At 47.1% G+C, this 144,179-nt stretch overlaps 1 protein-coding gene across 2 annotated transcripts; it reads right to left on the reverse strand.

Annotated features, from left to right (window-relative positions):
• Window positions 1-35,808: 35,808 nt before the first annotated feature.
• On the reverse strand, window positions 35,809-99,121 carry LOC144821902 (uncharacterized). 2 transcript variants are annotated; one of them, XM_078679050.1, is made up of 9 exons: window positions 98,958-99,121; window positions 79,256-79,582; window positions 77,305-77,562; window positions 70,191-70,310; window positions 69,200-69,301; window positions 68,565-68,699; window positions 61,637-61,720; window positions 39,180-39,302; window positions 35,809-38,656 (listed from the first exon to the last, which is right to left on the reverse strand). In XM_078679050.1, exons 1-9 carry the CDS (start codon window positions 99,076-99,078, stop codon window positions 38,487-38,489), a joined length of 1,440 nt encoding a protein of 479 aa, XP_078535176.1. In that variant the 5' UTR covers window positions 99,079-99,121; the 3' UTR covers window positions 35,809-38,486. The 2 variants fall into 2 exon arrangements, with proteins under 2 accessions (XP_078535176.1, XP_078535175.1); XM_078679049.1 differs by having other exon boundaries at window positions 38,365-38,656; window positions 68,559-68,699; window positions 98,958-99,107.
• Between the last annotated feature and the right edge of the window lie 45,058 nt (window positions 99,122-144,179).

Genomic DNA, 144,179 nt, shown 5'->3' on the forward strand with positions numbered 1-144,179 from the left:
TAATAAGGACATGTTCATGAAGCATGGATTGACCGCTATAGCCTATAGTAAACTATGGCATAAATATACAAAAAAGGGTCAAGAAAGTCAATGGCCCCTGATAGGATCCTTCGATGATGATAAAATAAAAACGCTAGAAACTGCCCTGGGTAAAAACAAGACAACACCTACTATGCTTGACAGCTTCGGCATGTGGCGAAAAGAAACTGAACAACGTAAAAAGAAAACTGAGAGTAGGTTGGAAAAAGAGCTGCGAAAAGCAGCCCACCTAGCTGCTCAGAAACTAGAAAAAGAGATAAAGGAAAGAGAGAAAGCTAAACAGAAACTAGAAATGGAAACACCAAGCCAGTGTCCGGTTAGAACCCCCTCCATGCTCTACCCTGATTTACCCTCGAAACGACAAGCCAATGAGGACCTGCTGTTAGGTCCTCCTATCATCTACATGCCCCCTCCATATGCCCCTTCTCAACCCGTGGCGCAGCACGCGCCACCCCCAGGTACAAACGAAGGTACCGCCACAGCGTCGGCCCCAATGGCCTCTGTGCCAGCCGAACCCCTTGTATTAAAACCCGCATCAACAACAACGTTAGACGACCATGAGACTCGAGGGGCTGGCCCTGCAAGAACAAACAGACTAGACAAAGATGAGCGAGCGGGGATCGACAAAATAGCAAGGACACTGGTAGAAAGGAAGGATGATGAAGAGTACATCACAGATATGTTCAGCTCGTATACAGGGAGTCACAGACGACATTTTACCGTACGACTGTGTTATCATGTCTTGAATGCATACGAGGACCGATATCGAGACAAAGGTCCCGAGAGCCTAAGGACTCTGTACCGGAAGATCGATATCGGGGATGAGGGCGAGTGTGATGTGTCGGACCTCCTTACGCGTACGCTTGAGGTTTTCCGCCACCTCACTGAACGAAAGCCGGGAGCAAAATCCGCAACCTTTGTAGTGACCGAACCACCAACCGAGCAATCTAACACCATGATGCCAATACGTGAGGCTGCCCCTTACTGGGTTCCTCCTAGGGGTACAGGGACTCACGATGATGCAAACAACCAAGATGCGAAGGGAAGGGTAGTGTACAATTGGGTCTACCAGCCGTGGGACCGGCAAGAGATACTGACATTCCGGAAATCTCTACCCGACCTACGTAAAAACCCCACTGCCTTCTATACTGAATTGGGTACAGCCCTGGGTTCAACGATCATGACCCTGGCTGACATCGACTTGTTCTTCGGGTTATGTCTACCAGCTGATGTGTGGAAGCAAATCCGGAAAGTCGACCACCTTGAGCTGTTTGGACATACCTGGTCACAACTCGATGACCTGGACAAACAACGGGGACCAGGACAAAAGCCGTTGAAATCCATTCTAGACCTCCCAGATAAAATCGTAGAGAAATTAAAAACCCTAATCCCAGAAAAGAAAGTGGACTGGTCGATAGTAACAGCCTGTCGCCAAAAACCCCAGGAGGATGTATCGGAATACTTCTCCCGGTTTGAAACGGTGTTCTCCGATTACAGCGGCCAGGACATGACCACTGCAACCGGACACCATCTGTTTGTCCAGAATTATGTTAAGGGCCTATCATCGGAAATCTCCCAGAAACTACAGGCCAGCGAGAGTAGTTGGGCAGCCTCCAAACCTACAGCGATTCTCCAAATGGCCCAATATTATGAGCATCAGAAAAATGAAAACGATAGGGCGACAGAGAAAAAGAAGAAAGACTTAAAAGAGAGGGTGATGATTGCCAAACTGCAGGGGGTGACTATAGGACGAGACCAATACCGAGGAAACTACCAGACAAACGTCCCTAAGACTACATTTCCCCAGGACCGCACTCTGACTTCCTACAGTGGACGCACAGACCTTAGAGAAGACCAGTGCGCTTTCTGCAAAGGGACTGGCCATTGGAAATCCCAGTGCCCAGTTCTTCTGGAAATGATCAGAAGCAAAGACCCCAGGGATGTAACAAACGGACCGAGACCTAGGGGACAACAACAAGGGCCCCCAAATGACGCGACTAATGACAGATCAAGCAGACCAAATACGTTCGATCGACCCAGGCAGAACCAATATCAACAATCTGACTATGACGACACTCACACCTTCGCATAGGACAGCCAAGGGCGAGGGAGGGATCCAGTCGAGCTCTATGTTGACCAGCAGGGCCCTTATGTCACTGCTAAGGTCCTGGGTACCAAGTCTCCATTTCTGGTAGACACTGGCGCAACACGTAGTGCGTTATCTAAACGACTGATTCCAAGGGCACCCTTGTCTGGCTCACTCATAACATCGACAGGTTTCGATGGAACGCCCTCCACCAACCCTTTGTCTGCCCCGATTCTCTTTGACGTAGAAAACAACACCACCGACACCACGTTCTTGCTTTCCTCCAATAGCCCTGACGCCATTATGGGACTTGACTTACTGAAACACTTCCGAGCGACGATTAGGTGTTCTCAAGATGGAGTTCGAGTGTTTCTTTACGACAACCCCGTTCTGCTTAGACATTGTTCCCCCCGACACATGTTTTCCATCACCGACGTTGACGCGTCCCTGCTTGACACTCTACCTCCGTATCTGTGGGCCAAAGCGGATTCGGACGTAGGGCGTATGTTAATTGACCCAGTGCACATTACTGTCCGACCAGACGCAACACTCCCAAAACTCCCACAATATCGGATATCGCCAGAGGGCGAGAAGGCATTGGTAATGATTATCCAGTCACTGATAGACGCAGGAGTGGTAGAGGAAGTGGTTAGCAACGTTTGCAACAGCCCTATCAAGAAGCAGGGAGAGGGAGATGAGAAAGCATACCGTTTCATCATCGACCTCCGAGAGATCAACAAAGTGGTGGTACCCCAGTACCCTGTGGTCTCAGACATCACCACCATCCTGACCTTGATTCCATCCACTGCCACCACCTTTTCCGTCATCGACCTCAAGAACGCATTCTTCTCCATCCCCATCCACCCGGACAGCCGATATCTCTTCGGCTTTACCCTAAAAGCCCGCTCATATAGGTTTTGCCGAGCTCCTCAAGGCTACACGGAAAGCCCTAGCATCTACAGCCAGGCCCTCAAAAGACAACTAGACCAAGTCCAGTTACCCGACGGGGTGGTGTTGGTACAATATGTCGATGACATCCTCTTGGCTGCCGACACCACCCCTCTAGCGGTTACCGCCACCATTCAACTCTTGCACTTCCTTGCGGAAAATGGCCACAAGGTCTCCAAGAAGAAGTTGCAATTCTGCCTACCCCAGGTCACTTACCTAGGCCACCTTTTGTCCAAAGATGGAAGAAAACTCACCCCTGATCGAATCCAAACCATTCTAGATACCCCTGTCCCTAAAACCCAGAAGCAGGTTCGCTCCCTATTAGGCCTCACCTCCTTCTGCCGACAATGGTTACCAAACTTCAGCCTCGTTGTAAAACCACTGCTTTCTCTGCTAAACAAAGACGTCCCTTTCCCACTCCCTTGGACTCCTGAGTGTCAAACTTCCTTCACAGAACTGCGAGATGCTCTTTGCTCAGCCCCTGTCCTGGGTACCCCTGATTACAGAAAGCCCTTCTCCCTTTACACTCACGAAAGGGAGGGGTGCGCTTTATCTGTCCTGACCCAGGCCATCGGCCCTAAGCAACGACCGTGCGCTTACTTCTCTGCCACTCTTGACCCTGTCGCCAGAGCCTTGCCTGCCTGCCTTCGAGCTGTAGCTGCTGCTGCAGTCTCTATCCGACAGAGTGAGGGGATTGTACTCTCGAATTCCCTCACGGTACTGGTACCCCATGCAGTCGACACCCTCCTGAACCAAACCAAGACGCAACATCTGACGAGTGCACGACTGACTGGATACGAACTGACCTTGCTTGCCCCCCATATCACCCTGAAAAGATGCACCACACTGAACCCAGCAACTCTGTTACCCTTGCCAGAGAACGATCCCAATGTGCACCCCGTACATGACTGCGTGACTCTTACGGACGAACAGACCAGGAGTAGGGTCGATCTCAGAGACACAGCTTTCCCTGACCCCGACGGGGAGTTGTGGGTGGACGGTTCTTGCATCAAACTCCCCGATGGTACCACTTCCGCTGCCTATGCAGTCACCACGGCTCGAACTGTAGTAGAAACAGCCCGCATCACCCAGCGATCTGCCCAGGCAGCGGAACTGATCGCTTTGACGCGAGCCTGCATCCTGGCAACAGGAGCCACAGCGAACATTTACACCGACAGCCAGTATGCCTTCGGGGTGGTTCACCATTTTGGGCTCCTCTGGAGGGAGAGAGGATACTTGACCTCACACGGCACACCCATTTTGCACGGGGATTTAGTCTCCGCCTTAATCGAAGCTGTCCTCCTCCCCAACAAACTTGCCGTTATCAAATGCCAGGCACACAAGAAAGTAACAGACATTATTGGACAGGGAAATGCACTAGCCGACATCACCGCCCGAACGACAGCTGAAAATAGAACGACAACACATATGTACGTGACCAGGTCACAAGCAGAAAACTGGACTGACGCCAAGGACACAATTAGAGACATACAAACGACTAGCACACAACACGAATTGACTGAATGGACACGGGTGGGATTGAAAGACGATGAAGGCTGCTGGCGGACAAAAGACACGAACAGATGGTTGCTACCTGATTCGTACTTGATTCCCATATTAACCATGGCACACTCCCCTGCCCACATAGGATCAGCCCCCATGATCGAACTTGTCTCCAGGGTTTGGCACAATGACAAGATCCCAGATTCCGCCAAACGCCTGGTCCAACAATGCTTAATATGCCTGCAACACAACCCCGGGAAAGGAACTGTAGTACCCCGGGGGGGATTTGGGGTCCCAAACCACCCATTTGAAGTCCTGCAGATGGACTACATCCAGCTAGACAGATGCCAAGGCCTGAAATATGTACTAGTCGTGGTGTGCGCATTTAGCAAGTGGGTGGAAGCATATCCAACCCGTGACAACACCGCTATGGCCACTGCAAAGGTTCTGTTAAAGGAGTTTTTCCCCCGTTATGGCCTCTGCCGTGTTCTATGGAGTGATAATGGCCCCCACTTTGTAGCCAACGTTATCCAGCTCATCCTAAATGGGCTGGGTATTAAACAGAAATTCCACGCAGTCTTCCACCCTCAATCTGCTGGGCTTGTCGAACGACACAATGCCACACTAAAGCTTAAACTGGCCAAAATAGTGGCTACGACGGGCCTGAAATGGCCAGACGCCCTCCCATTGGCATTGCTATCGATGCGCTCTACCCCCACCCGACATCACTTAACCCCTTATGAAGTTGTCTTCGGTCGACCCATGAGCGTCTGGTCTGCCCCGAAACCAACTTCCATTCATGACGTTCCGGATGTCCTAATGTCTGATTATCTGTACAAATTGACTGAAACTTTGTCTGTCCTTCATCAGCAGGTGCAGCAGGCCATCCCCGATGCTTCCAGGGGTCCGGGTCACGCCATCCAGCCGGGGGACTTCGTGCTGATCCGAAATTTTCAGCGATCAAAGAGTTTGGAACCCCGGTGGACGGGCCCCTGGCAAGTGCTGATCACCACTCGGACCGCACTTCGAGTGGAGGGGAAGAAACACTGGCTGCACGCTCATCACTGCAAAAGGGTCTCTCCAGCCCTGGCCACGACAGACACCGTCAACACCCAAGAAGAGCTCCTGAACCAGGACCGACCATCGTTGAACTGCTACCCTGATACTGAGACACTTGAACTTTCAAAACATCCTGACCCCACTGTGCCATCTCGAGAAGGGTATTTCCTGCGTCGAAAGGAGGGAGCTTCGGCTAAGTAGGCCACGGACTAGGTTAAAGGATCTCAGAACGGTGACCCAAACTACCAAGGGTTACCCGGAGAGAAGCTAAAACTAAGTCTGTGGTCCTGCCCACTACCGAGCACCTTGAAGACGAAGATGATGGAAGCGCCAGATAAGAAGATGATGGAAGCGCCAAATAAGAAGCCGACGGAGACAGCAGGAAATACCCACTACAGAAACCCGAGAATAGACAGACTCCATAGCTCAAAGACAATTGCACTCTTCATCGTAATCCTCCTCTGTTTTCTCCTCATGACTACGCTCTGGATTATGGAAGAACACGCACCTGCTCACGAAACATTCCTAACCACTGCTCAGCCTACCACCATGAAGGAACATTATCTAATTTCGCTCTCTCCTCAACTAAGAGAGAGGCGAAAGGAGTTTTGGAACAACTCTTTCGTGCAGCTACTTCACCAGCACAATCTTGCCACCAATACCACCAACTGCTGGATCTGTGGGTTGCTACCCCATGCCACTGGACATTCAATACCATTCATCCCTTCACCCTTCTCTGTCCACGGCTCCTGCCTTGCCTGGCTGATCCTCCTGCAAGAGAGCTATACGGGCAATGCCACCCCCAGCAGAACTGCTGCACATTCTTCTCATGGGGCCGGGCGAAACAAGACAAAGACACACTTCTGCCCGCTGACTCCCAGCGACTCGATCCAAATGGACATCCCGGCCAAAGAGCGAATCAAATTGCAGGTGTTCGACAATCCAACCAGACCCACCTTCTCCTATCTGCGGAAACGAACGGCTGCCACTCTGACTGTGGCCCTGACGGTCATCAACGTCACAGGCCACATGTGTGTAGAAGGACTTGGGACACAGCTGGTGGGTCGCAGCGCTTGCCGCTTTACCAGCACTCTGGATTCCACGGATCCACCTTCCTTTGTGTCATCCCCAAACATGTACTTCATCTGCGGCACGAAGGCCTACACCTGGCTCCCCAAAGGCTGGGGGGGCACTTGCTACATCTCCTTCGTCCTTCCTCCGACTTATGTAGCCCCAGCGAATCACCACCGGCAAAAACGAGCCAAAGACATTGAACAAGCCGACTCAACAGGGGCGCAGTTCCTCGATGCTATGAAAGGACTCGTCCCCCTCTGGGGCCCGATGGCAAACAGCCGTGCCATCCGACATTTGACTCAGGCAGTCGAGACAACCATGAACATCACAGCGGGCATCTTTGCCAACAACACTGCCGAACTCCAAGCGGTCCGTTTGGTGGCTCTCCAGAACCGCCTCGTTCTAGATGTGGTTCTGGCGGACCGTGGAGGAGCATGCCGCATTATTGGGTCCAGCTGTTGTACATACATACCGGACAACTCACCCTCAGTGTACAAAGCCATCGAACATCTTCACAGACTCTCTTCGGAAGTTCACCAAGAGCAAGAAGAATGGTCGCTTGGTGGTTGGTTCTGGGACACCGTCAAAAGCTGGGGCTGGAGACTGCTCACCATTATCCTGATTCCCGTAGTTGTAATATGTGGCCTATGCTTAGGAATTCAATGTTTGCCACCTATGTGTTCTTTATGTGCGAGTTGTATTTTTCCCAAAACTGTGGACATTGGAAGCGAACATATGAGAGCATTGTATGATACCGAAGTTAGGAATTTGATGAAAATTGACATTGAGTAAGCAAGTTGGCTAGATATGTTGAAAAGGGAGGACTGTTGAAAGTAGGCTGAAACCGTCAACATTATCGGCGCCCTCTTGCTCTCCTTAACCTTTTTTGTGCGCGTAAAACAGCCGCCATCTTGAACACCATGGCTTCCCTGCTCCCGCCGAGAGCCAGCGCGCCTCTCTCCCACTCCTAACTTCGCCGGCATCCCCCGCATACTGACAACCCCCCTGCCTGCACCTGCCACGAATCATAAAACCCCTCTTCAGCGCTGCTCTGCCCCAGACCCTCGTCCTGTTCCCAGCGCGACACCTCCCCTCTTCCCATTTATGATCCCCGGCCCTTTGATGCAAACCCCATTTCCCCGTGTGCCCGTTTGTCTTCCCCGTTCCCAGGCCGACACCCAGCTCTGCCGATACCAATCCCTTGCCCCTCCCCGTACAATAGAAAGCTTCCCTCCTCAAAGGACCCCCGAGATGATCAAAGCCCCCCCCCATCCCACGAGATCCGATCGAAACCCACACACTCCGTGGATCGGCGGAATATCCAGCTGCGCGATGATCATCACCTGTTGTGAACGGGGCGGGGACTTCCACTGTAATCTTGCGTGGGAACGGGCTGGGAAGGGGGGGATTCTAAGGATGTCTTTCCGTACATCAAAGTATCGACGAAAATGTGTTACATGCAATAAACAGATAAACGTGTGTATAAGAGGCCAGGCCTCAGGGATGCAGTTAGAGCACCTCAGAACGATACCTTCTGTCCGTTTCGTTGTGTTCTCCTCCGGAGAGAATAAAAACCTTGTTTCCTGCCTTCCAGTCTCCAGCGCCTGCCTCTTCAATAGTTTAACTTCTTTGTGGGTTCAAGAGGCGACACCGCCGGGCAATACTTAAGGATCTTATATTCTGGTTGGTAGTGCCCCCCAATTTAGTTTCTACAGACATCCGTGCACTCCTCTACCAAGGCCACACAGTACCCTCATCCTGATGGACCTATCAGCAGCCTTCGACACAGTCTCTCACTGCACACTAGTCTCCAGGCTCCATGACGCTTACATCCGCGGAATAGCATTAGACTGGATACGATCTTTCCTCTCAGGCAGAACAGAGGGAATAGGGCTCCCGCCCTTCCTCTCAGAACCGATAGAGATCAGATGGAGCATAGCTCAAGGATCCACCCTCAGCCCCACACTCTTCAACGTCTACATGGCCCCGCTCGCCACCATCGTCAGAAACCACGGACTCAACATAGTCTCCTTCGCCGATGACACCCAGCTCATCCTCTCCTTCACTAAGGAACCCGACATCACCAGGCACAACATCCAAGAAAGGATAAAAACCATCACGACCTGGATGAGCAACATGTTCCTGAAGCTCAACGCGGAGGAAACGGAAGTCCTCATCCTCGGCTCCACCCCCTTCCCATGGGCCCTCTGCCCTCAGAAACCCACCCATCCCAACGGATCAACGCCGTATCCTCAGCATGCTTCAACTCCCTCTGAATACTTTGCAAGATGTGCAAGTGGATCCCCTTGACCCCAGAAAAACTGTCACCCACGCACTTTTTACCAGTAGACTGGACTGAGGAACCGCTCTCCTCCAAAAACTCCAGACCATCCAGAACGCCGCAGCCAGACTCATCCTTGACATCCCATGACATAACCACATCGCCAAACACCTCCACGACCTCCACTTGCCCCTCGTCGACAGAAGAATAACCGTGAAGCTGCTCACCTACAAATCCCACCAGAATCTCCTTCCATGCCCTCAAAAGAAACCTCCGCTCAGCCGACCTCGGCTTAGCCACTGTCCCTCGTTACCACAGGAACAAAGCAGGTGGAAGATCCTTCTCCTACCTCACAGCCAAGACCTAGAGCGAACTCCCCCTTCACCTCCGACTAAGACTGACACTGCACCAATTCAGAAAGGACCTGGCTCTTCGGATGTCTCCAACAGAGCTGTGCACACTCCCATCCCTACTTCAGCACCTTGAGACCTTCACGGGTGAGTAGTGCGCTCCGCAAAACCCTGACTGATTGATTGAATGAATGCTAGGTATGCGTTCTGGAATATATTAGAGGAGAGAGATACAACGGGAGGTGAAGGACTGTCTTCTTCCCGTTCCTGTGTCAGGCGTTAACTGGAATGAATAAGCATCGAATATAAACATGTGTGAAGCCCCTCGCTACAAAGATATCAACATTTTGCGAGAATATTTAATCCATGCAAGTGATTTCTCGACTTTGCTAAGGGGCTGGTGGGGTTTGTGGGTGTGTATTTTTAAAATTAATTTAAATGCAATGGTAAGAAGGAAATCTAATCTACTCTGGTATGGAATGTTCAGTGTGAGCTGGTTCAAGAAAGTCACAAACTTATAGACATACATTTTAAGTGTTATGTGGCCTACCTAAGGTGGAAAATAGTGCGCTACAAAACTCTCAATGTAATTAATTTAAATATATGCAGAGATTCACATTAACTATATTTTGCCCGCGTCAAACGTATAACTTCCCCATCAATTGGGTAAATGGAATCCATTTTGAATACATCTTAAATATGACCCATGTCTACAGTTGATTTGCTTCAGAATTCTGAGATTTCCTTTTTGTTTTAGCATTGCGGGTCCTAGGAGATGGGGTTGTTGAAATTAATTTAAGCACAGTGCTGCATTCTCACAGTCTTACAAAATCTGATCTTGGGCATATGATTTAGAGGGACCACTTCAAGGGAGGCAGTAGTAGAACATCGGTCAAGGAGTGTCCAGTTGAACAGTCCTGTGAGTCTCCGTCTTAAATTGCCTGAAGAAAGTCGCTGAATCAACCTGCACAGAAAAATGGATGTGAAAGCTGCCAAATGTCTCCTTAAGAGGGTCCCAAATAGAAGGAAAAGCTACAAAGGGGGAAAAACCCTTGTTGACAAACCTGGGAATCTTGATAGAAGAATAGAAGTGAGTAATGATGATCACCAAACTACTCTTGAAGGATCAGGAAGGAGGATAGAGCCAGGCCAGATATTGGGACCCATCGGAACACCCAGCTGTACGGAGTGACAAGCATTGGCAAAGCCAATAGTTCTCTCCTGTGCAAGATCCATTAGCTTTATCAATGTTTTTAGCCATGGTGTGCATGTGCAGCAGTGTTGAAAGTAAAAATAAAACAACGCTATGAAGCGTTAATGTCAAAGTTATTGGGGTTTTGTGAAGCTCACAGCTAACCGAAAGCACCCCAGACCTAGCTATTCGTATCAGAACATGGTCAGCCTAATGGCAAACAAGCCAAGGTTTCAAGGCCTTCCTAAAAGTAAAGAGACTAGAAGAGGAATGGATGGATAGAGGTAAGTTGTCCAGGTCTTTACAGCACCCAGGATGAAACTTAGGCCTCCTCAGTGAGCTATTTTAAATCTGGGGACTGCTAAGAGCTTTAAAGGGCGGAATTTTGGGAAGCCTTATAGGCTATAGAGAGCGCTTTGTATTTAATCCTCTTTGGGACTGGGAGACAGTGGAGGTCTGAGATCACCAGTTTAATGGGACTGAATTCGGGAGTTCCAGCAAGAAGTCTAGCGGCCGCACTCAGAGGAACCCGTAGACTATAAAGATGTTGCTGCTGCATATTCATGTACAGACTGTTGCAGTGGTCTCGTCTGGACAGAATAAGCGAAGACACTACAGTTTTTCTGGCATCTAACGGTATGAAACGCAAGAAGTTTTCTTAACATTCGTAAGAGAAAGAATATAGTGGAGGTAACCGAGTTGACCTGATCTCTAAAGGTAAGTCTGTGGTCATAACTTCCAGATATCTTACTTTTGTGGCTGGAATAGGGAGCAAACCCAATTCGGCAGACCACCAGGAAAAAGACCAGAGAGAGGGATTGTTACCAAATAAAACAACACCTGTCTTATTTGAGTTCAGTTTTAAACTGTTCTGGCCCATCTGGCAAGCATGCAATTATGGAAGTGGTTGTTAATATTGGAGTCCTGATTGAAGATGGAAACAATCATTTGCGTATCATCCACATAAGACGTCAACGTTAACCCGAAAGATCTGATTATGGGGGACATCTTAGTAACATGAATGTTAAATAAAGTTGGGCTAACGGAAGACCCATGGGGGACTCCACAAAAGAGAGAAAAGGACTTTAGAGGTCAAGGAATCCAGTTCAACATATTACTCCCTATCTGAAAGAAAGGACCGCAACAAGGTGATTGCTGGCCCCTGCACTCCTATGGCCTCGAGACGGTCTAGTAAGATACAGTGAGGAACCGTATCGAAGGGCGCAGAAAGATCCAATAGGATCAAGGCAGCTTGACGGCCAGCGTCCAGGGCTTCTCTAATTTCATCCACTGATTCTGTACTGGGGCCCCCTCTGAAGTCAAATTGTGTGTCGTCCAGGAGGTCCGAGATCTAAATAAAGGAGGATATCTGACGATTCACGGCCTTCTCAAATACTTTAGATGGAAACGGCAGCCTGGCGATTGGCCAAAAGATATTAGGTTCATTTGGGTCCAGATTGGCATTTTTTTTTTAGCAGGGGTAGTAGGAAGGCAGTTTTCCAGGTGGAAGGCAAAGTTCCTATTTTAAAGAGATTGAACAGGAGTGTGAGGTTTTCTGCAATGAGATCTGGGATCAGCTTAAGAATAGAAACTGTACAATGATTCAGGGGGATTCTAACTTAGTTGAATGAAGAAGGTCAAAACTTTGTCAAATGAAAGTGGTTTGAAACAGGGGAAAGAAGGCGAGACTGAACAGTCAGGAGAGGGTGGTTTCAGGTCTTTTTGATGCAATGCTTGTGTGCACTGAGCTGATGTACTACAAAGGTTGTGGGATTTCTGCTCTACTTTGTTCTGGAAGTGGTTGGCAGTATTGTCCTGGCTCCTAGATGTTTTAGGAGTATTAGGGGACAATACATTTCTAACTATTTTAAAGAGTTCTTTGGGTGAATTTTTAGCTTTATTTATTTGACTGGTATAAAAGGTGTTCTTTTACTGCAGTGATAGGGCTTTGCAGTGAGCTACACATGTTTTATATTTGCTTTTTTCGAGGGGTCATAATCTTTGCGCCATTGATGTTTTTGCTGCTTATAAGAAAGTTTTAAGGCACTGAGCATATCTGAGTACCAGGGGGCAGAGCGGCGAGCTCGGCAAGGAAGGTTGAGTGTTTCTGGAGCTAAAGACCAACCTCCTGTCTGCAGCCAACTAGTACAAGATGTTGTGGCAGCGTTTGCACCTCTTGATAGACAGGCTGCCAATTAACAAGACGTTCCTTAAACAACAGTCGATTGATCTTATGTCTGGCATGAAGCTTGATGGGTTTAATCCTGGAGATTCTGGTCAGATTATTTAGAGGGATTGCAAGACTGAAAAGAACTGCTGAATGATCTGTCCAAGTCAGAAGCAAGGACCCGTGAAAGCTAAAAAGTGGAGGGTTCGATAAAATACCATCAAGAAGATGGCGGGCCACGTGAGTGGGTCCTTCCACCAACAGGCTTAAGACCATACTGTCGAATATGTCAACCAGGTGTGCAGAGTCGAGATCTCTTTCATTTTCCAGATGAAAATTGAAGTCGCCTATGATAGTAAAATTAGTCGTACATGGTCCATCGTTGAGCAAAGAACAAATGTTGGAGATGAAGGATGCCTTGTGCCGAATCTGACAAGGGCTGTATACGCGTTGATGTGAAGGAGTATGGGCTTAGTACTAAAGTATAGCACGGGGTAAGCTACCCCCGGTGCATCTCGCTGGCTCCCCTGTGAGTGCGGTGTACTGTAATTTAAAGTAATTAAATAAAGAGGAGAAAGGGAGAACACATAAAAACACTAAACACATGTTGGACTCACCAAACCAACATGGCGCCCACGGTGCGGGAGCCAGGCACCTCCCGATGAACTAGAGCATCCAGCATTGAATGAGTCATAGCAGTTTTGTAAAATGTACTTTCAAACATGCTGCACAGCAGTCACGCTGCTATACAACATGCCTAAAAATATATTGAAACAGCCAATAGATATCACATAGAAGAGACCTATTGGCATAGCCAATGTTCGAGGCCAAGTGTTGAAAATAGGGTGCATTACAAAAAGTCAGCGCAAGTAGACTGTGTCATCTATAGAACGCTAGTGTTTAATGTAATGTTTTTCTTGCATACTTGTGTTCTATGTAGGTTTGACAATATGCCGTTACTAGGCATTACCCTGGACAAGAACTTGTCAATGAAGGACCACATCAAGAACTCTGCAAAAAGTGCGCTTTACTCTCTAAAATACATCAAAAAAATTAAACCTTTCATTCCTCTAGATGATCTCAAGACAGTTGTACAATCCCTAGTCCTTTCTAAAATGGACTACGGGAACGCCATCCTAACAGGGACACCAAAAGCTCACCTAGCCCCACTAAGGTCAGTCCTGAACATGGCTGCCCGTCTGTTAACTGATGTAAAAAGACTTGAACACATCTCACCAACCCTCAACGCACTCAACTGGCTTCCCATAGAAGGGAGATGTATCTACAAACTGGCCTGCATTACACACAAGGCCCTTCACGCCAAACAGCAAACTAGAAAAAGCAGGAAAATACAGAACTCTGAGAAGCACCAACTCTCTTCTTCTCATTCCGCCGAAACTAATAAAGAAAACAACCCAGTGCCGGTCTTCTCTGGCAACGTACCCAGGATGTGGAAGGCACTCTCTATTGACCTCAGATGCAACCCCGCCTTCTTGTTCTTCAAAAAGGACCTGAAACTCTTACTCCTCAAACAATACTTTACCACCCAAGGCAATCATCCTAGGCATCAATAACCGAATGAACCTAATGGACTTCCCACTCACTTTGACTGTCAAGGGTGGCGGCTTCTGAACTGTGTCAGCCACCTGCGTGCCTCTCCCCTCACTTGATACTTACGTATTTTCTTTGCTTTTATCGTTATGCTTCCTCATGTCTTGTAATTGTTATGCAATCTTTGCTTTTCCTTTTTTGTATGTAAAACGCTCTGATACCCACGGGTCTAGCCAGCGCTATATAAAACTTTATAAATAAAAATTTAAAAATGCATCAAAAAATGAATAAAGATGTTTACACCAGGACGGGAAGATGTCAAGGTGGCCGCCCACCCCTAAAAAAGGCAAGCCAATAGGGAGGAAAAAGACAGGGTCAGTTTTCAGGGGATAAGTGGAACAGCTTGTGTGTCATAGCTCAAGGTTCTTTACAAAATATTACAAGTTCCAAAATGTTGGTCCAAGTGGATCATGACAAGACAAGGAGAAGGATGTGGGAGTCAGGTACTGGGAATCAGGCTGGTACCCATGGTGATGTGAGAACGGGGGCACAGAAGGTATGAGGCTGGCAAAATGTGGGGAAAGGAGGAGGGAGCATGGCATCAGGAATGATGCTGTGAAGACCGTGAGCGAGCCTAAAGACATAGAAAAGGGACAAAATTGACATTGGGGCTGCCTGACCCAAGATGGCCGCCCCAAAGAAAACCGTCAGTAGGACAGGTGTGACAGGTGAGGATCACTCCCAAGCCCAGACAAAATATGCTGCTGCAGCACACAGAAAGGATTGTGAAAAGAAATCAATGCACTTATGAGATAAATAACTGGACAATACATACTTAAGCGTACATTTTAGGTGTAAAAAGGTCCCTCTTGCATTGGAATGCAAACACTCCATAGGTGGTTGAATAATACATAAACAGAAAATAGCATGGGATGAAAGAAAATGTTCTCAGGAGCAGAGCCAAAGCCCCCTGCGTGCCTTGAGACCTTTGGTGATCTGTGCGCTATACAAGAGACTATGACTATGACTATGTAAAACAATTGCTGACAAAATGTCAGAAAGACCGCTAATACTGTCTACAACTAGCTCTAAAATGATCTAGTAAGTCAATGGCGCACTTCATGGCGTGACCATGGGAAATGGATCGGTTATGGTCCTGTGTACAGTCTTGGATACCCTTCAACAACCTATATGACACTTTAGTGGATGAACCTTAGGTAAACAAGCAAAGGTGCGGCCACATTTCATCAAACAGTACTATTGTTGCTGTATCTGGCTCTGTAAATTGTATGTGGTGTTTTTCCACACGCACGTGAGGGAAGAAGAATCCTTCAACGTTGAAGTAAACAGGTGATCGCCGGGGTTGCAGTTACTTAATTTTTGGGTTCCAGCTGACTACCTGAGCCTGATTTACATCATGACAGATCAGAGGAACATTTGTTTAATTTGATTCCCTCCTAGTCTGGCCAGTATGTTAAAATGTTATGTTAATTTTTTGTCTTTTATAGCGCACGGCTACTCCATGGAGTGTCCCGCCGCTTTTAAAACAACCATCACAGAGTAACATAACACATTGAAGCAGGGAGAGACAGGGAACAGAGACAAACTACTGGGCAAAAAGCCAGGTTTTAAAGCCCTTCCTGAAGATCAGCAGATTAGCAGTGCTGCGAAGTGACAAAGGCAGCATATTCCACATCTGTGATGCCACCAGCCCGAAAGAGCGGCCCCCAATGCGGGCCTTTTTTACTAGAGGGACCACCGCCAGAAACAGGGATTCAGACCTCAAAGATCGGGTCGGATGGTAAAAGACCAGCCTCTTCTGGAGATATTTTGCCCCCGAGGCATGGAGAGCCTTATGGGCCAAGGTCAAAGCCTTGAACACAATTCGTTTTCGGACAGGCAGCCAATGGAGCGACTGCAGGAGTCCCGAAACTCTGGTGCGCCTGTGAAGGCCAAAAATGGCCCGTGCAGCCGCGTTCTGGACCACCTGGAGCCGCTGCAAAAGATAGTCCGGCAGGCCAAGATACAGGACATTGGAGTAGTCCAATCTTGAGCCGATTAAGGCCTGCACCGTCAACTTCCTGTGATCTACTGATAGTAAAGGAAAGAACTTACGCAGCATCCTGAGCAGGCCAAAGCAAGTTCCCGAAAGACCAAGAATCTGAGACTTTAACGCCAGGCCGTTATCCATCTTTTGACTTGTAGCATCTTCTGATGTTACAGGTGGCTCTCATCTGGATATCCCATGAAGGTTGGCACTCCAGCTCTCTACCATCCTTCCAAGAAAAGCCCCTCACCGTGCAGGAGGCATCCCACAGACCATCAGATGTACACAGTGGCATGGCACCCACACACTAAGAGGAACCGGAAAAAGCGTTCCCGAGTTCAGATAGATGCTTCTTCCCTGTGAAATGTCCGCTTCCTGACCATGCAAAAGATTTTGATTACTGACCACCATGCCTGGGAATTATTATTTCTGATATACCTACCCTATTGAGGTCTACTACCCTCACACCGGCTCCTTTGATAAGTATTCCCTCCTGCCTCAGAATCATCCCACACACATTGGCAGTCCTCTCTCTTTTCCATAAGATGGTAGAGTCTACGTTTTGATTATGTTGTTAATTTTTATTAGGAAGTGACACATGTATCCATGTCTTATGTATTTAGCCTTTAGAAATGCCCCAGCCAAAAAAGGGCTGAATGGTGCTAAACCTGTAACGCTATTAAGAAACTTGTCTATGAAAAAACAAATGCCAGTAACTCAAATAAAAAAATAGAAAAAATAACTGCCCCCCATTGGGTCAAATGTGACAGAACCAGGAGGGAATGGCAGATGAGATTTATGATAAGCGCATATGTCCCAATAAAAGTGGCCTAGTTGTAGACCCCTAAAACCTTCCTGAAGGGTCAGGCTAATTCCACTGTCTAACTAGAGCACAGATGTCAGGTGGACATTGAACCCACAAACCTCTCACTGATCACTTGCAGATGGCGAGTCTCAGACAACAATCAGTCCCATGAGGCGGCATATCTCTAAAGTCCATAAAGTCTTCCCCCCATGAAAGAGCACACACGAGAAATCCAGGCAGCACCTTTATATTTTAAAATACTTTAATAATGATTAATGTCACATCCTACTGCACATTATATGAATAAATATTACAATTACAACCATTGTTTTTGTTGCACATGCAATAAAACAAAACCTTAAGAAAAATGGCAATATGCAAGAAGTATTCGCTAAATCAATATATTAAAGACATCAATTATATTCCTATTGGAAACCCTTTCCCTTTCTAGCCCCAAAAGCGCCTAAGAGTAACCTAGGTGGCCCTTAACATGCCGAGGCATACCTGCTTTGAACTGCAAGTAGTTTTCAGTTTGCAACAATCCACAGCTGTGCTGGCTGGAAATGCAGGGTCACTTCCTGGCTCTGTGATGGAGCTCAGCAATGCAATGGTACAGGTAAGACTGGCTTTGAAAGGCCCCGGTCTGGAATGCTAACATGTCTGGAGTATGGAAGGAGTCCCTTTGTCCTCCCTGGAAATATCAAGCTGACTCTAACTTGTACTTAAATACTCTTTTTGCACAGTTTTCAAAAGTCAAACCCCAAGATGAGAAAATGCATGAATCGGCCAATGAATCCTGTTACACATGTACATAAATCTAAACATGTAGATCATATAAAAGCATGTGAACTATTGTTGAACTATCAGAACTATACACTGTGCAAATAATGTGTACTAGGAAGTTAAAACATGCATGTACAGTGAATGAAGAATAAAGGTTTCATAACAGCTGCTTACAATCCCGAGGAACACATTAAGGGACCAGAAATGGATGCTGTGGCAACAAGGCCCAAAACTGCTGAAAAGATGCAGCAAAACAAAGAAAGGTCAGTGCTTTTCAAGTTCACACATCATTTCTTACATTTGTTTTTTAATACTTTATTTCGATTAAAATAGAATTTATCATAAAAGTACATACAGTTCATTATTAAAAGGAATATAAAAACTTTAAAAAAGAGAAGTCCTTTCCACAGCAAATGGAGACAATTTACAGTTAAAAGATAGGTTAAATAAAGTCCTAAAAAAACAGAGAGCCGGTGATATTCTAGTACTTTATAATACAAGGTTTCCTAGCCCGTTCTCGATTTTATCAGTCTTAAACGTATCTGTAATTACAACAAATCATAAGATGTTGATATAAAAAATGTGAAATACTAGAACCACTTCCAGGTAGGGATTCCCATCGCCCCACAGATTGTTTGGGGTGAAGACAACAGGCCTGGACATTTATTTTGTCCACTGGACAAGTTTGGCTCAGCTCCCTACAGTACAACCCCTCTCCCTGCCAGTTTACAGTATCACATGTATCTGTAAAAGAAGAATGTGCACCGAAGTTTAAGGTTTGCATCCTTATGTATAAGTAGTAGGGCTTTGCAAATACAGGTCATTATGCAAAACCTTAGAAACAATGAGACAACGAGTTCAGCTCGCATTACTGAAAGTGGCTCCAAATGTAAACAGGTTTGCAAACTTTAACAATAGTGGTTATTTATAATGCTCAATGAATATATGCAAATACATGCAGTTGTCTGATAGCAAAATTGGTGAATATTTGCTTTAAAAAATATGCATGCAAATATACAACCTGATAAACAAACTGTTTGCTAAACTGTCTTCCAAATGTAGATGCATCATTTGTTCAAATATGTTTGATGCATGCCAAGATAAAAAAATAATAATAATAATCAGCGTACAACAAAATGGGCAACATGGAAATAAAACAAAAGTTTAAGAACTGTCAATAAAAATATACTCTTAAATTAACAAAACAAAGGATGCTATCTCAAGTAACTATAAGTCATGCCCTAAAGAAATAGCACCCCGCCATGCACAGTGTTGTAATCAATGATGTCATTTCAAAATTGCAGCAATGTTATCAATGATTTCATACAGCATGTCATGAGTGAAGTAATATGCGAGGTAATTATGGCGAAGGTGTGAGTTATAGTTACTTTAGGGCATGAGTTATAGGTGCAAATGCATCAAGCCCACATTTTGCAATTTCTAAATAGTGAATTTTACCGACTCGCTATTTAGAAATCGCACAATGCAATGCATATAGGAATCGCAAAATAAAAAGGTGATTCCTTCAAATTCCTTAATTACGACTCGCAATTAAGGAATTGATTCCCTTCATTCCTATGGGCCCAGAGGCCCACAGGAATCAATGGGAATTGCATGCGCAATATGTTATGTTATGTTAAATTGATTTTTATAGCGCACAGCTGCCCCAGCAAAGGGGCGTCCCGGCGCTTTTGGACAGGCAGATAACAAACACAACACCGCACAAAATACGGGCAGGAGCAAGAAGGGAGAGAATTAAGAATCTTTAGGGAACAAATGCGTTTTGATTGCCCTCCTAAATGCAAGCAGATTGTCAAGTGCACGATATGGGGCGGAAGCGAGTTCCAAAGTTTAGCCGCCATGACCCGGAAGGACCGGCCTCCAGCTCTACACAACTTGAAACGAGGCACTACGGATCTCAAGGCGCGAGAGGGAACATATGGTATGAGCAGATCCTCGAGAATCTGGGGGGAGGACAACTTGAGGATCTTAAAAGACAGACACAGAGTTTTAAAAATCGATCCTCTGCGCCATAGGCAGCCAATGGAGAGACCGAATAGTTGCACTCGCAGAGCAGGACCTCGGAAGCCCCACCAGTGCTCTGGCCGCAGCATTTTGGATGTGCTGCATCCGGGCAATTTCCGCCCGGTTCGCCCCTAACAGGAGCGAACTGGCGTAATCAAGCCGAGACAAAATGGTGGCCTGGATAACCAACTGCCTAGTAGAGGTGTCGAAGAACTTCAAAATGGGTCTGACTCCTCGAAGAATCCCAAAGCAAGTGGCTGCAGCTTTTTTAGTATGAGCGCAAAAAGTGAGGGCAGAGTCTAGCCAGACCCCTAAGTTTTTTACCTCCAATACCGGGGTAGGAGTAACACCTAACTCGGGGGGCCACCATTCATCACTCCACATGTCCCGATGTTTACCCACAACCAGTATCTCAGTCTTTTTAGCGTTCAACTGAAGGCAATTGGCTGTCATCCAGTCGGCCACCGCCAAGAGCCCTGCTCTGAACCTGGGGGCCTCAAGGTCTGGCTTCCCACTCAGCACAACCGCCAGCTGCGTATTGTCAGCGTAGGAAACGATGGTCATATCCCACTGCTTGGCGACCGCAGCCAACGGGTGAACATAAAGGTTGAAAAGTGTGGGACTTAAAGCAGACCCCTGAGGCACACCCAGTTCTAAAGGATAGAAATTGGACTCAAAGGGCGGAGTGGCGACCCGGAATGAGCGATCAGTCAAGAAAGACTGGAACCATTTTAGTGCCAGGCCACAGACACCTGCTTCTCCGAGACGTTGCAGCAGTATCGGATGCGAGACCGTGTCGAACGCGGCACTGAGGTCAAGAAACACCAGTGCCGCAGTATGACCAGAATCGAGCACGGTCCGTAGGTGTTCCGTCATTGTGAGAAGGGCGGTCTCAGTGCTGTGGCCGGCACGAAAACCGTTCTGAGAAGGGTCTAGAATGTTTGCCCTTTGAAGATGCTCAGATAGGAGGACGTTGACGTGGGCCTCAGCTACTTTCGCAGCCCAAGGAAGAAGTGAAATCGGGCGGTAGTTTTCCAACCCAAGAGGGTCTAATATAGGCTTCTTAAGAATAGGAGTGACCACCGCCTGCTTCCATTTGGTCGGAACTGAACCAGAGGACAGAGACAGGTTGATTAAGTGGCGCACAGAGGGAAGACAGAGAGTGGGCAGTTCTCTGAATTGCGCCGGTCTAAGGGGATCAGTCGGAGATCCCGATTTCACCTTAATGACTAGTTTGTCAAACACTTCCACTGACATAGCATGGAGGGAGGCAAAAGTCTCAGGGGTGTTGACACTAAGCCTAGGAATCTCACGGGGAGAAGGAATATTGATAAAAGAGCGATAAATCCTCTGGACCTTCTCTAAGAAAAAAGCTGCAAGGTCTTCGCAGTGAGATACCGAGCAGATTTCCGCTGCAGGAGCTCTTTTAGCAGTCAGATCTTTAAGAACCTTAAAGACCAACTTAGCAGGGTTAGGACTGCTCTTAAACTCTTGAGCGTAATATGCTGCACGGGCCCTGCATACAGCTCTATGGTAACTTTTAACCCTAGAGAGATAGGGTTTTTTCCCTGCCTCATACGACTTACGCCAGTGCCTTTCAGCTTGTTTGCAGGCTATCTTTAAAAGCAGAAGAGACTCATCGTACCATGGACTAGGTTCCAAAGAACGAACTCTACTCCAGGAGGCAGGAATTAAGGTAACAAGGGCCCCCGTGATCCAATCACAAAAGAGATCATACCCAGCTTCGACATCGGTGAGCTGACCCAGCGGGTTATCCTCAAGCAAACGATGAAAGTCCTCTAGCTTAAGTTTTTTCCAAGAGCGCTTTAGGACAACTCTATCTACAGATTTGAAAGGCAAATCCTTGATCGTAATGTAGAATTTCACCAAGAAGTGATCGGACCATGCCACAGGACTTGGCTGCAGCACCTTAACCTTGATCAAATTCGTAAAAATAGGATCTAATGTGTGTCCGCCCACATGAGTGGGATAAGGGACCAGCTGGTGGAGCTGAAGTGCCCCCAGATCAGCGAGAGTATTCCTAATAGTAAAATTCTGGCATAGATCAAAGTGAAGATTGAGGTCTCCAATAACACAGAAATTCGCAGAGCCCATTGCAAGCGAGCCAACTATTTCAGGAAGAGAGCTTCTAAAAGCAGTATCGTTGCCTGGAGGGCGATAGATCAGTAGTCCAGCCAATGTAAAGTGGTGGCTGATGGTTATGCGGAAATACGCACTTTCACAGCCAGCCACATTCTGGGCCTTCCAAGTGCACGGATAGCTAGACTTGACAATCATAGTTACTCGCAAACTGGGCATGCAATTTCAAGGGTGGAAGGGTTCCAAAGGGATACCCTGTTGCACCCCTGAAATTCCCCTTTTCCCACATGTTGCACACATATGCCCCAAGGGCATGTGTGTGTGTAAAATGTGACTGAAAAATGCACTTTAGTGCATTTTTCAAAGCAAATGCAAATTACCATCAACTTTAGTTTGTTGGTAATTTGCGATTCCTAATAGCGAAATCGCAATAATTTTCTCCTTAATGCATTGCATTTAAGGAATCGCAATGTGCGATTCCTTAAATGCAATCGTAATTTAAGTAATCGCAATTTTAACGATTCCTTAAGTTGCGAGTTTAGCATTTGGGATGATGCATCGAAATGCAAAAATATAGTTTGCAAAGGGCCAGATTCTGCAAATCTGCCAGTTTGCGACCAGTTTTTAGTTTGATGCATGGGACCCATGGTTACTTGAGATAACCATAACTGGTCAATTTCAATGGTTTTGTTCATTAAAAATAGTATGTTTTACTCACATTTTCACGCAACTATAACATCCCTTTAACATTTGTTTTGTTGCAGTGAATTGCTAAGGTGTTTTTTCATGTAACTGTAACCAATTACAGTTCCTTATTATCATGTCACTTTAACCTTGGTTTTTTGCCGCGAATTTAGATTTTTTCAAAAGTAAACTAGGATGCTGATCGCTATGCGCAACGTAGGGTTGGGCCAGACTCTGCACTCAACCCCAAGTGGCCTAGCCAACACATCACACAACCTTTAGCCGTATATAGCATGCGGTTGGGGGCAGAGAGCAGTTGCTCAAATCCCTGGTAAGGCCTTTGGCCTTGCGCAAAGTGAGGTTGAGGTGCACGGCATGGGGTCTGGCAGACGGCCAGGCCCTGCGCCAACACTCGCAGACTGACTGTGATGTTACACTATAAAGGGTGTTAGTTATAGAAAGGCAGACTTACTGACTCTGTCAAAGGGTCAGAACACCAAAATATGAAAAGTGTGCCTATTGGCTTTATCGAGGGGTCAGTGTATCAGCATATATAAAACAAACCTATTAGTTTTGACAAACAAAATCACCAATAATTAAAATTAAATCTATATTAATTCCCACATTGCAATGTTTAATAAAAGTGATTGTCATAAAAAATGCAATTAAGTCTTATTAAATAAAAACATAAACATGTCTTTCTTTTAAGATTTTTCAGGAAATAATAAACAGACAGCCACAAGTGAAGCCTGCTCTCCAGCTGAAGAGCATAAACTCCACCTCACATGGCTTTAAAAAAATATGGTAAGCTCTCCCGAGGTCATGGATTTAATTACTCAGAAGACTTAGGGGGTGATTATGATGGCAGGCGGATCGCCACCTCCGGACCTGCAGTTGGCAATCTACCCGCCACCTCACCCTGATTTACCCCCACCATATTATTATTGCGATTGCCACCTGGGCGGAACTTTGCCTCAATATGGTGGCGGTGCCTAGCAGGCACCGCCATCCATATTAGGATTGGTGTGGATTAAGGCCTTTCCATGGCGGCGATGCCGCCATAGACAGGCCGGCTAGGATTCACTTGAAGGGCCCGTTGCGGCCCCCCGGGAGTGTGGGGGGCTGCACTTGGGGGGTACCTATGGTACCCCCCTACATTGCCATGCACAAGGTGGCATGTACTGCCTGCCACGTTGTGCATGGCAATGCACAACATTGCCTTTTCACCATTGGGGCCACAATGTTGGAAATGCGGACTTCGGCCGCCAGGGTGGCGGTTGCATCCTAATTAGCGGTACGGGACCGCCGTACGACTGGCAGCCGGTCCCAGCACCGCCAGGATGGGCCCCCTAGTGTTTATTTATTTTTTAAGTTGCTGGGGGTCTGATGCACTCCCTGCTGCTCTCTACAACATAACAAAAACTGCTTGGTGGTGCTCCTGCCTCTTCTAGGGGCACCACCAGGATCCAAGAAATGTAAATAACAGGGCATTATAGGCCACTCCGTACCAGAGGAGTGCAGAATAAATGGGTGGTTCCTGCCGCTCATTTATTATTCTTTTATATGTTTTGCGTGGTCCGGTGCCTACACGGGACACCCGCATCTTTAAATGTTGTTGGGGCCTGCAGGGGAAGCCCCAGAGTCATTGCAGCCCTGTGCAGAAGCCGGTAACATGTTTTGTTAAAACATTTTTTTACAAAACTGGGGTGCCCCCGATGCCCACCTTGGGCACCCCACAACCTTTTTGGCATTGGGTGCTGCGGGAGCCTGAGCCCCATGGCCCTCCGGTTCCCCAGCACCATCCAGGGTGAGGCAGGAGATAGCATTGCTGCCACCCGGTGAAAATAGCTTTTTTTTCTTTCTCCCGCTGGATGGGAGCAATTCTATGTTTCCCTACCCACACCTGGCAGCTCCGGGCTATGGGGTGCCCAGGCCTATAGTATGGCTTAGGGAGAGGGGGCTGTATGTCCCTCATCTCAAAGCTTAAAACACCCTGGGTGATGGGGTCCCGAAGCCACGGCATGGCTCAGAGAGGGGATTGCATGCCCCCTTCACAGTAAAGTTTGGACCACCCTGAGGGATTGGTTCTCCTGGGCCTCAGGGAAGTCACTGGGGTAGAGGCTTCTTGCACTCTACACCAATTTTTTAAAATTCGTCCTAGGGGATGGGGTCCCTGGGGCCTCAAGGAGGCTCGGGTGTGAGGGGTTTTGCCCAACCTCTTCCCTATAAAATACATTGCGCCACCTAATCGCCCCCCCCCCCGACCCTGATGCATAATTTTTGGCACCAATGGAGTCCCTCTGGAACCCCCACTATGTTGTTTTTAAAACAGTTTTTCAGGACGAGGGACTGAGTTCTAAAATGGATGCCATCACAATTTTGTTGATGTTGTAGCAACCAATCAAATCTTATCCCTAGATTAGTCGGCTCCACGGATCCTCCGAAAGGAAATATCTTTATTTTTTTACCTTAATTCCTGAAAAACTACTGAACGGATTTACACCACATAACAATAAGCATGCTTTCTGGATCAAGATCTTGCTTTCTGCCAAATTTGGTGTAATTCTGTTCTGCCATTTTGGCTGTCGCTCTCTCTATTTTTTCTATGGAAAAATTAATGGGCAAAACATGTTGTGGAGCCCCCCTTTTTTCGGCCCCCGCTTGACTGATCACCATGAAACTTGACAGGAAGGAGATGAGGTGGGTGGATGAGACTTTATGGAAAGTTTTGTGAAGGATCCTCAAACTGAGCTAAAGTTCTAACCAAGCCCAAAAATGCTTCACCTACAGAAAAATGGTCCTAACTATAACTAAACAGTGGCGACTGCCACTGGTAAAATATATGTATAAAATACTTTTTACCACTACATTTGTGGATCCAAACAAGATCACAGGTTCCGCAAACCGAACAGCAAATTCATGGTGAGAGTCACAGCCTGGTGACTCCAACCCAGGGCAAGCTTCACAGAACTGCAATTGTGTTAAAAGGCTATGAAGCTTGTACTTGGCAAAGTAGATTCAAATTCTGGAGTGGCAAATCTTACAAATATTTAAAGAAATGTTTAAAAAAAATAAAGGACCTGGGCACTATCCTACTTGGATGTGGCTGTAGTAAGGCTCCTTACAGTAAAGAATAACATCAGAAGCCCACAGAGGCCAAAGTAAGAGGGCGTCCCCTTACTTGGGCAGGGAGCAGAACCTGTGTCGCTTTACATACTACAGGACCAACAGTGCATCGATTACAACAAACGTGGGAAGGTGGGGCTCCTAAAGCGTAGTATCAGGTTCACAATCATTAAAAAATATATATTTTATATAAAAATAGGTATAAAATCTGGTAAAAAACATCACTGGTAGAATTAGGACACAGCAGCACTCTACAGATAATTATACACCATTCACCCCCCCACCCACCCCTTGCTCACGGATTTGCTTTAGGAAACTATTTACCACCCCTCTGCAGGCCTTTACTCACTACAGTTCTACTCCTAGAGTACCTGTTCCAGCGCTTTCATGTCAAAGTTAGGATACTCAAAGTAAGTTTCCAAAGGCCCCGTCTGTGGCGTGTGCCAGTTATCCTCAAATCCGGGTGATGGGTCTCACTTGACCTTTGATGGCTACTTGCTGCGGTGAGTCCCTGCTAATGTTGGGCACAAGCATTGGCAACGAACACCAGTAATAGATAGGGTCCATGCAGTGCTTCATGCCAAAGGCCAAACAAGTGTGGGCCTCACTATGGAGTGTAGGAACAAGCAAGGGGTAGAAATAGGGCAGTGTCTAAATGATGGTGCCTGGACGAAGGGGTACGTGGGACTCGAGACACAAACGCAACACGTTTCTATCATGGTTGCCACAACTGTGTAAATATCTCATTCTTACCAACTCTTCGGGCCGAAGTGACTTGGAAATGATTTGAGGGCAGCGGCTAGAGTCACTGTCCAACAGCAGAACATTGTCTAGGCGCGGCTTCAAAATGCCCATCTATTCAGAGTCCAATTGCCCACCAAAATGGAGGGCTTTTAGCTGTCTATTTGTCCATTATAGATCTTAGAAAGTATGTAAATTGGGAGGTAGGACTTACGTCTGCACAGGGTAAGGCTGTGCCTGAGGCGAGGGCAGTGCAGTCCCTGTCAGAAGCTGAAATAGGAGGACATAAAAAATTGAGGTATCTCTGTGTGCTCTAACCGAGCAGCGATGGCACGGTTTAACGGAGAGCAGTTGCCGCAGAAGTGCCTGTGGCCGCAATATGGGCATGTTGTAAGGCTTCTGGATTTGGCATTAATGGACATATTGCAAAGCTGCTCCAGTCCATTATGGCTGCAGGAAGCTTGCACCAAACCAATGAGCCTCAAGGTTTCTGAAGATGGCTCATGTGAGTAGTTGATGCCCTCGAACCTTGGCAGGCCTGGTTACTACACTAGATTCTATGACCATTATATTGTCAGACCTAAAGAAGACTACAACACCATTCATGGCAAGATTTAGAAACAAGAGAGAATTTATTTTGGACATTAAAAGAAAGTTGAAATAAAGTCATGCAGTCGATCATGAGTCACTTCAGCGCAAAACTGCCCCGAAATGCTCTTAAAGGTAGTGCAAGAACTCTAACCCTAAGAATGCTGCGCGCTCTTCTACACTGTCCCAGTGTCTGTGCGAAGAAGTGGCGCTTTTCTTTGTCAAAAAGGTGGAGGATATTCATCTTGTACTAAAAGCAGGAGGGCATGTCAAGTCTCAGCCTTGTACTAATTTGATGCCCTCGATCACAGAGGCTCCCATCATCCCAGCAATAACTCCTACGGACGCGCTTATCACCAGTTGCTGAGAAACCTATTACATTGGACCGCTATTCAAACAAGCGTTTGCAATGCAATAGGTCTCCCGTTTAACCGAGTTTAAGGTATTTGCATTGTAAATGGCAATGCCTTTTATTTATGTTTTAAAAACGGAAACAAAAATAAAAGGCATTGTCATTTGCAATGTCAACTGCTCAGACTCACGTAAATGCGAGACCTATTGCATTGCAAATGCTTGTTATGCCAGGGGTTAGTCTTTTCATCATCTTCAAGGAATACTGACCAATTTAATGGTGTGCAAACATCTGGAGCAGAGGCACAGCATGGCTGATGTACAGTGCACAACGCTGACTAGATTTAGGATTGGTCTGAGGAATATTCAACATCTAGGGCCCAGGTGTCAGAGACTTACCTCTGTAGATTAACTCTTCTGACCTTCAAAGTGCATCTCTGACAAGTTTGGAATCCACAAATGCTTCCAGGAACACTGTGGCACCAGTTTCCAAAAATACACATGAAATATTTTGTGTATTGTATTTTCACTCAGGCGTAAATTTGCTATTGCAAAAAATCTTCCTGTAGATCTCACGCGCTTTTAAACTTTGGTTCTAATGGGGAAAATATGTATCTATGTGAAGAAACTTCTACCCTTATACATACGTCAGTTTGGGGGTATTTTCTGCCAATTGCACCCGGACAGGTGATTTAGTTAAGCCTTGAACTTGCAGTACATCCCCATACGGGTGGAAATGTGTGGTATTTGTGAATCACCGGATACACGGTACTTTGGGTATGTGTAAACTTTCGTGGTATTCCCGTCCCAAAATGCTTACTCCCCGCTCCTGTGAGTGGATTTACTCGCAAAAAATCCCAGTGTGACTAAGGACCGAATTCATGAAGCCATTTTCGCTTGTATCGCACCTTTACATGCATACAGAGCAGGATTTACAACTGCTAAGCAGTCACTAAATGTCATCTAATGCTTGCAAATTCCGCTACCCTTAACTATTATCACTTCACATTAAAATATGATGCTGGAATGCATCACATGCAACAATGGGGAATGTGCGTTCAATTCTGCACTGAGGAGACGGCAATACTAAACACAGAAAACTAGTAAATGTGAATTAAGTGCGAAGGAGCAAATAGCTTTGACAATCATCCCCTTCCGCCACCACAGGTCGTTAGTGAGACAGATTGTTTAGGTACAAAATTGTCGTGCATTCCCCTGCAAAACAGTGCCATGCAGGCCACCACTTATGAATCACAGGGGGAGTTGCTGCAAGAAAAGTTGGAAATGTATCTTCACGTTCACTTGCAATGGCAAGGGATGCTTAAGAACAACGAAAAATAAATATATATGAAATCTACCGCTTAAGTAGTACACTAAGCTATCACCAGCAGGGTTAGTGCGGGAAAGACTTTGTCCGCCTCGTGCATATGCATGGCACCAATGGCGTCCGCTTTCATTCAAGCCTGTATGGCTGTTCAGGGAGTCGTTTAATCAAAGGTGCTTTATCTCGGATCAGAAGAATGCGTCTGTGGCCCCCTGTGATGCGACATACATTCACCGAAGCCCACGGAAATAAAGACCATTAAAATGGTAATTCTGAATGTTCTTCCTGATAAATGTTAAAAGTTAGACTTGCTAAAATGAGTGCCCCGCATATAACAAAATGAAATGGTTTCTGAGGAAAGATATGCCACTGAGGCTTTTGGAAATGTTGCATGAAATATCAATTCACAATGTATTTTTGTCATGTGTCAGCAATTGATAACAAAGAAAAGAGTGAAAGAGAAATTGCTTTTTACCGGTTCTGGATATTGCGGTTTATGTTTTTGCAGGGAGAAGGAAAGAAGATAAGGAAGTGGGGAACGATGGCTGCCCTTCAGCCTATGGTCTGCAGCAGGGACGTAAACAAAAGGTGAGTAGTGAGCTGAGATATAAAGGACCTTGGTCCCAAGGGCTTGCAACAAACGCCAGCAGCGGCGTAATTGTGTGTTGGAATGCAGTACCGGGTGTCGGCAATTTCAGACTGTCAATTTATCACAATAATGCATTCAGCCGGCCCTGCTCGCCACACAGAGGAATAGGCTGAACAAAGCAGACGGAGGGAAGCGGTCTGCAAAGAATTCACAACAGATGCATCTGAAGTAAAAGCAAGCACTGGCCGTGCGGCCATTAAAGTGACGCGGCCGTAAAAATGAAAGTGATCACGCGCTGTAAGGGTGCTCATGAGCGATGCAAGGAAAGCCAGATGGCGCCTGTGCGCCTAACCACACGCTCTAGGCCACACAAAAAGCATGTGGTCAGATTTTTTAAGCCCACTAACTAAAAGTCTCGCCAGTGCAACGCATGCGCTGGCTCAGGCGAGACCTAAAAACTGATACAATCCGTAGGATCGAGCTCCCCCACAGACCCTCTTTGCCCAGCAAAGCAGATTACCCTGGACCCTTACATTTTGAGGCTGTTGGTGGGCTTTCTCAATTTCTCCTTATATGCAAGGTACGTTTTTCAGCCTTGGAAACATGCCATGGTTCTGCCCCTTCTGAAGAAACCCAATCTGGATCCCCTAAATTTGTCCACCTACAGACTGATCTCCATGCTCCCCATCATGGCCAAAGTCACGGAAAAGGATCTTAATAGCAACTCTCTGCTTTTATGGCAACCCATAACCTGCTTCATCCCGCTCAGTCAAGGTTTAGAGAGTGTCACAGTACAGAATCCACCCTTCTAGGAGTCCCAGAACATCTTAGACAGCTTCAAGATGATGGGGAGACGGCAGCGTTGGTTTTTATTAGACCTCAGCTTGCCTTGTGACACTTTATCAAAAGCAGAGCTATCGGGGAGACTGGTCAGCCCGGACATACAAGGAACGGCCTGATCCTGGATGGCATTCTTCCTGAGTGACCAACCTTTTGAGGTCTCCTCAGTGAATGCCTCCTCCACATGTCATGCCCTTACATCAGGCGTACCTCAAGGCTCATCCTTAAGTCTTGTCTTATTTATTAGCTACATCCGACCTCTGGCTGACCTGGTTGAAAGCTTCGGCCTGGCCTTATTTTCCTACGCGGATGATCCATCATCACTGTTCTCTTTGCCTTCAGCTTAGGACCATAACTTTGATGCCCTGAACTCCTGTCTGGCTCGGGTCGCCTCATGGATGAACACGAATGCTCTGAAACTTAACGGGGAAAGGACGGAGGTACTAGTGCTGGGAAAGAACCCATCCCTGTGAAGCCCACAGCACTGGCCTCAGACCTGGGCACTCCTCCCGCACCAGATAAAAAAGTGAAGCACTTTGGTTTCCTGCTGGGTGAAAAGCTGTCCATGCAGCTCCAGGTTGCAAAGGTGGCTTCCCTGAAAGGGCTGCTGTAAATCCTTCGTATTCTTCCATTTTCAGCCCAAAGGACAGTCATTCAGGCACTCATCCTATACAGATTGGACTATGGTAATGTCCTCTATTTAGGAGCAGATAAAGCCTCTGTAAGAAGGCTGCAAGCTGTCCAAAACTTGGCAGCTGCAGACTCCCAAGTGCACCAGCCTCCTCCCTTCTGAGGGAGTTGCACTGGCTTATGGTGAGACCATCTTCTGGCTCGCTCACTATGCTCCAGTGATCTCTCCTTATGCATGGCTTCGAGAGTCAAACGGACGTGCATGGGAGGCCAGCCCGTTGCCTACCAGGCGCTAAGCAATGTAACGACTTTCCGTAAACCCTGAGAAGCTGTACCTTACTGACTTCTTTTCGGAAATTATTGGAGACATGGATGTTCTGAGTTAGTGAGCACTGATTGCACCGTTTCTATCTTTTTGCCGGGAAACTCCGTGTGGGTAGCTGTTTGTGCTATACAAGCTTTTTTTAAATTATTAATAATAATAATGAACAAGTTGAAATAAAGTCATTTTAGTTTTAACAAAATAGCATGTATTCACTACCCCTTTCTCTCACCTTCTCCGTCTCTTCCCTTTCGTGCTTCTTCCTACTCCTGAGGAGGAAACCCTACTGCTTTATATGCCACCTCTTCCTCCTCCTCCCACTCTACCCTCTACTTGGCTGCCCCTGAGGTAGAATTTACAAACACCCTTTGCACACCTGAGCCCCCGCTTGAAAGCAGGGGCCAATGCCCAATGCATGGGCTCCGAGCGGCCGCGCAGCCTGCACACACTTGAAAGGTGACTGGGGTGACATTAGTTCACTCATCCTCTAATTCATTCCGGGAACTTTGTGTTATTTTTAGCTGCTCAATATTTTAAATATCGCGCTTCTAACTGCTTTTAAATAGATATGAAATGTGCTGAATGTGACCAATATCGAACCTATTTTAAATGTTTTAACGTAAAATTGAATGTAAAACTTGCACAAACAGGTAGCGCATAGCATACCTTCGTTGTTTCTTGCTCTCCTGGGCCAGGCACAGGTTACGAGGACCACCTTCACTGTTGCACTTCCGGCCGCACAGGAAGGCACAGGGGCAGGACCCAGAGCAGACGGTAATTGTGGTGGGGTATAAAAGCATGGGCGCTGAGCGGCTGCACAGCGGACGCGCCGCTGGTGCGCAAAAGGCAAGCCCGTCTGTGCCAGACAGGCCCGGACTGGCCGTTGCAGGCACCGGGCAATCCCCCGGTGCGCCGCAAGGGTGGGGGCCGGTTTTGCAAAAACGGCCCTGTATCGAAATCATCCAAAAACTGGCCCTGGCAACGAGCGCGGTCGCCCCCCCCCCCAAACCCCCTGGGGGGGAGGGGGGTGGGGGGGGAGGTGAATGCCAAGCACTTTGCCAGGGCCGGTTTTGGTTCTCAGTCCGGCCCTGGCGCCCGACCGTCGCGAGGAGCCAGGAACTCTGCCGTTTTAAACAAGATTCACGCTCCTACACCTCAGAACAGCTTAAAGGTTGGATGGGCGTTCCCCAGAGTAAGTGCCTACATCATAAGTTGCCTGATAGCAACGCTAGCTACTGTCCCCATTGTTCATTCAGATTTTGCCCGAGGATTAGGCCTCTTACAGCCATCACTCACTATTTGGGGCTTAAAATGTTTTCACTTAATTGTCGATCCATGCAAAAGCATGCCTTAGAAATCAACCTAATACTTGAGGAAGAAAGCCAAGAGGTGCTGTTTCGAACAGAAACCTGGCTTAACGATGAGGCGATTTTATCTATTGTCCAAGCACGCCCTGCTGGCGACGTTATTCAGAGACTTGACAGGGGCACAGGAAGGGGTGGTGGTCTTGCGATCATTCATAAAACTGAATTAGACTGTCGCACCACCGCAAGCTCGCTAATGGATTGCAAAAGCCTTGCCTACGCAATTCGTATTTCTCACGCCTGCCCTTTTACAGGAATTCTGATCTATTGACCCCCAGAACCCCTAACCTAATCGCTGCGGCGCGAATTCCGCCGCAGTGCTGAACATTCCGATCCCGGGCGTGGTCATAACGGCTCCCGGCCGTCAACAGCACACGCCCACCGTGACTCATGATGGCCGGGAGCCGTCATGAGCATGGAAGAGGTTAAACAATTTAATAAAGAGCTAATTGAGACAACAGCCAGTTTGGCTAGTACTAGTGCTAACTTTACGCTGCTCGGGGACCTAAACCTGCATTTTGAGAATGTCCTACAGACAGATGTGCGTGACCTAATTGATGAGCTTGACGTACTCCAACTCACACAAAAAGTAGTTGGCCCTACCCACTCCAAAGGCCACCTACTGGATCCCATTTTCTCCAATTTGGAGAATCTTTAAGTTCGAGATCCCGTCAGGCTGCCGTGGTCCGACCATTTCTTAATTCCCTTTACTTGGACCCCACAAGCTACCTCTACAGTGACCATGGGAAGTAGGAAATACTCACGTACTTGGTCTAAACTAACAATTGAACCATAGGTAACGACCCTGGGAAATACTAGACCTGCCTCCAACCCTGATTCTATCATTGCATTTAATAATTTTAACCACTTTGTGGTATCATCACTGAACTCTGTCCTTCCTAATAAAAAAATATTTAACAAGGTAGAAACCAAGCAGAATCTGTGGTATTCCCCGAAAGTCCGTGACCTCAAGAAGATTTGCAAGACAGCCGAAAGGAAACGGAGGAAGGATTTCTCTGCTAGTAACAAACAAAATTATAGAGAGGCCATAAAAACCTATAAAACTGAAATTCAATTGGCCCAAACTCTATATTATGAAGAGAGAATTCTAGCAGCTGTAAATTCCCCTCGCAAAATCTTCCGCATTGATAAGGATTTACTGACTATCCCTTCTCACCCTACTATATCGGAAGATACCTTGGCGCGATGTAACACCATAGCTGATTTCTTCTCCAGTAAAATCCAAATTATTTATTCCTCCTTCCCTCAAATAACATCCCAACCACATATTGGAGAGCAGGAGAATGTGGACAAAAGGAGAGCCGCCTCAATTGAGTAAATCCCTCCACTTAACTTGCCCAAGCTACTAGACATCATGAGTAAACTGAAATCCGGCTCCCCCACTGACCCTGCCCCTCCTAACATCTTAAATTTGGCCTCTAAAACTCTTTCTCCAGTAATCCTTGACCTGATCAATGCCTCTTTTTCCTCAGGGACAGTCCCCCCACTGTGGAAACGGGCTATGGTTAAAGCCTTACTGAAACAAGCATTTGCAATGCAATAGGTCTCGCAGTTGTTAGAGTTTGAGCAATTGGCATTGTAAATGGCACTACCTTTTATTTATGTGTTGGTTTTTAAAACGTAAATAAAAGACATGTTTATTTAACGTTTTAAAAACCAACACATAAATAAAAGACATTGCCATTTACAATGCCAATGGCTCAAACTCTAACAACTGCGAGACCTATTGCATTGCAAATGCTTGTTTCTTTTCTTTTTGGTCCTCGTAGCACCATTGTATGCAAATAACAGCCTGCCAGCCGTTCGGTACCTCCCCAGACGTTTTGCGATAGTTCAATAGCCCTGCCTTGTTGTAGGTATGATGTTACTTGTTGTATCATATATCTGGATGCAATGACAGAAACAGCAAAATACAAGTCGGGCGGCACACTATGCTAAGCACAGATTTTTAGCTTACTTTTTTTAAGCCACGCCCTTAATTATATTGGCCACGGACCTTTGAGAGACCCCAGTTTTTTCATCCCACTTAAAGCCCTGCTGGCAGGGGAAATCGGTAATGCGAGCTGATGTAGCCTCCTGGCGAGGCCTGGCACTTATTGTTTGACAAATTAAGCAATGCCGTGCACTGCAGTAACCACTCTCGCTGTCTCTGCTACTCTCCCCTGCTGCAGTGACCTTTTTCACGTTCCCGTCCCGTTTCCTCCTGCTTATATATATACCCACTCTTGCTCTCACAGGCTACTCTCTCTCTCATGCAGTAATCGCTTTAACTCTCCCTCCTCCTCCCCCACGTTCTCCGCTGCCGCGGTCTCCATATGTGAACTGACGTTCTTCCTGCACCTGCTCCTGTCCCGGTGTTGCTCGCAAGTACCGTGGCTTTACTCGTGCACAGTCTATGCCTCAGAAAGACCAGGAAGGTGCAGGGCGCGAGCGCAGCCAATCAGCTGTCAATGCTGTGCACGCGCATCGGCGGCAACCATGGCTAGGACACTGTTTGCTCTGCTTTTGAAATACAACGTATGGGTTAATATTAGGGAGCGTCACAGTATGGAGATGGGGAGGAATCCTAAGGGCAGTGAAAGGACGGGAGGAAGGGAGTGTAAATGAAGATAATGCCGAGAGAATAGTAGTGAATGAAGAGACTAGTAAAACGTATTGTAAATTCATTCATATAGCGCTTCACACCCCTGAGAGGGGTTGAAGCGCATTTACAGCAAAGTAGCTTGCTTTTCCGCAGAAGTGTTAAGGGTTGTAGATTGTATACTCGATTCATAATGTCATTTTTGTCCTTGTCCATAAAGATAAGCTCACGGGGGGGGGGGGGGTATTTCATCAATACTTGTTACGAATTTAAAGAATAATTCATGTCAGACAGTAGTTTAACTAATGCAGAATTCTCAGCCACAAGAAAGTAGAAAAAAAAAGTCCCCGCCAGGCCGCCGCGCTGCCTGCGACGACCCGGAAGCGGTTGGGCAGCCGGCCAATCCCATCGCGGCCCCAACCGGAAGTCCCGCCCCATCGCGGAGAGAGAGAGCTGCCCGAGGAGCCACGAAGGCTCCTGATTGAGTCCCGGTCCCGAGATGGGGGACCGGGTGAAGAGCGGCCGGGCGCATGGGGAAGGCAGGGCTCTCATGTGGTGAGAGAGCCCCGCAAAGCGCTACCGCCGCCCGAGAGCCAGAACCGCCGCCGAGCACCGCCAGAACAGGTGAGTGTGTTGAGGGAGAGGAGAGGTGTGTGTCTGAGTGTGTGTGTGCGTGCGTGCGTCTGTCTGTCTGTGTGCGCGTGTGTCTGTTTAAGGGTGTGTGTGTGTGTGTATGCAGTGTGTGTATGGCTGTGTATGTGCGCATGCGTGAGTGAGGCTTTGTTTGTGCATGGGAATATGAGGCACGGCGACGTGCGCGCTCCCGAGGTTAAATCTCGGCCAGGGAAAGCGTGTGGAACTCTGCTGTCCACATTCCCCCAAAAGTAACTACATAAGTTGTCTCGCCATAGACAGCAAAGCTTTGCTTTGCTTTCGTCTCTCGACTCGGAAGTTTGGAGCAATTACCGCCCCATCTCCCTGTTGCCAGCAATCAGCAAGATCGCTGAGAAAAACGCAAACTCGATATTGTCCACCTACTTGGAGAGTAATAACCTTCTCCACCCCTTTCAGATGGGTTTCAGACCTCAACAGGGTACTGAAACGGCTCTCCTGGTGGTAGTGGAAGAGTCTAGAAAAATTCTAGACGATGGAGGCTGAGCGGTCATCATTCTTTTAGATATAAGCGCAGCCTTCGATACGGTCAACCACCATCTGTTGATAAAAAGGCTACGTGAGGTGGGAATTGCTGGGACCATGCTCAAATGGCTGCAGTCGTTTTTAGAAGACCGATCCTTTGAAGTCCTTGAAGAAGGCACTTCCTCAAAGCCAATACCTCTTAATTGTGGGGTTCTCCAAGTGTCACCCCTTAGCCCCACTCTTTTTTATGTTTATCTGAGGCCTCTGGCGGAGGTAGTGCTACCTTTTCGGATCCAGATTGTCACATATGCTGACGACACCCAGTTGGTCGTTTCTTTCAACCAACGGGACCCCTCCAGCTCTGATCTTTCCCTTTGTCTGGACAAAGTGTCAAGGTGGATGGAAGATTCATTTTTAAAACTTAATGGATCAAAAACTGAATTAATGCTCCTAGGTAATAGAGAAAAGACAAATCTTGGGCTACTTTGGCCTAACTCTTTTGGCCCTGCCCCCTCCCCTAAAGACCAAATTAAAAGTCTGGGAGTTTGGCACGACCGGACCCTTGATTTTAAAGAGCAGGGGCAAAAAGTAGCTGTAAGCTGCTTCAGGATCCTAAGAATGGTCCGTAAAGTGCTCCCACTACTCCCTTTCTCAGCAAGAAGATTCTTAGTTCAGGCCCTTATCCTATCACGTCTTGACTATGCGAATACGCTGTATCTCGGAGCCCCTTGCTCCTCGATACGAAAGTTACAAGTCGTTCAAAATTGCGCAGAGCGTATGCTCACGAACATCCCAAAGCGTTCTTCAGCTAAACCTGCTTTGGCATCTCTTCATTGGCTTTCCATTATTGAGCGCATTCAGTTTAAGGCATTATGCATAGGCCATCGAGCAATTGCAGGCAAGGGATCCTTGGCTATTCAGTCCCCTATCCATCTGTACCGCCCAAATACAGCCCTAAGGACGGAAACCAAATACTTACTAGTAACACCAAGAATAAAGAGAGCACAAAGTGGTGGCCGCCTCTTTTCTTAGAATGTGGCTAAAATCTGGAACAGTATGTATCTGCAAATCCGTGCCCAACCTAACTATCTCACCTTTCGGAGATGGATTAAAACCTTACTTTTCCGTAAAATAATGGGGCACAGTTCAGTGTGTAATCAGGCGATAGCGCGGGTATGCCTATGGGTAACCAGGCACTCTATAAATCCTGATTCAATTCAATGCAGACATAAAAAGAATATTTCTACGGAGTGTCACAGGAACCAGTCCTAGAGAGGATGGGACCTGCTCTCAAATGTGAGAAATGGAACACATTGGAAACACAGCTAAATTAGCACCAATACCACACAGGTCTCCCGGGGAACAAGCACCATTCATAACACTTAATAGAGCAAATTCGACCCGAAGGGATTGGAGCGCTTTACATGAGCAATAGTTACATTACAAATCAATATTTTTTAAGGCACGGGGAGATTACGTGGTTTGACCACAATCACAGAATGTTGAACCAACTCCGAAACTCGAAGTTGGTTCCCCACTTTCAAAGTTGACAGCCCTAGCCGTAACCAAATCCTCTGTTGACCCTTGGTACACTTACAAAACTAAATATATATAATACAAATGACATTTACTTACAACACATAAAAATTTCAAGTTTGCAATATGAAACAAAAGTTGAGATTTTTACAGTAAACCAAGCTCGACAGAAAGTGCAGAATCCCCTTACCCTACAGAGCTTATATGGACACGCGTCATACAGCCACTGAGGGGAAGGACCCTCTTGGTCCAGAAGAAACAGTAACACAAGCCTACGGCAAACAGTGCAAATCTTTGAACAAATGCGTAGGGAACATCCTCAAAGGAGGATGAAAAGGCCAACACTCCAAAGAAACACAAGTCTACTTCCACTGAATGGGAAGAAGCAGCAGCACAGAGTGTAGGATAGAGTAAGCAGCACATTTGTCCCTGAGGTACCTCAGTTACAGTCCTTGTGGAGCCAACTCAGTTACCCACCTATCGGATGAACAGTAGGGTGGAGGAAGCACCTAGACAAAATGTCTTGGTACATTCAAACCACACGGTGCATCTCAGAGGTCCACCAGTCAACCATGAAATCTCAAGTAAAGTCCAGACACTGAGCATCCCTGAAGAGCAACCTATACGCCAGCACAGGATCTTTCACGTGCCCGTTGGATCACCACCTGTTGACACTGTCTGGTTTGCGCCATCTGGATCACCACTTGTTGGCACTGTCTGGTATCCATTATTCGACATTGTGGTAGTGTATGTCCCCTGCTCCATGTCCACAGACACCTTCTGAGAACGGTCAGTGTTGTGTCTGTCCAGCCCTTTGAGAGAGGAGATGCAGCAGTTAGTATTAACTTCTAGGACAGACCTAAAATTACAGAAATACAGACATTAACTGTAAATGACATGACAACAATATTCCCAAGTAGGTCCTGGTAACACCTTAACATCCTCCCAACATTCCCGAGCTGAAGGCGATTAATATCCAGCAGACCTTCCCTTCCGTCTTTGGATGGTGTCTCAGGGTCCACTTCTCACCCGGGTAGGAACCCCCAAAACGCTATGTCTCAGATCAGTACGGGTTCAGGTGTTGCTTCGGTCTGGAGCTAAGTTACCTCTTACTGCTATTTCTGAATGACTAGGGACATTACACCATGTTACACATAATACCAGCTCAAACAGCCTATAAGCCCGGACCGAATAACTAGGATTTAACAGTAGATGCAGCTTGCATGTTGGTGGCGGTGCAGAGTCAGAGGATCTCCAGTTCCAAAGCCAGATCCTTTGTGGCGATAGAAACTCTACTCAACCACCCCATAACTAATTCACACAATATTCACTTACAGCAGCTGAGCGGTCCATTGGGTCGGCAGCACCAGTGGATAAGAATGAGAACCGCGACTGGTACCACAACAGCAAATGAGAAGGTCCAATCAAAGTGCAGTGGTTTTCCATAGGTGTGGGCATCTGCAAAGATTAATAAAAGCCTGTTACTAACACAGGATATTCTTATGACAAAGATGGTAATTCTAAGGTAAGGTTTTGAGAAAAACATCTGAACCAGCCTTCATATGACTCGGACCTCCTAATCCAACACTAGTAGCCTTCCCCTTCTACTGGCACCGTGCTTCGCCTCCCACCTGACCATCCATGGGTTAAATGATTCAGAAAAGGGGGTGGTGATGAACAGAGTGCCTGAATTAAGCAGACCACTCTTACCCAGTCGAAAGATCAGGGCTTGATCCATCACCGTTTTTTAGCTCACTGCACCATCCCAGCTCAGAACTTGGCTATATGCAAATTAGTCTGTTCCTGTCCCAGTGCATGATGGGAACAGGGCAAACCAAACTACCAAGCCAATTCTTATACTGGGAAGGAAACAAGCTTCCGGGGACCGGTTTCTGCCATTTCAGGCGTCGTCGGCCCGGCTTGCTTGAATCCTGATGGTGCAATGAGCAAGGGACTCACATCTGAGTATACCCTTCCACGCTTATGGTGGACAAAATGATTCAGAAAAGGATTCAAGCAAGCCGGGCTGACGACGCCTGAAATGGCAGAAACCGGTCCCCGGAAGCTTGTCTCCTTTCTGGTGAAGAATTGGCTTGGTAGTTTGGTCTGCCCTGTTCCCATGATGCACTGGGCCAGGGACAGACTAATTTGCATATAGCCAGGTTCAGAGCTGGGATGGGGCAGTGAGCTAAATAACGGTGATGGATCAAGCCCTGATCTTTGGACTGGGTAAGAGTGGTCTGCTTAATTCAGACACTCTGTTCATCACCACCCCCTTTTCTGAATCATTTTGTCCACCATAAGCGTGGAAGGGTATACTCAGACATGAGTCCCTTGCTCACTGCTCCATCAGGATTCAAGCAAGCTGGGCCGACGACGCCTGAAATGGCAGAAACCGGTCCCCGGAAGCTTGTCTCCTTTCTGGTGAAGAATTGGCTTGGTAGTTTGGTCTGCCCTGTTCCCATGATGCACTGGGCCAGGGACAGACTAATTTGCATATAGCCAGGTTCTGAGCTGGGATGGGGCAGTGAGCTAAATAACGGTGATGGATCAAGCCCTGATCTTTGGACTGGGTAAGAGTGGTCTGCTTAATTCAGACACTCTGTTCATCACGACCCCCTTTTCTGAATCATCCATGGGTTAAATCCCTAAGTGGTCACGAGGCTGACCCCCATGCCACCTGTCAGATGCCCCCAATGCAGAAAAGATAAAGATATGGGAACGGCTTGTAGCAATTCCTGTTTTGGGTCTTAATCCTCACTAGAAGAGCTTAAGGCTACAGCTCCTGGGCCACCTCTTGCAGATGAGACAGTAAGGGGGATATTTACAATAAAATGTAGGAGTGCGGTGTTACTCCAAAATTGGTAATGTCACGCTCCAACATTTTAAAAACGCACGGATGTGCCGTATTTACAAAATTACGCCAGCCCCTGCCTTTTGTCTAGTGATCGCATTAAAACAGCTGCCTAGCATCAGCACAGGCATCCTTGCTCCATATTGCAAGGGCTCCTGAGGAGCAGGGGCGATAGTATATGTCCAGAGAGGGACACCTTCCTGTATATAAACGACCTTTAAGGCGATTTGTTGTTTCTATACACATAGAAACAACAAAATGCGGGGAGAAATGAATCACTTCTCATACATTTCTCCTCGTGTCGCCATCCTAAGAGCCTGTTTATTCTGGTCTTGGTTTTTGGCACTGCCCTATTAGTGTAAATATGGGTCAGCGTCAAAAAGCAATGGGTGTTGCGGCGGAACGCCCACTGCAACTCCCAATGCATGGCCCTTAATGCCAAGTAAAGTGTGAAAAGGGGCCTTATTTCAAATTCCAAAAAGCTTTATTCGACAGCATGTCATAAAAGCAAAATTATACATCTTCTTACAATCATTAGACATAAACATTATAAATACTAACAAAAATAAAAAATACAATTTTAAAAAGTTATTAAATCTTGTGGCTGTCATTTACAGGTTTATTTATTTAAAACATTTATATAGCGCATCTGTCACCTGGCAGGTATCCTGGCGCTGAGAGATTACTCCTGAGATGAAAGTGAACGGGGGGGATAGGAACGAGTAACGGTGAGGGGTTTAGGGGAAGAGCCAGGTTTTAATTCGCTTTCTAAAATGGAGGAGTTGTGGGATTTGGCGGATGTCGACCGGCAAACTGTTCCAGAGCTTAGCGGCAGCCACTCCTATGGATCTTCCCCCCCGTCCTTACCTTATTGAATCTGGGTACCACAACAAGGCAGGCTGAGGCGGATCGGAGAGTTCTAGTGGGGGTGTACCAGGAAAAAAAATTTTGTAGGGATCTGGGGCCAGTTCCGTGTAGCGCTTTAAAAACAAGACAAAGTGCTTTAAAAGCTATTCGCTGCTTCAGTGGGAGCCAGTGTAGCTCGGCTAAGGCTGCTGTAGCCGAGGATCTTCTGGTCCATCCAAGAGCAAGTTTGGCTGCAGCCGACTGGACTCTTTGGAGTCTGTCCAGTAGAACAGCTGGGGACTCTAGCAGAAGTGCATTACAATAGTCAAGGCGACTAAGAATAGTACACCTGACTATTAGTGCTCGTGCCTGTGAGGGAAGTAGTGGCATAATTTTGCGTAGAGAACGCAATAGGGCCGAGCAGGTGGAAACTGTTTTGATTACCTGCGTTTCCATGCTGAGTTTGTCGTTTAACATGACGCCCAAATTACGGACACTAGTCACCGGCTGTGGTTTTTCTGGGGTTTCCGGGGGCCAGAATTCCGTGGGAAATAGACGAGGAATCCGGCTCCCGGCACAGAACAATACCTCGGTCTTTGATGAATTGAATTGCAAAGAATTTTTGTGCAGCCAGCTGGCTGTGTCTCTCAGGCAGTCGTGGAACGATTCCATGGGAATTGAGTCTTCCCCCTCCCAGGAAAGGATAAGCTGGGTATCGTCCGCGTAATTTATAGTTCTTAGACTGTGGGATTTAATCAAAATAACTAATGGTTTCAAATAAACGTTAAAAAGGATCGGGCTGATGGACGAGCCCTGGGGCACCCCGTGAGGTACCGGGGAAAAAAAAGCAAATATTCTAAAAAGATGGTTAAAAAACTGATGGGTACAAAAACATGATCAATCATCTTGTTGAGTGTCTTTGAAAATCATTGGCTGGTATCTAAGGAATTTAAAGTGCGGGTGCGAATAATCCAGGCCCACCTTAAAAATTTGGCAACAGCAATCGCTAAGCAAGGTGAACAGTCAGTCTCCGGTATCCGTAGCGCCTCAATGTATCTCCGGGTGCCCATATTAAGACATATTGGTTTTAGCCACTTGCTACGAGGGCATATATAGAGGGGACATACAAACAGCATATGGGATACATTCTCGATCAAATTTTTACAATTATGGCATTTGTCATCCAGATTTGCCGAACACTTGTAACTGAAAGCTTTTACAGGTAAGGTTCCAGTTCTAAACTGGAAAAACAGCTTTCGGTCAAGCGGACCCTCTATGATATCCCAGTAAGCTTCACAGAGTGGGTGAGGTTTAAAGTCAAGGAACCATCCTGTTAAGTTAGTGTTTATACAGGTACTATGGGTGGACATCCAAATCATTTCCCAATACATTTTTTTCAGAATTATTTTTGACGGGAAGCTTGGGACGTCTGCGTCTACCCATAGATGATCAAGCTCCAACTTAGTTAATAAGCCCCTTATCTCTTTAAGCCATTGTATAGAGTGAAAACGGTCAGCCCTGATAATATCCTTTAGTGCAAGGGCATAGTGCGCTAGTTCTGGAGTTGTCCAGATACGCCTCCAGTACAATAGGGGTTGTAACCGTACTATATCCTCAACTTTTTTCCTGCCAAGATCATATAAAAGCGGAATGGTAGGAGTACTTTGGGGTACCCCGACTAAACAACGTAGAAATGTATTCTCTGCCGTTGTCAGTTGGGTTAGGTTGTTGAATCCCCAAAGTTCAGAACCATACAAAGAGGCACTTATGACCTTCATATTATAAATCTCTAGGGCAGGTGTAATTGGCTTTGTAAAGGAAGCTCTGTGCTTTGTGGCTAAGGCACCCGCTAGCTCTTGGAATTTTAAAACAGCCATGTCAATATGACTTTTCCAGCCCATATTGCTCTGGAGAGATATTCCCAAATACGTGAATGCCTCTACCTGTTCTAGTGGAGTTCCATTTAAATTAATTGTACCTTTGAAGGTTTTCCGTTGGCTCAGGGACATGAACTTGGTTTTTTAGGTGTTTATCTCAAGTCCACGCAGTTGGCAATATTCTCTGAGCGCGTTCACAGCCTTCTGGAGCCCACTCGGGGTCCGGGAAACTATCAACATATCGTCCGCAAACATGTGGACAGACACGCTGGCCCCAGCCAAGATCGGGGCGTCAGTGGGGGAACGGTTAAGATGGTCCACAATACCGTTGATGTATAATGAAAACAGCGTGGGTGCCAATACACACCCCTGCCGAACACCATGCTCGACAGGAAATGAGTCGGTCACTTCACCCTGCATCCCCCATCTGATTCTGGCATAGTTGTTCTCATGGAGGCGGACGAGAAGAGTCAATAGTTCCGGAGATATCCCTGACTCAACGAGAACCCTCCAAAGTTTGGAACGGGGGACTAAATCGAAGGCCGATTTTAGGTCTACGAAGACCGCATAGAGGGTCCCCTTAGTCAGGGCCACGTTCCTCCAGTAGAGTGCTATGAAATAAAAAACCTGGTCAATTGAGCTAGTGCATGGCCGAAAGCCGGCTTGATATGGGGACAAAATATTGTGTTCTTCTATCCATTGTTGCAATTTATTTAGTACTAAACGAGCCATACGTTTTTGAGCTGAGTCTATAAGACTGATGGGTCTGTAGTTACTGGGTAGAGATTTGTCACCCTTTTTAAAAACCGGTAGTATTTCGGCACCTTTCTATGAGGGTGGGATTGGCGCACCCCTTGCCACCGAGTTAGCTAGACACTCAAAATACCTACACCAAGATGATCTATCACTTAGAAACACGTCAGCAGGGTTGACATCCATACCTGGGGCTCTTCCCCCAGTCACGCAATCTAGCGCTATGCTAACGTCCTTGGTTGTAAAAAGCTGATTCTGATAAAAGATAGTTGGGGGAAGTGGGCAGTCTTCTTCAGTGCGGTTTCGTGCATATTGTAGTCTGAAGAAATCTACCCACTCTTGTTTGGCAACGTTGTTTTGGGGGGCTTCAGCTACACCTCGTCTGTCCCATTTCACAATGGCCCAAAATTGTTTTGAATTCTTTGCTCCACAGGCTAGTTTCAAGTCACGCCATTGATCCTCATCCCACTGTTTCTTAGCTGCCTTCTGAGCAAGCCTATTGATCTCCCTTGCCTTCCTTACTTCTATGGGATTCTTACTCCTTATTTCTATACACAGATTTTGGCGGGCTACTTTACACGCATTGTTATACCACCCCTCCTTCGGTAATTTGTTGTTTCCCTTGTCTGGTTTTATAGTTTTCCTAAAAATAGTTGTAGTTTTGCGAATAAGTGGATATGTGCCTTAAACATTATTTGGGGAAAGTCTAACTTGTTAATGTGAGTATTTAAATTAGCCACTTCTTCGGCAACCATATTTTTAAGGACCGCCAATTTCTCAGGTTTCTCAATGAATCTACCCCATTTAATATGGCGCATATTATTGGAATGTCCAAGGTGACCTTCCCACACCCCGGATTCAATTCTTTAGTCCCCATCTGCACTTGATAATCCATGCAGAGTGGGTTGTGGTCGCTTTCCATCCTGGTTTTGACAGTCATGTCTATCAGACTGTGCCACCCCTTTATATCCACCAGGATGTAATCTATGCGACTGGAATGCCTACAATTGTCAAAGGTATTTTTTCCCATGCGATCGGACAGGGTGCGACCATTTGCTGCTCTAAGCCCTCTAACTAAACATAGGGCCTTCAGCTGTATTGCTACAGCTGACCATTTTGTTACAGCCGGTAGTTCGAGCTGGGGGACACCCCATTTACTGTCCTCCTCTACAGCGAGAAACTGGTCCTCTTGACCAAGGGGTTCAAAAGTGGTGTTGAAATCTCCACCTACTATGGTAGACACCTGTGATGGAAGTACCTCAAGCTGCTGATCGAGAGCTGAGATTACCTCAGATGTTTGTCTCCCTCCTGTCCCCCTCGCATAAATGTTATGTATAGCCACCTTTTGGCCATTTTCCCATGTGATTTTAACTGACAGGATATCATTCGTAGGGGGACTAATTTGGTGTACCTTGCAACATAGGGCTTGTCGGACCCAGATGATCAGGGCCCCGGCTGGCCGACCTTTAGATTTTTTGGTTGCTAACACGTGGAAATTGAGGAACCCCTGTGGTACTGAAATTCTGCACCCGTGTCATAAAAAAATCGTCGTATCATGACGATTTTGGTAACATCAGACCGAAAATGACAAGTGTAAGGTGTGCGAGTATTTTCGTCATATTTGAGTGGCAAGATCACCATGAAATCGGGGATTCCGTTCTGAACCCTCGTGTTCCATTTTGTGTACGGCAGCCATTTTGTGGTTGCCCTCACATAGGCCGATGACCAAGGCCGAACGAGTCTTAGGGACATGTACACTTTCTGTTGACTTCTGTGTGACCTGGGCAAGCTGACTCCACTGCCCGAAGTCAAACCTGTTCGCCCAGTTCCTTCTCCAGTGGCCGATCGAGATTAGGGATCAAGCCACAACATGCCATACACCCTGTATTGCACACAACTATGTCTAATCTTACGCACACCTGTCTCTGTTCCTTTCTTTATGGCCTGCTTTACGATGAGGAGGTGCCCAATTTTATTAGGGGTCCGTCCGATTATCTGATGAAAAGTGTTGGGCCTTGCCGGGTAATTGATTGTGGGCTGGACAAACTGAAATATGGGCTTGTCATCATGATTCTGCTTTTTCTTTGTCGTGAAAATATGTGAATGGTCAACTGTAAATAAGGAATGTTTGCCTTAAGCATAATATTTGGTATAAAAGGGTTGACCAGCTTTGTAAAGTGGAGCAGTCTCCTGAGAACATACACCGTGTTGTACTTCTAGGATACCTGTTACTGGTTGCAGCCAATAAATCTGATCTTTGGCGTCACCAAGAAGTCTCTGCGTTTCTGTAGTCTGAGACAGGAGAATCCGGAGTCTTTGGGTGTGTCCCCTGGCACCGCTGGGTTCTAAATAACCCAGTACTTCATTTGGCGCCCCACGTGGGGCGAGTTCAGCGGTACCGGTCCAAGCCAGAGGTTCGTGAGGAGCTTCGTGTGAAAATTCTGGAGGAAGGCCAACCACTTCATCGACCCCTGTATGTCGTCGTGGTCCGAAAGTCTTTGCTGCGAGGTTCCCCGCTTTCCAACGGCTACGAAGGACTGCTGCCCTGACTATCGCCCTGTCTTGGACCCTTTGATGATTTGTAGAGTGAAAGGATAGACGAGTCTTCTGGTGACATCATCGATACCTCAGTTAAGTATGAGTGGAGCGTCTCCCAGTCCTTAGTTTTGGGTATCCCCTTGGGATCTTTGATTTGGAACTTGCAAGTACCAAAGCCGAGGGACTCGTGTATTCACGAGACTATCGTATTTGATAATCCCTTGAAGTTTGAAGCTAGACTAGTGAGCGAAGACGTCTGGTCTTAGCAGACTTGGAAATTTGTTTTGTTGCGGTTGAAATAGGGATTCCCGATTGGAGGACTCGTGTCTGGTTCCTCCAATTGGAACTCCAACGTATGAACTTTATGTGAAGCATGGCGTGGGCCCCATCACATATAATGAAGTATGGATCCGATACACCAGGAAGGACGGTGTTCTAAAGTTGCCCCAATATGGCAGTTTTGACACAGAAATCTTAGATAATGTAGAGGTTAGACTTTTTAAGAAGAAAGCCCGGCCGGCGATGTTTGACTCTTTCCGCCTATGGCGAAAGGAAGCCAAACAGAAAGAAATTAAATTAGCGAAGAGGAATAAAAGAGAAAAGGGTATCTCGATAATGCAAGCTGCTATGCAGTATAAAGATAATGAAGAAGAACAAGCAAGTGAGCAGTTGCACAGGCAACGTAAAATGGCGATTGATAAGTGCTATCCAGTTTTGCCGCTTCTTCAGCAAGATGCAGCAAAGGAAGTCGAGAAAGATCCTTTAATGTCGCATTTGTTGAGTTCGCCACCCCCTTATGCACAGAGTGCTACAGCACCTCCACAACCTTTAGTTGTACAACCTCCGGTTGTTTTGCCTCAGGTTCTTCCACAACCGCCAGCTCCTCTTCAGTTGGCTCCTACTGCTATGGCGCAGCCTCCTCAAGGGCCGCCGACTTTGTTACCTACTCCGCTTATACTTCCTACGACTTTGCCTATTGTATCAACTACTTCTTCCGATATTCCTCCTGATACTGCCTCTGCGTCTGCCTTGTCTCATCCTGTCTTTCCTCCTGTTCTTTTGTCGACTTCCCCTTCTGTTCGACAGAGGATGACTGATACTGTTACTAGTCTCTTGTCTCCTTTCTTTGGGTCATTAACTACGACCCCCGTTTCAGAGCGTAAACAGTTGAGTAGCCAACTGCCTGATTCTAGAGAGAAGGGAGTATTGGATCATTTGGCGCATAAATGGGTTACCGACCCTGCAAGATATGAGTTAGAGTCTGTTATGGATGTCTTCCGCCAATGGGAAGCACCGAAGCAGAGATATGTTTTTGATAAAATGTGTGTTTTTCTTTGTGGAGGATAATGATTTGGAACCCAATCCACCTGAGTTGTGTCGTGTACGGTTCTAGTTCGCGAAAGGCACGATTGTGGGTTCCGATGTTGAGAGAGCAGTTGCGACATTGTTGTCATTTAGGAGTGAGGCTATCTCTCGGTCGTTGTTTGAACATGATCCCTCTGCTAGGAGAAAAGCGCGACAATATCCGAGGAGAGAAGTTCCCCCAGTTTGGAAAGAAGGGGATCTAGCAGCTAATCCACCTGTTCAGCCTCATTTTCAGCGTGTTTGGGTACATGTTCCATGGAAATGAGCAGAAGTTTTATCTCTTAAACAGACCTTACCTGACCCCCGTAAAAATCCTGCAGGGTATTATAAGGAATTATCACAGACCGCAGACTCATGTGTTATAAATCTAGCTGATATAGACATGTTGTTTGGAAATGTGGTTCCACAGCCTTTATGGGGATTGATTCGTCACACGGATCATGCGCAGGAGTTAGGTGACACATGGGCTAATATTAGTACTGCGAATGACAGACAAGTAGGCGGTGCTAAACCTGAGCCTTTAGTTGCAGAACTCCCTGGTAGGATCGTTACTTACATGAAGACTTTAATGCCCGCGATGCGTGTAAATTGGGATAAACTGTCTGCGTGTAAGCAGAAGAAAGATGAAACGGTGTCCGATTTCTTCACTAGGTTTGAAGAAACGTTTATCGACCACAGTGGTCAAGACATGAGTACTGAAGGTGGTCAACGGTTGTTCGTTGATAAGTTTGTACATAATTTGCTTCACGAGTTATGTACCAAGTTGAAGGATTCTGAGAGTTCGTGGGCCGTTTCCTCTTCAGCACAGATATTGGCTACTGCACAGTACTACGAAAATAGAGATAAGGACGAGAAGGATAGGGCAGACAAGAAAACTAAAGAATTGAAGACGAAGGTTCTTTTGCAGCAGGCGTATCCACCTCGTGGTGGTCAGCGTGATTATCAGCAACCTCAGCAGTTTCAGAGAAACTCGCAAAGGTTCGAGTTTTCTCAGCAACGTTTTCCTGTAGGCCCTAATCAGTGTGCATATTGCAAAGAAGAGGGTCATTTTAAAAGTAGCTGCCCTGTTTTGTTACAACGTATGAATGGTGTTTCTAGCGCAAGTGGTCGGGGTACTCCACAAGCTCCTAGAGGTAGAGGACGTGGAGGTTTTCCCCAGAACACACGTCCCTTTCCTCCACAAAATTCAATGAATAATTTTGATCAGCAGAATAACGCGTCTGGTAGAACGACTCAGTACTATGCTGACGACTACTATGCAGAAGGTGAGAATATGGAAGGTGATGATTGCTAGGACAGCCATAGACAAAGAGAGGGAGTTGTTTCAGTTCCAGTAGATCAGAATGGACCTTATGTTGAGGTGATTACATCAGGTGTGTCAGAGCCTTTTCTGTTGGATACTGGTGCTACAAAGAGTTCTATTATGCACTCTAAACTCCCTGGCGCACCTTTGTTTGGCGAGACGAATGTTTCAGTAGGTTTTTCTGGCGCCCTGGTTAGGAACCCAATTTCTAGTCCTATGTCTCTTTCTGTTGGACCTTGTGAATTCGAAGCACCCCTTATTCTGACGACAGGTTGTGGTGAGAATTTGTTAGGATTGGATCTGTTGAAAAGATTGTATGCGACATTGTATTGTTCTCCTTCGGGAGTACAACTTACACTGGGTAAGAAGGTGGTCTCCTCGATGTATTTGTCAAAGGATAAACTTCCGACAGAATTGTCATCCCTCCCTGATATTCTGTGGGCTACTGGTCCTAATGATGTGGGTCTTTTGGAAATACCGCCATATGTTGTGACGTTAAAAGAAAATGTTAAAATGCCACGCATTCCCCAATACAAGATCTCTGGTGAAGGTGAAAGGGCGTTGCTAGCGATTATTCATGACTTGATTGAGAAAGATGTAATTGAAGAAACAAGAGGTAACGTTTGCAATAGTCCCGTTCTGCCTGTTCTGAAACGAACTGACTCTTCTCAGCCACCTGTTTACAGGTTTGTGATTGATCTTAGAGAGGTGAAAAAAATAGTTGTGCCACAGTTTCCAGTTGTTCCTGATATCACTGCCTTATTAACGATGATTCCAGCTTCCGCCACTTGGTTCTCGTTGATTGACTTGAAAAATGCCTTTTTCAGCATCCCGATTGCCGAGGAGAGTAGGGATATTTTTGGATTCTGTTTAGGAGGTCGAAGCTTCCGGTTCAAGCGCGCTCCTCAAGGCTATTGTGAAAATCCATCAATATATAGTCAGGCTTTGAAGACACAGCTTGATATGATTGTTTTACCTGATGGTGCTGCCCTTATTCAGTACGTCGACGATTTGCTAGTCGCTGCAGATACAGAGGAGATTTGTAAAGAAGCCACCTTGTCATTGTTGCGTCATTTGTCTGATTTACATCATAAGGTGTCTCTCTCAAAATTACAGTATTGTCGACAAGAAGTGACCTACTTAGGTCATCTCTTATCGAAGGAGGGAATTAGATTGACCCCAGAACGAATTCAAGCGATTGCAAAATTGAGTGTGCCAATTACACAGAGAGAAGTGCGCGCTTTCTTGGGTATCACGTCATATTGCAGACAATGGATACCGAATTTTTCCCTGCTGGCCAAACCTTTGGTGGCATTGACCTGTAAAGATACGCCAAATCCCCTTCCGTGGTCTGAAGATTGTCAGAAAAGTTTTTCCGAATTGCGTGATGCATTGTGTTCGGCTCCTGTGTTGGGTACCCCCGACTACAGTAAGCCCTTTACACTGTATGTCCATGAGAAAGAAGGTTGTGCGTTGTCAGTGCTGACACAGTCTTTTGGGGACAAGCAGCGTCCATGTGCGTATTTTTCGTCAACTTTAGATCCGGTGGCTAGAGCGTTGCCGAGTTGCTTGAGAACGACGGCGGCAGCAGCTGTTTCTATTCGACAGTCTGCTGGTTTAGTGATGAATAATATGTTGATTGTAATGGTTCCACATGCAGTGGACACTTTGTTAAACAGGACCAAGACACAGCACTTAACTAGTGCTCGATTGTCAGGTTATGAGTTGACACTTTTAGCGAGTCATGTGCACATAAAGAGATGCAACACGTTGAATCCAGCTATGTTGTTGCCGATTGTAGCAGAGACAGATGTTTCTGAACAGCATGATTGCTTTCTTAGGACAGAGGAAGAAACGAAAGGGAGAGTAGATGTTAAGGACACTCCCCTTGTGAAGTGTGATGGTACCTTATGGGTGGATGGTTCATGCTTCAAGCTTCCGAATGATGATACGACTGCGGCATACGCTGTTACGACTTTACATACGATTGTTGAAACTGCAGGTATCCCACATAAGTCAGCTCAAGCAGCAGAGTTGATTGCACTTACGAGAGCGTGTGTATTATCAAAAGGAATGAAAGTGACCATATATACTGACAGCCAGTATGCGTTTGGTGTGGCTCAGAGTTTTGGACGATTGTGGAAAGAGCGTGGGTTTCTGACTTCGCATGGAGCCAAGATCCAACATGGTCAGTTGGTGAATGAGCTTCTTGAGTCACTTACCTTGCCATTGCAAGTTGCGATTGTGAAATGTAGTGCACACAAGAAGGTTACTGACGACGTTGGTCGCGGTAATGCGTTTGCTGATGAAGTGGCGAAGGAAACAGCAAGAGATGTGATGAGTCGAATGTATGTGGCGGGCCCTGCAAGATGGATTGGTGACGTTGGAATGTGTGAAGATACGATAGAGAGTGTGAAGTCTATTCAAGCTGAAGCTACAGAGAAAGAGCTGAGTGTGTGGAGAGAGAGTACGGGTAAATTAGATGCAAATGGTTGTTGGGTTGAATTGTCAGAGCATCAGCGATGGTTGTTACCCGATGCGTATGTGCTTGCAGTGGTTACGATGGCGCATGGAATGGCTCATATCAGTGTGAAAGGGATCTGTAAGTTGTTGGTTCCAGTATGGCAAAATGTTGGAATTCCTAAGTGTGCGGAGAATGTGGTCAAGAATTGTATGGTTTTTCTGAAATATAACCCTGGTAGGGGAACTCCAACTCCAGCTGGTCATTTTGCGCTTCCAACGTATCCGTTCGAGGTTTTGCAGCTAGATTTCACCACATGGAGAGGTGCAACAACTTGAAATACGTACTCGCTGTTGTTTGTGCCTTTTCGAGATAGGTAGAAGCATATCCCCTGAAAGATAACACTGCCTTATCCACAGCTAAAGCCCTTGTCAAAGAATTTTTCCCTAGGTTTGGTTTGCCGAGAATGGTCTGGAGTGATAATGGGAGTGAATTTGTAGGTCGGGTGATGAAGAGAGTATGTGAAGGGCTAGGAATCCGGCAAAAATTTCACGCTGCAAATCACCCCCAATCAGCTGGACTAGTAGAGTGCTATAATGGCATGTTAAAACTGAAACTGGCCAAGATACAAGCAAGCTCTGGTCTTAAATGGCCTGATGCTTTGCCCCTAGCACTTCTATCGACAAGAATGACTGTGCATTCACGTGTGGGACTTAGTCCGTATGAGATTGTGTTCGGTCGCCCGGCCAACATATGGGGAGTGCCGAGGCCGACGAAATTCAGAGAGATTGAACACCCTGTACTGCTCGATTACTTGTATGATTTGACGGCTAAATTGCGTGTTTTACACCAACAGGTTCACAATACTCTGCCTCAGGCATCTGAAGATCCAGGACACGTCATCGATCCTGGTTCATGGGTTTTAGTCAAAAACTTTCAGCGGACAAAGAATGATCAGCCCCACTGGAACGGCCCCTATTTAGTCTTGTTATCAACGAGATCTGCAGTGCGAGTGCAAGGAAAGAAGAACTGGATCCACGGCGTACACTGTAAGAGGGTCCCTTTGCCTCTGCCGTACGACCGGTGGGTCCAGGAGGGTATTGCAGATTCTGAAACTGAGACTGTGCCTCGTTTTCTGCCTTTTAGCGATGCACGTTTAATTGGGACAAATTCTGAGCGTGAAAGCGACGATCTTCTGCAAGAAGCCGTGCCATCTGCAGTTCGATTGGACACTACTGAGCCTGACCTGTTGTTTCGAGATGAGACATTACCAGGAAAAAGCTGTTATAATTTGAGGCTGAGAACTATGGACAAATAAATAAAAATTCCTTTTCTTTGCTATTTTTGAAAGTGCAGCTCTCTCATCTGAGAAACTATTTTGGTTTTTGTTTTTCGAACCACTGTCCGGGTTCAGCTGTAGGGTCACGGCGTCAAGTTTTTGGAGTGCAAGCCGAAGACACAAGGTCGACGGTTCTGGTTGGTCCTTGGGAGTTCCCTGGGCTGACAGGCGCATTCCTTAGCACGTAACACCCTACTCCCGCGAGCAGCAAGGTTAGAGGATGGAGTTTTTTGAGATGGAGAGACCTGCCAAAGAGATGAAATTTAGAGCCAAAATGTGTACAATGATGACTAGAAAACGTTTTCTGATATTATGCATTTTCATGTTGCTTAGTGTAATGATGTTTTTAATAGGATATGTTTTATTCTCTTTTCGAGTGACGTTTGCACCCACCACGCAGCCCATACCTCCTTCTACTGTTTCCTCGCATTCTTTTCACCCTCTACCTGAACATGAGTCCGTTAGAAGATTAGAATTTATCAATAACTCCTTCGTTCAGCTTCTGCACCAACACCAATTAGTAGTGAACACGACTAACTGTTGGGTGTGTGGTCTTATGCCTCATACTACTGATAAAGGTATCCCTTATCTGGTCCTGCCATTCAGCTACAATGGTTCTGTATGGGCATACAGAACGATGTTCATCTATGCTCGTGAAGTCCAACCCCTACGTTCTGTGAAGGATAATCCAAAGAATAGTGCTCTAGTCAAGGGAATAGTTGACATGATAAAGGGAGCTAATTCCTATGAGGCTATCCCGAAAGATGAGACACTAGCGTATATTGGATGGAACGTGACTGGATATGGAGCGAGTCTGAGTGAGAACCAGCGAGCAAAAAGATCCTCCCTGATTTGGATTGTACCCCATCAAGGTCATCTATGTCTGCAAGGAAATGGCAAGAATCCAAGAGCTCAGTTAGGAAAGAGTATCTGCATTAAGACATATGTTTTTGCGTCCCAGACTTCCCCATCGTTCCTAGCAGCTAAGGGTACCTATTTCATCTGTTATGATAGAGCATACACATGGTTGCCCCATGACTTCTCGGGCACATGTTTTGTTTCGTTCCTGTTGCCTCCCACCTACACCGCTGCGGCAGATTACCACAAGACAAGGGTAGTTAGAGGTGTCTTCAGTAAGGAAGATACTGCAGGACAAGAATTGGGAGATTTCTTGAAGGGTTCTCTGCCGTTTTGGGGACCTATGGTGAACAGCAGGAACATACGGCAATTGACGAGAGTGGTTGAGTCCACCGTAGCTGAAACTGCTGGTGCCCTTAGTAACTTGACTTCTGAGCTCCAGTCGGATCGTCTTATGACTCTTCAGAACAGTGTTGCATTGATGTCATACTTGCAGACCGAGGTGGGGTATGTGAAGTGATCCAATCAAGTTGCTGTGTTTTCATTCCAGATAATGCTCCGACAGTGTACCAGGCCATTTCCAAACTGCATAAGATCTCCGACTCTATACATGTGGATAAAGGAGATTGGTCATTGATGGGGTGGTTCTGGGAACTGATATCCGCCTGGGGATGGAAGATTCTGATGGTCATTGGGATGATCTTAGCCATTCTTTTTCTGTTCTGTCTGTGCGTACAGTGTGCTCCTACTATATGTGGCCTCTGTGCTACATCATGTGTAAGGAAACCTATATCGAGAGACGAGCTAAGTAATAGGATGATGCTACAGCAACATCTCAATGATTTTATGAATATAGACCTAGACTCAGATTAGAGTGAGTGTAGGTTATTGCCTATGTAAGGGCAAAAGGAGGGTCTGTTGTACTGAAATTCTGCACCCGTGTCATAAAAAAATCGCCGTATCATGACGATTTTGGTAACATCAGACCGAAAATGACAAGTGTAAGGTGTGCGCGTATTTTCGTCATATTTGAGTGGCGAGATCACCATGAAATCAGGGATTCCGTTCTGAACCCTCGGGTTCCATTTTGTGTACGGCAGCCATTTTGTGGTTGCCCTGACATAGGCCGATGACCAAGGCCGAACGAGTCTTAGGGACACGTACACTTTCTGTTGACTTCTGTGTGACCTGGACAAGCTGAATCCACTGCCCGAAGCCAAACCTGTTTGGCCAGTTCCTTCTCCAGTGGCCGATCGAGATTAGGGATCAAGCCACAACATGCCATAAACCCTGTATTGCACACAACTATGTCTAATCTTACTCACACCTGTCTCTGTTCCTTTCTTTATGGCCTGCTTTACGATGAGGAGGTGCCCAATTTTATTAGGGGTCCGTCCGATTATCTGATGAAAAGTGTTGGGCCTTGCCGGGTAATTGATTGTGGGCTGGACAAACTGAAATATGGGCTTGTCATCATGATTCTGCTTTTTCTTTGTCCTGAAAATATGTGAATGGTCAACTGTAAATAAGGAATGTTTGCCTGAAGCATAATATTTTGTATAAAAGGGTTGACCAGCTTTGTAAAGTGGAGCAGTCTCCTGAGAACATACACCGTGTTGTACGTCTAGGATACCTGTTACTGGTTGCAGCCAATAAATCTGATCTTTGACGTCACCAAGAAGTCGCTGCGTTTCTGTAGTCTGAGACAGGAGAATCCGGAGTCTTTGGGTGTGTCCCCTGGCACCGCTGGGTTCTAAATAACCCAGTACTTCACCCCACACGGTAAACTGGAGCCATAGACCAGGTTTCCTGGAAAAGGATGATGTCATGCTGGTCAACAAAACTACACCATTCAGGGGAAGTTATCTTATTATCAATTCCAGCCAGATTCCATGAAAGAAAAGCCACCCCTGACAGAGTACTCGATGGATCCTGCGGGATTTCAGCTGCTAAGCTCGTGCCCTCAATCACTAGTTGGTGTTCAGTGATTATAGGCACGAGGCAGTTGTTCTCTAGGTGGGCCCCATCTGTTTCGGGGCAATCATGTTCCCCAAATGGATCCGAGCAGGTTAATTGGCCAAGGTTCCTGCTCTCTATGCACTGCCCAGTGGAGTGGAATCTTTCCATTGAGGCTGTGTGAGGTAAATGTAAATGTACAGGAATTTATATAGCGCAAATCACCAAGCGGTTTCTAAGCGCTTGCTTAGGGAACCCATCCTGGTATTCCCCTGTGAGATAACCCCGGCAGGGTATCCGCAAGGTGAAAGCCAGGCATCCCGCCGCGAGGGGCCGTTGTGGAGATTAAGCAAGCTATTGCCCAGAGTCGCAGAGTGTGAACCCGTGAATCGAGTAGGCACCGGAGCGAGAATTGTCGAGTCCATGGACATTTTAGGACTCAAGACCCCGCCGAGCCGGGAATTGAACCCTGGTCCTGGGCTGACCTCTGCTTCCAGGTCTGCCTCCTCTAACCAGTGAGCCACACTTCTCCACAGGTATAGGGACCGTGTTAATTTGTGGCTCACTCCTACCCTTGGGACCGTGCTTTCTGCCCATCTCTGGTGCCACCGTGATTCCAGATCTATCGGTCCTCAAGAGTCAATCACATTCATTCAAATTGGACAAGGCCCCAAACCGATTTTCCAGTCTAATACCATCATCTCTAGTTTGAACATCCCTCCCTTCTGTTCTCAACACAGGGGCATGTTTTGGCCATGGTCTACTGAGGTTCGCTATACTCCATCTTCTACTGTAGAAGAAATAAAGGGTAAATGGGATCATATCAGAATCCCTACATTGTGGGGGGAATACATTTGTCAATATATTTGGGAGTACCACAGGGCTAGAAAAATGTAAGGCTATACAATCACCCTTGAATTTTTTTGGGTAGTCCCCAAGCCATGCTACCCTTCTGGCCATAATCATTTCCCCTGCTAACTGCTGTTTTCCCCATGGTGCTATCTTCATGTTTTTCGTCAGCCAGTGGAGTGCTTTATCAATTAAAGAGGTTGTTGTCTCTACCTGCCCAGGTGTTAAAGAAGGAGCGTTTGCCAGGACCAAACCTAAAGGAGAAGCTACAACTACAAATTGAAACGAGTCGCGCTCTTTACGTGGTTCTTTGTGTTTGTTGGAGGGGCCTTTATAACTACAGTTTGACCCTCCTCACCTACTGGGGGCTGGGTGGGTGGGGGTTGCTGTACTACGTTCCCTCTATCTCCCTCCCCTCCTCCAGGGTGAGCCTCGTGATTTTCACAGCCATTTGACACCAATGCTGATAGGCCACCTAGTTCTTCCAGTGTCTTGTTGAGGAGGGCACCCAGTCTATTGACCTCTGCTGTAAGCTGGTCGACTTTAGCCACAAGGGGTTTGACAATGCCCTTGATCTTCAAGTCGAGCAAGCTTACTAATTTTTCAATTTGGTCATCCTCCAGTTTCTCGATAACACCCTTCCCAATAGTGGCCTCATCAATATCTGGGGTTTTGGGTGGAGAAGCTAATCTTCTTCTAGCTGAGCGTGACCCCCCTCGTTTAGACTGCACTTTCCTGCATGCTCTGACTGGTCTAGGGATAGGAATCGGTCGGTTCTGTTCCCTAGTATCCAATGATAAATCTAAATCAATTGTAGGCGCAGTGTTTAGCTCAGGGGAGTCACTAGCAGATAAATCAGAATTCGCAATAACGCTACTATCTTCCCGTGCCGTTAATACAGGTGAAGGTTGCGCATTAGGCAGAGTGAGGAATGTAGGAGATATAGGGGAACAACTTAACCCTAATGACTGCCGCCTCTCACTGTTGATTTTGCTCACTACCGTCACCAGATAATTGTCCAAGGTATTTAACACTAGGGAACCCTGTTGTTTAGACATGGCCGGGAATAATAATAAGGGTAGTGCAGTTAAGAATAAGCGTTACCTGAATACACAGGATAGAACACAGTACCCTATACAGATACTTAGAAGGTATTTAGATTTAAGTCTCACTGTTTAAGAATCACGAAGGTCCTCCACAAAAGGATCAAGGTCCCTGGCCCAGCCCAGTCGCGTCCTGTCCCGGACTGTCACAGACTGTCCGCCCTTTGTCCGGGCTTCGTCCGGCGCGTCCCGCGGGACGAGGGACCAAGGGAGCCTTTATGCGCCTCCTGGCGCTTCCAATTAGCGTCAGCAGCGTCCTTGCCGCGATGGGGCTGCTGGGAAATGTGGTTTTGAAGGGGCCCGGCGGAGCCAAGCCCGGCCAGAGAACAGGCGGAGCAATGCCCGGCTCACAGGTACCAGTACAGGGATGCAGGGGCTCGGCGGAGCCAAGCCCGGCCAAGAAGGTAGAGCGGAGCGAGGCCCGGCCCTCAGGAACACAGCAAGTCTGAGATGGCAGCTACAGTTCTGACTTTCACACGGTTTGTAATTCTCAACTGCAGTCTCGATTTGATCAAGAACATTCCTCCACTGTGTTCCTGTGCCCCCCTGACTGTCAGCTCCCTGGACCAGCAGACTTAGGGCCTTACTCAGGGGCCTTATTTACAAGGCGGCATTAAACCACGTTAATATGGCACGGAATTATGAAGCCAAGTATAAGCATAAGTGATTCAAAGTCTGTTTTAAGTATAACTATAGGTGCTTTCCTATGAATCTCAACATAGATATAAGCTGTGTGTGTTCATGGATTCCTTCCAGATAGTGTGTCTGTGTGGATATACTATCCAGGGGCCAGATCAGGCTTGGCCAATGCATAGTCACATAGTCAAAGAGGAACACACTGTTCCTCATATGCTACAGCCCTACTTTACTACCACTGCACGAACAAAAATATAACCGGGATTTCTTAGGTCTTTTCCAACAGGCATTTCATTATCAGCGTGCCAGCTTCAGAAGCATCAGAGGTCTGACTCAGCATAGATCTTGTGCTTACATATGCAACCACTTAGGTCTATGTGCCCTCTTGCCACTGCCTTATGAACAAGTGGACTCACTCTTCACCACGTGCGACCCCTGCCTAACCTCTTCCGCTCCATCCACCCCAGCCTGGGTCACTTAGGAGTTACAATTCAGCCAGGAGCTGCTGAATCTGGAAAGATGACCATGCAGATGACGTGGCCTATGTTTGCCCTTTCTCCTACTAGCTTAAGTGGTCTCTAGCCAAATCTGTGCTGGATTTGGAAAAATATTTACTAGGATCCCCTCAAATTTGGGGACAGAGACAGAAAAGGGGTGGATTCATCAGATCAGTGTCATGGGGGGTGGGGTGCACGTGGAGTCCATGAACGTCTGCCTGCAATTTACTAACACGTGTGTAAATTTACTTATTCAAGCAAACATTTCTCCTAAACTAATTGCCAACAAAAAATGTTAGCAGAGCTGTTGCGCCTTCAATTGATAAAGTGGCTTTTGTTGGGTAATAATAAACACTTGTCAAAACACAAACCAATTCATCCAAATCTGCATTGTAATTGCTTACGATAAGTCCGATTACGCGCCTGATAAACATGCTCATGATCCAGTTGGTCTATTGTCTTCCTACGACGCGACATTCGAAAGTTTTTCTTCGCCCTGATGGAATTATAGCAGTTGGTCAGTGTGGTGGGTAAAGAGGTCATTTATTCCCTCTTTCTCGCTCTCTACATCCCAGGGGTAACACAAGCTTGTCTACCAGGACAAAGCATCTGACCAGCCTGATATATATGTGGCTTAAGAATGCCAGTTTCAAAATGAACTCCAGCAGGTCTCACTCTATTCCACAGCTAGAAAGGTGGAAAACGTAACCTGCTCCAGGACCGAGTGAAGGCCTGAATTCGCATTTGGCAAACAGGTACTGTGTCACACACATCACACGTATCCTGTTCACCTCATTACATGAGCCAAAAGTTATAATGCACTTGTAATCCAGCGGACAGACAATCCACTACACTCATGACAGAGTAACCATCAAACTAAACTCCAACTCAGTCCCTGAGTCACCAGGGGGAACAAGACGTAGACATTTGGGGACACACACAAAGATGTAGCTTTGCTAAAGTCCACTGGAACACCAGAGACAACAGAACAATCAGGATGTATAGAGTTAGGAGACACAAATCTTACCACTTCAGAAGGGAGAAAGAGACCAGTGCCATACAAGATCGAACCCATAACAAAACACAACAGGCATATCTGTACACCATAAGTGCCCCGGAGGGGGGCTGTCTTGGTGCTATTAACAGATAATGACGTTTATCGGTATTAATCCTATTGATCATAACGTCTAATAGTCTTGCGGTGGTTGTACAAGTCAAATGTGTCACCAGGCTCTGCCACCACATCGCACTGCAGTAACAGCCACAAACAGCTACCCTCCTGTCATTTGTTTATGTCCAGCTCATAATCGCCTTCTCTGAATAGACGCCAAACGCCCGGTCCAACTAATCGAAGTCGCCCGATGGTTGAAAACCAACAACACCCTCAAGCTCCACATAGGCAAGACGGAAGTACTAATCTTCAGCAAAGTCACCTCGCTCTGGGACCACCTGGTGGTGTGCTAAACTGTGACACACCCCCCATCTCCTCACAATCCAAGCAAAAGACCCTTGGAATAGTTATCGACAGCCAATCAATTGGCCATCAACTTCATCGGTCAAGTGAATGCAGTCGGAATCTCTTGCTCCCACACACTCAAAATGTTCTTCAAAAGGCTCCCCACCAACACTTGAAGAACCATCACCCAGGCACCCATCACCAGCAAGGGGAAACACAGGCAATGCACTCTACGCTGAAATCAACACTCAACTGACCAGAAGACTGCAGACCATACAAAACTCATCCGCCAGGCTCAAACTCTAGCTTCTACCCTGCACTCACATCACCCTGCACCTCAAAGAGCACCGCAGGCTACCTCTCCCCAAACGAGAACTCTTCCAACTCCTCACACATGCACACAAAACATTGCCCCCACGCAGCTCAACAACTGTATTAACTTCACAAACCTACCAGACACCTCCGCTCAGCCATTCTCCTACTTGCACCCCACCTCCCACATACTCGTAGAACCGAATGTAGAGGTTGTGCAGTCTCCTACCTCATCCTAAAGCCTGGAATGACCTCCCACTCCACAACAGAACCTCCGCCTCAGTTCTCGACTTCCACCTGGCACTACACCTAGTAGTGACCACCCTGGCTCGGTTCATCCAGCTCTTGCTTCAGCACCACAACACCCTCCCGGGTGAGCTGTCCTGTGCAGATAACATAACATCTTTTTGCTGCCCGTTGGCTAGGTTTGCGCATACATCCCAGCCAGCTGATGCCAGTTAGTCAAAAAGAAGGTGCAAGTGCAATTTAAAAAATGAGAAACCTACAAAAAAACTGAACTCCATTTTCTTAACAGAACGGGTTCCACCGAGAGCGTACACGGTTGACGCGGATCCTCTGATACCCAGCGACTGCCCTACACATATGTTGAACCCGTCCCACAAATCTATTATCTGCTGTTATTCCATTACAGGTGGAGATGGGGGCGACCATGTGAAGACTTATTAATGTGTGATCATGAAGGTTATGTGGAGTTATAGGGCGACTTTTCATGTTTGCAACTAGTGCTGCCAATAACCTCACAAGGTGGATTCATCTTCCTGTACTCACCGGTGCAGCAGTAGAGCAGCAGCATAGACAAGGAACCCCAAAATATGAGGAGGCGCAGTGCCAGTCGTAAGCTGCTCACAGCACCTGGGAAAGAAGGACAGAGTTTAAATAGAAAACATAAACACTTGAATAAAAACTAAAATCTCTGTATTCTATCAAGCGAGTTATCTAGTAATGAGTGAGAAAATAGGTAAGTGAACAGGTTAGTGATTCAGTGAGTTAGGAACTAGTATTCTAGTGACTGACCTTCTCTCTTGCACAGGATTGCCTGTGCTTGCTTAAAGTGAGAATTTACATCATGTACTGGGGACTACGCGCCCCTACCCCATACCCCCATGAAGTTTTCTAAACTACCCAGACTGCTCGGTTTTCATTTTTGCTCACAGATCAGACGCAGAATTGATTCTTGAGCTAGAGTGACAGGTTTCTATAGTGCATCGAAGTACAACCTAGGCACACCAGACAAACATCCGCAGGCACGGGAGACGACCTTTATTTACCACGCAGGAGTTTCACCGCGGTAGGTTTACAACGCAAGTCATTTCAACGACTTGCGCTGGAGGGCGCTGAAAGCTAAGGAATAGTACGATTTACTATCCAACACCTTCCCTACTGTACTTAGACTGGTGTTGGAATAGTAAATCGTACTATGCCTAAGTCCAGCGCAAGTCTTGCACTGTAAAGCCCCCGTTGTAAAATACCGCGATTAACATAATCGCATAGTATCGTCATATATTCCCAGGCACTGATGCTGGAATCCTGATAGAAAGAGGCAGAATTTGTGATATTGACGGTGATGGAACCAAGCGTAAAAATAGTGCATTGCACTGGTTAGGATTAGAGCATAGGGGGTGTGTAGGGGTTGAGGGTTCCTTGGTTTATCAAATATCATTTAGTTTTTTTTAGTTATTTGTAGATAAGGCACGTACGGTGTGTATTTTTCTGTCCTGGATTCAGAAGTAGGTGTACTCAAGCAAAAGGAATGCGGCAACAGGGTTTCTAGTAAAATACCCATGGATTTCATGGCAGGGTAAGAAGAGGGGTTCACCCCACTGGTGCACAACGTCTTCAGTCACAAAAAAAATGAGCCAATGAGGTTTGTTCCTTGGCAGCGGACGGTGGAACAGTGCTGGTACAGGGAGAGAGCACAGCGACTAGATGTAAGAGAATCACCATGAAGGTAAATTTAGCCAACCCTTATCTCAGTCTAAAATTCTTAATGCATTAGTAGATACCATGGCAAGAAGGCAGTTTCAGTGAATAGTAAATAGAGAACCTGCTGGTCAAACTGTCCCTCACTTTGGGAGAAAGTTATAAGAGTGTCATGGTCACTGGAAGCTCACGAGGTGGTCTCCGAGGTCTTCCGTTTGATCCCTCAGGCAGGTACGTGCCTGGAGCGATCCTGGTTACCCGACGTCTGCTCAGACACTGCGCGGCTTTTATCAACTGAGACCGCTTGACGTATTAGTAGGTGTCTATTTAGTAACAGTAGCTTTAGGTTACAGCTAGACCAGCGTCATTACGAAGGCTACAAGCGTAAAAGGCACAGTGCAGCACCTCCTTGGCTGAGAAAGCTTCGGGTGTCGAAACAATGTTAGTTGTCGATTTTAGTTGATCAGATGGAATTCAGTCTAAACTTTGTTGACTAAACTCTCCAGAACCCTCCACTTCACGGTGTCCCAGAAGATGTCACGTTAGCTGATGCACTCGCAGTTACAAGGGGCACCAGGAACTAGGTATTTGGATATTGAGATGTAGGGCTTCAAAAAAACTTACCGAATCGGTAAATTACCGATTCGGTACATTTACTGAATCGGTAAATGAAATGTAGGAAGCACTGTTAACAGTGCTTCAGGGCTTTCAGGATTCGTTATTTACCACCAACTATTAGTTAGTAAATAACGAATTCCTATGTAAATTCAAATATGTGCATTTACACCTGTGCCATGTGAGAGACACACATGCCCTTAGGGCATGTATGTGCGCCACAAGTGCACACAAGCACTAATAAGGGGTGCAAAGATTCGGTAATTGATATTCATTCCTATGGGTAAAAAATACCGAATTATTACCTACATTTAATTTACCGATTCTAAAATACCGAAATCGGTAAAATTCGGTATTTTAGAATCTGCAGAAAAGATTTACCTATATCTGGCCCTAGATCTTTTGAGACAGGCATTTTTCATTCTCAGAGGTTGAAAAAGTAGGTCCTCCTTGCAGTTACCCTAGTGGTGGCCATACTAGCGGTTGCACGTCTCTGCAGCGACAGGGCACCATCCCGTGAACAATAAGTGGGTGGATTTCATTGAATGAATCTCAGCCACAGACTCTTCACTTATTTTGTGGTCTTGTCACTGCCTGAGGAATTGAGCACAATGATGACCGCCGGAGAAGGGCTGTGAAGGATGGCAAAGCGGCCACTGAAGCATTCATCTAGTTTTCTGCTGCATAAGTATGGTGCCTGAATGAACATGGCTTCACCGCCATTCTTGAGCACCAAGAACTGCTGCTCAGCCGAGTGCGGTCTCTTACGTGGTGGTGGCCTGGTAGTTCAATCAGTTGGAGCTACCCTGAAGATGGAGAGTTCTGCTGGGGGCGTCTGGTCTTGGATGGGCACCAGTCCTACAGTGGCTGGTTTGAGGATGGGCTGCTGGACTTGGAACCAGCTTTCTGCTTTCAGCGAGACATTTGAAGTGCACTAGATGCGATAAAAGCATGCAGGGGATGCCTGCAATCTAGCGAACAGGAACCAGGATCTGGTGATAAAGGACGATCATTTGATGTTCCTGGCCCAAGAAATAAGGGATGTCTGATGTGCCCACCTTAGAATCAACCCCTTCCAGACATGGAAAAATGAACTCCTTAGAATTCACCACTCCATAGAACAAGCATTTGCAATGCAATAGGTCTCGGGTTAATTAAGTGTGAGCTATTGGTATTGCTAAATATTGGAACACCAACTGAAATAAACTTTTTTTGGGTGTTGCATTATTTAGCAATGGCAGCTGATTTAGAGGTGCCATACACACACGGATACCACCACTGCCATGCACACACAGACACCACCACTGCCATACACACACGGACACCACCACTGCCGTGCACACATGGACACCACCACTGCCGTGCACACACTGACCCCACCACTGCCGTGCACACACGGACCCCACCACTGCCATGCACACACGGACACCACCACTGCCGTGCACACACGGACACCACCACTGCCATGCACACACGGACACCACCACTGCCATGCAGACACGAACACCACCCGTGCTTAATTTGTAAAAAAAAAAGTGCCAGGGCTTTCATTTGTAAAAAAATTAAGTGAAAGGGCACTCGTCAGGAGGCTACTGTAGTTTGCCATACACATTAAGCGACTTTGAGCTATTGGCATTGTAAATGACAATGACTTTTATTTATGTTTTGGTTTTTAAAACATAAATAAAAGACCTTGTCATTTACAATGTCAAGACCTTAAACTCGCGTTCATTTACAATGCTAATAGCTCTAACTTTTGCAATGCTGAGACTCTGGAGGGGTGGGTGTGAAGCCTTGTACAACTACACGCTATAAAGCACTATATTTTAACTTGTTAATTAAACACTGATTATTAGCGGCGCTTCCCGCTCACTCGCACCTAAGCCCGGGCGCTTTGAACTAGAAGCAGACTATCTGTTGAGGGTCACTCTCGCACCTGATCGAGGCCTGGGAGAGCCCTGGAGAGCTCTGGTAACACTCACACTAGGATTTATTCACTTGAGAAGCCTCGGGGGAGTGGCCACGTGTACCCGGAAATAGATAGGGGACGTGCTCGCATCCTTACGCAAGTGGGTGGGATTGGGGGCGGGGGTAGGGGTAGGAGGTCTGTTCACTGCGCCCAGTTAAATCTCAGCCTGTGGCCTCTGTCGCGCACTTGCGGGTGTATGTAAGAACAGTAATATCAGTGCAGCAGACTATGGGGCAGATTTATGAAGGCCTTGCGCCGCCGGTGCGTCATTTTTAACATGGGAAAAAGTGACGCACCGGCGGCGCAAGGCCTTCATAAATCTGCCCCAATGTGCTCCCTTGGGGCAGTCTAAGGATATCCACAGCACGGCGGTAGAATACGACCACACCTGCACCCATCGTCTCTCCGCCTGACTCCCTCCCTCTAACCGTGGCCTAACGGCTCGAGCGGCCGATTTAGAAGCTGCTCAAACATCCTGTAATTCTGGGCACATCCCTTAATCTCCCCGTGCCTAGAAATGAATGTGCCCGTCTGTGATGCAACAGGTGCTCTTGTAAAGCGCGCTGGTATCTTCGTGTCGAGCTCGCTCTATACAAAACTGCAAAAACAATAAAATCTCCCTCTTTCTCTGTCTCGTCTCAAGACCTCACTGTGGATTCTCTTATAGCTCTAGAAATGTATATATTCACGTATGAACGTCCCTACGCGTATCTGCCTACTTATGTCACCGTTCTTGGTCTTTCTTTCATCTTCCAGCCTCAGATTGATCTCCGTTACTTCTAGAGAAATGTATACGTTCTGCGTACCTGTCTACGTATGTCACTCTTATCCCGCTCTCTTTCTATATATATCTTTCTCTCGTGTGCCGACCTGTGTGGTCTCCCGTACATCACTAAAAATCAATACTTTGCTTTTATGACAGTCACCATATCTTCGTACTTGCGTCACACCTGCTCGCCACTCTCTCCTCTGAACTTGTCACACGTAGGCAATGCCCTCTATTGAATTTAAGTATTTGCTGATCGCCAACATGCACAGTAAAACGAGATGTCCGGCGGAATTTAATCTAAAGTAAAAGGCCACGAGTGAATACATTTACAAACACTCCGAACTCTTTTCACACCGGCTGCCGTTTATATTAGCGCGTTTCTGGCGGCAGATACATGTTTGTTTTTTTAGTTTGGGTTAACAGCCTCCGCCATAACTTTGCTGAGTCGCTTTGGCTGCAAGGCATTAAATTCACTTGTCAAAAGTGGCTTACAGCCCTCGGATTGCTTAGCACGTATTTTGTTAGAAAGACAATCATTTAGTGAAATTCATATATGAACGCCACAGCTATTTTTGAAGCCGCAAATGTTGCAGTTGTAGATCTTCCTTCCAAACACCTCCTTTTGTTTCCATTCCGACTAATAAAAGTCCATAAATTAGAGTGTGGCGATGTTTCTCTCTTTAAACGCTGAATCCAAACGGTGCGGCAGAAGTTCAAGCCAACATCAAATGCGTCGAAGCAAGTACATTTTCTTTTGTGGCTAAAGCATCCTGGGATATTTCAGGTGCTGCCAAATAGGTAGAGAGGTAATTATGCGATCCGGTGCAGTGTCTCGCCCCATGCACACGTATCTGTTTCGAGATTGTTGCTAAAATATTTTGGAACGTATTTTTATAACGATTCGGCAACTGCAAGCTGAACGAACACCCCTTTGATTAGTAATGGCAGACAAGAGCTGCTCCAGCAACAGGAAGGAGGGGGCCAGTCAGGGAAGCTGTTATCAGCGCCGCGCGCCTCTCTGCAGACTCCCCCTGCATTCCAGAGAGGCGCGCGACGCGATCCGGACTGCCATGCAATGCCGTGTAGACAACACCTGGCCGCGCGCACAACGTTATCCTATGGGAAAACGCTGCGCGCGGCCAGGTCTTGTCTCACTTCGGTGTTCTCAGACTGCTGAGACGCCGACAATAGTTCTCTGGCGAGAACGCGCTTTTTAGCCCGTTAGAGCCGAGACCTAAAAAGGTGGGGAATGCAGCTCCAAGCAAGAAACTTGTCGTGGAGATGAATACAACAATTCCTTCCATGATGCCCTAACTGAGAAGGGTATGCCCAGACATGAGTCCTGTTTTCACTGTGCCACAGGACTCAAGCTACACCCAATACAAGGCCTATGTAGGCTGAAACCGGCCTGCAGTTGTTTGCGTTTCAGACTGTTGAGGACCTGAATTGGTAGTTCGGGGTGGGTTGTTCCCAATGGAGTGGTACCAAGTCTGATTTACATGTGTTTTGTATCTATTTGTCAGGCGTCACATTAGACCTAAAACGATGGCCTGGAATGTGGCTCTGACCAATAGCCAATGGCTGAGATAATTCAAGCATTTCTTCCATCCCTTTACTGTCTAGAGCAGTCAACACACACGGGTGGGACTGAGGCGGCCTGCATCACATACTCTGGGGCTAGTTTTGAAAAAATTTCACAGCAAGATATTGTTAGATGGCGGGAGACAGAAGTGAAATCTGAGAAGTTCTCTCAGTGCCAAACCTTTGCTTTACATTTGACAGGGAAATGGGATTAAGAGGAGAAGCCAGGCTCCTGCTTAGGTGCCATCTTTCATCCACCATCAAGGCAGCTCCACCATTTTGTATCTACAGTGAGCAGAAGCGAACTCTACCTGAGAAGAGTCATCGTTGGGACCAGAACGGCTTTATTGAATTGGACAATGGTTGCCAATCAAGGAGCTGTGCTGAACTCCTTGTGGGCAACTCCTCTTCACCTGAAGGTGGCGAAGCGTTCTATTGACTGGCAGCAGGAAGGAAGGAAGGCTTATTCAACCTCTCCGTGGACCAAGAGAATACGCAACCGAGTGTGACCTGTGAAGCAGACACCCATATTGAAACCAGGAGAGCCCCGGGACCAGGTACTTAGTACAGCACCTGGTTTCTGATCCCCTTACTGTGTACTTCCATGTAGTCTATATATCCATGCACCCTATAGCACCCGACACCTCTTCTTGATGATGAAATCTGCTGGCTCCTTTGGGAGAAAGCAGTTTATTAATGATAGCTGGCTTTAAATAGGTCTTGTACCAATGCTTGCACACAATCCGCTGCAAACACTAGAAGCGTGCGTGTCAGCAGCTGCAAATGCCAGGTCTTCTGTTTCTAGATTCTACATATTTTAAGGTAGTCATGCACACCTTTACCTTTCATCCGTTGGCCTATCCATTGGCTCATCTTTTTCATCCAGTTATCCAGGCATTGTGACTTGGTCTGCATCAACCACAGGGACTCCATGGAAAGGCTGCATACCAGAGCCACCAAGAAGGCAAGATTACAGGCTGGAAAAGCAACAAAAAGAAGTATGTTTTTAAACACAAGTAGGCACGTGAAACCATGATTTGCTATAACTTTGTGGCATTAACGCACAGGCCAACGGGGGGGCCCAAACAGAAATCATGAACTACACCACTGCACTTACGCAAAGACCCTGGATGTTGTAACACACGCATGGACCCTAGCTTCACTCCCCAAACCCAAATTTACTATGATAGGTTATCAACTCCCATAATAATGCATTTTATTTTCTATACATTTTAACTCCATGCCTACTTGAATACTGAAGTTAGTATTGCAGAAGACCAAAGCAAATGTTTCAGCATTAAAAGTTCTTGCGAGAATTACACACATCACATAAGACTAAAGACGCGAAGCAAATTCGCCCACCCCCTAATCATCGGTAAGGTGTAGTTTAGTACACATTAGCAAACACACACACACATACACAATGTACCTTCTCAAGGACCAGTCATCCCCCCATTAACTCGGTACTCATACTCACCATATGAGACCGAGAAGCACTGTGTGAGAATGGCGGAAACCAAGGCACAGATCATGAAGAAGACCCAGCAGACGAGAAGCGTGAGCTGAAACTTATCATCGACTGTCACATGGAAGAAAGAACACAAAACAGTCTTCATTTACTATGGCAATACAAAGAAATTGAAACCAAGCCCCCATCACCCATACCCCATTCCCTCAAGAAGGCAATGCTTAATTTGCACAGATGGTTGCAAGGACATCAGCATTCATGTTTGAGGACAAGGGTTTACTTTTCCGCCACAGACATTGACCCAGAGCAAGAGGGAGAAATGCAGAAAAGAGAGAGGAGGAGGAAGAGAAAATTAGAAAAACAGCCACAAAGGAAAGCCTGCAGGAGTGAGATAAATGAGAGGAAGCGCAAAGGGTGGAAGAAAGAGGTAAGAGGTGGAATCAAGACTAGGTGGCTCGGTATTGATGACATAAAGAGACAGGAAGTGTGAGGTGGTGGAAGAAAGAGGCGTCTAAGGATTTCTTTAGCCCCTGTACTTGGTAATATTTAAAATAATACCTCAACCTTGAGGGGTCACTTTGTCTCCCTGCCCAGACAAGGTTCCAAAGCTTACATGTCACTGTAGTGTTTAGAGAAGGAACATCACTCTTGGGCCTCAGTATTCTTATATGCTAAACTCTGCTCACATCGCCCAAGTGCGAACTGTTCCTCCCAGTGTTCACCAAGATAACGCACAGCATGGAACCCATGATTGCAGGACTGCCTGCCCTACCAGAGACCCACCCAATGAACATGTATGAGATTGCTTTTCATAGTGCACTCATATCGACAACCATAATGGCTCGCCCTGCTCCAAGACCTTGCATTGCTGGTCCTCACTGCTTGATTGTAGAATGGTAAGAGAACAGAGTGAGGGAAACGCTTTACACTGTAGACTCATGTCCTCATCTGAACCACCCATTCTTGTACAAGCCGTCACCACAAATACTACAAAACTTACCCATCTGTTCCGCACGTTGGCACCATCGCTTCCCGCAGATGAGGCGTGAGAGCTCACTTATGATGACGGGAAGACCGAAAATTACTGCAGCAGTTAACAACCCCACAACGTACTGGATGACTGAGAAACACAAACAAGAACTGGGTTCAGCTGTGAAAAAGGTGCATCAAGTGCCAGGTCTCAAATATTTACTATAGCAACACAAAAAGATGGACAGAACGCTAAACATTTTCAAACATTAACCCCAGGACACAGATATATCCATTGTGATTTTCTGCTCCCCGTGCCATTTCAGTTTGGTCCCAGACTTGTGCAAATCAGTCTTGACCCTGCTCCCCAGGTAAAAGTCCAGCCCCAGCTGCCAAGCCACGTACCCCCTGGACTGGAAACAAGCATCGCGTGACCGGTTTCGGTGTATCACCCATCATCAGCCAGGCTAGCTTGAATCTAATGGCATAGTGAGCACAGGACCCATCTCTGGGCATACCCTTCCCACTTACGGTGACTATATCAAATTGGGTTGGGACTACTGGTTGGGCTAGGGCCTCTATTGGACGTAGAGATCAGGGTTTTTTCAACTGATTGGTTGTTTGGACTACGGCTAAGATTGGCTGTAAGGTCCTGGTCTCCTACTGGTTCCAGATTTTAGGGGTAGTGTTGTGATTGGATAGTGGCAGGGCTAGGGTTCCTATTGGCTAGATGGGTCACCTTATTACTAGGGCTATTAAAGGCCAGGGTTAGGGCGTCTCAGGACGAGCGTTGAGGTTAAGGGCGGAGAGGACAAGGGTAGTTGCCTTTTTGAGCCTGTTCGGGACCAAGGCCAGAAATGCTGCCCATGTTCCCACTCAGTAATACCCACCCACAATGTATTCTCACTATAGATATGTACCTATCTTTGTGAATTACCCTGTATAAACATGTAGAATAATTATGTTTTAAAAAAAATCATCTTTGGTCTACCTGCACTTGCTTCCATTGTGCATCTATGTACCTCCATGTACATGGATCTGTGTGTCTGTTATATCCAATGCACTGCCCTATTTCTCATCCTGTACCTCTATCAATATCTTTAATGTTCAAATACTTACCTCCTTTATGCATCTATATACTTTCAATGTACTAATGGATCTATATATTTATCACTTTCTTCGAATTTGGCATTTCCAATGCACTACCCCATTTCTCAGCCTATACTTCTCTAAATATATCTTCTAGCCCAACTTTCTTACTCATCTCAAACTACTTTCTACTACTCTTTCCAATGCACTGACCTATCTCTCACCCTATACATATATCAATATATCCTCTACATCCAATCTCTCATTTATCCCAAACCCCATACTACTACTATAATCCCCAAAATAACAGTTTCTAGAGTCTTTCCTACTCTAACCCTCCTTGCATCCTCTGACACCTCTTTTACTATACCGATCCCCCAAAACAAACCTCTCTAAACTCTTCTCTCCATAAACCCTTTTTACTCATCCAAAAGCCTCCTCCTACTGCTATGACCTAAACAAATTAATTTAAAAAAAAGTCCTTCACTCTACTATCCCACCACTATCCTTTTCAATCAAAATAACAGACTAGGAGGAGCTACGTCAGCAAACAAGATGGCTGCTTAGGCTCCCGGCTCCGCCGACCTCCGTAACCCGCCGCGATATCCTGTACATTATCCTGACTTTACGCCCGGTCTCTGTGTTCATGAACTGTTCCGCACTCCGATGGTGAAATTCGGAAACTTTTATCGGCTTGTTGGAAGAAGTTCTGTCGTGTTGACGTTTGCGGCCTGCTCCAGCGGTGAAGCCGGGGCCTCGAGTACTTTCACAGCCGGGCTGCAGTGCAACAACATCGGCCAGAAGAACCAGGCTGGGTCCGGTCAACCGGAGTGGAGGCTTTGTTTAAGCCCGAATTTGGCGGTGATCGTTTCAATTGCTCATTATCGATGGAGGAGTGATCATGCTTATTGCTGGCTGTGAGTGGGGGTTCCCGTCCCGCGGACCCGGTATCGGGGCCGCCGAGGTTCGTGGTTCGGGGCCTCTGACCTACGGCCTTAACGGTGTGGACCGTGGCCGCGAGTAAAGACCGGTCACCCTCCGCATCTGTATGTTCGCGATCCTGTTTGTCCCCCCCGAGGATGCCGGATTCACCCGGGGAGGTGATTGGGACTGATATCGGGCATGAAACCGTGGATCGAACGATGCATGAGCCATCGCTGAAGTCAGTACTGGCGGAAATTTGGGCGTTTCGATCACAGGTTGATGTCTTGTTGAGCAAATTGGACTCGCGCCTATCAGAGATGCTCCTGGTGGACCCGGACCCGGCCTTACGATTGAAACAGGAATCTGCAGCCGTTCAAGCCGTGGCCATTTTGACTCCGTGCGAGAGCCCCGTGAGGAAACCGGCATTGGAACCATTGGATGGTGCCCTGGGAGGCGGTGTTCCCAAGGATGTTATGGTATCACCGGACCTTCCGCCACTACCGGCTGTGGGGATATCAAGAGGCGTTCCCCTCCCGGAGACTTTTGTTTGTGACTTTCCTTTCACTTTGTGGTCGTCTTCTCCTCTCTTGGTGACTCTACGACTCCTGTGCAGAATACATTGGGACTGTTCGTCCAGGAGGGAGAGGTCTTCAGCGTCTAAGGTTCCCGTGGACCTACTGCCTGCGAGTCGCCATGGATTGCTTTTTGATGACTCTTTTCTCCTTTATTACCTCTTTGTGTGCCTTTGGGTCTCGATGGGGGGGGGTCCGTGTTCTTGTTCGGAAGGGCCAAGGTTAGGATTGACTAGGTCGGGAAGGGTATTAGTGACTTTCACAAGTGTTCGACCTGTAACTGCTTGCTCTAAGAGGCTGGGCGGTGTTTTCCGGTACCCTCTACTCTCTTCTATACTGTTGTCATAAGTGTTCTTTTATTGATAGGGGGTGGCTTTATCTGGCGGGGGGTCTAAAGGGGCTGGGTGCCCAACTGTCTATGCCCTCCTCCATTCTTTTTCCTTCCTTTAGGGTTTTAGTGATTAGGGGCGACAGGCACGCTGCTAGTGGGGTTAGGCTGTAGCCATCTGCAGGGGTGCAGGGTGGGGGGCTGGACGGGTTTTTTTTTATTTTGCCTTTTTTATTTTCTATGGCCTTTCTTTTCCTTCCTTTTCTTTTTTAAGGATCAGTATAGCTACGAATCATCCGGACTTTTACTGTAAGCTTGTATCTAGTGCTCATGCTTTTCTGATATCCGATTTCCAGGTGGGCAGGCTCCGAGAAATGGCGCAACATGGAATGTATATTGTGTGTTCATTTGCATCGATCTGTATCCTTTGGCGCCGATTCTCCATCACAGTGGTTATTATGTGTCTATCCTGTTTCTTACCCTGTCCCCCGCATTATCTGGTTTGATTGTATGACACCTGCTCCTCTCTCATATAATATAAAACGAAACCTCCGACTCATTCTGAAACTTAATTTTGCATTCTTATACCAGTTTTGTCCTGAATCGCCGCCGAACCTCTGGGTTGTCGGCTGATGGGCTGTGTAGTACTGTAATATCCGTGGTCTTAATCTATCTAGCGGCCAGCCCCCGCGGTTGTAGGCCCATGCCTGTATTTTCTTGAATGCTATAATAAAGGTTTAAAAAAAAAAAAAAAATTAAAAAAATAACAGACTAACATGTTCACTTTTCAAAATCCATATTCCACTATACTAACTCACCACTAATCCCTTATGGGTTCCAGAGTAGAGTGCTACTCGCCAATAAAGCGTTTCAACACCCCATCAGGCTCCCAAGCGCTATATAAATGCAAACCTTTTATCCCTTTTATACCCCTCCCCAAACCTTCTCCATCCAAATAACTGACAAATATATCCACCACTCAATTTAATTTCATGTTTCACCATACTAATTCAACAAAAATCCTTATGGGTTCCAGAGTAGCATGCTACTCGCCAAAAAAGTGCTTCAAAACCCCATCACGGGTAGCAAGCGCTATATAAATACACACCTCTTTCCCTCTACTATCCCACCACTTACCCTTCTCTATCCAAATAACTGAATAATATATCCACCACTCAAATTTCCTCATATTTCACTATACTCATTTTCAACACTATTACTTGATCGGTTCTGGAGTAGCGTGCTACTCGCCAGAAAAGCGCTTCAACACCCATCAGAGGTAACAGAGGCTATATGAATGCAAACCTTTCTTCCCCTTCTATCCCTCTGCTATTCTTCTCACTCCAAATAACTGACTAATATCCAGCACTCAAATTACTTTCATATTTCACCACACTAATTCACCACTAATCCTTTATGGGTTTCCGGAGTAGCATGCTTCAACACCCCATCAGGGGTAATAACCACTATATAAATACAAACCTTTTTTCCTCTTCTATCCTTCCGAATCCAAATAACCGACTAACCTATCCACCACTTGAAATGTACTTGCACGTTTCACTATACTAATTCAACACTAATCCTCTATGGGTCCCGGAGTAGCGTGCTACTCACCGAAAAAAAGCGTTTTGACGCCTCGTCAGGGGTAGTAAGCACTATAAAAATGCAATTACAATACAAAAAGATGGTGAATGGAATGCTTAAGATTGTCAAACATTCACCGCAATACAAAGATCTGGGTCTAAATCCTTTGCTTTTTTGCTCACCAAGCTATTCCAGTTTGGCCCAGCCATATGCAAATCAATCTTGACCCTGCTCCCCATGGGAACAGTCTAGCCCGAACCGGCAGGCTTGGTTTTCCCTGGGGAGCCGGGCCAAGAATGATTTGCATATGGCCGAGTCCAAACTGGATGGCGTGGCGAGCAAGAGAACAATGGATTTAACCCGGATCTGTGACTGGGGGTGAATGCCCGACAATGTTCAGTATTCAGTCCATCAACTTTGTGTTACTCAAATATTTACTATACAGCTTAAGCAGTGCTGCCCATTTACACGTGACTTAATGAATATGTACTTACATTTTTCCCCATCACTGGCAGCCAATGAAAAGAAAGAACCACTGCATTAGTACAGAACAAGCTTTGGATTCACAGTGTACATAACACTAGAACTAGAACAGACCCCAGTGCCTAGAACTAGAACTAGAACAGACCCCAGTGCCTAGAACTAGAACTAGAACAGACCCCATTGCCTCACGGCTCCCTCTTCTGCGTACTGGGCATCAAGTCCTCTATGATGGCAACTGTGACACTCTTGACTTCTAGAGAGCTCAAGACCTTTTGGCAGCTCTCCGCTGCCTCAAGTCAGCAGCCTATAGAACAGTGGATCTATTGAAAGCAGCCCGGACAGACCTAAGGGACAACCGAAGCGTACCACTCCGCACTAGGCCAGCACGTCAGGAGGATGGGAAATGGGAGGAATAGATGGGTCGGCACAATGTCCTGAGTGGCCGACACCTCAGTAAAGGGGATACCCAATGATTACCATTCCCTCATCTCCCCCGTCCACAGACATCTCTCCCTAGATTACCCCCACCTTCGATCTATCAGAAAGCAGAGGGGCTCTACAGGATGGGAAATGAAGGCACATAGCTTTGATTTTTAGTAATCGATTAGCGTCCGGTATAAAAGCAGTGACGGAGTCCTTCACCTTCCGGCCATTATCGCTCGGCGTACATGTCACCTTGGACCCTCATGGGACAGTGAAGTCAAGCAAAGTAGGATTATATTTGGCGGTATGCCACCACACCAAGGAGGGCACAGGTGCCTAAATTATCAGAGTGCGGTGCACATGGATGAGAAATTGAGTTGTGGAGAAGTGTGGCTCAATGGTTAGAGCGGCAGACCCTGATGCAGAGGTCTGGTCCGGGACCAGGGTTCAATACCCGCCTCGGCCGGTCTTGGGCTCAATTTCCTCGGACCTGATAATTCTCGCCTCGGTGCCTATTCTAATCATGGGTCCCACTCTGCAACTCTGGGCAATAGCTTGCTTAATCTCCACAACGGCCCTAACAAAGCTAGGATGCCTGGCTTCACCTTGGGGATGCCCAGGAGTGGGCATGTCACAGGGAAAAAGCCAGGAAGGGTTCCTAAGTGGTATACGGACAGCGCCGGGACACTTCTGTTGGAGGTAGCTGTGCGCTTTACAAATGCTGGCATTTCATTTCATTGAGTTAACATGTCTTCTGAGGACCATGCAGGTGGACCCTTATCTGCCACAATTCGCCTTTTGTTTACTGACCAATTACATGTGTTTCCTTCACAAAGTATCAACCAGGTCCCCGTACTCCCAATAACGAGATCCCAAAATCCATCCAGTGTTTGTTTTGTGCTTGGAAACCAAGATCGACTGGATCCCAAAATGTGTACCTCGAAATGAGTTTTTATGGATTTAGGGTCTTCAAAATGGAACTGGACAACACAGGGGTGGCGACAGAAAACATCACCACATATACGTGGAGTCCTAATGCTCCTACACGTTAAGTCCTCCTCTAGAGCACAACAACATTGCTGGCATGCAGTCGAATATACAGGATGTATATGAAGGACCATCCTTACTGCAGCCAATGGAAGTTCTCGCAGAACCTGCTGAAGAACCAGGCGTAGGTACCACAGGAGATGATGGAATGTTACCAGCCTGTTGCATCCTTCATGGTTCTAGGGCACACAAGTGACTGCTCTTATCAATTTTTAGGAAACCAAGTGGTATCCGAAAGTTGGAGTGCGGGCTTTGTTTACAGAACACTGGGGCTTAGTCGAAGATGATGGATTTTGGCTCTTCCGAGGTCATTCGCTATCAGCAATTAATGGTGGATCCTCAAAGAGCGTAGGTATCAGAGGAACCTCACGGAGGATGTACCTGATGATCAATTATCTGCATCACATCTAGCAATAGCACCCCACAAAGCCAGTAATGGGGCAAATCAAACTCCATTGCAATGTGTATTGGGTTCAAATAAACAACGGATCTGAGCAAAAATGTCTAGGCAAATCTAAAATACACTGCACTTCACATTTTTTTTGATTAGTAAGAACTTTAAAAGTTCCCCACGGAAAAATGCTGAAAAACACATGGGGTTAACATTGTGTCACTCAAAGGATTTTCACAAAACCGAGCCTATGGATTGGAAAATACTAAATAAAAAAATGTGACATTTGAGGCTAGAAACTCACCAGCACTTTCCTCAGCAATTAGGTAGGATGTTTCAAGTTCACTGATTGGGTTCCAGGCGACACAGATGTAGGAGCCAGTTCCCACCTCCCTGATGACCAGTTCTGAGGTGTTCCTCCAGTGGGTGATGTTCTGCATCAACTCTCGCCCGTTGTTCCTCCATGCAAGGTTCCAGACGTCACCTGAAGCTTCACACATTAGCCGGACACCAGAGTCACCACTCGATAGAATTTTCATAATCTTTATCTCAGATATGGGTTCTAGGGATCCAGAGAGAAGAAAAACCATTATGAACCTGAAGAAGCCTTCATCATCCACACTCACAGCCATGAACCGAAACATGTACATTCTGGGACTTGTAGTTCTATTTGTTCCATTAAAAGGATGGGCTTGAAAATTCCAGCATGGAAGGGGGTGTTGGCAAACAGGTTAGGCCTGGCTGAAAGAGTCTCTGCTGTCTTGAGTGCTCCAAGTAGCCCTGTGTGAAAGAGATGCTGTGACTGTGAACACAACACACATCTAAGAAATTATACTTTCAGTGGCTCCGTTACATGGAGGGAAAGAAAAAGTTGTGGAGGCAACTAGACTCAAATATGGTTAGGCTACGCAACATGGGTGCATTGAGCCACCTACCCTGGGGCAATACACAGCTGAGAACTACGTGAAGGTGCGACACACAACCTTACTACTTATAGTTTGTATAATAAATGTCTTCACAGAAAGAATACCTTTGTCAGCCAATTTAAAAAAGTTGGTATTCCAGGTTCTTTAAGGAAGCGCCTTATTTCCTATGAATATTTCACCTGTCTTTGCAATATATCAAATGCCACAACAACCCTTCTGTGATGAGGCTTTTATCCTGCTCTCGAGCCTTATCAGCTGGTTTCAGGTCTTTTGATGATACTCGATAACTGTCCACTCATTTTCACTTCTCAACTTCACATCACTAGAGCCTCGATCTTGTAACACAAAAGATCCAACACCCAGGGCAGCACAACTTACCTCTTCGCTCTTGGGAAACTTTGGCAACACACATGATCACCTTACTTAGAACAGAGCCCCTCGAATAAGGACCATTAAAGACCTGGTCCAACCCACGTCAAAAGGTATAAACATTCACTCCTTTCTTGTCTCAAGGAAGCTGTATCCAACCAATAGTTCCTTCCATGGTGAGTCGTTTATGTAGGAACAAGCAAGTGTGCCACCCCATCTAATACCGCCCTCCCCCAAAAAGCCACACTAGATAATTCAAGCGTGAGAATTAATTTCATGTTTACTGGGCAGAGGTTAAGAACACCCTGGACCAGATCCACTAACTCGCTCGCCAGTCGTGGAGGGGGCCTCATAGTCATATCTGGGGTTCCACACTTGTGGCGGGACCCCACAATGGGAAACTGCTGTATGGAGCTCCCACCCCTAGTGTTGTACGCCCGCTGCGACTGCGGGGGCTGTTTGTGAATCAGGCCCTTTGTCTTGAGAAGAGCCTTCAGGTTTGTGGTTTTGAAGAGACTCCAGGTTTATGGTGGTTTGCTGTTAGTGGAATCTGTGTTTTAGGGGTCTGGATCTTCCCGGCATGCTGAACTTTCACTACGTTTTAAAGCGGAGTGACATTTTAAAGGCGCTCAAGCTTGAGGTGGTGAAAGGTTAGTGAGCGGGTAACGTAGCGGAAATGATGGGGGAAGTTACCCACATTAAAAAAAAAATCCTTAAAAATAAAAAGAAAAATCTAAAAAAAGGCATTCACTGCAGGGCAAACACTGGCATCAAGAGGGACAAGGTGTGTGTACCGCAGTGAAAAGTCCGCAAATCATTCTCCCCATCTGTAAACCCGCGAGAGATCGTGTAGCGCAAGTGTAGACCTTTGCCAATCGCTGTTCGAGCCCCCACCAAACATCATAAATAAAGCCAACACCCACAGCAACACACTTCATGCCAGCACATTTTCATTCTTACCAATGACTTTCAACTGGACATGGTTCTTATCCACAAACATCAGGTGCAGAATGTACACGCCGTCATCCTGGGGGCTCAGGTTGAGTAGCCTCAACGAAGCATTGTTAAGGGAAAAAAGGATCCGGTGTTGGTACTTTTGGAACGTTTGTGGCTCATCGCTTCCATAGTGATAGGTCAGGATCCACTGAGGTTCCCGATCTCCAGGCTTCTGGACCATCCACTCCAGCACTCCATCTCCTTGGAGCTCCGTCTCTACCCCTGGGAACAGGACGTCGGATCCATGGCGACCGTAGACCTGCAGCTGCGTCGGCTCCGCATGCGCGACATCTGGTGGAGGTGAATTCAGAGAGAAAAGTAGAGTGAGTTTTGGGATGTGGTGGTCTTTCCCCTCAGGAGGACAACTACCATAATAAACAAACTTCACCAGTAGGAGAAGGCCATAGCCTCAGGTCTAGAAACCGCAGTCCAACTCACCGGTGGACCACGGGCATGGAAATGCCCCAAATCACAGCAGGCCCGAAGTAGCAGATACTTCGTCATGGCCAGCTAACAAGACGAGAAACTCTTCATGTGAGGGCATCACATCATCCAAAACCTCCCAGATCATACGCAAGAACAGTAACATGAAAGAGGAGGAGGACACATCTTTTCTAGCTAAATTCCAATCTTTCAAAACAGATTTCTATGGACTCTAAAACTGGCCCCTTCTGCAGTCAATTCAACACCCAGCAACTAACTTTTGCTCCCTTATCAGTCTTTAGCACCATTATACGTGTGATCCATGTCAGTGTGCATTTGTGGCGACCCCTGCTTGGATCCTCAGAAACACACATGGTTTCGTCATTTACCTAGAAATCATTTGCCTAGAACACCTATAACCAACGTGCCTTGACAAACCCTGTGTAGCTGCTTTTCTCCATTTTTGATTCATTCCACCTCTTTCCAACAAAATGTTTTGCTTTTTGACAACTACGCTCTGCCGAACTCGCCCTGGCCTCCGTGTCATGGATCGACAAGACTAGAACAGGAAGAAGATCCTTCTCCTACCTCTCTGCCCAGACCTGGAATACCCTTCCCCATCGGATTATTAACCCCTCCCATGCTGGTGACGGAACCACTCCGTCACCAGCCTCGGTCGCGCTGTGCTGGTGACGGAGCGGTTCAGTCACGGCCCGCTCGCGCGCCTGCGCTGATTTCGCGCCTGCGTGTCGCGTTCTATTGAGCGGGCGGGGCAGTGACGGAACCGCTCCATCACAAGCACAGCTCGCCCAAGGCTCGTGACGGAGCGGTTCCGTCATAAGCATGGGAGCGCCGCGTGCCCTCCCCCTCCCCCCGCGCCCCTAGCACTGCGGCTGAATTGCCGCGGCAGCGAAGGGGTTAAACGATCTCCAATCTTAAAGGGACACCAACAATCACAGACGGGTGCTGGCCTCGTTGAGCCCATCTTACTTCCTATATTATTAGCTACGCGCTGCGTCCCATAACACCACAACCGCACCTTGGTGGACATGGCACAAGGCATGGAATCACTTCCCACATAGGATCAAAACAAGAACAAAACCCTTCCAACTACAAACCCTATAAGGTGTGCCAGGCGCGCAACACCCATTGGGCTCCCGGGGCTTCAGCCCCCCCCGTCGTGTGTGTCAGCCCGGGCTGACACAGTTTCACGGGTTGGGGCTGGCGAGCATCTAATTGCAGCCGCACCCGAGTAGTTAACAGGTCTTTAAAAGGCCATTTACTTGTAAATGAGGCCTTTGAGAAAGAAACCCGACGCAGACCTGCTTACATATTGCAGCTCTCTTACAATTAGGAAATGACGTGGGTTAGGCACGCTCTGCCATAAAAGTGGACTTGTACATTTGGTGAGCTAAACACACAGTGACGATTTCCTCCTTGAATATGCAGCACATCTTGGTAAATATTTGATGGCGCTTTGGTTTCACTATAGTAGAAGGGCTGACATAGTTTCCTTCGGTAACTGTTTTGTCTTTGGGGCATTTTAATTGAAAGATGCGGGGGATAGGACCATAGATATAAGGTGTAAATAAATGACGGTATAATCTGTGCTTTGCCTGCCAAAACATGACATGCGCGCAGGAATGTAAAACTTGCAATCTTAGTGGCTGTACTAGATGAGACAAAGCCTTTGCATTCATATTATATGTGAAGTGTTTGGAGCCTTAACCATGACATGATATTGGAAGTAAGAATAGCTCTTGTTGCAGTTAGAGTGCTACAACGTGGGAATTATGGAATGTATTTCTTATTTATTTTTTAATTTCCTGCAGCATGAACCAGGCCGTTAGGCATCAGAGCTCTACTACTATTTACACAAGATGACATCATTGTGCCTTGGGGGCCTGTTTCTTGCCGTTGTTGTGCCCAGGCAGTTAAGTGTTCGAAAATAAAACTGCAACATCAAGGCCGCTATTAGATGTCTGGATACAGAACGTCACAGGCAGGAGCGGGTGAATTACCACCAGCATCACCAGAAGTGGCACAACATATCTGAGGAGTGTCTGTAGCAGTAAGACATTATTCACTCAGATGATGGGGGTCCATGTCCTGGACTGCAGTCGTGCACATCCAAGTTCACGAGGAGTGGACACGCTAGCAGTGGATAGTAACATTTCTGAGTCTTCCACGCAGTGCTCAAACATTTCCCGCTCTGACAACACGGAGGGACTGCTCTTCTATAGCACACACTGCATATTAAGTCACATCTCGGCCATTCTTATTTGTATAATAAAATATTTAAGAAAACATTGGCTGAGAGAAGCGACTTATTGATCTGTTAAAGGTTTTCTAGTGCGCCCTGATGGGTTCGGCCTGGCTCGCTGACTGGTATGTGTGATATTCACAAGGCCCCGTGGCAGCAGAAGGAGCCTTGTATGCCACCTGAACATAATATAAGGACATTGGCATTGAAAGAGATCTCTCCCTGTAGGAGAAATTGACAAGTTAGCCGGGCTCATACATTGCCCTGCTTCTTCTCCCTATTGCTACGACTATCTACAGCACTCCAATGCCTTACTAAATAAATGCACAAAACAGAAGAGCTTTAAAATGAACTAAACAAGGATTTCGTGATATGGTGTTCTCCTTTCTCATAAGGGGTCAGGTCATTCCATATTGTGATTGAATGTGGTATCTCTTGCTGCTTGAATCCTGCCTACCTATCAGGCCACTTCTCACACATGCACTTCTACAAAGGGAACTCTTTGTGCGGGTCTTATGTGGGTCCGTAACACAAAAATATGTGTTTTTAGTGCCTTCTTAAAGCAAGTCAAGTTGGACAGATATCTCAGCAATTCTCGGAGAGAGTCCAGATCTTACTGACCGAGTTGATTGTAACTGTCACTCTCCTCAGAGCGTTGCAACACTGCTTACTGAAGTAGCTGTGGGTGCTTTATATATGGTCTCAATCAATCAGATAGATGGGCCTGGGGCAGAAAAAGCTCTGAAGCCTTAATTTTAAAGTTGACTTGTGGGACTTTCAAAAACAATTTATCCTGAGTTACTAGATTTTTTATGTTACAGTAGAGTGAGATTCTGCTGGATAGATAGAGGAGGACCAAGTACATATATTCATCCTACAACAGTGTATACATGTATACATCCAGCAGTCAAGTTTGAATAGGATTCCATCTTATAACTGGTAACCAGTGAAGGGATGTAGAGCTGCTGCTGTACCATGATCGCTTCTACCCAACGCTGAGACAGGTGAGACATTCTGGGCCATCTGCAACCGATTGAGCCGTGAAGCTGGAGGGCCATTGTAGATGCAGTTATATTAATACAGTCTCAAGTTAATAACAGCCCCCGCAACTTCAAGGCAGAAGAGAGTGAGTGCATGATGTGTCTCACCTTTGCTTGTTGGTAGCAGCAACTCTTAATTACAAGCCCTTGCTTACCTAGAGGCATGATCTGCGTCACATGTTGGCCTTAGATACTGTCTGTGTCTTTTGCACACTGACTGTTTGGGGAAGTTGCGAAGAGGGTGGCTCTCTCCTTGGTTCCAATTAGGATTATAAATGTCTGGGGATAGATGGAGTTCACAAAGAATTCACAGCTTTAATGTTCCTTAGAACTAATATACTACATATTTAGGTGCTTTTATTACACAGAATGCAGTAGTATACGAACCCATATTTCACAGGGATTGCCATTGAATATAGATTTCATCATCAAAATGATATCCCCCAAACCACTCTGCAGAGCTTTACATTGTGAAGAATATTGAGAGTATGTGGCTTGGAGGACCACATTATGCAGCAAGGTTATCTAATTTGTGTCTAAAAAATTGCAATTTAGGTGGCACATTATATATATATTTTTTAATTTTTAGAGTTTTATATAGCACAAACTAGACCCGAGACATCGAGTATCAGAGCGCTTTACATGAGCACCAGTTTTGTTACAGATGTACACATTCATTTTTGTTAGGCACTGGGAGATTAAGTGATTTGCCCAGAATCACAGGATGTTGAGCATCGTTGCTGAGACTTGAACCCGGTTCCCCAGGTCCAAGGTCCACCGCTCTAGCCGCAAGGCTACATCATCATTAGCTAGAAGCAACATTCTTTGTTAATTCTAAAGAATAGGTAGTAAAATGATATGGCAACTGTGGTAAATCTATACTTATGTGGTAAACCCTGAAGCCATTGTATCACATAAATCCGAAGTCCCTCACCATTGCCCACTGTTATATCAACAATTTATTCATACAAGTATATAAAACCTAAACATTTTAAACAGGGTTTTCAAGCTAACTACCCAACACAAAGATGTAATATAAAACTACATAACACTAATGTGTAATATGTAGCCATCTCTGGGCTCTCTCCAGGCATGCAACGCCCATTGGTCTCAAAGGGCTTCAGCCCCTCCACCCTGTCGTGTGTGTTAGCCCGGCTGAGACAGCGTCCCGGGCACAAACACAGCCACACCCGAGTACTTCACAGGTCTTTAAAAGACCATTTGCTTGTTAATGAGGCTTTGTTGTTTTTTCACCCCTTTTTAGAGAGCCCCTGCATCTCCACTATGCATACTGCTGGAAGAATTAGCCCCACCAGAAATTTTTTCTTAGCCCCCCCCGAATTTTGTCTCTAGTTGCGCCTCTGAGGTGTGCTATCCATGTAGGGCAGCGCTTCAGGGCCCCACAGAGTGCTTGTAAGCGCTATATAAATATTGCAATACAATCCAAAGCAGCAAAAATGGTGCAATTGTATTCGTGTGTTATTTCGCGCCACTGAAAAGTGTACACAGCACAGCCCATCTGATACAGAGCGCTGCCAAGTGTCAGTGGAAACACCAACACGTCGCTATATTTCTCAAGAGGATGGAAAATTCCCTTCGGAATCTAGCAGAAGAAATTGTACTTTTAACAGCTCGTTTTCACGCGAGCTGGAAACTCCCGGAATGACGATAGATTCGCGGGTTTTGTTGCAAGAGCCTTCCTCTCGCGCACTGCTCGCTTCTCCCAAACTCGAAAGGCAGAGACCTTGGGTAAAAGAATAAAAAATAAAAATAAAAATAATAAAATGCTGGCAGGGCTGTAAAACGCCTGTTGGATGTTTACCAAGTGTGGACTTTAATGCAGGAATCTTTGGTGTCCTGGTTTATTTACATGGAGTCTATACTCTTCCTAGCGGCCTCACTCAGAGGTAAAAATACCCCTTTTTCGTGTATTTACAGCTTGCAAGGGCCAAAAGCTGGTACTTTACAAATTCCGACATTTACATTTACATTTTTAACTAACATTGAGAATCTAGAAGGACAATTCCGCCTCCGTTTGCCATGATAGTCATTTAGAAATAGTTTAGCCATCTCTAGAATACTTATAAAATTATTTAGACTTGCATTTGGTATTATAAGTATATGTTTAAAAGGGGTAACCGCCCGAGGAAGGTAGTAACCAGAAAATTCAAATACTCCTTGCCCCATTTTGACCCAAAGCGCTCATTGCAACACAATTGCAAGCAAAGCAAGTGAGTGACAAGTCCTAAAAGACCTTAATTAACTCCTATCCAAGCATATATACATTCATCCTTTCACCCTTTTATCCACCCGCTTATAACAACCATTTCACATTACTATTGTGTTATTCATTCATACTTACATCCATCATTCAGTCGTTCACCATTCCATCAATCCATGGGTTATTCCTCCCAAGAAGCTACTCACACATCCATCAGCTACGCATTCATCTATCCAAACATCCATCCATCCATGCTATGCATCAGTTAGTAGCCCATTCTTTGCTGACCCCCAGGATGTGTAACTGGCCTGGTCATGTGAGCCCTATTTGATGCACTGTCTGTCTTATATTCCCATTTGACTGATATACTGAACTGTTACCTTCCTTTCCCTTAAATTGTAAAGCGCTCTGACATCCCTCGGGATCAAGTTTGCGCTAAAGAAAACTTTATAAATAAAAATAAATAAATGAAATACTATGACTTAGCCATCCATCAAAACATCCATCTCACCATCAGTTGATTTTTTTCTGCCCATGCATCTATTCACTTTCACCTTTCCCTGTATTCATCCATCCATTCATCCTTTGAGCCGTCCATCCACCTATACATCCTTTCACCTTCATCCATACATTCAGCCTTCCTTCTAATCACCATTCCTACATTTCTTTCACTTTCCTTCTATCCTCTGCCTACACACCCTCAGTTCACTCAAACCCTCATTTTACTACTACGAGCTCCAAACAATCCTTTCTCAATTCTTGCCTCATGTATCGCTCCCATGACTTATCCCAACCCTCTTTTTACTACAGTGGTCTCTTAATTCCTTTTTAGAGACTCTTTCTTCCTCCATCTCTACTTTTACTCATCCCAAACCTCATCTTACGACTATGACCTCCCAAATAACACTTTCTAGACTCTTCCCTCTTCTATCCCTTCATTATCCTTTTCAATCCAACTAACAGACTCACATTAACTCATATTTCCCTATTCTAATCCACCAGCGATCCTTTTGGGTTCGAGTGTAGTGTCTACTCCCCAAAAAGTGCCTTAATGCCTCAAAGTAGTAAGCGCTATATAAATACAATTGCAATTACCCATCTTTCTTTCTTCCTCGCTTCCACTTCCTGTCCTATTTCATCATCTCCCCCTTTGTCCCCAATTTCTTAAATGTGTCTCTCAAACCCTTCAGGGGCTCTGGTAGTCCCTTACAGAGTTAACTGTGAGCTTTCCTCTGCCCTATTGCAGATAAGAGGCCCATAAGGAGCCCCACCTCCTTGGAAGATACTAGGGGGTGGGGGTGGAGAGTTTTCACGATGCTCCTCCCCCTGGATGGGAGCTCTAACCAAGACTTCATTCCCTTTAGTTTCAAAGTGGAGTCTGGCGTTTAAAGGGGGCACACAAAGATGCTGGCCTTATGGATTCTGATGACCAAAGCAATTAACACAAAACCCCAACTTTATATAAGTTTTATCGATTTCAAGTCAGTGCGATAGAATGTCAACGTCCAAATTTGGAATAAAGTTCTTTAAGTTTGAAATCCCTTCACATCTTAAAAGGCCTTCGGCTCCTATATTCTGACACTAGGGTTTGCATCGAGATTGGTACTCAGGGGCGAATAACGAAAAAAGTACCAAATTTAATTGTGCTTAAACAAGGCTCCGGTTTTAGCCCTTTTTCTTTTTAAACCTGTTTTTGTTGGCTTCGGCAAGTCTTTGACCCGACAACTGTTGATACCCCCAAAATAGACCAAATCTATTGGCGTACTCTACAGGATGTGGACGGTGCTTATGTGCAAGACCCCCCTAAGAGCTTACAACATATGGACTTTTTAGAGTCCTACTGTAAAGCTAATGATCTAGAAATCAATTTGGACGAGACAAAAGTTATGACATTGGGTCAGCGAAGACCACAGAAAAAGGTGTCTGGTTCCTAAACTCCCAGAAAGTGGATCTTGTCAGCTCTTATACATATTGATGTATCGTTTTTGAGAGCCGGGGATCTTTTAGATATCATGAAGCTTCCTTAGAATCAAAAGCTACATCTTTGGAATAAATTTTTTTAAAAGCCGCAGTCAATCTACAGGGCCTGTCGGTCAAGCCTCTGTTGAAAGCCATTCAAGGCCAAGATGGACCCGTATTAACCTATGATCTTGTTTTACTTCCAATTGTGCTAGTAGATCCTTTGAACGCATTGATCGCAAACGCCTACAGTAAAGGTTTCTCTGCTCCATCGCATTCGGCGCAATGCCAGATGAAGCTGGAATTTGGCCTTCGTAATTTACTAACAGTGAGGAAACTGGTCCTTATATAATTAATGCCAAAACTAAAATCATGTAATGAGGTGATTTTAGACAACAGGCCTCAAAACGTATAGAGATACTTTATTGCTCAATTGCACAGTGGTTCAGTCTGTTTACAGCTGTTGCTTCTAGGTACTTTATAGTATATCTGCACAACGTTACATAATGTTTATATTTTATATTGCATATTCTTGGTAATGTAACTATAATATATTAGCTTTATGTTTACAGTGTGACGGTGATAAAAGCTGAAGAACAAAAGTACCTGTCAGTCGCGTGACGCCGAGGTGCTCAGAAATCGCGCTGGAAAAAGGGGGGTGCACAGAAAAACACACACAACAACCAGATAGGTCAACAATTACATTGACTATCAACAATTGCTGGTTTGAGTCCTATCAGACCACCCAACTGGCAGAGCCTCATCATGTAGGACACTCAGGCCATGGTTAGTCTGCAAACGCCCAGGTGTATATTGGCAATGCATGACTGAGTCATGGTCTGGACACCGCAAATGTTAATGCAAAGGTGGTACTGATAAGTGCAGTGCAAAAAAATATATGAATATAGTGCAGTGGCTAAAATGGCTGTCAAGGCAAACAAAGACCTTTATTAGTGCTGGCCTGGACGTCAGATTAAAAATAGTGTAATGACAGTGTAAAATAATCACTGTCCAGCTTGCTTGGTGGAAAACAAAAATAAGGCCAACATGTTTCTGCCGTACTGTGTAAATTCACTGGCATTCATGAGGGCCAAGCTCTCATATGCTACTGCAGATTACACTACCAAATGTGTAGAAATGAACTGAAAATAAGAGATTAGATCAAATAACCATCTTGCAGGTAAACTAAGAGTGGTCGAACACGACCATCCTACCGCATCTTCTCGAGTTGCTCAGTGGATGCGATTGGTCTTCCCTGTAGTAAAAAAGTCAAAAGAAAACCATATACAAATTGTATAACCACGTGGTGCTTGGTGAAACATAGACAATCTTGCTTCCTTGAATATGCCCAAGGTACCACGTATTGTTACTGTGCATAACCAGCGATCATTCCAGCAACCTCAGACAGATCAATCACTAACTTATGATGATCCTTCTAGTGGTGCGAGAATAACGTCACCAAAAGTGCTACTGTATAAAGTTTCAAGAGCAAAAAAAAAATTTAACACTTACCCATCAATCTGTGGGAAGTAAGCCTCACCTCACCCGGCAACTGCTCGGAAAGATAAGGCCCCGCTCTAGACGTGTGAATAAAGACAGTTCCTTGGTCAGATCACTGTCAAAACTATAGTACACTGTACTGTCTACCTAACCCAATAATTTTCTGAATTGCCCACATATAGGATCTCACCATGAAAGACCAGATGACAACATTAGACGAGTCATTTGGGATGTAACCTCAATGCATATTGCCAAGTATTCGTTGACTACAAACAAGTTGCTTAGTTCTATATCTACACTGGCCAGTGTGCAGTATCTGTATCTACATTCAACAATTTTGCTGTAATCAAAACGAAAAACGAGGGGTAAATAAGGGGGAGGCAAGGGGGAAACACCTCATCCCAACAAGCATGTCTAAGGTCAGAAAGTAAAAGCGCCTTAATGGCCAGACTCAAAGTACACGCTAGAAAAACACAATCTCACTCACACAGTCCCAACTCACCTGTCCGTCGGTACCTCACGGCGGGTTCACGAGCCGAAGGGGAGGCACCGACGGGCTGGTTGGGGCCAGTTTTATACTAGCGCTAGTGGATAAATGATTTACAGCTGGTCCATGTCCCGCTGCCAGCGCATCTAATGTCAACACCAAGTTGACGATAGATGCGATATGAATAGCCTTAATGGGTGACACGGGAGAGCCCGACGAGTGCACCCGGAATGCGCATGCGCCTACCACATACACGCGCGCTTAGGGTAGCGTTCTCATCTGAGGTGGGGACAGCTAGTTCAACGCATGCGCGCCATCGCTTTTGCCCAAGAGGCGCATGCGCTAGGTAGTGTCTCAACAGCGCACAGGCGCTGTTGCAGCGGGACATGGACCAGCTGTAAATCATTTATCCACTAGCGCTAGTATAAAACTGGCCCCAACCAGCCCGTCGGTGCCTCCCCTTCGGCTCGTGAACCCGCCGTGAGGTACCGACGGACAGGTGAGTTGGGACTGTGTGAGTGAGATTGTGTTTTTCTAGCGTGTACTTTGAGTCTGGCCATTAAGGCGCTTTTACTTTCTGACCTTAGACATGCTTGTTGGGATGAGGTGTTTCCCCCTTGCCTCCCCCTTATTTACCCCTCGTTTTTCGTTTTGATTACAGCAAAATTGTTGAATGTAGATACAGATACTGCACACTGGCCAGTGTAGATATAGAACTAAGCAACTTGTTTGTAGTCAACGAATACTTGGCAATATGCATTGAGGTTACATCCCAAATGACTCGTCTAATGTTGTCATCTGGTCTTTCATGGTGAGATCCTATATGTGGGCAATTCAGAAAATTATTGGGTTAGGTAGACAGTACAGTGTACTATAGTTTTGACAGTGATCTGACCAAGGAACTGTCTTTATTCACACGTCTAGAGCGGGGCCTTTTCTTTCCGAGCAGTTGCCGGGTGAGGTGAGGCTTACTTCCCACAGATTGATGGGTAAGTGTTAAATTTTTTTTTGCTCTTGAAACTTTATACAGTAGCACTTTTGGTGACGTTATTCTCGCACCACTAGAAGGATCATCATAAGTTAGTGATTGATCTGTCTGAGGTTGCTGGAATGATCGCTGGTTATGCACAGTAACAATACGTGGTACCTTGGGCATATTCAAGGAAGCAAGATTGTCTATGTTTCACCAAGCACCACGTGGTTATACAATTTGTATATGGTTTTCTTTTGACTTTTTTACTACAGGGAAGACCAATCGCATCCACTGAGCAACTCGAGAAGATGCGGTAGGATGGTCGTGTTCGACCACTCTTAGTTTACCTGCAAGATGGTTATTTGATCTAATCTCTTATTTTCAGTTCATTTCTACACATTTGGTAGTGTAATCTGCAGTAGCATATGAGAGCTTGGCCCTGATGAATGCCAGTGAATTTACACAGTACGGCAGAAACATGTTGGCCTTATTTTTGTTTTCCACCAAGCAAGCTGGACAGTGATTATTTTACACTGTCATTACACTATTTTTAATCTGACGTCCAGGCAAGCACTAATAAAGGTCTTTGTTTGCCTTGACAGCCATTTTAGCCACTGCACTATATTCATATATTTTTTTGCACTGCACTTATCAGTACCACCTTTGCATTAACATTTGCGGTGTCCAGACCATGACTCAGTCATGCATTGCCAATATACACCTGGGCGTTTGCAGACTAACCATGGCCTGAGTGTCCTACATGATGAGGCTCCGCCAGTTGGGTGGTCTGATAGGACTCAAACCAGCAATTGTTGATAGTCAATGTAATTGTTGACCTATCTGGTTGTTGTGTGTGTTTTTCTGTGCACCCCCCTTTTTCCAGCGCGATTTCTGAGCACCTCGGCGTCACGCGACTGACAGGTACTTTTGTTCTTTAGGTTGTTACACTGGGGGTATTTACCTGTTAGGTCGTTAAACTTTCCCTCGGACCCTCCTTCACTAATTTGTTGTATGGTGATAAAAGCTGTTCATATTTGGTATCAATGTTCTGGTACGGCATGTAACCATAGAAACATTCTTTTTGTACAAATGTGCATTGTTCAAAGATACAAGGAATTTGTCTTTTATTCAGGATTTTAATGTTTTAATTGCAATGATTTTTGTTAATCAAGCAATTAAGAATAAATCAATTCAAAATCATCTAATCAACATACATTAAAGTAAGTAGATTTGGAAGGAAATTTCAAACAAATCCCAGATCAAGGGCAGTCAGTGGATGCAGCGACTTACGGATGAATAAACCAGCTTGAGTTCCAGGATTTCTGGCCAACACCCATGTCTCAGAACCTTTTTTAAACGGTTAATTCTCTGTCAAAAAAGCATTTATTGAGGACAAAAATGCCTTCAGCTCCTCATCAGCAATACCGCTGGTTTTTAGAAAGAAGGCCTCTACTTTACAGATTTGGCTGCTTGCCCTCAAAAGGCTGTACAATGAAATGGATTGTAGTCTTGTAGCCAAATCATGTTCCTGTGTTTATCCTCCTGGGTGAGCCAAGCACGTTTTAAACATGTGTCCTGAATTCAAAGATGAAAGAATTCGACTGTTAAAACCATTGTTCAACTCGCCACAAATAGACATGTGTAGACAGTGCATCTAGAACCGCAGGGGGGTTATCAAACAATACAACAAATTTGTAAGAAACTGTACAACGTCCATTGATTAAGTTTCATTGATGATTTATTCTCAAAAGGAATAAACAGGTATTCTAATGCCACGTTCTTATTTAAGTTTACAATGCAAAAGAGTTGAAATACTATACAATCCACAATTACAAAGTTTACAAAATTGGAGGATTTCCAATTCCTAAATTATAGACAACAACAAAAAATTCAATCTTAAATTCCATGAACAAATTTTTCCCCCAACATGTGTTTCACGGCAAAAATAGGAATTTGACATTAGAAATCCACTGGTTTATTTTTATTTTATTTTCTTGTCAAATAACATGATTTATTTTTAAGCCATTTCTCTTAAATAAAATCCTTAACATGCACCAGACTTCTCACAGTATAACAATGTACAGTGGCTTTATCAACATGTACATTCCATTATGTTTACAACTGCAAGATATGAGGCACACTCAGCACTACACGTCATTAAAATTTCAGGCTCAAACATAACCCAGAAGTTCAAATTAAATTGGTGTGGTAATAATTCTTATACAAGACAAACATTGATCCTTATATACAGCGCGATACCTGTTACATTTATATGCCTTTCAAACACAATTTTCTTTTATAACAGTCTAGGAAATTTTCCAGGATACAACTTTCTTCCCCATCCTGATGCAGATACAATTGTACAAAATCCAAACAACATTAATCAACGATTTGTTTTTCTCCTCTTTGAAGACCAGCATGGCCTCTTATACTCCTTGGACGCGAAGACCCTACCCCAGGTTATGTTTAGATCCATTATTTCCAAGGGCCCAATGCTTCATAGCAGAGGACTAGAATTCCTCTGAGAATAAGGGCTAGATGTAGGTAACTTGGAAATACCGATTCCTAATTTCCGAATTTTACCGATTCGGTATTTAGGAATCGGTATTTCAGATGTAGGTAAGAATTCGGTAAAAAATACTGAATTCTTAATATTTGTTATTACCGAATCAGTAATTGAGATTCGATAATAACGAATACCTTCCCATTCATTCCTATGGGCTTGGAGGCCCATAGGAATGAATGTGAAGACATTCTGTATTGCCGATTCGGTATTACCGAATCGGTAATATCGGGAGGTATTTCAAGGGTGCCAGGGTGTCCAAAGGCCATAAGGAATTGGTATTAAGGAATCGGTATTTACCGATTCCTTAATACAGAATCCTCCCTACATCTCAAATGCCTAAATTCCGGACGGTAATGGTGAAATTTAACGAATTTCACCGTTACCAACCGGTATTGGGCCACCTACATATAGCCCTAAGTCATTAATGAAACTTAATCAGTTGACATTGTACAATTCAAGATATATTGAATTAAAAGTATAGTAATAAGCTCCAACTATTGTAACACAGCTAATTGGGAAGAACATTCTCATCTTTTTACTCAGACCCCGCCCTTTAAACTGCTGTCTTAAGCATTTGTGATTGAATTTTTATATGATGAATTTTGCTGATAATTTTGACCCAATTCATTTTTTTAGAAGTATCTATGCAAATTACAGTTTTTGCTTTACTGGGTCAAAGAGGCATTTTTTTGTAATTGTACTCTTATATGTTCGCCTCCCTCTTTATTGCCTCTGCTAGCATGATTCCAAATCTGTTTTTGCACATGTATGTTGGGATTTTATTCACGGAAGCTCAACAGGTCCTTTTATCTGATATGGGAGCCAGCCAAATTGGACTTTGTGGTAATTTAAAATATTTTCCAATATAAAGTTTGCATGATCTTGAAATTACTTAAATGGCCTTGGACATGCACTGCAGGAATTCAACGACAGAAGTTATACAAGCCCCTTTTAACTTACAGAGGGGCTAGAAAAACTGGACATCATTCTTACTCCATGAATTCTGGACTAAGTTTGCCAATGCACTTCAGGATTTTAACGGGCGGGGGAGTTCTACAAGACCCTCTTAATCCATTGAGAGGCTAGAAAAGTTGGTCTTGTTCTTACTCAATCTCTTACTTGGGGCTAATTCAATCCTGATATTATCAGGTTTGATTTTTCCACAAGCACTTTGGGAACTTATTACAGTAGTAATACAAGCTCTCTTGATTCTATAGAGAAGATAGCAAAATTCAGACTTGAATTCGTTCTCGTAGTCCTCCAATGATTCTCTCTTTCTTAGATTGAACTCTACCAGACAACGCAGCTGTCTGGTCTGCTAATGACTTTTTGAGGGCATTCGGAAAGCTTCCCTGGGAATGCATTCTGCCCTCTGCTCACCATTGGCTTTGTGGTTCGTAACTCACATTTGCTTGCTTTCTATTGGCTGACTCTATTTGTTTTAGGCTGTCCAGCCGGAGTTCGCCCCTTCCGTTGTCCAAACCCTATTTACTGTATTCTTCCACCAGTACTGGAATTCTGTAAACAGGTCTTTAAATCTTGTTCTTGTCACATTTGCTGAGCATTCAAAGACAGAGGTCAAATGTCAGGCTCAATTTCAATATTGGTTAGTTTTGTAAAATGTCAGTGGACCCCCCGAAGAGAGCCTGCGGACCCCCAGAGGTCCCCAGACCACAGGTTAAGAGCCACCGCTCTACACCACTCTCCATCGCTCCACTCAATAACACTGCGCTCTACTTTGAAACAATCTACTCGACTCTATTTTACTTGGCGCCATCCCACGCTAGACAACTGCATCTACCCCGCGCCACTCCACGTTACTATTATACGCTGCTGCACTGTACGCCACTGCCCTCAATGCCAATGCACTCCACAGCACTTTACTAAAAACAAATGCACTCTACGCCACTGCAACCTACATCACTATACTGTACAACACTACGTCATTCTATTCTGTACCACTGCACTCTCCTCCACTGAACTCTATGCTACGGCACTCTACTGTGCTTTATGAGAATGCACTGAGTGCCACTACACGCCACTCTACTCTGAAACAATCTACTTTACGCAACTGCACTCTGTGTCCCTCAGTGTCATTCCACTACACACCACTGCACACTTCACCTTGATCTTATTATATAGAACAAGAATTGTCGAGTAGTTTGCATGAGTTTTGTGAATTCTGTGTATACTGTAAGGATTTTAATGAATCCAAAATAAATAATTTTCATGTAGGTTCCACCCCTAAAGCTGAGAGAAATGCCCTCAAAAAGCCCATTGGAACACATATCATTGCTGCAGCGGAAGCTCTATGGAGTTAATGCCTTTGCAAATCCCAAAACCGGTCTTTACTGCCACGAAGCTAGTTATTATGCATGTTTGGACAATCAACATTGTAGTCTGGGACTTGCAGTTCTATTTTTCCGCACTATAGATTTTCTAAGCATAGGGCACCCAGGTGGTTGCCTATGGCAGCATCAGCTGGGTGAGGGGGTGGGTCTATCTAATAGATTCTGAAGAGCCCGATATGAAAGAGTGCACCATGGACCTATAGGTGATTTCTTAGTGTATTACATGGAACAGGGCATGTTACTATTTTGCACTCAAAATCCACTCTGGCATATGGCTATACTTTGTTCACAACTCGAGGGTGTAATATGAACTGGGAATGGTACTACTTTCTTTCCGTATTCTTCTGCACTGAGACTTATAAACTTGCAGACTTTAATACACGTTTTCTGGGTGTGTTGTATTTTTCACACTACTAACCACTAGCCATACGTAGGTCGCGAAATCTCATGGGAACTGTTTACTTGGTTACAGCCCTGAGGAAGTTAAGGTGTTGTAATACTACACGACGAAACACGTGTTGGCTGATGTAACAAGTGCCCATGGTGTATCTTCTGAAGAACATGGAAATAAAGACAGAAGAACCTTAAATTGGAGAAGAGCTGGATTTCTTTACATCTAAATAAGGACAGTGACATTTGCCAATTGACTTGTGATATTAGTAATAATGGTCTGATATTTGAGTGCTCGGAGGGTATTGGTTTAACCTGTGGTATTGTAAATGTGCAAAAGACATTCATGCAGACATAGCTCCAAAAACATCACAAAACAATCAAGCAATACGTCAGATGCTCTCTCCCATCGGTCCAGTGTAAAGGTAAAGACACATCTACCCATGAAAATTGCATTGCTGGCTCATAGCACAAATCATCCACAAAAGCAACACAAAAGCAACACACTCATTTAAAAACAAAAGGACTGGGCGAGAAGGGAGGAGGGAATGCCAGCAGGGAAAATGAATCCAAAGCTGCTCCGAACAAAGGCCCTAAAACACATTTGGCCCAGGCCCCCTGAAATCCTTCAGATGTCCCTGCTAGCCAGGGATCAAGTCCTAAAAAAAAAAAAAAAAAAAAGAAGTGGGGTGACTCACCAAGTGAGGCTGAACAGATGTGACATCGCTGCACGTCTCATCACTGCTCGTATTATCACCATGTGTGACAAAAGCAAAACCAAAGGGGATGATGGACGGAGTGTTGAACATTGCAAGCACTCACCCCCAGTCAACTGATCTGGGTTTAATCCATCATCATTCTTAAGCTCACTCTGCCACCCCAGTTCAACCATGGCCAGATGCAAATCAGTCTGACCCTGTGCCTCATTGGAACAGTCCAGCCCGAACTGCCAAGCCAGGTCTTCCTTGGACCGGAAACAAGCTTTTGAGGACCGGTTTCTGGCTAATCAGCCGTCATCAGCCAGGCTTGCTTGAATCCAGTGGCAAAGTGAGCAAGGGACCCACCCCTGGCTTGGCAGTTCGGGCTGGACTGTTCTAATGGGGCACAGGGTAAGACTGATTTGCATATGGCCATGTCTGAACTAGGGTGGTGGAGTAAGCTAAAGAATGATGATGGATTAAACCCAGATCAGTTGACTAGGGGTGAGTGCTTGCAATGTTCAACACTCATCAACCGTGGGTCCTGTGCTCACTAAGCCACTGGAGTCAAGCTATCCTGGCTGAAGACGACTGCTAGCCAGAAACCGGTCCTAGGATGCTTGATTCCGGTCCAGGGAAGACCTGGCTTGGCAGTTCGGGCTGGACTGTTCCCATGAGGCACAGGGTCAAGGCTGATTTGCATATGGCCATGTCTGAACTGGGGTGGTGTGGAGTGCAAAAAAACGATGGATTTAGGCCCAGACCTCTGTACTGGGGTGAATGTATGATATGACATTGTTCTGCATTCTGTCCATCAACTGTTGGTTTTGCATTTATCACAGAAAAATACATCACAACCTGTGACCTCACAGGAACGGACATCAGATTGTAAGACCGTACATACGTTTAGCAGGTCCATCAAGAGGAAATTTGAATGCATTAGAATATTTAACAAATTAGATTTTGCATTGGGATTGTGCTAAAATATTAACCCAACCCGTACACAACATCTGGGCCTTAATGTATGCATATTATGGGGTTAAAGCACCTGTCCGCTACAGGAATCTTGGTGTGTCAGCTAAATCTTTTGGCAGAATATTAATGGTAAGATAACTCTGGAGGTTAAGGCATTTGTTGGAGAGATCTGTTTTGCCTAGTCCTAGTTTTGAATCAAAGTAGCATTGATGGTCAATATTTCTCCTGCAGAGCACAATATGCAACATGCAGATGACAGACTTATTTTATGTAAATGGGTAAGTGGGTTACTGCTTTTAACACAGAGATCCTTTTTTGGTTACCTGCAGTTCATAAACTGTTCCTTCTTATATAGCACAGTGAGCTATGAAGGACATGTGACTCCTACACCTTGTAACCCTCACTGTCCCATGTAACACATCCTGTAGATTGATTTACAAACATACGATTTAATGTCAATGTATAATGTGTATGTGTCATGTAAAGCGTTCCGACGCCCTGGATCGAGTTAAGCAGCGCTATAAAAGAAATAATACTAAACAGTGATATTTTTATTGTTATTTGTGTAAATACTTTGACAGGTCAAGACATCCGACATCCCTGCAGGGCCTGCATCTCTCTTATACACAGGGTCTGAACAAAGTCCTGACTCTCAGGTACCTGCGAAGTGATAACAAGGCGTGAGCCTCTCTTTGCGCTCCATCGCATGGAGGCGTGAGGCTCCCCCTGGCTCCCAACCAGTGTGCTCGGACAGAGTGAGGAGGTGGCCCTTTAACGCCAGAAAAAGTAGCTAGACGGCGTCTACCCACGACTCGAGCCCTGCGCCTAGCTAAGGTCCCCACAGTAATACAGAGTATTTTTATTTTTTGGATAAGGTAGGTGTGTCCAGAGTCTTCCGAGGGCGGCAGCCCCCGTCACCTGATCGCAGCCATTGGCTGAGGTTCGTCAGGCGAATAAACGCAGAGGGGGTTTAAGGCACATCTGGGCCGGTGCCAGGTGAGTCACCAGGTGGGAGCGCAGCTGGCGGACGCCCCCGCCTCCCTCCAGGGCATGAGGGAGGGGGTGCCCGCTCATTCACCTCGGCAGCAGCTCAAGAGTCGCTGCACGGTCAGACCCAGCTCCATGGATGAATGTGTGTGTTTGGGGGCGGGGTTTAAATACGCACGTGAATAAGAAACAGGTGGACACCCCTTCCCTGCTGTGCCAGGGAGTCCCTACCCCCAAGCAGGACCCCTTTACTCGGCCCTGTACCCTGAGAGTCCGCATTTATTTTGTATTACTTAATGCATTTGTATATAGCGCGGACTTTACCACAAGGAGTCCGAGCGCTGCACAATAGAAGCATGGGGCCATTCATTCATTCATTCATCTCCTCGGCGCCAGCGGACGGGAGTCTATGCGAGTCTGAGACGGTGGTCACCCGGTGCACACGCTGTGCTGGAGGTTGGCGCTTTACAGAAAGGAGAGGGTGACCCCAGTACTACCTGCCGGGGGGCGGGGAGGGGGTCTTAAGCCAGTATTTAGTTTTAAATTGCACGAACTAGACCCGAGACATCGGGTATCAGAGCGCTTTACACGAGCAACAGTTTCGTTACAGGACACTTTCATTTTTGTTGTGCACGGGGAGAGTAAGTGATTTGCCCAGAATCACAGGATGTTCAGCGTCGTTGCCGAGATTCGAACCTGGTTCCCCAGCTTCAAAGTCGACTGCTCTCTCCTCTCCCCGCTATCGCCTGCGATCAGCAGTACTATAGTGTGTGTGTGTGTGGGGGGGGGGGGGGGGCGGGGTCAGGGTGATGGGGGACACTCTCCTGCGTTACCTGGTGTCATCAGAAGCAGCACCCCCGCCACCAGAAGGGCGCAGCAGGTGTCTCTGAGGCGCTGCTCGTAAAAGGTGCCCATGATCACACTGTGCGCTGGCGGCGCCGCTGCTCTCTTCATAAACTCTGCCGCCTCGTGTGCTCCTCGGCTGCCGACTGCCGAGTGATGCGAGCGCTGCTGACTGAGGCTCAGTAATAAAGGGGACTGGAGTGTCCCCCCCATCTGACGTCAGGCCCTGTACAGCCAATCCATGGCCGGATGCAAAGCCGAGCCTCCCACCCGCCCACAGCCTACGCTCCATCACACCACTGGGGGGGAGGGGGGTGCAGCGATGGAACACCCCCCCCCCCCCATGACGAATCGCCCAGCGAACCAATTCATTTATTTATTTTATTTATTTATGCGTTTTTATAGAGCGCGGACTTTACCCGAAGGCGTCAGAGCGCTTCACAGTAGCAACAGAATATTACAAATGAACAAATTACGAAAGCAGACATTAAGTTACATGAGGTAAAAGTGACAATTGTGAGCACACAAAATACATGAGGTAGAAAACAGTGCATTACAGGAGGAAAGAGTGACAAGTGTGCAGGTTACAGGAGAAAACAAAGTACAAGTAGAGGTATAATGCTGCAATATATGGCAGACACTCAGGCACAAGAACAAATGTTACGTAGGCAATGGTGGCACTTGTGCAAGTATCGAAAGCAAACAAAATGTGAGAGGTAGCAAACAGAGTGTTACAAGAGAAAAGTGGCACTCGGGGAAGCCTGCGATTAACAAAGTCTCCCAACCCACTCTAACTTTTAGGTTCAGGGGGGTGAGGGCACCAGGGCTTTAAATGGGATGAAAAAACTGGGGGCGTGGCCAATGAAATTAAGGGCGTGGCTTAAAACACAAACTAAAAATCTGTGCTCAGCATAGTGTGCCGCCCGACTTGTATTTTGCGTCATTGCATCCAGATGTAGGCTACAACAAGTAACATCATACATACAACAAGTCAGGACTACTTGCTTTGTCAATGGTTGTTGGTTGCATAAGATAAATAAGCAGCAACTATGGCTTGTATACAGTGCTTTAAATGGGGAAAAATAAGTGCAGGTACTCATCAAATTGAGCTGGGGCGGGGCAAGGGGCGGAGCTGAGGGCGGGCATAATTATACAAAGACACTACTGCCATCTGTCATGTAATCATTTTGCCCTTAAACACTTATCAACTGTCTCAAATTGCCTGGATGTGCAAATTACATGTGCGCATGGCATATGAGACAATTGATAACCTGTCTCCTGATATGCCCCTTTCAACTGTGTAAGCCGCTCATTGCATTTAACCCCTTCAATGCTTGTGACGGAACCATTCCGTCATCAGTCACGGCTGAGCTGTGCTGATGACGGAATGGTTCCGTCACGACCGCACCCTGTTCTGGAATGTCCAGCACAGAGGCGGAATCGGCGCCGCTTATTGCATTTAAAGGAACATGTTAGTTACAGCGGTTTCAGCACACACCAAAAAATATGATAAATGTATGAACATAAAGTGGTTATTTCCTCACAAAAATTTACATCAAGGCCAAACAATGTGTTATGCTTTAGTTTCTGCGTTTTTTTTATATTTACAGCTTCAGTTCTTATTTATTTTATTTTGGTACAGCATTCATACATTCTTGCCTATGAGCATGCGCTCACACACAGGCCCAAGAACAAGCAGACATGCACACACAAAACATTCCTCACATTTTCAGTTAAAATACCTTCATATTATGTCCTGATGCTTTCTCTGTCGCTTCCGCTCACTCACAGAAAAGCAGATATTCAATGACACAAAAGGCTCACCACAGAATCAACAAGCATTGGCATAGCCAATAGGGCTCGCCTTTGGGACCTTATAAGTGTAACAGCTGATGTTGCACCAAGGATATTGTGCTGCATAACTGAATACTTATGAGGTCCCACAAGCGAGACCTATTGGCTATGCCAACACAGAGACATCTCACTTCCAGCGCAAATCTGAAGATCCCAGAACCCAGCTCAGGGATGATCCCAGACTTGGGTCCAACCCACCCCAGCCAAGTCTAGAGCTAATCTCCTTCAGTGAACCAGTCCTGCCCTCAGCTCACCTCTCTTTGCAAGTGCAACCCAACCCTGCCCTTTAATCTATCCTACCCTTGGCTCAGCCCTTTCCTTCTCACAGCACAGCCAAGAGCCAGTCTGTCCCCTGCTCAGACGAGGGTGGAGTCCAGCTCAGGGCTTAACACAGGACCCAGCCCAGAACACAGATGTGTCCAGAAGAATCCAGTGCAGAACCCAACCTTCTCCAGAAGAACCCAGTCCAGAACCTAACCCTGCCCAGAAGAACTCAGTCCAGAACACAACACTGCCCAGAAGAACCCAGTGCAGAATCCAACCCTGCCTAGAAGAACCCAGTCCAGAACCTAACCCTGCCCAGAAGAACTAAGTTCAGAACCCAACCCTGCCCAGAAGGACTCAGTGCAGAAGCCAACCCTGCCCAGAAGAACTCAGCCCATAACCCAACTCTGCCCAGAAGAGCTCAGTGCAGATTCCAACCCTGCCCAGAAGAACTCAGTGCAGAATCCAACAATGCAACGGTTTCCCCTTTGGAAAAGTTAGAGCTATTGGCATTGTAAATGACAACATTTGTATTTATGTGTTGGTTTTGAAAACAGATAAATAAATGGCATTGTCATTTACATTGCCAATAGCTTAATCTCTCGCAAATGTGAGACCTATTGTACCCTATGGACGAGCTCAGCAGACAGCAATTACTACCACACACACACACCCAAAGCCACACACACACACACCCAGAGCCAGCCACACACACCCAGAGCCAGTCACACACACCCAGAGCCAGCCACACACACACACACACCCAGAGCCACACACACACACACACCCAGAGCCACACACACACACACCCAGAGCCACACACACATACACACCCAGGGCCACACACACACCCAGAGCCACACACACACACACACCCAGAGCCACACACACCCAGAGCCACACACACACACACCCAGAGCCACACACACACACCCAGAGCCACACACACACACCCAGAGCCACACACACACACACACACACCCAGAGCCACACACACACACACACACACCCAGAGCCACACACACACACCCAGAGCCACACACACACACACACACACCCAGAGCCACACACACACACCCACAAACCCAGGCAGCAAGCAGCACCGCCTCATATGCAAAGAACGTGACGTAAAAGCACAGCCTAGCCTACTTGCCACCAAGCAGCGCCCCAGCGCCTACTTCCGGAGATGCGGTATATTACAAACCTACCCAATGTCGTTTCCCGAGGGCAGGATAGATATTGAATGGAATCCATTCTAAGATCAGGCATGAAGAACGCCGCTAAAAAGCCGATTCAGTTAAATAATTATCGTGTTATAGTCGAGGTATGAATAACAACGCGTGGTTTGCAATTAAACAAAAGCATATTTGGTTATGAATTCTTAATTCATAACCATTTTAATGAATATTATAGAATAATACGCTTAAGAATGGGAAATGTTAAAGCATACCACTTCTTATGATTACAACGAAAAGTGTGTATTGGAAAACGCGACTAGTTTGACTCCAGTGCTCACAATCTGTCGGCGGATTCACGCTTATTGAGAACCTATACATCCTCTGGATCAGGAGACAAAACGTGGGCAATAGTTATTCTATTAATAGCTGCTATGCGCTCATTCTTGAGAAGAGTTGGGTAAGAAAACCTGTCCACCTCGGGCTTGGCAACAGCGTCAGCCAATGACAACATTTCAACGTCGCCCTGGCAACGCACAAAGAAATGTGCTCCGCCAATCCACAGGAAGGAAGGGGCGGAGAACGCATGGTGAGATCAGGGCAAAGATAGTGTGAGAAGCAGTGACGTTGAAATAAAACCCTACGTTGCAGACAACTCGACCCTTCAGTGCCAGTTTGACGAGCCGATAGTTAGTGCAAGAAATCAAACCAGAGCCGGAATAGATCCCATCCCCCGAATGTACCCAGTAATCAATTTAAATTGGTTTGAAACCACGCGGGAAGAAAACTGAAAGTTCCGTTCCGATCAACAAACAGTAGTAAATGGGAATCCTCATTCTTCGCAAACACGAATTAATAGTACAATGTAACTTTGATCAGTATTAATAAATGCAACTTAAGACTTGTATATCGCTGTCTTATGGAACACTCCTGGAGAGGTCAGCAACACATGATGCTTCCAGCCAATGTAAGGCAGAGGCGCAGCAGCCTCCCCCCGCCCCCCCAGTCTGCACACCAACCACTGGTCCCAAACAGGATTGAACCACATCTAACAAAGGGTAGAAACTTGAGAAAAAGCATTTACAAGTGGGGCCGGAGACACGGACAGCGGGAGGGGGGGCTGAAACAGGTACACGGACAGTGGGGGGGGGGGAACAAGGCACACGGACAGCGGGAGGGGGGGCGGGAACGGGCACACGGACAGCGGGAGGGGAGGGGAGCACTCACCTGGACTTCTTCCGGCGGTGGTCGGCCTGGAGGAATGACAAAAAAAAACTGAAGAAAAATAAAATAAACCACCGCCCACCGCCGCAATGACGTTCACAGAGGGGCGGAGAGCGAAAAAATCACCGGAACGCCCACGAATCTGCTCTGACAATTACGGACAGATCTCTCTTCCAATAGCTAGCCTCCATTTATGGAGCTAGCCAATGAAACAGAGGGGCGGGACAAAGCCCCGTACTGCTAAAACATAAGATTTCGCCTGCCCGAACAATGCTGCGCAGTGGACGCCAGGCGAAACCTAAAAATGTTATTTTGATTATAAATATACAGAATGCTGAGTGGAACCATCCCTGACTAACACCACATAAACCACTATGGTTCCCATCCCTAATGCTTCTGCAGATGCCGGTGAATATGCATTTTTTCTCTTTACTTCGGTGGCTACCGGTAAATTGTAGAAACTAGACGGAGCCAGTAGAGACATCTCAATGGCGAAAAGTGAAGGAGCAGCAGACAGGTGAAGATCGAAGCCTGCACTACTGAAAAGGGAGAGAGACAGTGTCTCCCAACACCCCTCTCACCCGGTCAAGAGAGCAGCATCAATGCTGCCACTTCCTACATCCCACGGCTTTCTCCTTGCAGACTCTCAGCCAGTTGTCTGGACCTTGAGTGGCTGCTAAATTTCACACCTGTGATTTACAGTGCAGGGTCTGATCGGACCCTGTCACTCACAGCGTGATACTGAGCGTGCCCCCCTGTCACTCACAGCGTGATACTGAGGTTGCTCCCCTGCCACACTAACAAAATGTAATGAGTCGCTGCTGAATGATTCAGCCGCGGCTCGGCACAGGGCTACGGTGGCGCTTTGTCTGAGTTGTGTTCAGACAGCCTCATCCTCAGCAGCACATGTACCACTGAGCATACCAGTCATGAGTACCAGTACACTCCATGACGATGAAAAAAGTGCCGGTACTCGGGAGGTTAAAAATTAAAAGTGCCGGTACTCGGGAGGTTAAAAATTAAAAGTGCCGGTACTCGGGAGGTTAAAAATTAAAAGTGACGGTACTCAGTACCGATGAGTACCGGCCCATTTAAAGCACTGCTTGTATATAATGAAAAAGATTCCACGTAAAACCCTGGTGATACCATGACCAGGTTGCTGCTCCTGAGTTTCAAAAATATAAGGGAAATCCAGAGAGAAAACGATTCTCTTTAAAGAATTCCCCTTCCCCTACAACGCTCACCTGGCATGACGTCATGCCGTAACTTCTCCACTAGTGAGAAGAGCAGTGTGAGCAGCGCACATCCATATGCCTGCTATCACTGCAGTCCGGAAAAAACGCACCACCTGTGCCAGGGCACAAAACAGAGCACGAAAAGACCCGTTTCGAGGCCCCCTTAAAAAACTGCCGATGCCCAGCACCGGTGAGACCCGGTCCACTTAAAGCCTTTGGGGGATGAGGTGGCACCCTTTTCACCACGTATTTACTACAACCACCGGGAGGAGGGCTACTGAGGACTTTAGTGGGCCGGGTGCTGCCCGTGCTCAGCACCCGCAGATTAAAAATGCAGGTGTCGAGAGGGGTCCCTTTCGAGCTCTCCATTTCTGCCCTCACCCTCAGGGTGAAAACATATCCTAATTCTGCAGCAGCGCCACCTCACTGTCTGATGTAACTTCAAAGAGACTCGTATCTCTTTCACAGCCTCATTTCAGAACAAAAGCCTTTTCAATATTATATAGACTGAAGTCGTAGTTGTTGGTTATTTATTTTATGCAGCTAACAACCATTGACAAAGCCAATAGTACTGGCTTGTGGTAGGTGTAATGTTACTTTCTGTATCACATCTGCATATTATATCACATTTATTGTGCATTTAAAATAAAAACCTTTACAAAGGAAGTATTTAAAATGCTAGCAAATGTTGACCTGCATTGGCATAGCCAATAGTTCTCGCTTTTGAGACCTTCTAAGTATTTAGTTATGCAGTACAATATCCTTGGTGCAACCACATCAACTGTTGCATGGCTAAACACTTATAAGGTCGCAAAGGCGAGACCTATTGGCTATGCCAATGCGTGTTTCCTATGACGAGGAGAGAAGGCCAACGATGTAAGAAGACAGCAGAGGACATTTGGAAGACGGGCGGGGTACAAGGAATCCTGCGTAAGGTAGAGTGGAGACACACTTTTCTTTTCTATGAATGGTGGGATGGTTCCAGGGATTGTTTGGACTTTGAGCCTGGCAGAACTCCAAAATATCTTTCATGGTCATGACAAGATACACATATATTTTTGGCGTGTAGCAGAAAAACCCCCTGGAGGATTTTAGAATAGCACAAGATAGGGTTCATTTTCGATAGGCCAGCAGACGAACAGCTACATTTAGGATACCTGGATGGATTGGGCGAAGAAGAACTACGTATATTTCGTATGGGTCGGAAACCAGGCATCTTTTTAGGCTGACTATAGGCGATGAAACTGCATATGTTTCGGACAGGTACAGAGCACCAGCTATATTTTGAACCGAGGCAAAAACACACATATCTCTTAAAAAGCAGGGCACATGTATGCTTTGAATAGGGGCATTAGACTGGATAAACATCATATAGGGGCAGTGGTTCAGGCATGTTCTGAGCTGGGGCTTAAAAATAATTATATATCTGAAAAAGGCGGTGGAACCAGGCATGTTTTGGAGACGGGCAACACACCATGTAGCTTTCTAATAGCAGGGAACTGGGCACGTATTAGATAGGACATAAAAAACAGGTCTGCCTAGCATGGGACAGGGTAACAAGCATATCTATAACTACCACATGAAACTGGGTATATTTGTAACAGTATTGGGGGGCAGGAGTGCTTTGGTTAATCAATTAGAAAGTAAATGTTCAACAATGAAACGTTGACGGAAAATCAAACCTTTCAAGTTAACCGACAGGTTAGCTGCCTGGAGGTGATTCAGCCACACACGTGGGAACCTGGTTCATGCATAGCTATGGCACCCAGACAAACAATGGAGGGAGGGGTGACGTTTATTTATTTTTATTTTATGCGTTTTTATATAGCACGGACTTTACCCGAAGGCGTCAGAGCGCTTCGCGATAGCAACAGTAATGATACATGAGGAGAAAATTACAAGTGAACAAATTACAAAAGCAGACGTTAAGTTACATGAGGTAAAAGTGACAATCGTGAGCAAACAAAATACAAGAGGTAGCAAACGGTACATTACAGGAGGAAAAAGTGACGTGTGCAAGTTACAAAAGCATACAAAGTACAAGTAGAGGTATAATACTGCAATAAGTGGCAGACACTCAAGCACAAGAACAAACGTTACGTAGGCAATGATGGCACCTGTGCAAGGGAGCGAGGCAAAACTCCACCGAAGCTGCAAGGCTGAGGTGGGGCACAGGCAAGTACTCCACAGACAAAACTTTTGTGACCGACACACATGGACAAGGAAAACTAGGACAACAGACTTACATTTTAAAGCCTCCAAAATGTATTTACAGATGTAATTCACGTCAGTGCGAAAAATGCCACGGTCTGCCCGTAGATGTAACTAATAGTGCAGCAGGTGCAGGGTGCCGCTCGGAGTTGTGTGGGGCAGACTTTGATACTTGGAGTGTTCTTCCTTACCTGAGACCCAGGCAGCAGAAGGATCATCGTGGGCAGCGGAAGCAACAGCGGGACTGCGAGTCCCAGGATTGTTAGCTGCGTGTCTTTCAGCCGCACCTGGAGACTCTTCCCCATCGACCCTGCCTCCCTCCTGGGTGCCTAAAGCCACGACTCGCGGCCCCCGCTTCGCGGGACCCGCTCGGAGTTGTGTGGGGCAGACTTTGATACTTGGAGTGTTCTTCCTTACCTGAGCCCCAGGCAGCAGAAGGATCATCGTGGGCAGCGGAAGCAACAGCGGGACTGCGAGTCCCAGGATTGTTAGCGGCGTGTCTTTCAGCCGCACCTGGAGACTCTTCCCCATCGACCCCGCCTCCATTCTGGGTGCCCCGCCCGCCCACTGGCTACAAGATCACGCCCTGACACGCGCATCGCGGGACGAGCGCTGGTGGGCGCCGGGCTAAGCCCGGGCAAAGGGCAGGCCGTTTGAGGCCGTTAGAGGACGGGAGAGACCGGACCGGGCCACCCCCTAAGTGCTTGCCCAGCAGGATACCCTGCTTCTACAATTGGCCTGGTTCCCGTGAAGTACGGTGTTGATCGACATGGCAACTAGGGAAACTAGAAGGAAGGCAGCCACCCTGGTAACAGGTACTCTGGACAGTTTCCTTGCTAGGGCAAATACTGTGGTAAATAAGGGTCTCACAGCCCTAGAAAAACAAATAGCAGAAGGGCTAGAAAGTTCGCACATAGTTTCCCCAGAGTCTTCTACGAATGTTAGATCCCCAGAATTGCTGGATGCTACCCACTTATCACTTATGGATAGTATCGATCAAAATATAGAGTCAGTGTTGCAGCAGTTGAGGACACCTTCTAACCCACAAAGGGATCGAGAACCAGCCCATACCTCCCATGAGTCGACGTCTCTCCCGATATCCCAGATAGTCCCAACTCAGGAAGAGGGGGAGGCCTCTACTCCATCACACCATAGGGGTCTTCGGGAGGGGGCGGTCCCGAAAAGGAAAAGACCTAGCCAGTTAAAAGGTGCTAAGAGGGCTAAAGTAGATTTCATTCCAGACACCGTTGATAACAGCACAAATGTCTTAGGAACTTCCCCCGCCGTGATCGTACCGAAACTGTGAGCCCTCTACATCCTGTCCTCAACCACACACCTTCGGATACTGGCCCGTTCATCTTCGGAGGGGGACTCTCTAACACCACGGACCACATTATCTGCTCTATCACTGACATTATCAAAAATCTGCTGGACCCCCTGTCAACTAAACTCGACTGCATTGAGGCTAGACTTATAGCAATAGAAAAACTAAGTGGGGGTAGGGTGGACCAGCAAGGCCTGCGATTAAGTATTAATGGAGCAAATGGGACAAATAGTGGGATTTCTCCCCCGACTACAGCTATAACTGATGCGGCTCCAACTCTGCCTACTACTCTTCCCACGGCGAACGTTCCCACAGTCACCCCATCCCAACCCATCCCAGTACCTCTCCCTAGGCAACTCCCTCCTGTGCCGCCTGTTAGGAAGTCGAGGTTACCCACTCCGGCTACCACAACGAGACAGGAGAGATTGCCTAATGTAATGGCTGACTGCCCTAACCGGATTAGTAACAGCTATAACCGGCGAAAAGCAGTTAACTTGCCTCCAGAGGCGGCGGCTCATACTGTAATTTTGATGGGGGTACCTGAGCTTTCCAGCAACGTGGTAGAATCTTTTGATTCCCTACGTAACAAAGTCATCAGCTGGTTAAATGTGCACAGTGTGGTTCTGAAATTCTGGACCCTGCTGTTTTCCCGGTATCGAGATACAACACTCGTGCCAAAATATCAACGTACCATGACGAATTTGGTGTCGACGGACCGGTAATGATTAGGACATCATCCCTATACATTTGCATCATGATTGAGGGATGCCAACACCCCTAAATTGTAGTTTCCGTCCCCGACCCCTTAGACTCCATTTTGTAAACGACATCCATCTTGTGTCTTGCCCTCATGATAAGTCAATGGAGTAAGGTCGAGCTCGATCTAAAAGGACACGTCCACCTTCCCTGACTTCCCCCTGACCTGTCCCAACTGACTCCATTGCCTCCAGCCGAACCTGTTTGGGCAGCTCCTCGCCCAGTGGCCGAATAAGATAGCATCAATGCATAACATGCCACAAACCATTCACTACGTACAGAACATGTTTTCTACACACACACACACCTGTCCAGGTTCCTTGTTTATGGCCAGTTTTATGACTAGGAGGTGCCCTGCTTTATTGGGGCTTCATCGATATCTGATGGGAGTTCCGGGCCTGGCCGGGTAATCCGTCACGAACTGGACGTCTGAAATGTGGGTTGGTCTTCATGACTTCGCTCTTTGTATTATTGTAGAAATATGTGTATAACCATATCGTAAACTCAAGAATTCTTGCCTGCAGCTATTATTTCTGTATATAAGGAGAAAGCTGGTTCTGTAAAAACGAACAGTCTCCTGGGAATACGCGACCCGAGTTGTCGTGTTTCTAGGACACGTGTTACTTGGTAGCTGCCAATAAAACTCGATCTCTGACTTCAACTAGAAGACTCCGTGTTTCTGTGGTCCGGAACAGGGAGAACTCAGAGGTCTTCGGGTGTTATCCCCTGGCACCACCGGGTTCCTAAAAACCCGTTACCTCAGTTGGCGCCCAACTCGGGGCGGTATCAAGCGGCGACGGTCCAAGCCAGATGTTCGTGAGGAGCTTCGTGTGAAAATTCCAGAGGACGGCCAGCCACTTCAGCGACCCCTGTATGTCGACGTGGTTCCGAAGGTCTTTGCTGCGAGGTTCCCCGCGTCCCGACGGCTACGAAGGACTGCTGCCCTGACTATCGCCTTGTTTTGGACCCAGTGATCCTTGGTAGAGCGAAACGATAGACGAGTCTTCTAGTGACGTCATCGATCTTCAAATACTTCAGGTAAGTATAAGTGGAGCGTCTCCCAGTCCTTAGTTTGATCCTTAGTTTTTGGTATCCTTGAGATACGTTTTGATTTGGTACTTGCAAGCCCCAAAGCCGAAGGACTCGTGTATTCACGAGAAATATCGTAATCGATAAATCCTTTGAAGTTTGAAGCTAGACTAGTGAGCAAAGATGCCTTGTTTTAGCAGATTTGGAAACTTGTTTTGTCTTGGTTGTAGTAAGGACTCCCGATTAGAGGATTCTTGTCCAGTTCCTCCGATTGGAACTCCAACATATGAGTTATACGTAAAACATGGCGTAGGTCCTATCACATATAATGAAGTGTGGATAAAATACACCCGCAAGGATGGTGTTTTAAAATGGCCCCAATATGGTAGTTTTTTTTTTTTTTCACAACAAAATTTTTATTATGCAATGGAAGGGAGGCAGAGCAATAGCTGTGGTTCCCCACAATCAGGAGAGTGCCACCAAACTTTAGAACACATTGTACATTTGCCATTGTGATGTCAAGGAAAATGAGAATAAAACAAAATAGACCACCCTTCCCTACATCCCTACCCCACCCAACATCCCCAAACGCCCAACTACCCCACTACCCACCCTTTATCCCTCCCTAACCCATGCACGTGTCAAAGGAAATACAGTTTTTAATATTCGTGAGGTGTGACACAGTAACGAGGCCCCCTCGGAACCTTTGTCTATAACTCCTCCTCATTTGCTGCAGGGGCATCAAGCGGCAACCCCCTATACTCCGCCCATCTCTGCCAGATCTTAAAATGCTTACGGGGCAGCCTCTCGCTTCAAAAATAGGCCGCTCCAGTCCCATATAATAGTCCAAGGCAGCCTTCCATGCACTCAGGGGGGGGGGCGCGGACTCCCTTCCACGCTCTGGCCAGGTCTCTCTTGGCCACCACCAGTCCCAGCAGCAATAAGTGGCGCTTATATACGTTCCCACCAACCCCTTCGAGTACGTGGAGTAAACCCAGACGGTGAGTGCGTGGGAGATCCCAACCCAAAACCTCAGACATGCAATCCCATACACCCCTCCAGAATCCAATCAGTCGAGGGCATGACCACACAGTATGTATCAGCGTACCCACAGCCGCTCCGCACCGCAGACAGTCCGAGGAGCTAATCAGTCCCGCTCTCCAGAGCCGCTCCCGGGTATAATAAGATCGATGGAGATATTTGAATTGGATCAGGCGAAGCCGCATCGCTACCGCAGTTCCGCGTGGGGACTCCAAGGCCTCCCTCCAGTCATCCTCATCTAGGGGACCAGTGGGTCACCATCGACTGGTAGATGCGAGAGATCTTTTTAGTACCAAGGTCTCCCATGAACACCTTCGCCTCAATGGGGCTAAACTCCGGGAGTGAGTCTAGATCCGCTATGCTTGGTGTAAGTGCATGCCGGAATTGTAAGTAACGAAAGAACTGAGTTTGGGGCATACTGAACTCAGTGCTGAGCTCCTGAAAGGACTTAAGGGTAGTACCTGACATAACATGTCCCAACATTGATATACCTATGGCGTCCCAGCCATCAAACCCGGAGAGTGTCATCAGTTCGGGAAGGCGTCCATTGTGCCATAGCGGTGTCTCAGCTGTCAGTCTACCCCACCAACCCATTCGTCGTAAGGCCTGGCGCCACACCGCAAAGACCACCTTCGTAACGCACGGCAGCCCCCGCCGCAGTCGGGCCGAGTAGAGAATCGTGTGTAACGTATGATCCCCCATCAAGTAGTGCTCCAGGGCATACGTCGGATCCCCCCTGTCGCCATACCACCACTCATTGAGGACGAGCAGTTGCGAGGCCTGATAATAAGATAACAGATCGGGGGTGGCCAATCCACCACAATAAGTGGAAAGGAAACAAGTCTTTAGTGCTACACGAGCCGCGCCACCAGCCCACAGAAAGTGTCTCAGGGCGGAATTAGCCTGCCGAAACCACCGGGGAGGAATAGGATGAGGGTAATTCTGTAATTGGTACAACAGACGTGGGAGAGCTACCATCTTGAATATCGCTGACCTACCAAAGATGGTGAGGGGCATCCGGGACCAAGTCTTGACATCTTCTTGAACTTTATCCCACACGGGCACAATATTGCGCTCCCACGTGACTTGGGTGGATTCGGAAAGGAACACCCCTAAATATTTCAGACCGTCCGTAGCATGCTGCAAGTCCATCGCCCAGGGATCTATCTCTGCCGCGCCTCCCAGCACCCAAAGGGTGGATTTGCCCAAGTTTAAGCAGAGACCCGAGACCTCTCCGAATATGCGCATGATTTCTAACACTCGGGGCCCCGAGCGTCGCAGATCTGTGAGAAAAAAGAGGACGTCGTCCGCATACAAGGCAATCCTGTCGAAAAGGGTCTCAGACCAGACAAAGCTCCCGGAGCTGAGCATCTATGCGCACCCAGGAAGCTAGAGGCTCCATAGCCAACGCAAATAGGTACGGGGACAAGGGGCATCCTTGACGGGTCCCCCGTCCAATGGAGAATACCTCCGAAATGGCCCCAGCAACCCTGACAGACGCCGTGATATCAGTATAAAGCAACGAAATATAGGACAGATACACTGGGCCCAGGTTGAGGCGGGACAGAAGAGCAAAAAGGTACGTCCAGCTAACAGAGTCAAACGCCTTATGGATGTCTGCTAAGAGCAATGCCGCGCTGTCCCCAAGCGACCCCATCGCGTCAACCGCCGCCTGTGCGGACGTGTCGCACGATGTGGCATGAAACCTGCCTGGTCCGGATGGACCAGTTCCACCATATGTGGGAGTAAGCGGTTCGCTAGTGCCTTTGCTAGTATTTTGGCTTCCACATTAAGCAGTGAGATAGGGCGATACGAGTCGTGTCTGTCGGGGGGTTTGCCAGGTTTCTGGAAGACCACGATCTCGGCATGTCGCCAGTCCGGAGGCAGTCTGCCCCGCTCTCGTGCGATCTCCAAAGTGTTCCGATAGTGGGATCCCAGGAGGAGCTGGAATTTCTTAAAAAACTCACAAGGGTAGCCATGGGGACCCGGTGCCTTCCCTACATTAAGTTGGCCCAGCGCCTCCCCAAGTTCCTCGGCCGTGAGGGGAGCATCAAGTGTCTTCCTGGCCTCGTCAGACACCGCCCGGGGCGGTAAGTCGTCAATGAATTTAGCTACTTCGTCCGCGTGGAGACTATCATGAGGGGCATATTGGGACTGGAAATAATCCGCAAAACTCGCTGCAAGCACAGCTGGGTCCGTAATCGTCACTCCGTCGTCGGCAGTGAGGCCCGGCAACGTAACCGGTTGGAGACGGCGCTGACACAGCCTATGGAGCATGGTACTGGACTTGTCCCCCCATTGATATATTCTGCTCCGCGTGGCCAGCCACGCCAGTTTCGCCTCGTCAATCAAGACAGAGGCGTATGACTGTTGTGCCTGGAGGAGCAACCGTATCGCCACCTCATCACCCCCTCCCCTACTCCGACGTTCTAGGTCTTCGACGAGTTTGGCAGCTACAGTGGCCGATTCCCGTCGTCTACGGCGGGCCTCGGCACACCATGCAATATCCACCCCCCGTATAGTAGGTTTCATGGCCTCCCATACCACCTCAACATCTATATCACCCACCAGATTTTCCTGCCAGTAGTGTGCGATAGCCTCTCGTAGGTGTTGGACATAAGTGGGCTGCTGTAGATGCCACGACGACATCCTCCACCGAAAGGGTTGTCTTGTCATGAGTAGTTCTATCGTGACTGACACTGGAGAGTGGTCCGAGAGCCCCCTCGGATGTATCGCAGCCGCTCGCACCCTACTCAGATACATTCCAGGAATAAACACATAATCTATTCTCGAGAACGAGCCGTGCACCGCAGACACATATGTGTACTCGCGTACAGCTGGATGCATATGTCGCCACACATCCACCCAACCTAGACCTTCAGCCGTGGCCCGTAATCGTGTAGCGGAATTAGGGGAAGGGGCCGCCAGCACTCCCTGCCGCCTCTGACGGTCCACACAAACATCCATCACCTCATTCCAGTCCCCTCCAATCACCGCCAAGGACTCCGGGATATCCTCCCACACCTTAAACAACTTCTCGGACAGGGCCCACTGCAGTGGGGGGGGGAGCATAAACACTTCCCAACACTATCGGTTCTGTGCCCACCTTCCCCTTAATAAAGACATATCGGCCCTGAGGATCCACCCACTGCTTCTCATGAGTGTAGGCCACCCTGCGGTGCACCAGAATAGCAACCCCTCTAGAGCCCCTGGTGAATCCAGCATGAAAGACTTGATGGTATCCAAATCTCTGTAAGCTAAGTACTTTCGTGCCCAACATGTGAGTTTCCTGGAGCAAGAGAACATCTGCCGCCTCCCTCTTCCCCCAACGCAAAACAGCCCCCGTTTTAACGGCATCCAGCATCCCCCTGACATTCCAAGTGATTATCCGTAGGGACTCGCCGGGGAGTCCATGAGTCAAATCAGCCATAGTCAATCGAGGTCCAATACGCAAGCCTCCTGTGCCATTTCCACCCACTTCGCATTGTCTTCAGATCAATCCTAATCAGCACGTGCATTACCCCCCCCCCGCCCCACCCAGACCCTCCCAACATCAACAAAAACTACTCCAATAGATCTATCATTTCCAGTCATCACTGCGCCTACATGTCCTATCCCTAACCCCTGCTGCCAACACCCCCCATCCCCATACTCCAGAAAACAGTGAAGTACCTGTCGCGGCATGGGCCGCCCCGGGTCCAAAACAGAGGGCCCAAGGCTAACCATACCAATGGATCCCAACACCCCTTAAGAACAGCCACACCCACCCCTCCCTCAGCCAACAACCACTGCGCGTGGCAGTCGAAGGCCCTAGTAAGTCCCTTCCCAACCCCTTCACCACCACCCAAATTGCAACGAAACCTCACCAAGAGCTAGCAACAAAATTCAGTGCCCACACTTCTAGGGAGGAAGCCCAACCGTGGGTCCCCCCGTCACACGAGGCAGCCGCAGCAGTGGAATTACACCCACGGACTCAAGAGTTATCTTCAGATTGGTCGGATGCAGCAGTCCCTTTATCTTGAGTCGCACCAACAGAGGCAGACCTCTTCCTCGACCGGGATCTCCGCTGACGGCCATGTCGGGCCGGCTGGCCCTGTCGATCCTGCGTCGAGCCTCCCGGGGCACCAGGGTTCAGACCTGGCTGAGCATGTGGCCTGATCGGCACCGACTCGTCAGTCCACTGGAAGACCTCCTCCGGGGTATCGAAAAAGTGGGTTCGGGACTGATAGACAACCCGCAGGCGGGCCGGGTACAGCAGGGAATATTGAATCTTCAATCCTCGCAACTTGGCCTTAGCGTCCAGGAAGGAGCGATGCTGCTGCTGCACCAGCCTGGTATAATCAGGAAAGATCATGATCTTCCGGTTTTCGTACATGATGGTGCCTCTGGCTCTTGCCTCACGGAGAACCACATCCCGATCATGATAATTCAGTAATCTGGCGATGACCGCCCGGGGTCGTTCCCCCTCCGGCGGCCGCTGAGTTAAGGCGCGATGTGCACGCTCAATCACAAAGCAAGTGGAAAGGGCCCCCGTGGGGAGCCAGCTCTCCAGCCATTGGGTCAGAAACAGCTCCATATTGTCCTTCTCGCACCGCTCCGGAAAGCCAACGAAGCGCAGGTTGTTCCTACGTGCGCGACCTTCCGCATCCTCCACTCTGGACGCGAGGTTCTTTTGGATATGTTCCATCGCCGCCATCTTGCGTTTGAGGGTCCCCACATCGTCCTCCACCACCGAGATCCTCGACTCCGTTTCCGTAATCCGCTCCACAGCATTCCGTAGATCTTGTCGCAGCAGGGTCACGTCTGCACCTACTGCACCAATCTTCGCGTCCAGCATATCTCTGGACTGGGTGATCGCCGCCATAAGTGCCGCATTATCTGGCCCAGTTCCTCCGCCACCGCCGGGCGCTCCAGAGCCCCCACTGGGCCCCGTGAACTTGTCGATGGGCCCCTGTTTGGCCGGGCCACCACCCCCCCTGGTCATGATTGCGTGGATCCGTGAAGCGCAGGATCAAGAGGGTCCACAGAGGGGGCGGGGGGGGGGCCCCCACACCAATACGTGGTTCTGTCCGTGGTCCCGCAGCCCCCGAAGATACAGCGGCTCCCTACCTGGTCCGGGCAGTGCCGGCGGGCAGCGTGAATCAGGCGCCAGGCAGCTTCCCCAGCTCCCCCCCCGGCCAGGCAAATCGTATGTCCCCCAGTGGTCTGCTCCGAATCCACAGGGCCCTTAAGTCTTCAGACGCTCCGCCAGTACCAATTCTGCCTCCTGCAAGGACAGCACCAGGGGGGGACCAAAGGAGTTCGCCGGCTGCCCCAAGCAAGCCCACTGCCAGGTCGTGAATTGGCCAGGGGGGGGGACCGCACCAGAGAGTAGTGCAGCTGAGTATCTCTCTGCCGGCCGCAATCGCCACGTCCACGAGGGCCCCAGACACCACCTATGCCAGCATCAAACCCCCGGGTACTCGAGAGTCCAGGTCTGGGCTTACCGACCAGGATATGGGCCACCGCTCCCCACAGGACCTCCAAGCCAGTGTCCACAAGTTCAGTGAGGTCGGCAGGCACCCATCCACAGCTCCGCGCCGCCGCCGCCACCCAGGGCCAGGTCGCCAGTCGATCAATCCGCCGGCCCAGGCCAGCCCCGGCAATCACTCCACCGTTGGTGCTCCCCGAGGCCTCCGAAAATCGAGGTCCCGGTCTCCCGGCCCCGAGGTAGGCCGCGTCCTCCTGCAGCCCTCCCCAGACGCCGGAGCAGACCCCCCTCGCCACCGGAGGGTCCCCGCAGCTGCACAGTGCTCCGTCAGGAAGGGGAGCTCCGCCAGCCCCGGGGAAGCGGATATGGACGGGCCGGCGCGGAGAGCCCCCAGCCGGGGAGCGCCAAACTCGAGGCCCCGGCTTCTCCTGTGGGGACTAGGCCGCGGACCGACGCCGCCGGGCACGGCTCCGCCAGCAGTCCGGGAGCTCCTGAGGATACTGCGGGCGGCTCCGCCTGCCTTCCGCTCTGCCTGTCGGTGGTGCGGGTGACGAGTTTGGGTCAGGAAGGAAGGATAAATGCACGGATAAAGAACGGGCCGGTGGGAGCTTTAGCAAGCTGCGTCCACCATCTTCGCCCGCGTAGCCACGCCCCCAATATGGTAGTTTTGACTCAGAAATTTTAGATCACCTTGAGGTCAAATTGTTCAAGAAAAAAGCCCGGCAGGCGATGTTTGACTCTTTTCGCTTATGGCGCAAAGAAGCCAAACAGAAAGAAATAAAATTAGCAAAAAGGAATAAAAGAGGTATGTTGATGGTGCAAGCTGCCGTTGCATACAAGGATAACGAGGAAGAGCAAGAAAGCGAACAAGTGCTTAGGAGCAAGAAACTAGCAGTAGATAAATGCTACCCAATGTTACCTCATAAGGGACAAGGTCAAGAGGAGAGATCCGAGAAAGATCCATTGATGTCCCACCTATTAAGCTCACCACCGCCGTATGCGTTAGACGCTACCGCACCCCCAAAGCATTTTATTATACCGCGCCCCGGCGCACGAAACACAGCTCTTGCACACACGCCAGTTACTCTTCAGCTGGTTCCTACTTCTCCGGCGCAGCCTTCTCAAGGGCCGCCGCCTCTGCTACATACTCCATCTACTTCTACTACTTTGCCTACCGCTCCAACTGTTCCCTATGATACTACGTCTGCCACTGCTTCAACTTCCTCTGCTATTGCCTCGATTTCTTCTTCGCATCAGCCTGTTCTTTCTGACGCATCTGCCCCTCCGCAAGCTTCTCCTTTTATTAGACAGAGAGTGGCAGGTACTGTCACTGGTCTGCTTTCACCTTTCTTTGGGCCACCTAAAACGACCCCTAAAACAGAACGTAGACAGTTACGTAGTCAGCTGCCTGATTACGAGGAAAGAGAAGTGCTGAATGAGCTAGCACGCAAATGGATTACGGACACTGTTAGATATGATGTTCAGTCTGTTATGGAACTTTTCCGTCAATGGGATGCACCCACTCAGAGATACGTATTCGAAGAGATGTGTGTATATCTGTGTGAAGACTTGGAGACAAATGATCCCAAACGCAAAATGAACGAACTATGGCGTACGCGTTTTAAGTTCCATGAAGGTATGATTATAGGTGCCGAAGTTGAGGAAGCGATAGATTTATTGTTCTCTTATAGGAGTAAGGGAAGCGTCTCTAGATCATTGTACGAAGACGACGTATCAGGTAGAAAGAAAGCGAGACAGTACCCCATGAGAGAGGTTCCTCCGGTTTGGAGGGAAGGTGATGCGAATGTAAACCCACCAATTCTGCCACATTTCCAGCGTGTATGGGTACATGTCCCCTGGAAAAGATCCGAAGTCTTAGCACTCAAGCAGACATTACCTGATCCCCGTAAAAATCCGACTGGGTATTATAAGGAGTTATCGCAGACTGCCAGCTCATGTATAATGAATTTAGCGGATGTAGATATGTTGTTTGGGAACGTTGTTCCACATCCTTTATGGAGTAAAATACGTCATACGGATCATGATCAAGAACTAGGTGACTCATGGGCTAATATTACCACTATAGATGCTAGACAAATAGGTGGTTCGAAACCTGAGCCGTTAATAGCCGAACTTCCCGGTAGGATTATCGCGTACATGAAAACGTTAATGCCTGAATTACGCGTAAATTGGGACAAGCTATCTGCGTGCAAGCAGAAGAAATATGAGAATGTGTCTGACTTTTTCACGAGATTTGAGGAGACTTTTACGGATCATAGTGGTCAGGATATGGCTACCGAGGGTGGTCAAAGATTGTTTGTAGACAAATTTGTACATAATCTGCTTCCTGAACTGTGTAATAAACTGAAAGATTCAGAGAGTGCTTGGGCTGTCTCTACGTCAGCACAGATTTTAGCTACAGCCCAGTACTATGAAAATAGGCACAAAGACGAGCTAGATAAGGTAGACAAAAAGACGAAAGATTTAAAAACTAAAGTTCTTCTCCAGCAGGCCTATCCGCCTCGTACGGCTAGTCAGCCTAATTATCACCAACCACAGCAGTATTCGAGAAACGCGCTAGGAAACGAGTTTTCCCATCAGCGTCTTCCGTATGGCCCGAATCAATGTGCATATTGCAAGGAAGAGGGTCACTTTAAAGGTAATTGTCCGGCTCTTGCGCGACGTTTAAACGGTATTTCAGGTATAAGGGGTAGAGGTGTTCAACATGCTCCTCGGGGTAGGGGCCGTGGAAATTTCCCCCAGAATACAACTTCTTTTCCGCCTCAGAATTCCATGAACAGCTTTGACCAACAGAATAATGCACCGTCTAGGTCAGCTCAGTACTATGCTGACGACTATTACACCGAAAACGAGGATGAGGGAAATAATTGCTAGGACAGCCATGGACAAAGAGAGGGAGTCGTTTCAGTTCCAGTAGATCAGAATGGACCTTATGTCGAGGTAATTACCTCAGGAGTATCAGAGCCATTTCTGCTGGATACTGGTGCTACAAAAAGTTCTATCATGCACTCGAAACTTCCTGGCGCACCTTTGTCTGGCGAAATGAATGTTTCAGTAGGTTTCTCTGGCGCCCCGGTTAGAAACCCGATCTCTAGTCCCAAGTCCCTTTCTGTTGGCCCATGCGAATTAGAAGCACCCCTCATTCTTACAACAGGTTGCGGTGAAAATTTGTTAGGTTTGGATTTGCTAAAGAGATTATATGCGACTTTGTACTGTTCTCCCTTGGGAGTACAACTCACTTTAGGTAAGAAAGTCATTTCTCCAATGTATTTGTCAAAGGAAAATATTCCAACTGAATTGTCATCTCTTCCGGATATACTCTGGGCTAATGGTTCCAATGATGTAGGCCGTTTAGAGATAGCACCGTATGTCATAACATTGAAAGCCAACGTTAGGTTGCCACGTATTCCCCAATACAAAATATCTAGCGAATGCGAAAAGGCGTTGTTGACGATTATTTATGATCTAATCGAGAAAGATGTCATCGAAGAAACAGCAGGCAACGTTTGTAACAGTCCAGTTTTGCCCGTTTTAAAGCGTACCGATCCTTCACAGCCCCCTGTGTACAGGTTCGTGATCGACCTCAGAGAAGTAAATAAGGTGGTTATTCCACAGTTTCCAGTTGTCCCCGACATTACTGCCTTGTTAACAATGGTTCCAGCGTCAGCAGCTTGGTTTTCGGTGATTGACCTGAAGAACGCTTTCTTCAGCATCCGGATTGCTGAGGAGAGTAGAGATATTTTTGGCTTCAATTTAGGAGGACGAAGCTTCCGCTTCAAGTGCGCTCCTCAAGGCTACTGCGAAAGCCCATCAATATTCAGTCAGGCCCTGAAAACACAACTAGACACAATTATTCTACCTAATGGGTCAACTCTGATTCAGTATGTTGACGATCTGCTGATCGCTGCAGACACTGAAGAAATTTGCAAGCAAGCTACATTGTCCTTATTGCGTCACTTATGTGACATGAAGCACAAAAGTCTCCCTTTCAAAACTGCAATTTTGTCAACAAGAAGTAACCTACCTAGGTCACATCTTATCGAAGGAGGGAAGGAGACTGACACCAGAAAGAATACAGGCAATTGCAGACCTGAGTGCCCCAAGGACACAAAGAGAGGTTCGGGCCTTCTTGGGCATAACATCTTACTGTAGACAATGGATACCGAATTTCTCACTACTATCTAAACCCTTGCTGGCACTACTCTGTAAAGACACGCCCAATCCCATGCCCTGGTCTGAAGATTGTCAGACAAGTTTCCACGAGTTGCGTGATGCATTATGTTCGGCTCCTGTGTTGGGAAACCCCAACTACAGTAAGCCTTTTACATTATATGTCCATGAGAAGGAAGGTTGTGCATTATCAGTCCTAACACAATACTTTGGGGACAAACAGCGCCCATGTGCATATTTTTCGGCAACTCTAGATCCTGTGGCTAAGGCACTACCAAGTTGTCTGAGGGCCACCGCCGCAGCGGCTGTCTGCATTCGACAGTCCGCTGGGTTAGTCATGAATAATACTCTGATCGTTATGGTTCCGCATGCAGTAGACATTTTGCTAAACAGGACGAAGACACAACATCTTACTAGCGCTCGACTATCCAGTTACGAACTAACACTATTAGCAAGTCACATCCACATAAAGAGGTGTGATACACTTAATCCCGCTACGCTACTACCCATCCCGGCAGAGACAGACGAGGTTGAAAAACATGACTGCTGCTTCAGGACAGAAGAAGAGACCAAAGGGAGAGTAGACTTACAGGACACTCCCCTTCCTGAATGCAATGATACTTTATGGGTTGATGGTTCATGTTTCAAGTTGCCGAATGGGGATACGACTGCAGCATATGCCGTAACGACATTACACACCATTATAGAGACCGCGCGCATTTCCCACAATTCCGCACAAGCCGCAGAGCTAATCGCACTTACAAGAGCATGTGTGTTGGCGAAAGGAAAGCGAGTGAATGTGTACACTGACAGCCAATACGCCGTTGGCGTGTCTCACAGTTTTGGGAGATTATGGCGTGAACGTGGGTTCCTGACGTCGCATTGTGCAAAGATACAACATGGTCAGCTAGTTAATGAGCTCCTCGAGTCACTGACCTTGCCACTACAAGTTGCAATTATAAAATGCAGTGCACACAGAAAAATTCAAGACGATGTTGGCCGTGGGAATGCATTTGCAGACGAGGTTGCGAAAGAGACTGCAAGGAACACAATGAGTCGGATGTATGTTGTAGGTCCCGCTAGATGAATTACTGATGTGGGGATGTGTGAGGACACCATCGAAAGCGTGAAAACTATCCAAGCTGAGGCCACCGAGAAAGAGGTGAATGAATGGAGAGAAAGCCAGGGTAGATTAGATGCGAATGGTTGTTGGGTCGAATTGTCAGAACACCAGCGATGGCTATTACCTAACGCATATGTACTTGCAGTGGTAACAATGGCCCATGGAATTGCGCAAATCAGTACGAAAGGAATCTGTAAACTATTGGCCCCAGTATGGCAGAATAGTAATATCCCAAAATGTGCAGAGAATGTGGTCAGAAACTGTATAGTGTGTTTAAAGCACAATCCCGGTAGGGGAACCCCAACTCCAGCTGGTCATTTTGCGCCTCCAACGTATCCGTTCGAGGTTTTGCAGCTCGATTTCATCCACATGGAGAGGTGCAACAATCTGAAGTATGTGCTCGTTGTTGTTTGCGCTTTCTCCAGGTGGGTGGAAGCGTACCCCCTTAAGGACAACACCACCTTGTCAACTGCCAAAGCCCTTGTCAAGGAGTTCTTCCCTAGATTCGGTATGCCTAGAATCGTTTGGAGTGATAATGGAAGTGAATTCGTGGGACGTGTGATGAGGAGAGTGTGTGAGTGTCTAGGCATACACCAGAAATTCCACGCTGCAAATCACCCCCAATCAGCTGGATTGGTGGAGTGCTACAATGGCACGTTAAAACTCAAACTAGCCAAGATCCAAGCCAGTACAGGTCTTAAATGGCCTGACGCCCTGCCTCTAGCACTCCTGTCGACCAGAACAACTGTCCATTCCAGATTAGGACTTAGCCCCCATGAAATAGTGTTTGGCCGCCCAGCCAACGTCTGGGGCGTGCCAAGGCCAAAGAAACTCAGCGAAATAGAGCACCCCGTACTGCTTGACTATTTGTGCGAATTAACAACTAAATTGCGTGTTTTACACCAACAGGTTCACAGTTCCTCTCCGCCAGCCTCTGATGATCCAGGTCACTCCATCGAACCCGGCACCTGGGTGCTGGTGCGGAATTTTCAGCGCACGAACAACGAACAGCCCAGGTGGACCGGACCATACCTTGTTCTTCTGTCCACGAGATCAGCCGTTCGGGTGGAAGGAAAGAAGAACTGGATCCACGGGACCCACTGTAAACGGGTCCCTCTGCCCCTTCCATACGACCGGTGGGTCAAGGAAGGAATTGCCGACTCAGAGACAGAGTCCATACCTCGCTTCATCCCTTTCAGCGATGCACGTTTGAAAGGAACTGGTACCGAAAAGGAGAGTGATAATATTTTACAAGGACTTGTGCCACCGTCAATGCAGTTGGACACTACAGAACCTGAGACATTGTTTGAAGACCACACCGTACATGGGAAACAACGATATAATCTAAGGTCGAGACAAAGAGACTAATAAAAAGGCAAATTAATGCGATTTTCCTTTCCCCCAAGAACTATTTTTGATTTTTCAGCTCTCTCGCCCAGGAAACTTGCTCATTTTTGATTTTCGAACCGCCATCCGGTTCTGCTGCTAGGGTCGCGGTTGAAGTCTGGGGAGTGCAGCTGGGGACGTCTAGGTCAACGGTTCTGGTTGGTCCAAGGGAGTTACCCCGGACTGAACAGAGCGCACTCCCTGGCAGAATCAATCTCCCACCGCGGGCAGCAACTAGAGGATGGGGTTTCCAAGGGTAGAGAGACCTACCAGATTCACGAACTTTGAAAGGCAATTATGCACAGTACTGGCCAGAAAAAGGTTTTTGATAATATGTATTTTAATGTTGTGCAGCATAACGATGTTCTTGATTGGCTATACTCTATTCGTATTTCAAGTTACCTTTGCAAATGACACTCAGCCAACACCTCCTCCTACTATCTCTCCACACTCCTTTCACCCTCTACCTGAACACGAGTCTGCCAGAAGACTCGAATTTATAAATAACTCATTCATCCAACTCCTACACCAACACCAGTCCATAATGAACACTTCGAACTGTTGGATATGCGGACTCATGCCACACACAACTGATAAGGGTATCCCATACTTCATCCTGCCATTCAGTTATTATGGTTCTCTGTGGGCTTTCCAGACTCTGTTCCTGTTCGCCCTAGAACCATACCCGCCCCGTTCCACTGAGAGCGATTCCAGCAACAAGGCACTAGTCGCAGGGATAAGAAATATGAGTAGGGATATTGACACATATCAAGCGATTCCCAAAGATGAACTCACTCCATACAGTCGTTGGAACGTAACTAAGTATGGTGTTTCCTTGAGTAAGGGCCAGACAGCGAAGAAATCCCGCCCAGTATGGATAGTGCCCCACCGAGGTCACCTATGTCTGCGAGGTATCGGCAGGGATCCTAAAGCACAATTAGGAAAGAGCATATGCACAGAAACATATGTATTTGCTTCCCGAACTACCCCTCTATTCTTGGCAGCTAAAGGCACCTATTTCGTCTGCCATGACCAAGCCTATACATGGTTGCCCCCTGACTTCTCGGGCACGTGTTTTATCTCATTTCTGCTGCCACCCACCTACACGGCCAGGGCCGATTACCATCGGACAAGAACAGCTAGGGGTGTCGTGAGTAAAGACGACACTACGGGTCAGGAATTTGCAGACTTCGCAAAGGGTTTTCTTCCATTTTGGGGGCCTATGGTGAACAGCAGGAACATTCGCCAGTTATCAAGGATAGTTGAATCCGCCGTGACTGAAACGGCCGGAGCCCTTGGCAACTTAACGACTGAGCTTCAGTCAGATCGACTTATGACCCTTCAGAACAGGGTTGCCCTAGATATCATACTTGCAGACCGTGGTGGTGTATGTAGAGTGATCCAATCCAGTTGCTGCATTTTCATCCCTGATAATGCACCGACAGTGTACCAGGCCATCTCTAAACTACACGAAATATCTGGTTCCCTTCACGTAGAAAAAGGGGATTGGTCGCTGCTAGGGTGGTTCTGGGAACTGATCACTGCCTGGGGATGGAAAACACTGATCTTCATTGGGATGATCTTAGCGCTTCTGTTTATGTTCTGCCTATGTGTACAGTGCACTCCTGCACTATGTGGCCTCTGTGCTACTCCATGTGTAAGGAAGCCTGTGTCAAGGGACGAACTGAGCAACAGAATGATGCTACAGCAGCATCTCCACGAATTCATTTATACAGATTTGGACTCAGATTAACGTGAGTGATTGCCTTATATGAGGGCAAAAGGAGGGTCTGTGGTTCTGAAATTCTGGACCCTGCTGTTTTCCCGGTATCGAGATACAACACTCGTGCCAAAATATCAACGTACCATGACGAATTTGGTGTCGACGGACCGGTAATGATTAGGACATCATCCCTATACATTTGCATCATGATTGAGGGATGCCAACACCCCTAAATAGTAGTTTCCGTCCCCGACCCCTTAGACTCCATTTTGTAAACGACATCCATCTTGTGTCTTGCCCTCATGATAAGTCAATGGAGTAAGGTCGAGCTCGATCTAAAAGGACACGTCCACCTTCCCTGACTTCCCCCTGACCTGTCCCAACTGACTCCATTGCCTCCAGCCGAACCTGTTTGGGCAGCTCCTCGCCCAGTGGCCGAATAAGATAGCATCAATGCATAACATGCCACAAACCATTCACTACGTACAGAACATGTTTTCTACACACACACACACACCTGTCCAGGTTCCTTGTTTATGGGCAGTTTTATGACTAGGAGGTGCCCTGCTTTATTGGGGCTTCATCGATATCTGATGGGAGTTCCGGGCCTGGCCGGGTAATCCGTCACGAACTGGACGTCTGAAATGTGGGTTGGTCTACATGACTTCGCTCTTTGTATTATTGTAGAAATATGTGTATAACCATATCGTAAACTCAAGAATTCTTGCCTGCAGCTATTATTTCTGTATATAAGGAGAAAGCTGGTTCTGTAAAAACGAACAGTCTCCTGGGAATACGCGACCCGAGTTGTCGTGTTTCTAGGACACGTTTTACTTGGTAGCTGCCAATAAAACTCGATCTCTGACTTCAACTAGAAGACTCCGTGTTTCTGTGGTCCGGAACAGGGAGAACTCAGAGGTCTTCGGGTGTTATCCCCTGGCACCACCGGGTTCCTAAAAACCCGTTACCTCAACAGGCCCCTACCACCTAATCTGAGAGGAGAAGTATTGATGGTTAGGAGGGTCTCTTGGGTTGGGTACACTGTAAAAAAAAAAGGGGGGAGATTGTGTACTTGTAAGCTTTAGGAATTCCCAGGTCGTGTCCCACATATGCAATTGGCTTGGAAGTTCAGGGAACACATCCATAGAACTGGTCCCCCTGTCGTTTTTTTATCCTAGTGGTGGAGATTCGACCTTGGGGATGGACGACGGCTGGACCAGGGTGGGATTTGCTATCGATGGGTCAAGATATAGGCCCCCTCGCCAAGATACTACTATCTACAGCAATTATGTTCATTCCAATAGATACAGTTGCCTTGACCAAGTAGACTGACTCCCGATGGGCGCATGTGATGGGGATACCGAAGGGGCAGTTTCCGAAACTGCTTTGTTGGCTACTGGGACAGCTGCTACTGTTAACATTATCCAAGACCCTGTCTCACCCTTTTCTGAGAGTATAACTACCACTAGTACTCAGGGCTATCCTGTCAATCTATCCCCGAGATCACTCAGCTGTAATTTAACATCTCAAGCTCTGACTGATTTGGGAGTACTACCGGATGGGTCTGCATTACCGCCTATAGGTAACTCCGCTGAGAGGACGAGGGGTGTGGCATATAAGACTCCCACAGGATCCATGAAGGTCCTCTCCTGGAACGTGGCAGGCATTGCCAACAAATTAGATTCAATTGAGTGGGTTTCTCTAGTAGGTAGTAATGATATCTGTCTCTTTCAGGAGACTTGGGCTAGGGAACCCTTTTTTAGGGCAGGCTACGCAACCTTCTACATCAATGTCAAGTGGAATGGGAAAGGGAGGCCTTCCGGTGGACTCGCTATCTGGGTGGCCAGTCATATCGGTTGTAGCGCATAGATAATACCAACTCCTTCGGAGGACATTCAATGTGTTCTCCTTAAATGGCCGAATGCCTTTAATCTGGTGATAGTCAATGTGTACTCGTGCCCAGTTAGTGCGTCCATGGAATCACCCACTCTGGATGATTTATCTTCATTTTTGGGGCAACTACCCACCGATTGCAAGATATTGATGGGCGGAGACTTGAACTGCCACTTCGAACCCTTGGAAGGTTTGAAGCAGGGTGCCCTAACTGCTGAAGACGATCATTGGGGGATCCCTCCATGCCAATCCCCTCATCCAAAATAATGGTCCCCTCTAGCGGTGCAGATCATGTCCTTTACTCTGAACTTCGCCCTGAGGGCCTGCAACGGGCGTACTCCATCTGATACCCCTTCATCGTGTACCTTTAATAGGAAGGACCACGATTTGCACCTGGACTACATCTTTGTAGATACAGGCTTGTGGTCTAAGGTCCAGGACTTTAGGGTAATAGAAAGATCAGATAGTGATCACAATGCCCTCTGTTTAGATATGGCCCACCCTGCTCCTGATGCAGGGTCGTCAGCTGCAGACTCTAGTGAAGACACAGGGAACCTGGTCCTAAGTAACAACAGACGTAGGGTAAGATGGGGAAAACTAGTAAGCTCTAAAGAGCGTATAACAATGATCTACGAATTGGCACTCCCGAAGTTAGTTGAAATGGACGGACTAATTAATAAACCCAGACCCATTGATTTTAATGAGAAATTAGCCCAAATCCATTCAGATTCAGTGGGAACTTTCGGAGAGGTTTTTTACCCTGTGGTGGTGACCAGGAAGAAGGGGACTCAAACCTCAGCTTGGTATAATTCTACTTGCAAAAAAATAAAAACCGAGCTGATTTCTATGATAAAGTCCGGCATCAACAAGTACAAGGTAGTTCAGCTGAGACGCAAATACAGGGAAGCCATCGCCCAGGAAAAGTCAGAATGGGATTGGGATAGATGGCAGGATCTATTTTTGGCACTGGAAAACAGGGACTCCAGAAAATGTTGGTCTCTGGTCAATTCTGGCACAGGCGAACCAAAATCAGCAGTGGAACCAAATATTGCTGCCTCTGTATGGGAATCCCATTTTAGCAAATTGTACCAAGACATCCCTGAATCTGCTAACGAGGTCGCCCATGATACTATATCTGATTCCGCAGATAAACTAGAATTCACATTGGGTGAGGTAGTAAATGCCATTGAGAGACTGGCGCTGGGGAAGGCCCCAGAACTTGACAGACTCCCTGGAGATTTGTTCAGATACCATCCAGAGATTTGGGGCCCGTACTTTCAAATCATATTTAATTCTATCTTGGGAGGGATGGAGATCCCCTGTACTTGGCTGGGGGCACAGATAGTACCAATTTTCAAAAAGGGCTCTCCTCTGCTCCCAGCCAACTACAGGCCAATCAGTCTCATAGATGTACCCCAAAAACTTTTTTCCCGCCTTCTCCTGGACCATCTTCTTGACTGGATGGAGGACAATGCGATCCTCAGTCCCCTCCAGGCGGGCTTCAGGAAAAACACGTCCAACATGGACCAGATTTTCCGCCTCGTCCTTCTCTACTGGAAAACAGTGAGGATTGAGGGGGGGAGTCTGTACATGGTGTTCGTGGACCTGAGGTCCGCATTTGACTTGGTTCCCCGAAAGAAATTATGGGAGGTCCTTAAGGAGCTGGGTGTTCCCCCACAACTGCTACAGGCTATAATTAGGCTCCACGAAGGCAATTTTGCCCAGGTTAGGTGTGGGAGGGATGGAGCGTTGTCCTCTAGGTCTCCAGTTCTCAGAGGGGTAAGACAGGGTTGCGTTCTGGCGCCGACCCTGTTCTGCCTCTTTGTTAACGGTGTCATATCCCATCTTGACACTGTCAGGGACAACGATGCACCCTTGTTGGCAGGCAGGAGGGTTCCAGCTATTATGTTTGCCGATGATACCCTCCTGCTCTCCAAATCCCCGATGGGGATTCAACGGATACTAGATGGGTTTGGGGATTTCTGTAGGGTGCATGGCCTGGAGATCAACACAGAGAAAACCAAATTCATGGTATTTAACCCCTCCACTACAACCAGGCCTAATCCAACACTGGGCTCCGCAAGGCTGGAAAGGGTCAGAACGTTCCAATATTTGGGGGTAACTTTACACGAAAACCTATTATGGGGTCGGCAGATAGCGAGATCTCGTTTAAAGTTGGCCCAAATGTCTGGGGCAATCCTGAAGGTTGCGAACACATCAACCTTTAGACCCATTAGTCCGGCCTTGGAGATGTATAAAACCCAAGCCAAAGCAGCCGTGTCCTATGGTGGTGAGTTGTGGGGTCATAAAGCCAGGACAGAACTTGTAAAGGTAGAGAACAATTTCCTCAGACGCCTCTTGGGTCTTCCCCAAGGTACACCCCTGCTACCTCTGAGATTAGATCTGGGGCTCCCTTCAATAGGGGATGAGCTGGCACTTAAACCACTGAGGTTTTGGCACAGGCTGTGGTCCACTGGTGAACTTGCCCACTACAGAGAAGATCTTAAGCATGTCCTGAACCTGAACCATCGTGACAGAATTCCGTGGTTGGCATACATCAAACGAGAATTCTATCGCTTGGGACTTCCAGAGCTGTGGGAGGCTCCTGAAAGAGGTTGCCAAGGGGTGCCACGCAAAAGGCTCGCTGAAATATTCAAGGAGAAAAGTCTAGTTTCCCTGGTGTGTGCATCCAAAGTCGGCACCCTAACTGAACAATTTTTGGACACCAAAAATTATTTTTATTTTGAAGGTTTTATGGATATTATATTTCCTATTTTGGCAAGGAAACTTTTCATTCAATGGAGGCTAGGCACCCTGCCCCTTAAAACTTTTACTTGTAAATGGACAGCGTTGGATGATAAAATCTGTCCTGGGTGCAGTAAGAATGAGGAGGATGAAAAACATGTGCTGTTTTTTTGCCCTGCCTACACTAGACCGAGGAAATATTGGCTAGTGCCACTGTGTAGGAATTTGGGCACTAGAAACTATTTACACTCATACAGAATTCTGAAGACAAGTAACCTGCACTATATAGTTTTTGCAGTTGCCAAGTTTTTAATGGCCATGTGGCAGATAAGGGGAAAAATATTAAAAGATTGATCTTCTGTTAAACACGTTATGAACTGTAACGCAATAGAGTTGATTGCCTCCTCATGCCTAGTTCCTATAGGGAATTGATCTAGTTGTGTAATGTACCCTGCCTTGTTTTTATTTTATGCCTGATGTGTTTTAAATGTTTCTTAACGAATCTTTTATGGTCTCAAATGGCCGAAATAAAGAATTTTGGGATTTGGATTTGGTTCAGTGATGCTGGATGTAGGTATTGTAATGATAATAATCACCCAAATATACCCAAATGTACACTTCAGTAACAAACAAATCACCCAACATGACTTTAATGTGATGTAATTTATGGTGACGTAATTATAACGTCACATGGCTTCGATCTCATATTTCAATGCATAACCATGTTTAATTTACGAAGAACACTGCTACGCTTAAATTACATTAACACTCAGCTCCTAGAGGCAATGTAGTACATAAGCACTAAGCAGCGCTACTAAATCTAGAACACACCAATGTACAGCCTCGCGCGCTCATTGTAGCCACGTATACAGACACTCGGTGTCTCGTGCACTCACGCGCTTGCTCATAGTCGAAGCCACACTCTTAACCACTCACTAATTCTCACAATGACCCGCATATTTGCTGAGCGAATGGCACTTCCGCAGAGATTACTACTTACGATGTGTAGCCCTCTGGGGGCTTGGTTTTTGGAAGAGCGGTTAATATGTGTTACAGTTATAAGCAATTTGAGAGTTCAGTGCAACGCAAAAACCACTATAATAAGTGAATTGGTGTGCAGTATGGTGGCAACAAGCTCTCAACAGCTCAAAGTAAGCTAGGAAAAGTTGAGCATGCTGCACGCGCTGGACCCTTGTGCATTTTCTCCTCCCTGGTGGAGTTTTGAGAGAGTCCCAAACTATCCCAGAGCACTATGAATGAGTGCCAAGGCCAGTTCTGCCTCGATCCGCCTAGTAACAGGTCTGCTCCCTTATTGGCCTATGCAGGGCACAAGTCGTAAAAATAGAAGTGGGGGGACGCTGTCACCAGAAGTGACGTCATGACAGGAAGTGACATCATGAAAGGTGCAGAGCGCCTCGTCCCATAGATGCCAAAGAGTGAAGTCCAGCTGTTTGGCAGGGGGGATGGTGCCCCCCCGGTAAAATAAGTGGGGGGACGCTGTCCACCCGCGTGGTACCCCGACTCGAGCCCTGGGCCTATGCAAATGTGTCCTCGAGTGGCCACGCACGGTGCTTGCCGTGGGCGAGGGGGCAGGGAGAGACCTCCTTGAATAAGAGGCACATGAGCGGTCAGTACTGCTGTCAAAAGCTCATCAGCGTCAGAAGACATTTGACAGACGAAAACAAGACTCTGCGATAAAACTTACTGACACTTCTGCATACCCAATTGACCACAACACGCGGCCTATCACAGCGCTGACCTTGTGATCCAACTTCAATTGTGACAAAGCGTCACACTTCAATAAGACAACCTAAATAGCAGCTACAAACTCAAAACAAGCATTGGCATAGCCAATAGGTCTCGCTTTTGGGACCTTATATGTATTTAGTTATGCAGCACAATATCCTTGGTGCAACAACATAAACTGTTGCATGGCTAAAAACTTATAAGGTCCCAAAGGTGAGACCTATTGGCTATGCCAATGCTTGTTTAAGTAGAGGAGCAGGTAATAAAAGATAGCTATCTTTTAGGGTTGTAAAAGGCGACAACAAGTGTGGTTGCGAATATGCATGGAGATGGTGTAGAGATGGGCACGTGTGAAGAAACAACGTGCAAAAATTGTGGTGTGAGCATGAAAGGAATTTGTAAGTGAATAGGATAGTTTGGTAAAGATATGTGCAAGTTGTACTAAGGAGTAGAATGTTAGTTTGGTAAATAGATATTGAGAAATATAATAAAGAAAAATAGCAAATAATTTTTTTTATAGTGCATTCAACTAAATACAAATTGCTCGATGTATTAAGTAGTGATAATAATATAGTGTATTTCTTTAATTTATATTGCTATGAATGCTGGTAACTGATTATGTCAGTTTATTAATGTGAACTCAGCATTTTAAGAAGCAATTAGTGAAAAAGACCTATATATGCGTACGTATATAAGTAAGTAGACAATATTGTTAAACTATAAATATGAGAATGTGGTGGTATGGCCAGAGATGCCAAGTGAGAAGCTCAGAAAGCATCCTGTGTTTCTTTAGAAGTTAGGTAATGTTTGTGCGCTTTTCAATAAGCATTTTGTTGTGCAATTACAGGTTCGACTGTAAATGTGTGTTGCTGCGGAAATACTGCATAGCAAAATGATGTTGAAGGGCAGGAGTTAAGGTGCAGTAGTGTGCAAGCAAATGGGGAATATGCTACTTTGTGGGCTAACGGGCTGTTTGTACAAAAAAAATTGTAGCACTGTGTCTGTGTAAACATGCTTATTTGCACAGCGGCAGTGCGTGCGTTATAAACATAAGTGAATTGTTGTGGTGGAAGCTTTTAACTTGTAAAGCTACGTTTATAGATATGTGGGGCTTTAACTTCCAGCAATATATAACAGAAGGAGGAAGGGCGCGATGGGAAAAGGGAAGGCGTGAGAGGCAAATGGGAGTCTGTGTCCGTGTATGAGCGCGACAAATTAACGTGCAAGGTAGGCTAAGTATTTATACTGCATGTGCAGAAACATATTACAATGTTATTTGTGATACTACGTGGGGTATTGGTTACTTTCAATCAGGGGGCTAAAACTAGTACAGCGCGCAATTGTGTACACCTATACGCAGCGGTAGAAGTGGGCGGGTACGGAAGGGCATGGCGTGCCCCTACTTCTTTCTTTTAAAAAAGCCTCCCGGGACGGCAAGAATAGTCCTACTTAAAACGATAACTTTTTTATCAGCTTCCAGGGCTGCTCGCACTTCTCTGTTGAACTCCAGAGGCTGCAGCAGCCCCTTCCTGAGCTCGCACAGACTGCGGTTAGGCCCATTGTCATTCCGATTGAGGCAGATTATCCCCTTTGGAATGACAATGCGCCTGCCCACTGCCTGCCGTTAGCATATGCCTGTGAGATCTGCATGAGGTGTCTCTGGTATCTGGGTGCAGGCCATGGCTCGTCGTGCAACAAATATACCAATGTACACTCAACTGTGATTGGAACCAAAACAAGGGCTGTTTTCCAGTGCCTCTGTAAGCAGGCAAGAGATTGAGAGTGAAAAGGGGAATAAATCAACTCATAGCCAAGAACAAATATTGGGAATTTCTGCTGTGTGTATATGTGCTGTGGTGTGTATGCTGCTGCTGTGTGTGCTTGGTGTGTCTGTGTGTGTGTGCTGTGTGCCTTTGTATGTGTGTGTGTTTTTATTTTGTGTAACGTGATTGCATGTGTTGTGTTTATATGTGTGCACATTCTTGTTTTTATTGTGGGTGTATTTGCATCGTTTATGTTGTGCTTTGTGTGTGAGTGTGGATTGTGTGCATTTGTATGTGTGCGTAGCACATTATACAGCGGTACAAAATGATGTGGGGCTCCTTCTCCCCCCACCTTCCTCTTCACCAGCATCAAGCTATGAGTAATGAACATCGACCAACTTTTGCTCCTTCTGCTCCCAGGGCTCCACTGCTGCCTTCCCTTTTGTGTGGCCACGGTTCAACCTTAAATGCCCCTTTCACGCAGCATGAACTTCATTTTCCCAAAAATAACTTTGTATTGATGGGGAGAAAAAAGGCACGTTGTTTGGCAAGGAAGGACAGACAATTGGGACAAAATGAAGAGGTTTCTGTTTTCATTATGAGCATATCGCTCCTTTATTCTCAGTTGTTTATACATTCCCAGCACAATGATGCCTCTTTGCAGTAATATGCTTTCCCTTTTACACTAGGAGCATTCTCATGCCCTCACATCATGACCATGGCAATAAAATACTGAATGTGGGTATAATGTCGATTTGCATTCGGCGAAAACGCTCCAGGTACACATATACAGACAAAAAAAATATTCGGCTAATGCGCATTTATCATTTGCATGAGGAAAACCAGAGTATACCTGTGAAAGGAAAAAACGAGAAGCAGATGATAATAATGATGAAAGCAGGCGCAGCACTAGCCCTAAACTATAAAGTGCAGCGCCCATGCATTTTTTAGATATGTGCATGGCGGCCATGTTGATAGATAAAAAAAATAATAAAATAACACGAAACCGGGTGCAGCGCTCGGTGCTGTTGTGATAAAATCCTGCAAGCACAAAACAGAATAAATAGTCCCAAACGAAAGACCTAGACACTGCACTGCGTAACAAAACCGTAGTTGGTCGGTGCTGCTTCCGATACAATGGAAGTGATGTATCGGAACAGCCAACCTATTCAGAGCCAAGAAAGAAGAGCATCGGAGGAGTTAGCCAACGGCAAGCAGTAGGCGGGATTCCACGCCAATATACTGCTTACTTCAGGTCTTGCAACAACGCATGCGCTGTCTAGCCTCGACCTAACAAAGTATCTGTACGTTGCCGAACATAAGTGGCAGCCCTCGCATATGTCTAACTCGAAGTCATCGGCATGGACTCAGTGCTGCTCCCAAGGCTGTTCCTGCTAGAAGGTTACCTTCGGAAAGTCAAAAATGTAAAGTCCAAATGCAAAAACAATCTACGAAGTAGGACTCAACCCTACCACACCACTGTTCAAAGAGAAGGTACATGGGCGCCATAATGTCAAGTCAGTCTACCTTAAGGACCTTGGTCGTGAAGCCGATTCCCCAGCTGATTCCGATGCGCCCCGAGTTTTCTGGGCTATCGATAATTCCTCAACAAATTGATGCCTTAAAGAAGGCTATGCTGCAGATTTTTGGCACCCTCTCTTTGGCATGCATTCAGACCCCAAGGAACATCAGGAGCCTCCAGTTGGGTTTCTGTCAGCAGATTTGTCTTCAGCAGCAACGGACATTTTGGGAGCCACGTCAGGCCACGTCTAAACTTTATTAAAAACATCAACTCCTTCTCCAAGACCTGCACCGGGCTATCATGAACGACTCTGGTGCCTTTGTGGCCAGCGTCGGGAGAGAATCTGGTGCTATTTCTGATGTCAAACACTGTACTGATTGCAGTTCGATTCAGCCGATGTCACAATTTAAGATTTCAAAAGAGCTCTTCATACAGCTTGACTCTGAACCAGTGTATGTACCAAGGCGGACGCAACAGCAGAGGCTTCATTATCTTTTTTGGCTCTCATTCCGTGCCCCAAGAGGGAGATGATGATGGGGATGTTTTTGATATGCACTTGGTCAAAGCCCTGTTTCTGCTCACAGAAAGATAGGGAGGTGCCCAGGCATCACAGACATGTTCCTGACAATCCTGATTTTTTTATCACTAAACATACTACTCCAGAGGAGAGGCTTCAGTCAGCAAGAAGAATCGTATTTCATTCCCTACAACTCCTCTGGACTGGGTGAATTGGGAGTCTGAGATGAAAGCAGCTCTCCGAAAACATATGTTATCTTCTGCTAGCCATGCATTGATATCAGTCAATGTTGTTTGTTTATAAGGTCGCTACACGCATGTTCTCTGGGACATGGCCATTGGAATCTTACTGGGGGTCCTGGAAAACCTTAGGACCTCTCTTGCTCAGACGAATCATTGCTGACGAGACGCAGGCAAGTATGTGATTCATGCCGTCCTAGATACTTCTGATAACTGACGCTCTTGAAATGATTTCTTGTAACTGATGTCATTTTGTGGAACCTTATGTAAAGCGCTCTGATACCTCCGGGTCTAGCCAGCGCTATATAAAACTCAAAATAATAAAAATAAATAAAATCCTAGTTAGTGATTACAGAGCTTTCCCCAAGCAGAGTACTGTGGTGAACTTGCCACCTTGTGTAATTTGTCAATGTTGTACACAGAGTGAACTGGGCAGGAGCAGTGATGGGAACGAAGAGGTGACTGGGCAGGAGAGTTGACTGGGCAGGAGAGGTGACTGGGCAGGAGAGGTGACTGGGCAGGAGAGGCAACAGGACAGGAGAGGCAACAGGGCAGGAGAGGCGACTGGGCAGGAGAGGCGACTGGGCAGGAGAGGTGACTGGGCAGGAGAGGCGACTCGAGCCTGCACCAGGCGAGGTCACCCCACTTCCGCTGCTCCTGCCCGCTGTGGCCAGTACCCTGCCCTGCTGAGTGCTGCGCCCTGCCTTCTACCACCTCCGTTTTGCCGCGGTTTGCCTGCTGCAGCGTGCCTGTCCTCCCCTCTGTTTTGTTCGCCTGCTGCATTGTACTGGTCACTTTCTCCCCTCGGATTTTCTCCTGTTCCCCCCGTTTGGTTTAACTTGCCTCCACTTGTATTTTCTCCTGCTCTCCCCCCGTTTTTTTTCTTGTCTCCCCTCGTTTTTTCCCACTGGTCTCCCCTTTTTCCTTCTGTACCCCTTCTGCTGCCCCCCCACCTGTGCGCTCCCTCGAGCCGCCGGACGACCCAGCCGCCGCTGAGCCGCCCTCGGCCCTTCCCGCCACTGCCCACCGGCGTCTCCGCCCCCCTACTGGCCATTGGCCGCCCTGCTCCCGCCACCCAGCTGACCCGCCCTCCCGGCTCCTCACTTATCACGCCCCCAGAGCGACCGCGCAGCGGACGCGCGCAGCGGGAGCACCGATTGAGCGCCAAAGGTGCGCCAAAGGTAAGCCCGTCTGCGCCCGTCCCCGCCAGGACCGCGCCCAGCGCCAGGACCCCTGGCCCCCACCGATGGAAGCCGAACCGACGGACCTACGATGCCACCGAACTCAACGCACTCAACACCGGCCGAACCCCGGGCTGCTACCGAGCCACACCGAGACGCACCCACGGACCCTTCAGCTGCCACTCCTGCAAGTTCACCTGCAACCGGACCCACGCTACACCAGCACCCACCAAGCCGAACTCCAGCACCACCCACCTGAAGTGCATCCTGCTCAACACCCGCTCCGTCCACAGACACGCCGTCGAGCTCTGGAACCTGCTCGACACCACAGCCCCAGACGTCGCCTTCCTCACGGAAACCTGGATGAACGCCTCCTCAGCGCCCGACATCGCTATCGCCATCCCGGACGGCTACAAGATCATCCGGAGGGACCGCGTCAACCAGACAGGAGGAGGCATCGCCATCATCCACAGGAGCACCATCCGCATCACGACCGACACCGATGATACCCTCGCACCCACCGAACACCTGCACTTCCAAATCCACGTCAACCCCAAGACCACCCTCAGAGGCACCCTCATCTACAGACCCCCGGGACCACGCACACAATTCAGCGAAGACATCGCCGACTTCATCAGCCCACACGCCCTCCCCTCCGCCGACTACATCCTCCTCGGGGATCTCAACTTCCACCTGGAGAACAACAACGACCGCAACACCACCACCCTGCTGGACAACCTCGCCAACCTCGGACTCAAGCAGCTAGTCAACACCCCCACCCACTACGCCGGACACACACTCGACCCGGTCTTCTCTTCCAGCAAAGACATCTTCTTCAGCCACGCCACAGGACTCCACTGGACGGACCACAGCTGCGTCCACTTCAGCTTCAGAAGGACCACGTTCCACCATCACCAGCAACAGGTTCCCCGCCGAAGCTGGAACAAGATCACAGCCGACCAGCTCGCGACTTCCCTGAGCAAGAACCCTCCCATCAGCACACAAACCCCAGCCAAGCGGCCACCAACCTCACAAAATGGATCAGCGACTGCGCAGACGACCTCGCCCCTCTGAAGACCCCACCCAGCAGACCCGGCAGCAAGAAAGCCCCATGGTTTAACGACGAACTCAAGAGCTCCAAGAAGAACTGCAGAGCACTCGAGAAAACCTGGCGCAGAAACCCAACACCAGACAACATGACTACCCTCAAGCTCGCCACCCGAAAACACCACCAACTGATCCACGCCACCAAGAAAACCGCATTCAAGGAACGACTGGACAACAACGCACACAACAGCAAGGAACTCTTCAACATCGTGAAAGAGCTCTCCAACCCCAACGCCGGAAACAACTACATCACCCCTTCGCAAGACCTCTGCAACTCCCTCGCCTCCTACTTCCACAACAAGATCGCGGACATACACAACAGCTTCAGCACTCAACCGACACACGCCACGACCGAACCACCGCCCCCCACAACCACCCTCCATGCCTGGACCCCGATCAGCACCGAAGACACCGTCCACACGATGAACTCCATCCACTCCGGATCTCCGACAGACCCCTGCCCTCACCACGTCTTCAACAAGGCCGACGCTGTCATCGCACCCCACCTGCGGGACATCATCAACACCTCCTTCGACACCGCGACCTTCCCGGAGAGCTGGAAGCACGCCGAACTCAGCGCTCTACTTAAGAAACCATCAGCCGACCCTACCGACCTCAAGAACTATCGCCCCATCTCGCTGCTCCCGTTTCCAGCAAAAGTCATCGAGAAGACCGTCAACAAGCAACTGGCCGCCTTCCTCGAGACGAACGGTTCCCTCGACCTCTCACAGTCTGGCTTCCGGGCCAACCACAGCACCGAGACCGCCCTGATCGCAGCTACCGATGACATCCGAGCCCTGCTCGACAACGGAGGAACAGCGGCCCTCATCCTCCTGGACCTCTCCGCGGCCTTCGACACTGTCTGCCACCGTACCCTAGTACAGCGCCTCAGCAACGTCGGAATCCAGGAGAAGGCACTGGAGTGGATCATCTCCTTCCTCGCCGGAAGGACACAGAGAGTCCGCCTCCCCCCGTTCAGATCGGAGGCCACCGAAGTCATCTGCGGCGTTCCTCAAGGCTCCTCGCTCAGCCCAACACTCTTCAACGTCTACATGAGCCCCCTCGCAGCCATCGCACGCCAGCACAACCTCAACATCATCTCCTACGCCGACGACACCCAGCTGATCCTCTCCCTCACCAACGACCCCGCCACCGCCAGAACCAACCTGCACGAAGGGATGACAGACGTAGCCAAATGGATGTCGAACAGCCGCCTGAAACTGAACTTGGACAAGACGGAAGTCATCATCCTGGGATCATCACCCGCCGCCTGGGACGACTCCTGGTGGCCCCCCGCCCTGGGCAGCACACCCAAACCCACAGACCACTCACGCAACCTGGGCTTCATCCTGGACTCCTCCCTCTCCATGACCAGACAAGTCAACGCCGTCTCCTCGTCGTGCTTCAACATCCTGCGCATGCTACGTAAGATCTTCTGATGGATCCCCATCGAGACCAGGAAGACGGTCACCCAGGCCCTCGTCACCAGCCGTCTGGACTACGGCAACTCCCTCTACGCCGGAACCACCGCCAAGCTCCAGAAGAAACTCCAGCGGATCCAGAACACCTCAGCACGACTCATCCTGGACATCCCCCGCCGCAGCCACATCTCCGGACACCTGAGAGACCTACACTGGCTCCCGGTCAACAAAAGAATCACCTTCTGGCTCCTCACCCACGCACACAAAGCCCTACACAACCAAGGCCCAGGATACCTCAACAGCCGCCTCAACTTCTACGCTCCCAAACGCCAGCTTCGATCGACCAGCCACGCCCTCGCCGCCGTCCCCCGCATCCGAAGAGCCACCACAGGAGGAAGGTCCTTCTCCTACCTGGCCGCCAAGACTTGGAACTCCCTTCCGACCCACCTCCGCCTGACCCAGGACCACCTCACCTTCAGGAAGCAGCTCAAGACCTGGCTGTTCGAGCAGTAGCGGACCCCCTCTCCCCAGCGCCTTGAGACCCTCCGGGTGAGTAGTGCGCTATATAAATGCTTTGATTGATTGATTGATTGACTGGGCAGGAGAGGCAACTGGGCAGGAGAGGCGACTGGGCAGGAGAGGCGACTGGGCAAGAGAGGCGACCGGGCAAGAGAGGTGACCGGGCAGGAGAGGTGACCGGGCAGGAGAGGTGACCGGGCAAGAGAGGTGACCGGGCAGGAGAGGTGACCGGGCAGGAGAGGTGACCGGGCAGGAGAAGTGACCGGGCAGGAGAAGTGACAGAAGAGACGAGAGGAAAGGAAAGGTGAACGGGCAGGAGCAGTGAACGGGCAGGAGCAGTGACGGGGCAGGAGAAATGACAGGGAAGGAGCGGTGACAGGGTAGGAGAAGTGACCGGGCAGGAGAAAGTGACAGGGCAGGAGAAGTGACTTGTACTTATGTTCCTTGCCTATTTATTTATATACTATTGCATGACATCTACTGATGTGTCTGCAAAGCATACCTGTTGCCCCAAATTTTTGTCCTGAATTTTGACCCCTTGCCCTGAACTCTTACACTCACCATCCTGAATTTGCACCCATGCCAGTTGGCCACCCTAGTCTGGAGTGCCCACAACCTCCTCCCCCTTCCCTGCTATCTACAGGCACACAAACTAGTTTATTTTAACAAACTGACTACACTGAACTGAGTACATGTGCGCCCTAAACTGGAAACACATTGAATAACACAAGAGACTTGGGATTAGACAGTGCTGTCAAATCTGTGACTATTAGAAAGGCCCTGAAGAGGCCGAATACATTCTAAAGAGATGGCTGATCCTCTGCCTTGACAAAGCACAGTCTGGGTCACGCTGCTTCCAATCCACTTATGGCAAGTGTGTCTCTGAACCAGCAAGAGGAGAGCTTAGCCTCTGGCACAACACAGGAACCTGTGCCTCAGCAAGGGTTCGGCTGGATTTTCCCCGGCCTGGACCCAAACCCCTCTCTGCACAATACAGCTTCTCTTCAACTCAAAGTCGCAGGAGTGCAGATCCGATGACTGCATTCTGCCTTTACTTCTGATCTGTTCGGCATGGCCCTAAAACATTTACAAAATTGGCTAGAAGTTAAAAAAACATTATATTGCTTGTTAGAAAGATTATGTTAAAGGTGCAAACTTTAAAACATCTGCCAAAAGATTATGCATAGTTAAGCACAGGCAGGAATTGTACAGGAAGATCAAAAGGGTAAGTGGTCCTGTGTGAGGGTCCTTAGTAATCACATTAATGTGCTTACCTCAGAGGTCTACCCAGAGGCCTTCTTTTGTGTACCAAACATGCTCATGTGTGTCATTCAGGCAGGAACCCAATTCAAAGGATATTCAGGAAGAATCTGTGACTTACACTAACAGTGATCCATGACGTTTATATCTAATAAGTATACATATCTGCAGTATTGCATTGAAAAAGGTAACTATGCCGGACTGGCCGTTCCAGGCATCACACATTTCCCAGGGCTACTGGAAGGGTAGGGGCCAGTTTAGTTTGCGGGGACCGGTTTTGTACAAGTGCAGGAGTTTTAAAAACAAAGCAAAGTTCTTTGTATATTCAGCAGGTTTTGGTCAACAATACAAGTGCCAAGATAACTTTGGTGATCAATGTACCTGCTTGAGAGAGATGGGAGTGTGTTTTGTCTAGTGGCTGTTTTACTCATCTAAGGTAGCACAGAGGGGTAATATGCCTGCTGCAAAGAACGTGTACCATGCATATAAAGAGCAATATTTTATGTGCATAGTTCAGTGGGTACTCCTTTGTGTTCACTTCTCGAATGAAAGGACACTTGAAAACATATGACCTGGCAGTTTGGGCTGGACTGTGCCCATTGGGTGCAGGATCAAGACTGATTTGCATATGGCTGGGTCCAAACTGGAATGGTATGGTGAGCAAAAAACAATGGATTTAGACCCAGATCTCTGTACTGGGTGAATGTATGACATTGTTCTGCATTCTGTCTATCAGTTGTTCTTTTTGCTTTTGTCACCCCAAGTGGGACGGGTATGCCCAGACTTGGGTCTCGTGCTCTCCATGCCACTGGAATCAAGCTATCCTGGCTGATGAGGGCTGAAAGCCCGAAACCGGTCCTAAGATGCTTGTTTGCAGTCCAGGGAGGACCTGGCCTGGCAGTTTGGGCTGGACTGCTCCCATTGGGCGCAGGATCAAGACTGATTTGCATATGTTGCACGCTTTACGTAAACCTGCATTCTCTATGAGTGTTTGCTTTTTCCTGAATTAAACCTAAAATCAACATGTTTATAATAATAATAATAATAATAATAATAAAACATTTTATAAAGCGCATGGCTGCACAACTGTGTATCCCCGCGCTAATTGCTGACAAAAACTCCTTACAGCTCACCGAGACAGAGAAACAGACAAATGTTAATGGGGAAAGAGATGAGTTTTTAGTTTAGCTCTAAATAGGATTTCTGATGGTTCCATTCTCAGATGGACTGGGAGGGCATTCCAATGTTTATCCATTGTTTGAATTAAATAATGTTATAAGCTGTAACTGGTCAGTGAAATGCTAAACGTACAAAAAATTGGAATGTTTTGCTATTTCTAGCCACACCCCTGACTCCGCCCACTGATCCAATCTTCGGTTATTCCCACCCCCTGATTCTCCACCCACAGTTCCCCTACTTTTTTTTCCTCACTTCGACCACTGCCTATACTGCAGAGTTCTTCAAACTGTGGGGGCGCGACACCATCCTAGGGGGGGGCGTGCACTCACTCCAATTTTATTTTTGTTCCCTGCGTCTTAGAGAACTCTGGTATGGCTGGAGGGAGGAAGGAGGTGGGAGGGGAAATCGAGGGGGCATGAAGTGCCCATGCTTTGTTATGTTAACCGTCCCAGGAGGGGGTTAATTCACAGAGCTGAAATGCTTCAGCTGCAGTGAGTCTCCTCTGCTAAAACCGAAGGTACACAAACAACAAGGCCTGTTCCTCATTCGATATTATAGTAGAGGAGAGACATCCGGCCTCTCACTGCAGCTTAAGCATTTCAGCTCTATCAATTTCAGCTCTATGAATGACCTCCCGAACCAGGCTATCAAGATGTACGTAGTATGTTCTTAAATCTGCCCCACCACTTCCAGCCATTTGGTTCATGGGTAACAGATGAGGAAAATATGGTGTGCAAACTCTTTAAATGAATGCGCAAAAATGATTGTGGGCTCCTGTCCAAAGCGCCCCAGTGGCACTCAGGTGGCCACCTGTGTCACTCCAGTTCCATCAAACACTAGGGAGTGGTCCGTGTTCAAAAAGAAAGGACTTTTAGAGTCCTTGCTTTATTAAAGGCAACTTTATATTCCTACAGGCCTAATGCTTAATAGTCCAGCAGTCCTTCAAATAGAAGAGATGTATGGTAAGGCTCGGAGGGTACGCTGGAAGTTAACGGGGAAATGGCTTCATTCCCGTCTGATAACTCGTGAGGTATTTAACTGTGGCAGACGTTGAGATGTTAGCAAGTTTGCGGGTGTGGTAGTATGTAGGCAGACTCGCCCATCCACCTTAAAATCACGAACACAGAACATTGAGTTATTTATGTAACATCGATTAACTCCAGACTTGCATGGCACCCTCTTTATGGGCCTTGAAATATTGTGAAATGTAGGTAGTTGTGTATGTATATATGAATATATATATAAAATGTTCACATACTCGCAATATCTCTGCTAGTTCTTAACCCAGTGAGCTGTCTAACCAGATAGACTGGTATTGGCCACCAGATAAGTTAAATTGCAACACTCCCCAGGTTTCACTTTTGTTTTGAGCAGAGGAGGTATACCTGAGGTGTAATGGGCAAGGCAGAAGGTTACGTCTGCCCATAGGCATGCCCTTTAGGAGATGCTTTAACGTCTACATTAAATTGCAAAGTACCTTTAAACCTGCCCTGTACCAGTCTGGGTGCCTGGCGGAGGCTTTGCTCAGTAGGTAACCCGTATGGTTTTCTATTTGTTGCTATTTGCTGATGTTAAACTATGAAAGTTAGTTTACCTAACTTTTTTGAGTGTTTCCTCGTACTTTTGTGTCTGGGTGGTTTTCTGTTACTTTCTCTATACAGTTTGCCATTATGCTGCATGTGGATTAGGGCAAACCTAGGTAATCGGAACAGGATTTGGAGAGGGAGACGCTTTCCCCTAGGCTTCAAGTTAGTCATGCAGCATGTGGGTGCTTCCGGTTTCTAGCCTTATGTAGAGCCCTTAATGGCTGTGGCCCGTTTTCTTGCAGCCGGTTTGTACTTCTGGGTGAATGGGTAGTGTGGCACGAGAGACCCAGGGCCCACCAAGAGAGCTAATTGTGCCGACCGAGATCCTGACCTTTGCAGATTTGTGCATTATGGGACATTTTCCTCATGAACAAGTTCCTACCTTAAAAGGGTCTCGGATCCTCTGCTCTAATGCTATGGACCTACACCCTAAGTCCTGCGTTTGGTGTTATTCTGCTTTACTAGTCACTTGCTCCCCTCCCAGCTCGCTATGTTCCAGTTTTTATCTTACCGTTATTGTCCCTTTCG

This window comes from Lissotriton helveticus, chromosome 2_2 (genome assembly GCF_964261635.1).
Source record: "Lissotriton helveticus chromosome 2_2, aLisHel1.1, whole genome shotgun sequence".
Classification (NCBI taxonomy): domain Eukaryota; kingdom Metazoa; phylum Chordata; class Amphibia; order Caudata; family Salamandridae; genus Lissotriton; species Lissotriton helveticus.

Bases quoted from the DNA above. Each gene is read 5' to 3' on its own strand.
- LOC144821902 (XM_078679049.1), bottom strand. From the start codon at position 99,078: ATGAAGAGAGCAGCGGCGCCGCCAGCGCACAGTGTGATCATGGGCACC. The intron at 68,700-69,199 runs GTGAGTATGAGT...TTGCTTTTCCAG, and splicing joins GTGCTTCTCGGTCTCATATG to CCTGTAATCTTGCCTTCTTG. The intron at 39,303-61,636 runs GTGAGTACAGGA...TAATCTTTGCAG, and splicing joins GCTGCTCTACTGCTGCACCG to ATGCCCACACCTATGGAAAA.